The 144,179-nt window shown below is 37.4% G+C and overlaps 1 protein-coding gene across 2 annotated transcripts; it reads left to right on the top strand.

Annotated features, from left to right (window-relative positions):
* The first annotated feature begins 23,125 nt into the window (after nucleotides 1–23,125).
* Pls3 (plastin 3) lies at nucleotides 23,126–109,033 on the top strand. 2 transcript variants are annotated; one of them, XM_026410988.2, is made up of 16 exons: nucleotides 23,126–23,205; nucleotides 69,593–69,673; nucleotides 82,368–82,531; nucleotides 89,124–89,253; nucleotides 89,953–90,085; nucleotides 92,333–92,414; nucleotides 93,135–93,300; nucleotides 95,721–95,863; nucleotides 99,022–99,117; nucleotides 100,822–101,017; nucleotides 101,893–101,971; nucleotides 102,793–102,907; nucleotides 103,239–103,372; nucleotides 104,054–104,177; nucleotides 104,387–104,511; nucleotides 107,795–109,033. In XM_026410988.2, exons 2-16 carry the CDS (start codon nucleotides 69,601–69,603, stop codon nucleotides 107,925–107,927), a joined length of 1,893 nt encoding a protein of 630 aa, XP_026266773.1. In that variant the 5' UTR covers nucleotides 23,126–23,205; nucleotides 69,593–69,600; the 3' UTR covers nucleotides 107,928–109,033. The 2 variants fall into 2 exon arrangements, with proteins under 2 accessions (XP_026266773.1, XP_026266775.1); XM_026410990.2 differs by lacking the exon at nucleotides 23,126–23,205 and adding an exon at nucleotides 55,556–55,647.
* The last annotated feature ends 35,146 nt before the right edge of the window (nucleotides 109,034–144,179 follow it).

Raw genomic sequence — 144,179 nt, 5'->3', positions numbered from 1 at the left:
TACAAAGCACTATTCCATTTGTTATTTCACCCAATCCCTAAAATCTTGTATGCTTTGATACATATATTTCTTCTTTTTTAAAATCGCTGTCAGTTGGTATATTTAATAGGCCATCACATTTCATTAACTTAGCTAACTCATTAAGCCTAATCAGACATGGAAAACAAAAAGCTAATGATCAAAGTTAGAAAGTGAAGTCTGAATTCCAGAGTTGTCATTTGCAATACAGACCCTTGAGTTCTTCAGAAATGGCTTGTTTATTCCAGAAGATTCTTTCCCCAAAATAAAGAAAATCCCTACATGATTCCTTGGCATAGTATCAGACCTTACAAAAAGAATCTTCTAGTACATGTATTTCTTTATTTTTTCCCTTGGTGCTGGGGATGGGACCCAGAGCCTCATTCATGCTTGGCTAGCATTCTATCATTGAGCTACATCCCCAGCCCCTGTTACAAGTATTTCTTATCCTCATTTTAAGGATAAGAAGCCTGAAGAATTGTGACTTCTTCTAGGACAAAAGGATATTAAGCTACCAGAACTCATTTTTCTGATAGATCTGTGCTCTTTCACCTACACCCTATTGCCTACTGACTGTCCCTCTCGCTATCTTTGACCTCAAGTTCTCACATACTTGCTTTGTGTCCTTTGCCTCCATATTCCATTTCTTAAATTACTGTACCTCCTAAACCCACAGATTCTCAAACTTTAGGGTCATCCAAAATTATCTAGGATGCTTATAACATGTGGATTCTGGAACCTCAACCCCACGGAATCTGATTTAGTATATTTGGAACAGGGACTCAGAATCTCCATTTGACCAAGGATTCTTGGTGATTATGATGCAGAGTGTCCAAGATTTCCCTTTGAGAAATTCTAAACTATTCTGAAACAAGGCTACAATCAGATAATACTCAAAGTGAAAATGCAGGAGGATTCTTTAGTTTGAGTGTTATGTTGCCTTGAGTTACAGGGCTCTTACCCAATGTGAAAGGAATAATGTGGAACATTCAATGAACACAGTTGTTCACCACAATAAAATGTCAACATTTCATGTCTTTTTTTCAAAATACTTCTTAAGAATTGCTCTTTCTGGTCTGGGGATGTGGCTCAAGTGGTAGAGCGCTCGCCTGGCATGCGTGTGACCCGGGTTCGATCCTCAGCACCACATACCAATAAAGATATTGTGTCTGCCAAGAACTAAACAATAAATATTAAAAATTCTCCAAAACATTAGAAAAACTAGGGATAACAGGAACTTTCCTCGACATTGTAAAAGCTATCTATGCTAAGCCTCAGGCTAGCATCATTCTGAATGGAGAAAAATTGAAGGCATTCCCTCTAAACTCTGGAACAAGACAGGGATGCCCTCTCTCACCACTTCTATTCAATATAGTTCTCGAAACACTGGCCAGAGCAATTAGACAGACGAAAGAAATTAAAGGCATAAAAATAGGAAAAGAAGAACTTAAATTATCACTATTTGCAGATGACATGATTCTATACCTAGAAGACCCAAAAGGGTCTACAAAAAAACTACTAGAACTAATAAATGAATTCAGTAAAGTGGCAGGATATAAAATCAACACGCATAAATCAAAGGCATTTCTGTATATCAGCGACAAAACTTCTGAAACGGAAATGAGGAAAAACACTCCATTCACAATATCCTCAAAAAAAATAAAATACTTGGGAATCAACCTAACAAAAGAGGTGAAAGATTTATACAATGAAAACTACAGAACCCTAAAAAGAGAAGTAGAAGATCTTAGAAGATGGAAAAATATACCCTGTTCATGGATAAGCCGAACTAACATCATCAAAATGGCGATATTACCAAAAGTTTTCTATAGGTTTAATGCAATGCCAATCAAAATCCCAATGGCATTTCTTATAGAAATAGATAAAGCAATCATGAAATTCATATGGAAAAATAAAAGACCCAGAATAGCAAAAGCAATTCTAAGCAGGGAGTGTGAATCAGGCGGTATATCGATACCAGATTTCAAACTATATTACAGAGCAATAGTAACAAAAACAGCATGGTACTGGTACCAAAACAAGTGGGTGGACCAATGGTACAGAATAGAGGACACAGAGACTAATCCACAAAGCTACAACTATCTTATATTTGATAAAGGAGCTAAAAGCATGCAATGGAGGAAGGATAGCATCTTCAACAAATGGTGTTGGGAAAACTGGAAATCCATATGCAACAAAATGAAACTGAATCCCCTCCTCTCGCCATGCACAAAAGTTAACTCAAAGTGGATCAAGGAGCTAGATATCAAATCAGAGACTCTCTGTCTGATAGAAGAAAAAGTTGGCTCCGATCTACATACTGTGGGGTCGGGCTCCAAATTCCTTAATAGGACGCCCATAGCACAAGAGTTAATAACTAGAATCAACAAATGGGACTTACTTAAACTGAAAAGTTTTTTCTCAGCAAGAGAAACAATAAGAGAGGTAAATAGGGAGCCTACATCATGGGAACAAATTTTTACCCCTCACACTTCAGATAGAGCCCTAATATCCAGAGTATACAAAGAACTCAAAAAATTAGACAATAAGACAACAAATAACCCAATCAACAAATGGGCCAAGGACCTGAACAGACACTTCTCAGAGGAGGACATACAATCAATCAACAAGTACATGAAAAAATGCTCACCATCTCTAGCAGTCAGAGAAATGCAAATCAAAACCACCCTAAGATACCATCTCACTCCAGTAAGATTGGCAGCCATTCTGAAGTCAAACAACAACAAGTGCTGGCGAGGATGTGGGGAAAAGGGTACACTTGTACATTGCTGGTGGGACTGCAAACTGGTGCGGCCAATTTGGAAAGCAGTATGGAGATTCCTGGGAAAGCTGGGAATGGAACCACCATTTGACCCAGCTATTCCCCTTCTCGGACTATTCCCTGAAGACCTTAAAAGAGCGTACTACAGGGATACTGCCACATCAATGTTCATAGCAGCACAATTCACAATAGCTAGACTGTGGAACCAACCCAGATGCCCTTCAGTAGATGAATGGATAAAAAAAAAAATGTGGCATTCATACACCATGGAGTATTACGCAGCACTAAAAAATGACAAAATCATGGAATTTGCAGGGAAATGGATGGCACTAGAGCAGATTATGCTTAGTGAAGCTAGCCAATCCCTAAAAAACAAATACCAAATGTCTTATTTGATATAATGAGAGCAACTAAGAACAGAGCAGGGAGGAAGAGCAGGAAGAAAAGATTAACATTAAACAGAGACATGAGGTGGGAGGAAAGGGAGAGAAAAGGGAAATTGCATGGAAATGGAGGGAGACCCTCATTGTTATACAAAATTACATATAAGAGGTTGTGAGGGGAATGGGATAACAAACAAGGGAGAGAAATGAATTACAATAGATGGGGTAGAGAGAGAAGATGGGAGGGGAGGGGAGGGGGGATAGTAGAGGATAGGAAAGGTAGCAGAATACAACAGTTACTAATAGGGCATTATGTAAAAATGTGGATGTGTAACCGACGTGATTCTGCAATCTGTATTTGGGGTAAAAATGGGAGTTCATAACCCACTTGAATCTAATGTATGAAATATGATATGTCAAGAGCTTTGTAATGTTTTGAACAACCAATAAAAAAGGGAAAAAAAGGAAAAAAGAAAAATTCTCTCTCTCTCTCTCTCTCTCTCTCTCTCTCTCTGTCTCTCCCTCTTTAAAAAAAAAGAAGGAGAAGAATTGCTCTTTCCACAGGGTCCTGATTAAAGGAATTACAGCCATGCCTACTTTTACAACTAACACTTACAAATCTGTCTGAAAAAATATTTAAAGTGAACAAAAGTGCAGCTATAGCTATATTTGCAGTTGTGTGGAACAAATCCATTGCCTTCAACATTATAAAGCTAGCTAATTAAAACTAGGAAACAAAAAAACCTCTACTGAATAAAAATAGAATTTTTAGGCATATAAGCAATGGAATAAATCACATATATGGAAAAATCAATAATTTGAATTGTGAAAAATGGAAAAAAATTGAAGCTCAAAAGCTATTACCGGCCAGGAACAGTGGCACACACCTATAATTCCAGCAAATCGGAAGCCTGAGGCAGGAGGATCATGATTTCAAAGCCAGCCTCAACAAAAGCAATGCACTAAGCAACTCAGTGAGACCCTGTCTCTAAACAAAATAAAAAAGGGCTGGGGATGTGGCTCAGTGGTCAAGTGCGCCTGTGTTCAATCCCTGATACCCCCCACAAAAAGCCATTACCAAAGAGAAGAACCCAAAAGACAAGCCACAAACTGGGAAAATATTTGCAACAAACATTGAAAAAGGATGATAGATTTGATATTTTAAAAACCCACAAAAATCAAAAAAGGAAAATAACAAAAAGCAAGAGCAGAAATAAATATACGTTAGACAAGTTTAGAATTTAATGGATATCTATACATATATTTATGTATGTATGTTCTTTTCAGTGCTGGGGATAAAACCACCAACCCAGAGCATATTAGGCAAACAATCTGCCACTGAGCTACATCTCCAGCCCTATGGATTTGTATTTTAAATGTTCAGCATTTTAAAGCACCAGTGATATGTATAATTTTGTCAATCAGATTAGGAACTTTTAAATAATTAATTGGGAGAGAGTCAGTGAAATGGACAAACACAACTCAAACATTGCTAGTAGGTGGGTAAGTTGGTACAAAATTTCTTTTAAAAAATTAAAATTTCTTACGAATGCTTCTTGAAAAAAAAAAAACATTCTTAGACCTAGTAAGTTCCTTTCTACGGTTTTAGTCTAAGGAAATAACAAGCAATTCAAATACAGGATTAAGAAGAGAATTATTACTATTATAATTATTATTATCATTATTATTTTTGCAGTGCTGGAGATCTAACCAAGTGCTAGACAAGTGTTCTGCCACTGGGCTACACCCACAGCCCCAGATTTTTTTCTTTTTGTCAGTACTGGTGATTAAGCCTAAAGACACTCTACCACATTTTTATTCTGAAATAGGGTCTGGCTTGGAACTTGCAAACCTCCTGCTTCAGCCTCCCAAGTCACCGGATCACAGGCATGCACCACCACACTTGGCCTCAGAATTATTATTATTATTTTTTGCAACACGGGGAATTGAACCCAGGGCCTCATGCATGCGAGGTAAGCACTCTTACAACTGAGCTACATCTCTAGCCTCCCAGAATTTTTTTTTAAACCTACTAGAAATGTAATAAGGCCAAGTCCTCAAATAAGTTTTGGGCATTTTAAAAAATATTTTATTAGTTGTTGATGAACCTTTATTAGTTGTTGATGGACACAGTGCCTCACACACACTAGGCAAGCACTCTACCAGTGAGCCACTACCCAGCCCCCAGAATTATTTTTAAGAGGGAAAAATTATAATCAAATTACATGTCCAACAATAAAAGAATGCCTTAAAATAAACAATCCATCATATATCCACATATCAGAATGTTATGTAGCAATTTTAAATGGTGTTCTCAAGCATTTAACTTTGCTTAAAAATGTTTCAAAAGGACACTTTGAAAAAGCAAGACACAGAATTTTTATATATAATATGACCACAATTTTCTTCTAAAAGATTCTATATGAACATAAAAAAGCTGTAAATAAATACATTAAAATGCTAACAGCTGTTATCTCTGAGTGTTGAAATTTTTATTCTCCTTTTAGTACTTTTCTGTGCTATCAATTCTCTATAATGACCATATGTTAGTTTTATAATCAGAAAATGCAATAAAAGGTATTTCAAAAGTCCCTCTGAAAACATAACCAAACAAAGGAAAAGTTGTCAACTTAATTAATTTATAGTTTGCAAGTGACAGAGAACACTCACCATTTGTTTCTGTAGCAGGCACTGGAATCCATTTATGGAATGCCTGTGACCTTAGTCTCAAGACAACTGCTTATCTGTCTCCCTAATTGAAAGAGGAGGATATGGAGAAAAGACAACAGTCTCTGGGAACAGATGTCTGGAGGGAGATAAAACAAGTATCAGAATAAAGTAAAAGGAAATTTTTTACTAACAATACTTAGTCTAACTTTGTTCTTTGTTAGGATTCTTAGACCAAAACATTTGACCTTGTACACACTGGTATGCCAATTGATTGATATAACTAACACCATTAATATTTACAATTTCTTTAATTTAACAGGAAAGACTTTCCTGCAAAAATTTTAAAAATGTAAACATGAAAAATGTTTTAACCTTAAAATATAAGGGTTAATTTTGATAACTGAAGGGCTGAAAAGGAAAATATATGCTAGATTACTTGACCCACCTCATCAGAAACCATCTTTGCATGAGAAAATACCAAAGTACCTAGTCAATATCCATATTCATTGTTTTATTTTGAAATACTGGGGAATCAATTCGGGGCCTCATAAATGCTAGGCAAGTGCTCTACCACTGAGCTAAATTGCCATATTGTATAGGCTAATGTAAAACTCCTGGGCTCAAATGATCCTCCTACCTTGGCCTCTAAGTAGCTAGGACTGCAGGCATGGCCACTATGTCTGGTTCCATGATAATTTTATATTGATAATGCTATCTAGAAAGACCCAGGGGATAGAAATAATTCTGATATATTATTTGTTATCTGAATACTCAACTAGAACCTAAATTTCTTCATATTAAAATCAGCTGGACAGCGGCTGGGGTTGTGGTTCAGCTGTAGAGCACTCGCCTAGCATGTGTGAGGCCCTGGGTTCGATCCTCAGCACCCCTTAAAAATAGATAAATAAAATAAAAGTATTGTATCCAACTATAACTAAAAAATAAAAAATATTTTTTTAAAAAATCAGCTGGACAAAGAAAAATAAAATGGGATTGCTTCAGGTGATGCGGGAGGGAGGCAGAATCAACATTTTCTTCCTAGCTCCATAGGAGCTCATTATTGAAGCATTCACAAACTCAAAGGAGGAAATTTGACTTGGCAAGTGTAATTGTCCATACTCAAAGGACAAGTTCAAAACTGAGGATTCTTTTGGTTTGCACTAGGATAAAAAGAGAAAAAAAAAACCCATGAGCTTTTTGTCTGTTTTTAGGTGGCCCAATTGAAATAGGGCATGCATGCATCTTTTAAAAAATAAAATCATGAAAGAGCTGGGTGGTATGGTATACACCTGCAATCCCAGGTACTCCAGGTACTGAGGCAGGAGGATCTTAAATTAGTGAGACCATATCTCAAAATAAAAAATAAAAAGAATTGGGAGTGTAGTTCAGTGGTAGAGCACCCCTGTGTTCAATTGCCCAGGCAAAAAAAAAAAAAAGGTATAGCCAAGGGACAGAGGATGTATCTCAGTAGAGCACATGACTACCATAAATGAACCTCAATCCCCAGTACTGTGAATAAACAAATTTAAACCAAACCCAATATTTTGGTAAAATGTCTGGCAGTCAACTCAGTCTCTTCATGTTTTATCAAATATTTATTTGCTCTATAATCAAATTTAACAGCACATCAAAAAGATCATATACCATCATCAGGTTGGCTTCATTCCAAGGATGCAAGGGTGGTTCAACATATGCAAACCAACAAAGTAATGCATCACACAAATAGAATGATGGATAAAAATCACATGATCATTCCAATAGATACAGACGAGGTGCCTGTTAAAGAAGGATTAAAAAAGGGAGGGTGCCTATATGCACAATGGAGTATTATTCAACCATAAAGAAGATTGAAAAAAAAGAGAATTGAAATCTTGTTATTTGCAAGAAAATAGAACTGGAGGACATCATTTTAGTGAAATAAGCCAGACACAGAAAGACAAGTATCACATGTTCTCTGTCATATGTGGAAACTGGAGGGGGGCACCTGAAAGTAGAAGAGGGGTTACTACGGACAAGGAAAGGGACTGGGAGGAGCAGAGGAGAAGGGAGGGATGGCAAAGATATAAGGATGTATAGACATGATCAATGCATAATGTATGCATGTATACAAATATCACAGTGAATCCCATTAATTTATACGATTAATATATGTTAATGACTACCATAATAAAAATATATTTATTTGTTCTATTGTATGCCTGGGTCTTAGGAACCATAAATACAAAGACCCATAAGAAAGGTTCACTGCCTAGTAGGGGAAGTAGACAAATCAACAATAACAATAGCAATAAGAGTTATGCTATGAGAATGCAGAAATAAAGCTTTATCTCTGCCCAGAAAGGCTGAAGAACTAATCTCAAAGACATGTCATTTGATGTGGGTTTGAAGGGTAGGTAACAATTTGCTAAGTGAAAAAGCAACATAAGGGAGCTGAGGATATAGTTCAGTTGGTAGAGGACTTACCTGGCATGCATGAAGTCCTAGGTTCAGTCCCCAGAGGAGGGAAAAATAGGGAACATGAAGGCAGGTCTCACAGAGGGAAAGAGGGTAAGTGGTAAGTGATGAGGTACTATGTGCCAACAATTTCTATTTAGGCACTATATTTGGTATTTTATATATGTTATATTTGATCCTTCATTCAATAACAATTTATTGAGCACATGCTTTATACCTAAATCTACGCTGAAGTGCTAATTTTCATGTGGAGGATACCAAGGCATACAGAAACAAAGTAATTTTTCCAAAGCTACATAGATAGTAAGAAACAAACAGATTTAAAGATCTGACTCTCTCCTAAACACCCATCTTCCATTCTATCTCCCAAGGCTAGATTATACAGGTATATAGGTATATTCAGGAAATGATGGAATATCTGGTTTGGCTTGAATATATAAGGGAATGTGGGAGGGAGAAATGGAGTGAGAAATGGAAGTAGACAATTCATGAAATGTTCCACTACTTTGCATGTTAAGGTTTACATATTTGATCATTTGCATTTGATTATAGAAATGGGTAAATCATTCCTTTTTTGTGACTTTCCAGGAAGATCCTGGAGTGGGTACAATAAAAACTTTCTGAAGTTTTTAAAAACTTATGACCCCACAAAGTTGAGGGGAAAAAAGTCAAGAAAGAATTAAAATTGATTCTCAATGCTGCCATATTTTTTACTTGCCATTAATTTAAAACATCACAAAGCATGAATATTTATCACAATATTGCTTTCTAAACAATATTCTAGGACCTAACCAATGATCAGAGAAGAGCTATCTTCCTGGTACAGTGTCACACACCTGTAATCCCTGGGACTTGGGAGGCCAAGGCAGGAGGATTGCCAAATTGGAGGCTAGCCTCAGCAACGATAGCAAGACCTGGTCTCAAAATAAAATATTTAAAAAGGACTGGAGATGTAGTACATGGGTAAAACACCCATGGGTTAATCCTCAGTACCAAAAAAGAGAGAGGAAGAGGAAAAACGGCTATCTGAAGCAAATATGAAGAGTACTAAACAAAAATAACAGTGATATGTTGCATCATAACCACATTGTATTTAGTTATTTTAATGTTTTTACATATCTAAAAATTTTCCAAAATCTGTATATTCCTTGAAAACTCATTGCTTATAAAATTATGTCTCATAAAATGATCTATAAACATTTTAAGTAGTGTTGCAAAGTGTTTTACAATAAAAATTGAGTTGGGGGCTGGGGATGTGGCTCAAGTGGTAGTGCGTTCCCCTGACATGTGTGAGGCACTGGGTTCGATCCTCAGCACCACATAAAAATAAAATAAAGATATAGTGTCCACCTAAAGCTAAAAAAATATTTTTTTTTAAATTGAGTTGTCAAGTACTACAAACCAGCAGTCATTTAATGGGATTTATATTAAGGCGTCAGGCAATAAATGATCATGGAAAAGAATCATGCTCCATATTGAGACCGAAAACATTGGTTTTAAGTTTGTAAATGTCAATGTTTAAGCAAATATTTGGTTGCCCTGGAATATCAAAGCATTTTATTAACTTAATTTTTAAAAATTGTATTGGTTCTTTTTAGTTATACATGACAGTAGAATTCATTTTTATTTTTTTTATTAGTTGCTCAAGACAATACAATGATCTTCACATATCATACATTTGAATCAAATGGGGTATGAATTCTCATTTTTCCAAGAGTACAGATTGCAGGAGCACATTGGTTATATAGCCACGATTATACATACAGCAATACTAGTGTCTGTTGTATTCTGCTGCCCTTCCTATCCCCCCCTCCCCTCCCCTCCCCTCCCATCACCTCTTTCTACCCAATCTACTGTGACACATTTCTCTCTCTTTTTAAATAGAAATAAAACAAATTAGCTTATGAAAATGATACTATCATTTTATATAATTTTTAATAATTGAAAAATGTTATTAATAGTTATGTACTTCTTGAACTTATATAACTTTGTGCTTTCATGCATGTTATAAATTATGCATCATTTTCCCTTTTAGAAATGAAATTTGTATTTCTCATTATTTATGAAATGTTGTAAGACATTTAAAACAAAAATTACAGTACTAACCATAAGCATTCAATTAGCCCAATTTTCTGATGCTGCACTTTGGAGGCTGAGCTGCTCCAAACCTTCAGAGAGTTTTCTTACCTACAAACAATATTGGGTTGATATAAATATTACTGAAAGTATTGATTTATTTTTGAAAATATGCATTTAATTCAAAAAAGGAAAATAAGTATAGGAAAGACCTTAACATTCTGAATCATTTCTGGTAAATAGAATAATAATAAATTGCTAATTTAAGTATTACAAGATAAATATAAAGGGAGAAAGAATTATCGACAACTGGTTCTAGTCTTGCACCTCCACTCTGTACATCTGGGGAGCTCCAATATATGTTGCTGGGAGATAGGCCAGGCAGGTAGTCATACTGGGATTTTAAGGATGTAGTGTGGGGCCGGGGGTATAGTTCAGTGATAGAGTACTTGCCTAGCATATATGAGGCTCTGGGTTCCACAAGGAGGGAAAAATAGGGAATATGAAGGCAGGTCTCACAGAGGGAAAGAGGGTAAATGTACCACAAAATAAATATCCATGCATGACCAAAAATCATCTCGGGCCACCAGGAACTCCAGCCCTGCCTTACATGCCTGTGGCACCACAAAATAAATAAATACTGCCAATCCTTTGCAATTTGTTACTGATGCTTCTCTCTTTGGTGGATTTTTTTGCTCTGTCAATGTTAAAATTTACATTAATCCAGAATGATTCTGACATTTTAACAAGAAGTACCTGCTTCAATCAAGGTAAAAAAGAAATCCAAAAGAATAAATAAGGATGAAATTTATTTCTCAGATTTGATGAAGAGAAAGGGTTTTGTTCTCCTTTAACAGAACAGAGAGGATCTTGTATATTTAAAGGGAAGGGAAGGGGAAAAAAGAGAATTAAGAAAGCAAAGTAAATGAAGTCTTCCTATTGTATGACAGAATGACTTGACATGGGACCTCTTCCTATTGATGTGAATAATTTACTTCAGCCTTCATTCAATGTAGTGAATTTCACATCTCTTAGCTTCAAAGTCATTAGTTAGACAACAGACTGAAGGGATGCTCCAAATAAGGGATCTTTGCCCTTTTGTGTGATCATTTGGGACACTCTCTCAAAACTAACAAATCAGGTTGGGGCTGTAGCTCAGTGGCAGATGTTCCATGCCCTGGGCTCTGTCCCCAGCACCTTCAGAAACAAAACAAAAACAAATACCTCTCTGCTGAGGTTCTATTCAGGTTTCCTTTGCCTTCCTTGCTTCCTTCTAAGATTAGATCTTTAAAGCTCAGATTTTGTATTTCCTTTGGTAATTCTTTACCTGCTATTTGAACTCAGCCAGTCCCCTATTGTTTGTTTGTTGAGCCAGGGTCTCTGATATTTTCCCAGGCTATCCTTGAACTCCTGGGGCCCAAGGATCCTACCTCTTCAGTCTTCCAAGCCCCTAGGACTATAGACATATGTCACCACTGCCTGCCAGTCCCCCATTGTTGACTTATACAGGAAACCCACAACTGGAAGTAACTCCACCCTACTACATGGCATGAATTATGACAATGTCATGGGAATGCATCATTATCTAGCATATTAGCAAAGCCACACTTAAAATGGAAATATATAGAAAGAAAATTATAATCCTCCAAAATGCCACCTGTTAAAGTAACTTTATAAAAGGACTTCAAAAGAACCAAAAGATTGAAGCAAGTCATTTTATTCCTGTGGGCCTCGGTTTTACTAATCTATAAAAGCCAGAGTGATAGTCTACACTTTCTCTAATACAGAAAGCTTATAATTTTAGAGCTGGGGATATAGCTCAGTGGTAGAGCACTTGTCTAGCATGCACAAGGCCCTGGTTTGGATAACCAAGAACCAAAACAAAACAACAAAAGGAACAACAGCCAAAAAAAAAAAAAACACTTATGATTTTTTTTTTAATTTTCTAGTTGTAGATGGACAGAATGCCTTTATTTTATTTGTATATGGTGCTAAGGATCGAACACAGTGCCTCGTATATGACAGCCAAGCGCTCTGCCACTGAGCTATAGCCCCAGCCCCCACTTATGATTTTTAATTATAAAATTAGTTACATTTTTAAAATTTATGTATATATTCACAGTGCTAAGGATCTAACCCAGGGCCTCAGATGTGCTAGGCAAATGCTATACCCCGACCTATACCCCCACTTCTCAAATTATTTCACTTTTTAAATTTGATACTTCAGGAGACTATATTAGATAAAATTAAAGGGAATATCACACATGTGCTTTGGGTGTTTTGTTATAAACACATATTTTAGAATCTATTCCATTTGCTTAAGTGAATTATGATTGATGAAATCCATAATTTAGAGTTCATCAGGTAGGAGAAATTGGGCTGTACCAGTACATTTTCTGAAAAAATTGATAAATTATGCCTGTGTCTATAGTGTATCTAGAGGATAACTGAAATTTTGTTGTTTGGTATTTGTAGCAAATAACCTTTCACCGAAATTATCTTACATTTTAATATCCTATAGAATACAGCCTAAAAATATATCACCCTTAATTTTTGGTCTTCATAATGATGAAATAGCTCTATTATTATTCCTGAGTATAACCTAAAAATATTAATAAGTAGTAAGGTAGAATTATATTCTTTCTGCTGTCATTGGCATACATTACTATTACATGAATTCATTTGCTTAGCATTCAAAGTTGATAATTTGATTTCGTAAAAAGAAAACACCATGAGTAGAATTATGAAAAAATAAATACATGCTATTACACACAGCTAACAGTAGATTAACCATTAGTGTATTGTCTTAGTCTGTTTGTGAAAGCTTAGACTAGGTGATTTATAAACAATTTAGATTTATTGCTCACAGTTCTATTGGCTACGAAATTCACAAAACAGGAGCTGATTTAGTACCAGGTGAGGGCTCTGCATAGCATAGTGCCTTCAAAAGGCCTCATCTGTCATTTGTGCAAATCAGTTCTGTGGGGTCTCTTTAATGAGGGCACCAATTGCAATCACTAGGGCTCCATCCTCATGACCTAATCACCTCCCAAAGACTTCACCTGCTAATACCATTGCCTTGGTGATTAGGTTTCAACTTGGGTGAAGAGGCACAAATATTCAGACCATAGAATTAAATAAATGTGTCCGCTAATCTACAAAATTTACTGCTAGTGGGCTAACCAATTTTCCGTGGAAGTCAAAAGAAGGTGGTCAGCAGTGTTCCCACCTGTGCTTCATTTAATGAGATAAAAGTACAATAAATATTTCCCATAAAATCCTATGGGCCTGCCGGGTGCAGTGGTGCACACCTGTAATCCCAACAGCTCTAGAGGTTGAGGCAGCAGGATTGCAAGTTCAAGGCCAGCCAGCCTCAGCAATTTAGTGAGGCCCTAAGCAACTTAGCCAGACCTTATCTCAAAATAAAAAGTAAAAAGGGCTGGAGATGTGGCTCAGTGGTTAAGCACCCCTGCATTCCTAGTACCAAAAAAGAAAAATCCTGTGGGTCTAATCACAGGCTGTAGAGTCAGGTATGAAATGGGGCCATTCCCCACCTACCAGCACACCTCAGCTCCTGCATCTCTAGACAAAATGATGTCAGACAAAAGTTACTTATTCTGTAAACCTTATTTATCTCATCTTAAAATGGCAATAATGTTTTCAACTATGGGAGAGAGTTATTAATCTTAAGTGAGATAATGTATGTAAAATTTCTAGAAGGCAGCTTACCACACAGAAGCAACTCACTAAGGATTAGTCTTAATGGTTGTCATTTATTTTCCTTCCCCAGTGGAATTTTGTCATTATGGTTACATTCAAATTTAAAAGGTGAAAAAGAAGAGAGTAAATAGCTCTTTGTTGGTTGCTTGGTGTTGAAGACTGTGAAGACCTAAGATTGGCTCATTTTTATTTTATTTAATTTTTTCAATTTTTTAAAAAATATTTTTTAGATGTTGATTAACCTTTGTTTTATTCATTTATTTATACACAGTGCTGAGAATTGAACCCAGTGCCTCACACATGCTAGGCAAGCGCTCTAACGCTGGGCCACAACCCCAGCCCTCATTTTTATTTTAATCTCTTTCATATCTTTACTCATGAACCAACTCTTAAATACCCCTTTAAGAACACAGCTCCAGGGCTGAGGATATAGCTCAGTTGGTAGAGTGCTTTTCTAGCTTGCACAAGGCCCTGGGTTCAATCCCCAGCACCACAAAAAGAAGAAGAAGAAGAAGAAGAACACAGCCCCAGATGGGTGCAGTGGTGCAAGGCCTGTAATCCCAGCTACTCCAGGGACTGAGGATCAAAAATTTGAGGCTAGCCTGGGCAACTTAGTAAGACCTTGTCTCAAAATAAAATTAAAAACTGCTCAGGATATATCTCTGTATGTATGTATGTATGATAGAGCACATCTCCAGTATTTGTAGATCCTAGGTTCAAATCCCCGGGACCACAAAAACACAGCTCATTCAGATGCCAAGACCATACTAGAGTAAGCACAGAAATCTAGACAGTGGTTGGCAAACTATAGTCCACAAGTCCCATCTGTTGCTGCCTATTCTTATAAACAGTTTTATTGGCATATCAACTGTGCCCATTTGTTTATTTTCTATGGCTGTTCAACAGCAAAGTTGAGTAGTTGTAACAGAGACTGTGTGGCCTGCATGCAAAAAAATATTTACTATCCAGTCCTTTACAGACAATGTTTGATGACTCTTGACCTAAAATATTTCTTAGGAGTCTAATCTCATTTCCTATGATGTTCTTTCCAAAGGACCCTCAAATGTGTTTTTAAAAATTTAAAATCTTGGGGCTGTGGTTGTGGCTCAGCGGTAGAGTACTCGCCTAGCATGTGCAAGGCCCTGTGTTCGATCCTCAGCACCACCTAAAAATAAAATAAAAATATTGTGTCCAATTACAACTAAAAAATATATATTTTTTAAAAATTAAAATCTTAGTTAAACTTAGTTATAAGCCTACTCCATTCCATCCAGGGAACGAGATTTATCCTACCAGGATGCTACTCAGTATGTGATAGGAATGGAATCTTCAAATGGACAGCTTTACATTCTATTTGTGCCCTTGTTAGGTGACTCTGTGACACTGATAAACAAGCCAGTGAAAGTATTCTTGGTGTTAATTACAAATAGATGTTGATTTGAAAGGGAACTTATATTCTCAACTCTTCTGTAACACTTCCTAAGGAACCTCTTATTTGTTGAGATGAAATATCCAATTATCTTTATAACTACTGTTTATTAAAACCATGCCATGATTGAAATACTTAGATCAATTGTCACATGATGATTCAAACCTTTCTAAAAGTGTGAAAGAAGAAATATAAGTCTTGTTATCTGGGTTATTTCTGGCTTATTTGGCATAAAGTGGTTTTTATATACCATTTAACTTAAATCCTTTGTGGTAAATCGAAGCACTTTGTACTTCTCTCTATGACAGTGGCAAACAAGGGATCATGATGACCAAGTGACCTTTTAAGTCCTTTTTTGGGGGGGGGGCAACAGGGATGGAACTCAAGAGCACTCAACCACTGAATCACATCCCATCCCAATTCCGTGTTTTATTTAGACACAGGGTCTCACTGAGTTGCTTAGTGCCTCGATTTTGCTCAGGCTGGCTTTGAAATCGCTATCCTCCTGCCTCAGCCTCCAGAGCCACTGGGATTACAGGTATGCCCCACCATGCCCCGCTCTTATCGCTTTTGACTTCTATGAGTTTAGTTCGTTTTCTGCAGTTATAGATGCTTTCTCTAATTTATTTCTGCCATCATACATATCCACATTAACATGGTTTTCCATGTGCTTAAGCAGCTTAATTCTGTCAATCTCAGGTGTTTTTTTTAAAGTAATAGCCTTATTAAGATATAATTCACATACCATACAGTTCATTCATTTAAATGGTTCAATTCAATGGTAGAATGAGCACTTTGCATTCCCCAAGCTCCCAGCTCCTAAAAAGAAACAACAACAACAACAACAAAAAAAAGATGGACAAGATGATAACTCTTGTAATGCCAGCTACTCTAGAGGCTGAGGTAGGAAGACAAGAAGTTTGAGACCAGTCCGGGTAATTTTGTGAGACACTGTCTCAAAATAAAAAATAGATAAAAGGGCTGTGGATACAGCTCAGTGGAAGACAGCCACTGTGTTCAATATTCAGTTCTACAAATAAGTAAATAACCAAAATGGTATGATTCAATAGCTTTTAGTTGATTCATAAAGTTGTACAAATACCAAATAATCTATTTTAGATTTCCATTACCCACCCCCCCACAAAAGAACCCCACATCCATTAGCAGTGACTCCCTGGTTTCCTCCAACTCTTCTCCTTTCCAGTCCCTAGCAACCATTAATTTACTTTCTGTCTCTTCAGATTTTCTCTTTTTGTACTTTTCATATAAATGGAATCGTACAATCTGAGGTCTTTTGTAGATGGCTTCTTTCAGTTAGCATAATGTTTTCAAGGTTCATCCATGCTATAGTACTGTCAATCTCCTTTTAAAGTCACATTTTGCATATTCAGTAGACACAGACTCAAATATTTAACCATGGCCATTCTTTGAAGAATAAATAGTAATAGCATTTAAAAATGTGATTATATGCTTTCTCTCTGTCTCTCTCTCTCTCTCTCTCTGGCAGACACTTCTAAGTTCACCAAAATCTATTCTAACAGAGTAGACTGGACATGACTGTTTCTTCCTGGTTAATGGTGTGGAGAATCATGGATAATCTGTTCTATTTTTAAATGTGCTCTGTAATTTATTCTGAAGGGTCTTTAGTATATCTTTAACAGAACCTTCTCATCAGAAATCCCCAATATTTGAAATTACATTCTGACAAAGATTTAAATTAAAGATATCATCAAAATGAGTACCTTATATCCAAGACATACAAAAGGATAAAATCAAGATGTGTTTGAGCTGTTACACTCACCTACCTTTACATTCCTATAAGTTTCAGGCATGTTTATATTTATTCAAGAAGCAAAATGCAATGTGTGAGACTGAGGATGTTGCTTAGTTTGTAGAGTATTTGCCTAACACACACAAGGCTCTGGGTTCCATTAATAAATACAAACAAAAGTGATGTGTGTCAATTGGTTACATAGATCTCATAGGAGAGGTGGGGATTAGTAGGCTATATAGAAAGTAACTGTCAAAATTACTGTAGCCAAAAGCAAAATTTTCTGTGACTTGTAGTTAAAATACTATAAAGTCACAAGTCTTTAATCACTAAAGTAAGCTTAACAAATACATAGTTCTCCCTCTGTATCCACAATGGAATTGGTTCCAGGCTTCCTGCAAATAACAAAATCCTTTATATAAAAGTCCCCTATACAAAACGGCCCACAATATTTGCACATAACCTGCATATCCTTTATCTCTAGATGTTTTATAATACCCAATACACTGTAAATGCTCTGTTAATAGTTGTTATACTGTATTGTTTAGAAAACAATGACTAGACTGCACATGTTCAATAGAGACACTCTTTTATTTTTCATTTTCATATTTTTTATCTGTGGTTGACTGAATCCAATGGATGGAGAGGGCTGATGGCCTACTGTATTTTATCTTTTTAAAAAAATATTTTTTAGTTGTTGATAGACCTTTATTTTATTTATTTATATGTGGTGCTTAGAATCAAACCTGGTGCCTCAAACATGCCAGGCAAGTGCTCTATCGCAGAGCCCCAGCTCCAGCCCCTGTATTTTATCTTTTAAATGATTTAAATAGATGAGATCCCCAGTAACCTTTCCAATTGATGTTATCACTGGATCTTTATTTTAAGCAAATTCTCAGCTTTTGTTTTGCATACAGAGAAATAGAAGTCTAGAAAAGAAGCCCAATTCCAGAAACTCACCTAAAACTTGCCCCTTTTGTTTTTTTCCCAGGAATGGTATGTTTTACATTTCTACTTAGCCTTTTAAAAATTTGCCCATTTCTTTCAAGCCTCCTTGAATCCCACTGTACAAAGGATGCCTTCTCTACTTCAGCCTATCATTTTCATTCTTTTCAGAGTTCTCACAGCACCCCTTATATATTCGATCTTAAATTGTTTTCAATGATTTCAGTTGTGTTGATTTTGCTATTTGAATTAGTATTAGACTATTAATTCTTTGTGTATTGAGACCATATTTTTTCTATCCTGCTTATAATACTTAATTGAATACTAGAACCTAATAGGCTCTTAAAAGAATATTGTTGATTAATTATAAATTTAATAGACAGCAAAATCAGGGAAATGCATTTGTTTTAAGCATTTCCAATGATGGTAGTGACCTTCATTGGATCTACATAAATGGATCTAATGTGATGTTGATTAAATATGTCCTAATCCTAATAAATATATTCCAATTAATTCTGTCTTTAAATCTTAATTTTTCAACAATTGAAAATCTAAAGTAACCTTGGACATGTCACAGTAACTTCTTTATGACAATGGGTTTGTAAAATAATTGACCCCTAATAACCTTGGATGTTTGAAAAGTGTTTGCCAAATGTCCATTAAAGGAATTAGCATTCATGTACTATGCTGGTATATATTTTGAGTTATAAACATGAAAAATATTCTACATTTACTAAACAATGGAGATAACTGTTCTAATTTTTATCCTTTGGTTGAAAAAATTTTAAGAATTTCCAGATCTACTAAGATTTCCTCAATGCCTAATATTGTAATTATAAAAGAATTTTCTAAAAATTCATGTCACAATATGTTAATAAAAAGAAGACTAAAGGATTGATTCAATACTTTAACATGAAATATAATTATCATATAAACTATAAGATGAAAGAAAAAATAAATGAGTTCTTAGAGGCAAACTGATAAAATAAGAAACAAAACAGATTAGTATGCAATTCTATATTTATTTTTTCACATTTTTATTGGTGCAAATGATGAAATTTGTTGTGACATATTCAAACATGCACACAATGTAACAATATCACTTCCCAGTGTAATTCCACATTTAGACACTGATAAAACAGATGTTAGAAAAATGATTCAGCATTAAATCAATCAAGATTATTTAAATTATTCCTTACTTCTATTATATAAAGTTTGTGCAGCAAATTACTTTTTAAAAATGTTTATATTTCATTTTTATTTATTTATTTAGCCTAGCTGAGGATTGAACCCAGGGCCTCAAGAATGCTAAGCAAGCACTTTGCCACTGAGCTACATACCTGTCCCCAAAAGGTTTTCCTGTTTTATTTATTTTTGTACTGGAGATTGAATCCAGGGGCACTTTACCACTGAGCTAGATTCACAGCTCTTTTTATTTATTTATTTTTTTAAATAGAGAGTGAGAGAGGAGAGAGAATTTTAATATTTATTTTTTAGTTCTCGGCGGACACAACATCTTTGTTGGTATGTGGTGCTGAGGATCGAACCCGGGCCGCACGCATGCCAGGCGAGCGCGCTACCGCTTGAGCCACATCCCCAGCCCCAGCCCCCAGAAAGGTTTTTAAAAATAGATTAAAAGGAAACTGACAGCCACAAGTGGTAGCCCACACTGTAATTCCAACAATTTGGGAGATTGAGGCAGGAGGATGGCAAGTTCCAGGCCAGCCCAGGCAATTTAGCAAAACCCTGTCTCAAAATAAAAAAAATAACAAAGGCTGGGGATTAGAGCTCAGTGGCAAAGTGCCCCTGCGTTCAATCCCCAGTACTGCAATAAATAAATGAATAACAATGAAAGAAAGAACAAAGGAGCCAGGTGTGGTGGCTGGCGCACACCTGTAATCCCAGTGGCTCCTGTGCCTGAGGCAGGAGGATCATAAGTTCAAATCTAGCCTCAGCAATTTTGCGGGACCCTGTCTCAAAAATCCCTGGTACAAGGGGGAAAAAAAAGAAGGAACAAAAGAAAGAAAATGACAACTTACTCTAAGAAAGTTTCTAGAAAAAACTCAGACTGTATGCATTTCATAAATTTTGAACTGGCTTGGGGAGAGCGTTGGGAAAAGCAATAGAAAAAAAGAGCCAAGAGAAAGGGAATACGATTGTGGAAAGGGAGTAAGAAAGGTAAATTGGACAGAGAAAATCTAAAGGGGAAAATGGAGTTTCCTATGATATTCAAGAAAGATAAGAAGAAATGCTTTCAAAATTTTGTGATACTGATTTTAAGTTATTTATTACAAAGTCAAATGGGATTGAAAATTGGAGATGGAAAGAAAAGGCCAAGACTCTTAGGTTATTGATTCACAGGGTCTGTGAGAGACCTATATACTGCTTTTTGCTGCTGTTGTTTTACAAGAATAAACCCATAAAATAACCATTATTTCAACAAACATTTACTGAACTCCTAGGTGCTGGGCACTATGCAAGGTGAGGTTAAGATGAACTAGAGCCCATAACCTGCCTATAAGCAGCCGGAGGGGACCCTGAAAATCATGTGATAGTCTTTTTTTATATAGCTATGAAAACTATCAACTTTGGCCTCTTTGTGAATGATCCTATGTGTGTTAAATTGATGCATGGAAGACAAAGAAATGCAATCTAACTAGAGCTTTGAGCCTGAGGCTCCTTTCCTAGAGCAAAATGCTAAAGTTTGAAAGGGTCTTTTTAGATTTCAGGCAACACAAACGAAGTTTAGTGACATCAAGTTGGGTATTTTAATGGTACTCATTACAAAGGCGTTTTACCTGGATTATACTGTTGGGCCTGTTAAACAGGAATCTCAACTAGAATCCAAATTGGTGCTTCTGTGCTTAAGGCATGCTTTATCTGTTGGAAAGTTACTGATGAGATAAGTAGTGCTATCACCTGGACACCCTACAGTTTTGACTAACCCACTTCCATTAAAATGGAATTTAACTAAACCAGGTGTGTTGTGGGAGGCCAAGGCAGAAGAATGGCAAATTTGAGGCCAGCCTGGGCAATTTAATAAGATCCTGTGTCAAAAAAAAAAAAAAGTCTGGAATGTAGCACAGTGGTAGAGCACTTGCTTAGCATATACTAGCTCTGGGTTCAATCTGCAGTACCAGAAGATAAAAATAAAAATGAAAATAAAGCAGATGTAAAACTGAAGTACCCTGGTGAAAAATCTAGAAATTTTGTGTAAGGATCCCAGAAACAACACCAAGCCTTGAGCCAATTATTGAAAGTAAGAAATCTCATTTTGGAGCCTATTGTAAATGCATATGGCAATGTATTGCATGTTCAATCCAACACCAACATATTGAAGTCAGTATTTTTGTGCTGACCAAAACCTGACCCAGTACAAAATTTCTTATAACAGAAATTTAATGTTTCTGAAAGCATGATTACCCTCTCATTTCTTTTTTTACCTTCTTGTACCTTTCATAAGTTCTTTCAGTTGGTTAATCATTAATTAATATTTAACAAGGCTTTTTCCCAGTGCCAAATCCTTCTCAGCTAGTCTAGCCTTTAGGCAATGTATGAACTCCCCCACCCCTCACTTAAGAAGCCCTGGCACTCACTACAGGTTAATTTCTCTAAGGAAATTCATAATAGCAGATCAAGTTAGGGCTTTTTTTACAAGAACATTCAATTTTTTAAACCTCTCAATTTAGCATTTTTCCTGGTGCATATAAAATGGAACTTAATTGAACCAATTTTAAGTTTTCACAAAACTTTCCAAGCACACATTTCCAGAACAAAAATGATTATGACTAGAACAGGAAAGTTTTGTGAAACAGGAAAGTGCTTAGACATTTTCTTCTACAGCTGTCCCACAAACCGCTCCTTTGACTCCACCCTACAGAATACCCCCAACTCTGGCCTTCTCTCTAGACCTTTCCAATTCCAAAGGATTGGAATGCAGATAAGGAGGAGTCAGTTATGACAAGGAGGCAACCTCATGAGCAGAGGAGAAGAAATGATACTCTGGGAAGCAGGAGCACTCTCCAAATTTTCTCTGGTGAAAGGAGACTCATGAGAATTGAACCCATGTGCAAATGAATGGAACCAAGTTATTTCCACTGCTCGCTCCCACCTCCACCTCTCACTCCTTTCCACATGGACAAACCTTGCAGACAGAGGTGATTCTGGTCAACAATTTACTTGGCTGGAAGCCAAGGGCATGAGGGCTTTGCCCTCCCCATCCCGCTCCCTTAATTTCTTAAAGAAAGGGTTGTTGGTGGGGTTTCTCTGGGTGTTGTTATCACCTGAACAGAGCAGATGAAACAAGCAATGTTTCTTGCCAAGCCGAGATTCTTTTCGCGATTCCGTGAGAAATTGCCTGTCCCCTCTCCCAGACCTAAATAGTTGACATTCAAACTCTTGTTCCTGCATTCCCATCTTTTCATTTCTCCCACAAGATTTTTTGTTTTGTTTTTGTGATATTGAGAATTGCCTATCACTGAGTCACATTCCCAGCCCTTTTAGTTTTTACAAATGAGTTATTCATTTTTTATTTCAATGTATTTGTTTAGTTGGGTTTTCCCACAAGATTTTTTGAACATGTACTTCAAGTCAGGCACTGTAGACTTCTAACTTCTTAGCCCAGGTAGGAAAGAAAGAAACCAGCGCCAGAGACCGGTCTCTGCTCCCTGCCGCAGAATCACAGTTACCATCCCTACTGAGTGCCCATCCCAGTGCCTACTCTCCCAACGCTCCACCCAGTTGATGTGACAGGTTCGTGGCCCAATCCCCTTCCTGGTTCCCAAGCGGACTGCTAGTACTACCCGAGCCAATAGCGGCGGCCGAAGGGCGGAGGGGGCTGGCAGAAGGGGAGGGAGCGCTGGCTTTAGAACAGCAGCCGCAAGGATTCCAAGGGGCAGAAGTTGTCTGAGTGTTGGTCGGAGGCAGTTGGGCCAGACCTGGGACTCTGCGACTTTACGTAAGTGCTTTGCAGGCACTGGCGGGCACTAGGGGAGCGGGTTTCCTGGGCGTGGGCTGAAGTGGGTCCTGGGGAGAGCATCTCCGGTAAACTCAGTAGAAACGTGCCTTGCACCGACTGACCGGGTTTGGGCAGAAGGGGGGAAGAAATTTCAGTCTCAGCCTTTGGGCGTCCAGACGATCATTTGCAACCGGGATGGGTAGGAGTGACTGAGGATTCACCACCACCACCCGCCGCAGGCATTTCTTCACTATAGAAGACAGTGCTTTCTCTCTAGTTGCTCTTAAACTTGTTGCCCACCTCGGGCTGGAGTCCTTGACGCCAACCACTGCCCAGATTCCCTTCCGCCACGGCAGCTCCGAAGTGGAAACCCAGCGACTAACTTCCCTCCGCTGTCCTTCTCCAGCTCCTGCCATTCCCCCCTCCCTCTCGCCCGGACTCAGGAAATCCCGGAGGCGGCAGCCCGCGACGCCTCCAGCCCCCGCTCGCCCGCCTCGGTGACCCGGCTGCTTTACACCGACCCCGAGGCTCTGAGCCCGGGCGGAGTGCGGTGGCCAGGGGAAGGAATCTGGCTCGCGTTGCCTGCCTTCTGCTTGCTTCCCCTCCTTGCCATTACCCAGAGCGTGGCGATCGCACCGCGTCTCCCTATGAGTAAGCACTTTTTTTCTTTCAGTAGCAGAACATCTCTGGGCCAGTAGGGCAGTATCTTCCGAAGTTCTTCTCTCCTCGGACCCGGTGCCTCTAGTGTGCTCTCTTCCTAGCTGCTCTGATGCGGAAAGCGCGCAGTCAGGGCTGCAGCTGCCCAGGACCTCTCCCGGCTCCCTTAGAGGGTGAGCGTAAGAGGTGGTGGAAGGGGGATGATGCTGCCCCTTCCTCTGCTCAGCTGCACTTGCCTGTGTTTACTTTTCTCTACCCGCTATACTTAAGCGCTCTACTGAGAGGCAGGGGACGCCAACCACCCCCGCCAGGGCTTTTCGCCAGTAGCAAAGTTGCCGTCGCCGCCCCGGCTGCTCTAATGTGCCGGTGGTTCCTACTGCCCGCCAGGCTCCAGGCAGGAGCTGGTCCCAGCCCCAGAGATGGTGTGGAGTTAATACCACCTGACACTTCCCGTTCGAGATGCTTCTTGCTTCTCACTTGAACTGCATTACATCCCCAGTGGTGCAGAAGGTCGAGCTTGAAATTAAGAGACTTGGAGAGCCTCGCCATTTAGGATCAGACAGAAGCGATGCTCGGGGTGCCCGGCATATTCAAGGCAGAAGCAGGGAGAATAGAGCATGGCTGGCCACTGTAAGTAGGAAACGTAGGTGAAATTAAAAACTACTGAAGAGTAAGTTTTTCCTCCAGTTGGATGTCACAGTGTATTTGGGAACCTAAACTTGATCCCTGCGATGCATTTTACAGTGACTTCTAACTGTGGCCGCAATCCCACACATGCCAATTGGCATCACGTGCTCCAAGTCTCCGATGCCCCTAGGGTAATGGTCACATGACATCTTTTGACTTTAAAAGTGGAATGTAGTGACTGAGGCCCTTATTCCAGAAACTACTTCGACAAAAAGGGGGGAGGGGGACTCAAGGGAATTCTACTTGGATTTGGATGCGAGAAACAGAAAGGGAATTTGGTGCTCCAATTTTATCCAAAGTAAAGACCAGAGCCACTTTTAAAATAAAGACTTAAAATATATTTGTGCTGGGACATGACATAGCTCTATTTTTTCCCCTACAATCTCATATGGCTTTTGTAAATTAAAAAATATATTTTTTTTCTAATTATTTTCTAGGAAAGGTATCCTTTTACTTATATCCCATTTTGCACCTAATTGCTAGAATTGACCATACCCATAAGATAATGTTAAAAAATAAGGCTCTGTCCATATTCCTGACATGTCCTATATTTTAATTGAACCATTCTCTATATTGGGCATTTACTTAAAGGTGGTAGCTAAGCCCTTGACTAAAATTAATTATACAGTTATTTATGATAGGGAGTTAATTGAATCAGAAATCATGCACAAAACCAGTCCACACTAAATTTGACAAATAAGAGTTGGTTGGGGTTTTGGTTGGCCACGGTTTGGTTAAAATAATGAGAGGACTTGAAAACAACTTTCCCATATTGTCCTATACCCACCCATGTGGCCCAAGTTAAGTTTGCTGCTGGGAAAACGTGGCAATTTGCTATTTATATTATATATTGCAGAGTATAGAAACAACCAGAGGAATCTCAGAGGTCAAGAGTTTGAAAGCTTTATTTAGTTGCAAAGAAGGGATCCAGTTGATACACATTCCATCTTAAAACTAGGGCAGAAGTCATAAAAATGAAACAGACTATTTAAGAGCTTTTTGTCTTTGTAATTATTTTTTTTTTTTTGTTCCAAGCCCTTTTTGTTTACTGTTGCAACCTCTGAATGAATTGGCCACTCATTTTGTTGCTGTGCCTGGATTTCTAAGCTTGAAGCTACCTTAAAGCACAGAGTTCTGTTCCTCAGGCTAGCCTTGTGGCACAGATTAACTAGCAATGGATTTAAACTGCACCTGAACTACTAGAGTTAACTACACTGGTGGATAGACCCCCCCTAGTGGAAATGAGATGACAATATAATTTTAGATTGAGCTAATAAATGTTTAACCTTAAAATATAAAAAGTGGGATACTACTGTCCCACTAGGCTACAGTGGTAGGGAGATAAGTTTGTTTTTTTGTTTTTTTTTCTGGTACTGGGGATCAAACCTAGAGCCTCCTACTAGCAGTCTAGTGCTCTATCACTGAGCTACACTCCTAGTCCCAAGAATTATTTTTTAAATGTTATGAGATCCTATCCATATGGAATCATTGGCAGGGCATAGTGAGGCATGCCTGTAATCCCAGCAATTGGGAGGCTGAGGCAGGAGGATCACAAGTTTAAGGCCATCCTCAGCAACTTAAGCTCTAAGCAATTTGGTAAGACTCTGTCTCAAAAAGGGCTGGGATGTAGCTCGGTGGTAAAATGCCCCTGAGTTTGATGTCCTATACCAAAAAAGAAAAGAATCATCATTAGGCTTTAGTCCACAGCATTTCACTGCCTTGGGATTCCCATGCATTTAAAACCACCCTCAAGAGCTCATTGGTAGAGCATTTGTCTAGCAAACATTAGACCGTGGTTTCCATCCCCAGTACTAACACACAAACACACAAAACCACCCTCAATATTGTTGACTTCATGTTTTAGTGATACAATCAAATTGAGCCCAAATTTTAATAAAGTTAGAGGATAGTGAGTCTAATTCTTAATTTCTACTGTTAAACCTGGCCAGATATCAACCGCTTTCTTTACCTGGGGTAGAGAGCCAAATACATTCTGCTAGGTCATGATGATCAACATTGGAGTGCAAAGTCTCTAGTCTGATACTCTTCCGATTCAATTGCTAAAAATGACAAGACTTATGGCTTTTGGGGTAGAAGGATTAATTATAACTACTGAGTAATATTTTGAGTGAGATTAAGTCTCTTCTACCAGTGGTTATACACACATTAGACTTGACCATGACTATTTATACTGGCAGAATGTCAGTATCCAGGGTATTATCAGAAACCCAATGAAATTTTGCTCCTAGGCAAACAGTATGACTGTAACTGAAAAGAAAGGACAGCTTGACCATGGTGCTTGAGCACTAAAGTGATTCTGTTTGGTGAAGCTCACAGGGAAAAAGAAGAAAGTCCCCTTCTGTATTCTTTTAAGCATTATTTCAGCTTGGCTTTCTGCAAAATTTACTGAAATAATATTCTTAGCACATAAAATAAAGACATGGCTGCATTTTTATTTGATCTGGCATAATGTAGGTGGAATGTACATGGCAAACCTTTTTTGTTGGTGGTGCAGATTCTAAAAGTATCTGGTATAAAATAAAATTTGAACATGAACATTATCGATACAGCACAGTTTGGGTATCTGTTTTTGTAATCATTTGTGACTTATTCATATTACAGTTTTTCTTTTGGTACAAAGTTATGCAGAGGGGAAAAGTTTGATCTGTGAAAATAATAAAACTTGGGTTAGAAGAAAATAGGTCATGTTTTGAGTCTATAATTATTCCAGAGAGTGATAAACCAATTTGTTCCATTTGTTGGAGGTTTCAAAAGCTTTTTGGATGCATTACAATGTTGGAAGCTTGTTTAGATACCAGTGGTCATGACTAACTATTTTCAGTTAGTTATATATTGGTCTTGGGAGAAGTTGTCATCATACTTTAATCAATTTATTTTAGTTATACAGGTGAGACAGTTTCATATTATTCACCATAAATTTTTAAAATTTTTTTGTAGATGTACCAACACCTTTATTTTTATGTGGTGCTGAGAATCTAACCCAGTGCCTCACACATGCTAGGCAAGCACTCTGCCACTGAGCTACAGCCCCAGCCCTCACAATAAATTTAATAATATTGAATTTTGCTATATTTTTAGGAGTCAAAAAACTTAAGTATAAACCATTTTTAGGGACGAAGAAGAATTGCTGTTTTATGAAAATGCTAAGGGGAGGTATATTGGACTTGGCCTCAGAGGAGCTAGATTCTATACATGACTCTGCCACTGACTCATAGTTTGACCTTGAGAAAGTCACTTAAAATTATTTTATTGATGACTAACATTGGGTATATACATGTGGCAGACACCAAGCATTTTCACATTTATGAAATGAGGACTGGCTCAAGGACTTTTTGGTTGGCTGGGGTTTTGTTTTGTTTTGGGCACTGGGGATTGAACCCAGCAACACTTTACCATTGAGCAACATCTCTAATCCTTTCTTTTAGTGCATTTTAGTTATACATAATACCGAGGTTCATTTTGACATAATTATACAAGCATGGAATTTAATTTGCTCTGATTCAGTCCCCAGCACTTACTCTTTTCCTCCTCTCCTCTTTCCCCCATTCCCTTTCCTCTATTCTACCAGTCTGTCTTCTACTTACCTATAATTTTATTTTTAATTAGTGCATTATGGATATACATAAAGATGAAATTCACTGTGGTATATTCATATGTGTACATATGATAGTTTGGTCAGTTTCATTCCACCATTCTGGTTCCCCATCCCTCCTCCCTTCCTCACAATCCCTTTCCTCTACTCCCTTGGTCTCCAATTTTCATGGGATTCCCCTATGTCCCTACCCCACTTATTTAGGTCTAGCTTCTGCATATGAGAGAAAATATTCAACCCTTGACTTTCTAGGTCTGGCTCATTTCACTTATCATGATTTTCTCCAGGTCCATCCTTTTACCAGCAAATGACATGATTCATTCACCTTTATAACTGAGTAAAACTCCATTGTGTGTGTGTGTGTGTGTGTGTGTGTATGTATGTATATGTGTGTGTGTGTGTGTGTGTGTATATATATATATATATATATATATATATCACATTTTCTTTACCATTCATCTGTTGGCGGGCATCTGAGATGGTGCCATAACTTGGCTATTGTGAACTGCAATGCTATAAACATTGATATGCTTTCATCATGATGCTGATTTTAGATATTTTGGATATACTGAATAGTGGGATTCCTGGGTTATATGGTGGTTCCATCCCTAGTTTTTGGAGGAATCTCCATACTGCTTTCCAGAGTGGTTGTACCAATTTGCAGTCCCACCAACAAAATATATGAGTGTATTATTTTCCCCCACATACTCACCAGCATTTGTTATTATTTGTATTGTATTATTCTGACTGGAGTGAGATGAAATCTCAATGTGGTTTTGATTTGTATTTCCATGATTGCTGAAGATGTTGAACTTTTTTAATAATATATGTGTTGGTCATTTATGTTTCTTCTTAGGAGAAGCGTTTGTTTAGTTTTTTGGCCCATTTTGTCCTTTCAGGTTTTTTTATTTTGACACAAATCCTCACTAAGTTGCTAAGGGTCTTACAAAGTTACTGAGGCTGGCCTCTGAAATGTGTCCAATAAAGAGGTAGTGTTGTTTATTGAAAAAGGCATTGGATGTGGAATCTGGGGTCGTTTAGTCCTCTGCAGTCTGGACAGATAGGTCATCTTCAGTAAATCACTGGCATTCTCTGTGGTCATATCTGGATTGTGCTTTATTTTTAAGCCATCTGTTTCTAATCTATGCATTTCACAGGAATGCTAAAAGGATAAGTGAGCTATGTGAAGCCTTGGCTCTTTAGCAGACAGGTGCTATATAAATTCAAAAGTACTGTAGTAATATATCATAGCATCTCTAACACTTGAACAAGTTTTCAGAGCGGCTGAGGATATAGTTCAGTGGTAGAGCACTTACCTAGCAGGCATGAGACTCTAAGTTTCATTCCCAGCATTGGACGAAAAAAGTCATGCCATGTATTTTTACTTTATAAATGTTCTTCACCATCCAGTTCTACATGCAAAGGCAAAATAAAGTAAGACATAACATAACGAAAACTAAGAAGTAGTTGATGGCAAGAGAATCAAATTCTACATGTAATACTTTTTATATTTCTTCCCTCACCTTTTAAAGCCATTAACTCAGTAATTTTTTCCCTTTTTAATAAACTACTAAGCAAATTTACTCTTCATTGGTAATCATTACAGAGTCTATTGACTTATCAAACTTCATTCTTAGTTTTATAATTACCCATATTGTGTAAAAATGCTTACAAAAAATCAAGTGTTTCTCTTCATAATTGCATTCTAAATAAAGGACAAGGTGAAGGTATGGAAAATCACAAAAGGAAGAGATAATCTCTAATGGTAAGTCATGAATAACTGGGAAATGTGAGAAGTTAATGTAGCTTTTCTTTTAAAAAATAAACATGTTGAACTGGATAAATTCTTGAGGTAATTTTCAACCTCCATCCTCAAAACTGTTAACTTGGAATTAATTTCCAATATTTATTTTCATCTTGTCAATTATATAGTGGTTCTATAACTCTAATTCTTTGCATTATTGTACTTTACATTTTGTTAATTTAAATTACACTTGATAATATTTGTTGAAACATCGGTCAAGTGATTTTGAGTAAAGTGAAATAAGCCAAAAGCCCTGATTTAAATGACTTTGGAAAATAATCAGATATCATATAACTAGTTCTAAAGAGTGGGTTCATTATACTATTACCATTTTCTTTTGTAAAGTCTGATCTCTTATTTCTCTCATCTCTGGTTTAAAGGATTTAATAGAAAAAAATTTTGAATATTTTAACCCATTCACTGAAAATAGAACTTTGATTCTCAAACTATGATACAGGTACATGAATATGTATGCATATGTATATACATATATAAAGTTATATTATTATATAATATGTAAAAATAAAATTAAAATTTTTCCTCTATAAAATAGAATGTTAGAGCAGTGTGATAGCTTTGAATATTCATTATTGTGTTGTAAATCATATGTTCTAATTACATAGTATTGCACTTAGATTGACATTTCTGCTATTGATACTTGCATAATTCACTGTCTTTCATAGATGAGTATAATTTTTAGTGCTGGGGATGGAATCAGAGCCTCATGCATATTAAATATGTGTTCTATCACTAAGCTACACCCTCAGCCAACACAAGTATAATTTTTAAGCTTTTATGCTGTATTTCTTAACTTGCTTGTGTTCCCATTTTTGCCACTTATTCTTCTTTTTGATATTTTTAGGCTGGTATTTCAGGTCAGGGAAAATTACTATTGTAGACTGAAAAGTGTTTGCCCAGAGGTTAAAATGATATGAAATTGTTACTAGGACACATCTTATTGCTCTAATCAATATGTATGAATTGGTCAATCTACTAGGAAATTATGTTAAGTAATATTTAAGATATTTTTAATCACTTTGAATTTAAAAAATACATGATCATTATAAAAATTAGAGGAAAACAAAAGAGTTTATAAAGAAGAAAATAATGATACTACCAGCTCATAATCTTATGTATTTATTTCACATGGACTGAGGGACATATTTTTTTAAATTGGAGGTTGGGGATATAGCTCAGTGGTAAAGCACTTGCTAAGCATGTGTGAAGCCTTGGATTCTACCTCTACCATAAGAAAGAAAAGAGAATAATACATAAACTATATATACAATATGATTTCTTTCTTCTTTTTTTCAGGCTAAGGATTGAATCTAGGGGCCTCTCCCATGCTAGGCAAGCACTCTACCACTCAGTTACAGCCCCAGCCCATGTTCTTTTAATTTATTACATTGATAATATGTTTTTGAGTAATTAAACTTTTTTTTTGTCCCAAGGATTGAACCCAGGGGCACTTAACCACTGACCTACATCCCCCAACTATTTTTATATTTAGAGACAGAGTCTCCCCAAGTTGCTTGGGGCCTTGCTAAGTTGCTGAGGCTGACTGAAATTGCAATCCTCCTGCCTCAGCCTCCTGAGCAGCTGGGATTACAGGCATGTGTCACTGTGCCCAGCTAGTAATTAAACATTTTAAAAGACATTTAATAGTCACTGTATAGTATGCTCTATAATGGATATTTCATAATTTTTATTTCACTAATTTGGGGTTGTTGGATATGTAAGTTGTTACCAGAGTTTATTAATAATGTTTTTGTGAATATGCTTGGGCAAAAATAATTTTGCAGCTTTGTTTCTTAGAAGATAAATTGCCAAAATTGTTTTAAAGATGAATGCCTTTGATAGTCTAGAAATTTAAACATTGACTTAAAAAAAAAAAAAGATTGCCTTGGGCTGGGGGTATAGCTCAGTGGGAGGGCACTTGCCTAACTAACATTCAAGGCTCTAGTAGCTTTGACCCTTGATTTCAAGTAGTGGCACTGGAAAACCAAAAACAAAACAACCCTATAGGCTATTCTTTCTATAGTGTATCATCTCATATATGACTCTAAACTGGAACTGGTTTGGGTAAAGTATATGTCTTGAAATATTTTAGTTTCCTATGATTTAGTTAACAGGTGCACAGCAGGATGAAGTAGAAGCCTGTGGAGGTATACAATCATAGGAAGTTCTGTTTTTTGAAAATGAACTATTAATGGGGGAGGGGACAGATTTGTTTTAAGTAGGCTTTATATTTCAGGTTGCTATAAAACTCAGTTCAAGTATACAAAGGTTATTTGTGCCCATAAACATTCAGTATCCTAAAGACTTTATCCTGGAATTGGTTAGGTGACTGTTGATAGGTCCTTTTATCTCAGGCTATTGATCTCTTTTTTCGGGGAGGGTTTTGGGTACTAGGGATTGAACCCAGGGGCGCTCTATCACTCAGTTATATCCCAGCCCCTTCTCTTTTTTATTTGGAGACAGAATCTTGTCATCTTGCTGAGGCTGGCCTCAAAGTTGCTATTCTCCTGCCTCAGCCTCCCAGGTCTCTGGATTTAGAGGCCTGTATCACTATGCCTACACTATTGATTTCTTAAATTACTTTGATGTCACTAAGTAAGCTCTGAGCTAAACTCAATAACTTATATTTCATTTAGGTTGCTTAAATAATATAAAAAACAGGTCTGATAGTGGTAAAAATTCTGATAATGCCACTTTGTGACTGATTTCAGTACCTATGGTGACTCTCTACCTTACAAACCTGTGACTTAACAAACCTTTTGTATATTTGAATGGCTTGTATACTGCATGCCTAAACTTATCCTATACTGCTTCATAGATCCTTCCTCGGTGTTTTTCTCCTTCTTCCAGTTTACCAGCCTTACTAAGGACCCTGTTGGTCTGGGAATTCAATGATGATACAGAAGTAACATTAAAGTTTGCCTGACTCAACAACTCGTCCCCTTCCCCTTCCCCTCCCCCGCTCTCGGATCATGTATGTGCTGTTTCATAGAATTATTTTAACATAAAATATGAGTTCCAAAGGCTTTGGTATCTGGGAGATTTCTTAACTCCCCTACATCAATTTCCCCATCTAAAAATATGGGAATAATATCACTTGCTTTTCACTGTTCTTAGAATTTAATGGTCCCATTTACAGGCTTGTTAATATTGTCTTAGATGATCCTACAGATAATTCTACCTCTTCACTTTATTTTGGTACTTGGGATTAAGTGCAGGGGTGCTTTGCCACTGAGCTACATCCCAGTCCTTTTTAAACTTTACTTCATTTTTATTTTGAGACAATGTCTTGCTAACTTGCTGAGGCTGTCCTTGAATTCGGATCCTCCTGCCTCAGCCTCCTGAGTCCTATGCACTGCTGCACTCAGCCCTCTTTATTTTCCTCTAATTCAAAACCTAAGTATCACCATTAAAAATAAAGAAAATAGTTTATTTCTATTTTATTTAATGGCATTGTGAAACTATTGCTTTCCATTGTTTTCATTATAAATATAGAGGATTTTGGCAATGTTCTGGGATAAAAGAGGTTCTTTGCTTAGCTCAGAAACCTGTTTATCATTTAATTCATCCTTTTGTGAGGATATGCCATCCAACAGTCTAAAGAACTTTACTCTCCTTCAAAGGAAAATTGGAAACATAACTCTTAATAAGTTACAGACACCATTATAAACTCATTGCCACTAATAAATATAGCTTAAATAAAGATGAAATAAAATAGGTAATGTTGATTCCTGATTTTTGAGGGGAAGGGAGAAAGCTTCAAATTTTTCAGTGTTGCTACAATAACAGAAAGAATAGAAATGTGATGTTTATAAACTATACTTTTAGAGAAAAAAATAGGAGAAAAAAGAAAATAGTGAAAACTTAAAATGCTGGGGAAGTAGAGGGTTATAAATTACATCAATATTATCGGGCTGGGGCTGTAGCTCATTGGTGAAGCACCCACCTCACATGTGTGAGGCACTGGGTTCAATCCTCAGCACCATATAAAATAAAGACATTGTGTCCAACTACAACTAAAAAAATTTTTTTAAATGAATAAATTACATCAGTATTATTTCTGAGATGTGGCTCAGTAGTAGAGTGCTCGCCTAGCACGTGTGAGGCCCTGGGTTTGAGCTTCAGCACCACATAAAAATAAATAAATAAAATAAAGATATTTTGTCCAACTACAACTAAAAAAATAGACATTTTTTTTAAAGGGTGAATCGAAAACATTAATCTTAAATTTGATTCCCATTATTCCCTCTGGTGGAGGTTTTCAAAAGCAAAACCAGAAAATTATGACAGATATTGGCATATTCAACAAATATTTTAAGCAGTTTGTGCATCTCCAGTTTAGAGCTAAAGTTGAATCATTTTTGCAAGTGGTTAAGAATAGTTAAAATTTTATATTTCATCTTATAATAGTTTAAAAAACAAATAGTCAAGTTATCATTAAATATAGATAACAAAAAATTGTTGACAGATTTACATATTCAAAAACACAAGCCAACCCATGCATTTTGGTATCTTATCCTAAATCAAACCATTCCAGCTTTTGTTGACCCTCAGAAAAAAACAAGATAGAAGATATTTATAGATGCTAGCAGAAGGGGAAAACCTTCCCTAACTAGAAATTTGCATAAGGATGAAAGGAAGATTGATATGTCAGATTAAGTACCTTAAAATATGTAAGAATTATATAAGAGAAAGCCTGTAGGCCATTGATAGAGTAAACTTAGGGAAACTTTAAAAAGTGTCCCAGATTCTTAAGTACATATTGAGATAGTACTAAGTACACATGGAGTAATAGTATCTGAAGGGGTAACATGAGTAAAACCCTAGTCTGTGAATGGTTTCATCATCTATTCAACTAACAAAAGTTGAATGAAGACTGTTAGATGCTACAAATAGATAACATACTCCTGCAATGTAGTAGAAGAGAAAGACAGAAAAGTAATATTGGTTTTCATGAAACCTAAAAATATTCTTATGCATAGAAAATGAATCTAAATGTGGCTTTTTTGTGCGGTGGGGGGGGGGTACTGGGGATTGAACCCAGGGCCTCAGGCATGCAACGTAAGCACTTAACCACTGAGCTATATCCCCAGCCCCCTTTTTTCTTAACATAAAATAATTTCTAAATTTAAACCTTGTGTGAACAAAGACATTCAATTATAACCCAATATAATCAAATCTAAACTAAGAACAAATCACATTTAAACATTGTTATTTCTTTGCAATAATTATTGCATCTAAAAAAGAGCCCACTATGAGTTAATTTTACTTAAATAGAACATTGCTCAACCTATAAATGAAGGTCAGCAGACACCAGTGTCTTGGAATAAAATAGCCCTTTGGCAAGAAAATGAGCCACACCCCATTTAGTTTTTACAAAAATAAAATTCTTTCCAGCTTTACTAAATTGTAGATGTTGTGCACAGCATGTGCTTCTGTAGTAGTTTGTTCTGCAGCTGTGGAAATATCCATGTATGCAGAAGCCCTAAAAAATAACTATTTGCCATTACTTACGCAAGCAGTGCTCAGACTTTTTGTTATACAGAGTGCTGTTGGCTTTTTTTTTTTTTTTCTGATTCATGGATAATACCAAGTAACCACAGTTATAGCTTATGCCTTCGTTTTCTGCCTTGAACTTCATGGTTGTCACAGACATTAAGTAGGACATACAAACCTGAAATTTCAAATCTGATGTTTGTTTCATCTGGTAGGAGGGCATCAAAACAATGTACTGTCAACTCTATATGGTTTTCTTCAAGGGCATTAAAAAATTCCTGTTATGGTGCTGGGGATATAGCTCAGTTGGTAGAGTGCTTTCCTCGAATATACAAGGCCCTGGGTTCAATCCCCAGTACCACCAAAAAAAAAAAAAAAATCCTGTCATGTACCATGGGAAAGAACTGTATTTCTAGGGAATCAAAGAAATAAACCCTGAGGAAAAGCTCCATTTTCCTAGCTCCTTCACAGGGGTCTGGCATACAGTAGGTCTTCCTATCCACAGGGGATTAGTTCCAGGAACCCCATCTGTAATATAAAAATCCATGGATGCTCAAGTCCCTTATTAAAAATCACATAGTATTTCCACATAAGCTGCATATATCCTCCCATGAAGGTTTTTGTTGTTGTTTGTTGAGAGGTGCCTTTTGCAGAGGTGGTACAGGGAATCCAACCCAGGGCCTCCTGAATGCTAATCATGTGTTCTACCTCTGAGCTACATCTCCAGCATTCCCATTTACTTCCATATCTCTAGATTACTTAATACCTAGTGCAATGTAAATGCTACATAAATATTTGTTATACTGTCTGTTTAGGGAATAATGGATAGAAAAAAATTATGTGTTCAGTACACACAATTTTTTTCTGAATATTTTCTGTCTGCTGTTGGTTGAACCCATGAATATGGAGTCTGCAGGCTGACTGTATAAATACTTGAAAGAGCGAGAAATGGATGCCCATGAATTGTTCTTGCTGATAAAGATTAAATTGGAGTTCTGGGTGTGTAGCTCCGTAGTAAAGCATGTGCTTAGCATGCAGGGTTCCGTTCCTAACACCAAAAAGAAAAGAAAAAAAAACCTAATCAGTGAGTCGGTGACTTATGGATCACATTGAATAAAATATATAAAAGTCAAACCTGTGGGAAGACTAACCAAATGGCTTTCTTGGTTTTCTTTACTTTTAGCTATTTTAAATGAATGGTTATGAGTTCATGGTATGGCTAGCACTTTCACCGTAAGAACTACTTAATTTTGGAGTCAAAGAGGAAATTGGGACATTAATATTTTTATGTTTTTAGCAGATTTATTGAGATCATACCATGTACTTAAAGTATACAATTTGATAGATTTTAGTATATTCCAAGATATGTACAACCACACCACAATCAATTCTCAAGTTTTTTTTTTTCTTTTTGTGGTACTGGGGATTGAACCCAAGGTTTTGTGCATGTGAGGCAAGCACTCTACCAACTGAGCTGTATCTCCAGCCCAATTCTCAAGTTAGTTTTAAAGAAACTTCACACTCTTTAGCTATCATCACCTTCCCCAGCTCCCCAACCTTAAGCAACCACTAACTAATCTATTTTCTATCTCCATAAATTTCCCTGTTCTGAACTTTTTCCCCTTCTTTTTGTAGTATTGGGGGTTTGATCAGAGACACTATACCACTGAGCTCCATCCCCAGCCCTTCCTTTTTATATATATATATATATAATTTTAATTTTGAGACAGACTAAGTTGCCCAGGCTGGTCTCCAACTTCTGATCGTCCTGCCTCAGCCTCCCAAGTGATGGAATTACAGTCATGTGCCACTGCATCCAGCCCCTGTTCTGCACTTTTATATTAATGAAATCATGGCTTGTGGTCTTTCATGTCTGTCTTATTTCCCTCAACAAAATGGTTTCAAGTTCACTCACATTGTAACAGGTATTAGTATTTCATTTTTTATGGCTGAACAATATTCTGTTGTGTATATATGTACTATATTTTGCTTATCTATTAGCTGATGAATATTTACATTCTTTTGGTTTTGGTTATTATGAATAATGGAAAGTGTCAGTATTAAATGTTTAATTACAGATGAGCTAATTTACAGATGAGCTAATGAGTTAGAGGTGATAGTGACAAAGTAACATTTCATTTATTACTACTCTGCTATTAATGTAAATCTTTGATTAATATTGTATACTACTGATTTTTCCATCTAAGTTTGGATATTTTTTCTTTCTTCCTGAAGCTTACTGGCTTATTAGCATAGACTTGTTTCCAATAACTTTTTCACTAGTAGTGTTTTTTTTCTTTACTTGAATAAAGTGAAATCTATAAAATTATAGAATCATCTTTTCTTTTCTTTTGGTATAAGGGATGGGGCACTTTACCACTGAGCTACATCCCTAGCCCTTTCTTTAAGACAGGTTCTCACTAAGTTACATTGCTAAGACTGGCCTCAAACTTGCGATTCTCCTGCCTCAGCCTCCTGAGTTGCTGGGCTTATAGGTGTGAGCCACCATTCCAGGCTCTAGAACCATCTTTTCTAAAATTTATTATATCATAGATGTTTACAAAATTATGTTAAACATATTCTTGTTTTTTTGTTGTTTTTTGTTTTTGTGTGTGTGTGATGCTGAACATCAAACACTTAGGGCCTTGGATGTGCTAGGCAAATGCTCTACCACTGAGCCACATCTCTAGCCCTTATCACATTTTTTGAACACTGAAGGGCAAAGGTAATCAGGGTTAAGGCCTACAAAACTAATAAATAAATGCTTGGAAACATGATGATTACAGTCAACCTAAAGAATTATTGAGCTAGGTACCTGTATTCCCAGTTACCAGAGAGGATAAGGCAGGAGAATCTTAAATTCAAAGTCAGCCTGAGCAACTTAGTAAGACCTTATCTCAAAATAAAACAAAAAGGGTTGGGGATGTAGCTCAGGGGTAGAGTGCTTGCCTAGCATGCATGAGGTCCTCAGTCCCAATCCCTAATACTGAAAAAAAAAATAGTTTGAGAGAATCTTTACCTTTTGACTTCTTGGGAGTAAATATGAAATTGAAGGATTATCAAAGGATGATAAAATATTGACACTTTTCATTATTCATAATAACCAAAACTAGTATACAGATATTGATACAGCTAAGATTCAGAACATTCCCTCACCCTCTGTTTCAGATGAGAGCTTATCTTTGAGCATCCTTAACCTCAGATCCACCTATGTGGCATCAGGTTAAAAAGCTAATGACCCCTAGAACTCTACTCTGCTGTTATGTTCATTCCTGGATCTAGACTCCTTACTCATATGGGCAGTGAGAACCTTAAGGTTCTTGAGGAAATGGTAGATTTCCCCTAAGACAGGAGGGCTAGAGGTTAAGTATAAAGGTACCATTTCTTAGAGACCCATTTAGAACTTCCTATATAATTCTATTAACATGCCTTTGTTAATTATCAACAATGTGCCTGGCATACTGATAAATAATACTGATAAATAAAAAATGTCCCATCATCTGATGGGCTCGAATCAAATCCAGCCACTGATTTTACAGACAAGGCAACTGAAATCTGATTATAACTTGCCCAAGCATACAGTAGTTGAGGACTTTTGGTGGAGGACTGGGTTGTCTGCATCATTGGAAAGCCAGATTTTAGTGATGGACCTAATAAATCTCTCTTCTCACTGTATATTTAAACAACACATCAAGGGTACAACTTTGTATATTAGCAGTGCCTCTTCCTCCCTGAATCAGTTTATACTAACTGATATTTTCTTTTAGACATTAACAAAATGACAGATGCTATGTCATTAAAATTGCCATGAACTCTCTGAAACTCAACATCACCTATAACTAAAGCAGCTGGGGTCTGACAGCTCTCTTCCCTAGCTAATGGAAATGCATTAGCAATAGCTGTAGAGTGGTGAGCTATTTTTCTGGGTCATATTTTCAATCCAGAGTACTGTGTGCTAACAAAACTTTAGTCCTAACCACCAGTCTTAAAGCATTTTCTACATTGTAATACATCCAAAATATTTTTAAAAACTCCAATTTCAACATATTGACTATTCCTAGTAGGGTGTATCATTCTTGATTTCTTCTAAACTAGATTTTCCCATGCATATAGACTTGGTCTTTTCCCTCTATATTAGTCTTCATCAAGAAAAAATCCATTTCATTCAGTTATGCATTCACTCATTCAGATATTTGCCAAGCACCTTATGTATGCCAGGTGCAATTCTAGGCATTGGGGATTAGATCTGTGAATGAAACAAACAAAACTCACTACCCTTACATTCTCCAGGGGGGACATAGAAAATCATGACACAGTATCTTAGATGCCAACATAGAGAACATTAAAGCAGGATTAACAGAACAGGGAGTGAGAAGAATGGCATTGCCATCTTGAATAATGTGGTCACATAAGGCTTTACTGAGAAGAATTTTAGGCAAGATATGAAGGAAATCAAGGAATGGCCCACCTTACTATGTGGGGAAAAGTGTCACTTGAATAAGTAAAAAATAATTCTAATAACAGATACCTAAATCATCATGTATTGGTGGGATTTAGGCCTGAAATTCTTCTTTATGTAAGTTCTTTTTTATTTTGGCATTGAACAGGAAAAAATATTTTACACAGATCAAATACTTGAGTATAGAGTCATGATTAACTATATGTCCTAAGACAATTATGTCATAGTAGTTAGTGTTAATAATGTTTTGAAAATATTAATGGAAATACTGTTTGAAAAGGGAGTGAGATTACTGCAAGTAGATTTTCTTCCCTTTTCCCTATTAATTTAGTTATACTATATCCTGTATTTAATTGTGAATTTCATTTTTTATTAAACTTATGAGATAGTTATAGGTTTATACATAATTGTAAGAAATGGCACAGAGTGATCTTGTGTACTCTTACCCTTTTTTCCCAATGGTAACCTCTTGCCGAAACATAATACAATATCAAAACTAGGATACATATATTGATACAGCTAAGATACAGAACATTCCCTCACCACTAGAATCTCTTTTGTTGTCCATTTATAACAACACAAACCTTCCTCTACCCTTAACCCTATTCCTGACAATTGGAAGCCACTAACCTACCTGTTCTCCATTTTTATAATGTCATGTTAATATTATATAATGTAACCTTTAGGGATGGCTTTTTTTCACTGAGCATAATCCTCTGAAAACTCATCCAACTTGTGTTTATCATTACCTTGTTCCTTTTCATTGCTGAATAGTATCATATGTTGTAGAGGGAGCTACCATAATTTATTTAACTGTTCACCCATTAAAAGACATCTGGGCCAGGGGCTGGGGTTGTGGCTCAGTGGTAGAGGGCTTGCTTAGCATGTGTGAGGCACTGGGTTCAATCCTCAGCACCACATAAATAAATAAAATAAAGGTATTGTCCATCTACAACTTAAAAAACAAAAAAAAACTTATTAAAAAAAACATCTGGGCCGGGGCTATAGCACTTACCTGGCATGTATGAGGCCCTGGGTTTAATCCCTTAGCACCCCCTCCAAAAAAAAAAAAGGCATCTGGGCCATTTCCATTTTCATTGTTTGTTTTTATTTGTTTTGGTGCTGATAATAGAACCTAAGGCCTGTGCATGCTAACATGCACTCTACCACTGAACTATATTCCAGCCCAGTTCTAATTTTTTAACTAGCACAAAAAATTGCTATAAATGTTATGTAGTTATTTTTGTATAAATGTAAATTTTTGTTTCTCTGGGATTAATGCCCAAAGAGCACAATTGCTGGGTTGTATGGGAGTTGCACATTAGTTTTATAAGAAAGTGACAAAATGTTTTTCCCAGAGTGACTATACCATTTTGTGCTTCCACCAGCAATGTATGAGTGATCAGTTTTTCTATATTCTTGCCAGCATTTGGTGGTGTCACTATTTAGCTATTCTGACAGGTGTGTAGTGATAATCTCATTGAGTTTCATTTTTCATTTCCCTAATGGCTAATGATGTTGAACATCTTTTCATGTGCTTATTTCCCATCTCTATATCTTCTTCAGTGAAATGTCTGTTCATGTTGTTAATGTCTTTTGCCTATTTTCTAATTTTTTTTTTTGCACTATTGGGGATTGAACCATTGAACCCAGGGGACCCTACCACTGAACTACACTCCCAACCTCTTTATAATTTTTAAAATATTTGAGATGGGAATCTTGCTAAGTTGCCCAGGCTGATCTTGAACTTGTGATCATACTGTCTCACATTCCCCAGTAGCTGAGATTACAGGAGTATACCATCATACCTGGGCAATTGCTTTTTTTAAAAAAAACTGGGGTTTGAACCCAGGAGCACTTTATCACATCTACCCAGTCCTTTTTTTACTTTTTATTTTGAAACATGGTCTCACTTAGTTGCTGAGGGCCTCACTGAGTTCCTAAGGCTAGACTCAAACTTAGAATCCTTTTGTCTCAGCCTCCTGAATTGCTAGGATCACAGGCATGTGCCTGGCCTATGTTTTTTTATGTTGAATTTTGAGAAATCTTTATATATTCCAGATAGCAGTCCTTGATCAAAGATGTGATATAAAATATTCTAGTCTGGATAATCAAGGTCTTTGATAGAACAAAAGTATATTGATAAGCCCAATTTAACAATATTTCCTTTCATAGGTTGTCTTTTTTTAATGTCATGTCTAAGAACTTTTCACCAAATCTTGCTCCTGAAGAATTTCTTCTTTTTTCCCCTCTTATGGTATTTAGGCCTATGATCCGTTTTGAGTTAATTTTTGTAAAGTAAAAGATTTAGGTCAAAGTCTTTCTTCTTTTTTTTATTTTGACCTGTGGTTGTCCAGCTGCTCTAGCACCACTCCTCCACTAATGGGCTTTTCTTTTAAATATGTTTTTAGTTGTAGATGTACACAATACCTTTATTTTATTTATTTATTTTTTTTTATGTGGTGCTAAAGATCAAACCCAGTGCCTCATACTTGGGATGCAAGTGCTCTACCACTGAGCCATAACCCCAGCCCCCACTAATGGGCTTCTTATTCCCTTCTACAAAATCAGTTGAAAATGGGATTAGGGTTGTAGCTCAGTAGTAGAGCATATGTTTAATATGTACAAAACTCTGAATTCAATAACCAACCCAAAAAGAACAGAAAAGAAAAAGACAAAAATCCACAAAGCAAGCAGAAAGAAAGGGGAAAAGAAGTTGAACCGTATTTGTATAGATTTATTTCTAAGTTCTCTGTTCTACTATTCCATGTATCTGTTGCTCGCCAGTGTCACACTGGATTCCTATAGTTGCACCAGATAGAGTCAATCCACCCACCTTATTTTTCAGTATGTTTTTGCTATTCTTAGGCTTGTTCCTGTCCACATACATTTTTAGAAAAAGCTTGTCAATAGCTATAAAATAATAAAATAAACTGTCCTGGGATCTTGAGAGGAATTGTGCTAATAAATTTGATTTTTGAAATTGCATATGTAAGGTTAATAAAGTTAAAAAATGGTAATTCCATTAGGGAAGACAGTTTAGTCTCTAGTCTAATACTGGGTCTTATTTTCTATAAGACTTATTTTTATAATTTGAACTGATACATGAAAACTTAATATTGTATATGGTACCATGTGATGTCTTGATACATGTGTACATTGTGTAATGTTCAAATCAGGATAAACATGTTTTCAACATTGATCATTTCTTAATTAGAAAAACATTTAAAATAAATTTTTATAATTTTGAAGTCACTGAATGGTTAATTGACAGTGTTTCTTTACATATAACTTGAATGTCATTTTTAATTGCCAAAATTGAAGTTTTTCAGAGGAATAACACATCTTTGATATAAAGGTCAAGTTCTAAAATCTCAGTTTTTATTTATTTATTAGTTATTGGTACTGGGGATTGAAACTACAGTTACTTTCCCACTGAACTACATTGTAGCCCGTTTTAGTTTTTATTTTGTGATAGAGTCTCATTAAATTGCTAAGACTGATCAGGAACTTGAGATCCTCCTGCCTCAGTCTCTTTAGCCACTAAGATTACAGGCTCCTCCAAAATGTTTTTAAATTATAACATAGATCAGAAGCCAGGCAAGGTTGTGCATGACTATAATTCCAGCAACCTGGAAGGCTGAGACAAGAAGGATGGCAAGTTCAAGCCAACCTCAGTAACTTATCAAGACTCTGTCTCAAAAAGTTTTTAAAAATTGGAGGTTTGGGGCTGGGGATGTGGCTCAAGCAGTAACGCGCTCACCTGGCATATGTGGGGCGCTGGGTTCGATCCTCAGCACCACATAAAAATAAAATAAAGATGTTGTGTCCACCAAAAACAAAAAATAAATATTAAAAAATTCTCTCTCTCTTTAAAAAAAATTGGAGGTTTACTTCTGTAATTTTTAAAGACCACCCATTAAACTTCTAAGACTTTTTAATAAGACTCCTAAACCTATTATTCTGCCTAAGGAAAGTCTGGTTTATACCTTCTGTTGTCTCAAACTCATTTGCCAAAAGAATGAAATGGAATAAGCTATTAAAGCATTGGGATTTGGGGTATTGGAGTTTGGGATGTACTTGCTATATATTAATATAAATCAAAAGTTTTAAAATGAAAACACTTGTGTATTCTCATGCTTTGATTATTGATTCTGTAAAATGAAATCTTAAAAATTACCAAAAGCATCTGGTAAATCCCTTGACTTAAAAGAACACTTGAAAATTTACTGTTGTGTTAAAAGAGGTGGAGGGGGGCTGTCAAACTGATTATGGCTGAAGAAGAACTGAAGAGAAAATGTCACCTTGTTGGTTTGGGGTGAGGGAAAGCTAAATGACATCATGCTTTCATTTCTGTCCTGCTTTCTCAAGATAAAGCTTTTTCACTGTTTTTCCACCTAATGATTCAGAGTAGGAGGCATAAAACAAAACCTTCTGGTTCTTTTCCTATCCTGTTTATGTTCTAAATTGGCTTTTATTGCTTTAATAAAATATATCATTGTTGACCTATAACATTATGAATGTGGGATTAAATGGTTAGACTTAAGAGAGCAGGAATAGGAAAATCACAGTCCAGATGTACTTCCCTAAGTACAGTTAGCAGAATTGCTTCTCCATAATGAAAACTTTCCTGAGTTACAGCCCATGGCTCTTGATATTATCATAGTATTATCATTATAGTGATGTTTTCCAACACTAGCAACCTCCTAACTCTCTTTAGGTAATAGCTACAGCTCTAGTTAAACCTATCCCCTAATTGAAAAAAAGTGTGTGTGTGTGTGTGTGTGTGTGTGTGTATATATATATTTTGGTATGAGTGATTGAGTCCAGGGGTGTTTAACCACTGAACCACATCCCCAGCCCTTTTTGTTTTGTTTTGAGATAAGGCCTCACTAAGTTGCTTAGGGCCTCACTAGGTTGCTAAGGCTAAAAAGTATAATTTAAAGAAGAATGTGGACTGAGTCAGTGGTAGAGCAGGCCCTAGGTTCCACCCCCAGACAAAGAAAACAGAATGATATAATGGTTCTCATCATAAAGAAATATGCAACTTTTTCTTCACATATAATTATTGCATTTTTGTATTTATCTGGTCTTTTTCTTTGTGGTGCTAGGGATGGAGCCTTGCTTCTATAGGCAAGCGCTATACCACTCAGCCATAGTCCCAGTCATTTTTGTGGGCTTTTGAAAGCTCATTCTCTGAAGCGGTGAATTCTTAGAGCCAATGAGTCTAGAATAGTCTACCCTGTCAAAAGAACACAGCTATGGCTTTAGCCAATTTCTGAGGCAATAAGCTAGGAGAGGGAAGAGGTTGATTGCTCCTGTGCAAATGACATTTTGCCAACAATGTGATTTTTAGCAAGTGAAGATCACAAAAGCCTTCTGACTTGTGGCAGAATTCATCACAATCAGATTTTAGCTGTGCCCAGTAACAGATTGCCAAATAAAATACTGAACAAGCAAGACTGGTCAGTTACAATCCAGTGTCTAGTAATCTTAACCAACATAGTTTTATGTTTATGGATTCTACACCATTCTCAAATATGAGGCATCTCAACAGAAATATAATAAATAAAATTTGCAAGGTGTCTCCCATATATTTGAGTGATAATGGCATATAACCATTTTATGAGACCATGGTATTTTTGCAGCCAATCTTACTGATAAATCTGCATTGTGTTCACAATTCTGTGTTGAGCCAGATTTAACAATGACTATTATGTGTGGAAAATAGCAACCATTGTTGCTGAACTAAACTCTCTCTGGAGAGTTAAAAAAAATAAACTAATAAAGCTTTAATGGCAATGTAACCAAAGAAATTAACCTAAGAAATGTGATTAGATATAACAGGGTACATTTGTTGAATTATTACCTAGCAGAGGAACAATGTATGTATGATGACAGCTCACTTGTCTAAAGGGGTAATTCCAAATTTGCGTGTGCACACATGCACACACACACATTTCTAGCCAAATGTTTCTGTGAAAGGAATGTGTATGTGTGTGGTGTGTGTGTGTGTTTACACATATTCAGAATGTATTCAGAAGAGATAGAAAGCAGGCTGTTCCTGGCTAATTCTCAATGAAATGAAATGTATTTGAATTGTGTCTTGATAATGTGTGTATGTGCTTTAGAGAATTACAGGGAAGAATTCCAATGACAGCGTACTTGATAGTGGTTCTTGCAGTGACAATTGGTAATCTTCAGGGTATTTTATCAGACAATGACAAATCAGTTTTTCTCTGCGAACTTGTCTCTAATAATTGTAGAAGTCAGGAAATAATGCACATGCAAGTATATCTGAAACCATCCATGGATGCATTTAACACTTTGAAGTGATGGTAACATCTGGTAACAAGTAGAAACCAGAATCTTAGGGGCTGTGGCTTCATGTTACCACTTCATCCGAATTAGTCATTTAAAGGGGATTTTACATGTGTTCCTAAGAACTGACAAGGTTAATCTTGGACTAGGGCAGGCTGGCAGGAAATGCTAGAGCAGCTATTTCTTTTGAAGTTTTCTTTTGTTATTCCTTGTGAGGTCAAAAAGTTGTCATTTTAAAGTTTGAAATCTAAAGCAATAATGTCCTAATATCTAAGATGATTTTTCTTTTTTTTTAATGTGGAAAGCTTGATTTGTAGAGTGGCTACTGCATGCCAGGCACTGTCTAGGTGTTAAAAATGGATTAATAAACAAAACAGACCAAAAATCACTGCCCTCGCAGAGCATAATAAAGGTAAAAACTGTATATCAATTTAAAATCATTTAATGCTACCACTCAGATTTTAAAGACCATCATTGAATGAGTCTTGAGGACTTTTATACATTTTATCTGGAGTTTGAATAAGGAAAAATTTGACAATTTCAAATATAGGTCAAGAAACTAGCAACTGATAACTACAGTAAATATTTTCTTCTTTAATTCTCACTGTTACATATCATTTATCAGTGTTTTATTTAGATCACTTGAGAAACTGAGAAATATTACTGATTAAACTTATGGGTTTATTCTTTTTCTTTTAATATTTTTTAGTTGCCAATAGATTTTTCACTTTATTTATTTGTTTATATGTGGTGCTGAGGATCAAACCCAGGGTCTCACACATGCCAGACAAGTGCTCTACCATTGAACCACAACCTCAGTCCCATGGATTTATTCTTTAGGATAGGTTTAATATATAGGGGGTGAAAGGATATGTTAGCCTCTAATGTGAAGGTATGGCATTTACAAATATATCTTCTGTCAATGTATTTAATGGTCACCCTGGAAAATGAATGTATTGTTCAGTTATTTTTGCCTATGTGAGTAGTACACGAGCTGACTCAAAGGAGATGACATGATGGTTCCTGTCCCGAAGTGAAATAAGATGACGGGTTGTGGTGGAAAAATGATGTGGTCATGCCCATATTTGCTCACATCTCTTGTTCGTTTCCTTTTATAGAGGAAACCCAAGGAGAGTCTCACTTCTTATTTTTTAAGTTTCCCTTTGGTCTTTTCGTTCTCATGCCAGTTTTCTTCTATTATTTCTTAAAATTCCATGATAATGAGTTATAATTTAGTTGGCTCAAGTTTGTGCTCATTTACAACTGAGTTGGCTCAAGCATAAGTACCCTTTAGAATGGTCATAGTGGAGGCATCATGCCTATTTTAAGGAATTAATGTTGATATGATTAGTATTCTGTGCTTATAATATTAACATGTATGGACGCAGCCATGCTGAGCCCCTTGAGGATACGAAAGGCATGTTTCTTAAACCCTTGTATTTCCTGATGCCTTTTGCAGAGTGGATGCTCAATCAGTACTTCTCTATTGAATAAATAAAGCCAGGAATTTTAGTTTTGCTTCCCAACATAGTTTTGTATAAAACAATTTTTTGGAAATGTTCAAACATACAAAGTAAAAGAGTATAGGCACCCTTACCCCAAGCTTTCATGATTATTAATGTTTGATGTTCTTATTTCATCTTTGTCTCCCATTCTTTCTTTTTAGCTGGGTACTGTGCATTGAGCCCAGTGACATTCTATCACTGAGCAACATCCCCCAAGCCTTTTTAAATTTTATTTTGAGACAAAGTCTTGCTAAGTTGCTGAGGCTGGTCTCAAACTTGGGATCCTCCTGCCTCAGCCTCCCAAGGAGCTGGTATTACAGGCATGTGAAACCATGCCTGCTCCTGTCCTGTCCTTTCCTCTTTCTTTTTTTTTAATGATTTGCTTTAGAATAGTCCCCATATTATTTTATCTATAAATACTGTATACTTGGTTTTTAAATTTTTAACTTAGTCATAATTTTTGAATTGCCTACGGAGTTTTACTTTCAAAACTTTTCTGTGCTGCCTTTATGCCAGAAAAGGAAATTCTTAATGCTTATCAGAAGAAAAATCTTTATTTGATACAAATGAACTAGATGTTATTTTGTAACAAATGTTTCCTTTGTTAGTCTTTTTAATAAAATTTATTAAAAGGTTTTAAATTACACTGTCATGATCAAATCATGTCTTTGAATATGAACCCAATTCTCTCCAAAATATGCTCTGGAATAGATAAGTTTTTTAGTTTTCCCCTCAAAATTGATATTAATGACATGGTTTTACTTTTTGCAGCTTAACAGCACAGAGCTCAGGTTAAAACCTAGATATGTAATTTTAATAATTTTATCCTTGGATTGAAAATTCGGGTTAAAACCTACATACCTTATTTCTTCATGTGTGTGTTGAAGCATGGCGTATGCACCCATGGGGGTCAGAATTACTTTTTTGAGAAGATGTTTGTGTTATTAGCTTTCTTTACTGTGTTGACATTTGCACTGATGATGCAAAAGTGCTAGTACCTGCCAGGCACAGTTGTATACACCTGTAATCCCAGTGATTCAGGAGGCTGAGGCATGAGGATTACAAGTTTGAGGCTGGTCTTAGCAACTTAGTGAGACCCTATCTCAAAACAAAATATAAAATGTATAGAGGACTCAGTGGTAGAGCACCCCTGGGTTTTATCCCCAAGTATTAAACAAAACAAAACTGCTAGTGCCTTAGCAAAGCCAAGACAGGGGCACCATTCTGTATTAATAATCATTGTATTTCTTAACACCATACCTTCACTGTTTGAAAAAAAATTTATAACATGCATTTCAGTTACCAATATCCAAATGAAGCAGGAAACATTAATTTTATTAATTCTGAACTCTCAGGTATGCATCTTTTAAAAATCCTACATCATGAGATTGGACCCACCCATAAAGCATTTCCACTACATGGTTGTCATGAGGAAACATACTTATACAATTGTTTAAGTTGTGAGCTGAACTAGTTGGTGTTTTAAAAAGTTGAAAATCAATTTTCCTTGAAAGGTTCAAATAATTGAATATTCAAACCTGAATATTTGACAGATACTTTATCAAAAATGAACCAACTGTGCCTGTCATCTCAATAATGGAGAGGGCTTGTTGCCAACGATAAAATTAGAGCTTTCAAGCAAAAATTTAAATTTTTGGAAATTTGTATTGACCAGTAAGTAGTCTTTTTGGTATCCAAGACTTTTTTCCTTTGCGGAGGGTATTGGGGATGGAACCCAGGGCCTAGGGCTTGCTAAGCAGTTGTTCAACCAGTGAGCTACATCCCCCACTCCATCAATACTTAGACTTTTCTAATGAGACTGATGGTATAATTAATAGAAAGTGATTTGTTAAATATTGTATAATGAAGTGTCGGCATTTGGCTGATCTTTGTAACTTAGTGAAACAATCTTTTTCAAAGGACCAGTGCATGATGTAACAAAATCAAGGTGGGTAAAAAGTCCAAAGTTCAACTAGAACAAAGGATTTTAATGTAACAGAAAATTTTTTTAAAAAATTGAAATACAGCAGATTCCATATTGTAACCAACATTTTAAAAAAACTACCACTTCTGGAGCTTTGGTGTAGTACTAAAAAATATCTGTAATTTTCTGGAAGGATTTTTTAAATACTTCTTCCTTTTTTAAGAATGTATTTTTGGGAGGACAAGTTTTCTTCCTATATGCAAATCAAATCACATATTGTTATAGATTGAATGTGAAGCAGATATAAAAATTCAACTGTCTTGTGTTAAATTAAATAAGGTAAACAGTGCATAACAAATGTCAACTAAGTGCAAAAATGTAAATAATGCTACTCTTAACTAAATTTATTATTAAAATAGTTATTTTTTATAAAAATATTATTTATGTTAGCAAGTAATGGACTTATTATGATTTTTTAAAAATTCTTTTAGTTGGTAGATGGGCACAAGACCTTTATGATTTTTAAATTACTAAATACCAGGGCTGGGGATGTGGCTCAAGAAGTAGCGAGTTCGCCTGGCATGCGTGCGGCCCGGGTTCGATCCTCAGCACCACATACAAACAAAGATGTTGTGTCCACCAATAACTAAAAAATAAAATATTTTTTAAAAAATTACTAAATACCTTTAACATTTCCTAATTGTAATTTTTTTTAAATGCTTGGAATGAATCCCAGGTCCTTGGGCATGGTAGGCAAGTACTCTACTATTGAACCACATCCCCAGACCCTCCAATTGTAATTTCTAATATGATAACTACATTGACAGATCCAGCCTGCCTATCAGAAAGCTCTTTGGAGTCTTCATGTCTTTAGGTCCAAAACTTTAAGAACTACTAGGTTAGCTGGAATTTGTTGTTGTTTCTCTCCTTTCCTCTCCTGTCTTCATTTCTCTGCCCTTCTTCCTCTAAGCCTTCCTGTTCTCTCATACCTTTCCTCCTCTTTGAATGAGAGATCCTCAGAACGGTATAGAGCATATATCCCTTATGTCTTTGTATGTTTTTATTAACTGAACAAAACACAGATGTCATTTATCATGTTATTTATTTGTTTAGCGGTGCTTGGGGTCTAGCATGAGGGTTTCACTCATGCTAGGCAAGTACTGTATCACTGAGCTATATCTCCAGCCCCAGATGTCTTTTTTTAAATATTTTTTTAGTTGTAGTTGGACACAATACCTTTATTTTATTTGTATTTTTTTTAATGTGGTGCTGAGGATCGAACCCAGTGCCTCGCACGTGCTAGGCTAGTACTCTACCGCTGAGCCACAACCCCAGCCCCCGCCAGATGTCTTTTAAATCGGTCCCTGCCCCATGTGTTAACAAGTTTTAAAAATTCATACTTAAAATTGTCTTTATTTCAAACTTTTGTTTTTAATGCATTAGGACAAAGTAGATCATTCAATATGCAATAATAATCCTTTTTGATTTTCAACATTTGATTACTTTATTTCACAAAGAGCTAATAAATACTCAGTATCTGGGGGATGTCCCTCAGAATATTGAAATTAAGATATTTTTGTGACTTATTTTTCTCCCCAAATGTGAAAAAAAAAAAGATTACTGGGGCTCTGGGGTGTAGCTCAGGTTAAAGCACTTGCCTAAGGGCATGCGCAAAACCCTGGGTTCATTGCTTAGCACTGGGGGGAAAAAAAAGAAAAAAATGTTTACAGAAACCAGATCCACTTGATTGTTCAAATTGATACATCTGTGCAACAGGACGTTTGTATACTTAATATTGCTTCTAGTATAAATTTCTTAAACTTTCCAATATGGCTCAAAATTACAGTAGCAGTTTCCAGCATGTTAATTTGGCTCCTGCTTTGTATGTTAGATCTCTCTGCTTTGATGTTTCACTCACTGTGTTACTTATTAGTCTGCTTTGCTTTTTAAGTGACAAAGATAGGAAAATCCTGTTCCATGAAAGGAAAATAGATGATGTTGTGGTGTGTCATTAAACACACTGGGAGAGGCCTCCAGTGTATATGTCACACACAGAAAGAGCATACCTAGTGCTGGGTGTGGTGGAGAGCATGACGTTTGGATGAAAGTTGGAAGGAGACCTTAAAAATACTATGTCTGTGTTTCGTCTTCTAACTGCATATTGCAAGTCTCCTGATCCTTTTTTGGGTGTGTCTCTTTCCAGCCCGAGGGGTGCATATGTCCATAGGTGTGTGTTTTGTCACAGCTGTTAGAGCTTGGTTTCCATTAGCTGTCCTTAGTATTCATTATGATGAATTTGGAATGCAACGTAAAAGTTGTTTTCATTCTGTGGCCTGCTTGTAAAAACGTAAAACTTATTACACAATCCTTGCCACCATCCTCTATTCCCAAGCCAATTTTCCTTACCAGTAGTAAAAACAGATTCTATAACACACGAAGTCACACACAATAGACATACACAAACACACTCCCCTCTATTCTCTGCACACCCACACACACCTCAGATGGTGAATGAGATAGACTTTTACAAAATGAGCCATAGATGAAAACTGGTCACACAGTTGATGTGGCAGAACTGTCCTTTAGGAAATTCCTTCCCCAAAATTTACTAAGTTTTAAAAACTGTGCCTTGTTTTCCCTTTTGTGGTGCTGGGGATGTACCCAGAGCTGCATACCTGCTAGACAAATACTGTACCTCTGAGCTATATTCCCAAGTCAATTCAAAGGGAGTATCTATTCCTAGTACATTGACTACAATATTATGCAGTTGAAAACAATTCTGTCATGGTAAATAGACTTTGAAATCAGTGACTTGAAGTTGGTAGATTTTACTCTGATCAAAGATTAGCCTCTAGCCAGGGGTGGTGGCACATACCTATAAGCCCAGCTACTTGGGAAGCTGAGGCAGGAGGATGGCAGATTGGAGGCCAGCCTGGGCAACTAAGCAAGACCCTGTCTCAAAATAAAATTAAATTAAAAGGACTGGGGAATGTAGCTAAGTGGTAAAGTGCCCCTGGATTCAATCCCCAGTACTGCCGGGGTGGGGGTGGGGGGGTAGCAGAGGGAACCTTATGAGTTTGGAAAGTATATATGTTCCAGATGAACAAGAATGGGGAAGTTTAAAATATTTTTAAGTAGCCCTAGTGTAAGGACCTGTAAAACTTGTGCATGAAAATGAGAAAGTTTTCTTCTCAGAATATTTTTATGTTTAAAAATGTTAATTTCTTCAATGGTAATGCTACATCTCTGAAAAAGGTAGTTAAATAGCACTTGAGACAAAGCCATCTAAGTGGCTTGAGGTGACAGGTGTGGCTGAAGAGAAGGTAAGGCTGGGAAAAACCCAACATTTCTGGTCTAACATTGATACTGTCTTTTTACCTAAGGCAGTTGCTTATGTCCCAATTTTCTCTGCCTGCAAAATGCATGCTAATGCATACATATATAATCTTCCAGTTAGCTCAAATTCCTTGGTAGCTCCTTACTACTTCCTATACTCTACCATGGCTGCAGGCAGACAGTGCTATGCTTATTGTACACATGAAGAAATTCAGAAAGTTGAAGAGGCTTCATTCACATAGTGAGTCAGCAATAAAGACAGATGGCAATAAAGACAGATGGAAAAACATGTCCTCTGGCTCCTGCTGCTATGTTCCTTCTGTTCTGGATTGTGTTGCTTTTTGATATTTCATGCAGTTTTAGTGTTTGGTGCAATAAATTAAAGTACTTCCATTAAGGAGACGAGATGTAATCCAGCGTCTGCTGGTGGTGGTTAGTGATGAGGACAGGAGAACACCGCCTGCTTCATAATGGGGACTGACCAGTGAGGGCTTCTTTTCACAGGTGAATGAACTATGACTCGACTCCATATGCCAAGAAGCCAGTATATCATAAATAAGATGCATCACCTTGTTTTATATTTTATAAAAGACTGAGTATCTATTATCTTCACTTTTTCCATTTGCAGAGGTAGACAGAGTAGATTGTAGTATTATGCTTTACTCCAGACAGATTATAATAATATCTGCCACTTACTGAGCACCTTCCTGGACCCAGATGCTCTCATGCTTCTTTTTGATCATCATGGCAGCCTTCTGAAGTTATGTGGAATTAGCTCCATTGTTGCCAGGTGTGGTAGTACATGCCTATAATCCCAGAAGCTTGAGAGGTTGAAGCAGGAGGATCACAAGTTTGAGGCCAACCTGGGCAACTAGCGAGACCCTGTCTCTAGATAAAAAATAACAAAACGCTGGGGGGACTGGGGTTGTAGCTCAGCGGTACAGCGCTTGCCTCATACGTGTGAGGCATTGTGTTCAATTCCCAGCACCACATATCAATAAGCAAAATAGGGTCTGGGCTGTGGCTCAGTGGGTAGAGCACTTGCTTGACATGTGTGAGGCACTGGATTTGAGTCTCAGCACCGCATATAAATAAATGAATAAAATAAAGGTCCATCAACATCTAAAAAAAAAACCCACATATTTTTAAAAATAAATAAATAAATAAGCAGATTTTCAAAAAATATTTAAAAGGAGGGGGGTGGGGATGTAGCTTAATGCAAAGTGCCGCTAGGTTCAATCCCCAGTACTAAAATAAAACAAACAAACTTCTATTGCTAAAGAACATGGGGCTCAGAGAGGCTACGAAATTTGTTCCAGGTCACAGAGACTTGAAGTTTGTCAAATAGCTAAGTCCTCAATGTTTCCGTTGTGCCACATTTCCTCTCAAAATTTTAACTTGTCCTGTGTCAGTGTATAGAAATGGTGTCCTGAGCCTAGTCCAGTACTCCCATTGACTTTTTTTTCTTCATTTCCATAAAGGGTGTTCACAACTAACCAGTTGCTTAATTTAGCAATTCACTGATCAGATTGCTAGACAGTTTAAAAGCAAATTTTAATGAGAGCAGTTATCATATCATGTACTTACCATGTGCCAGGCTGTAATCTAAATTTATGGCATATATTAAATCATTTAAGCCTCTCAACAATAACATAGTTACTATTAAATGAATTGGTATTGATTGGTTGATTGATATTGTTGTGCTGAGGATAAAACCCAGGGCCTCATGCCTGCTGGTCAAGTGGTCTACCACTGAGCTACATCCACTGCCTGAAATAGTTATTATTATCATTATCCTGAATGAGAAAATGAGGCAGAAGAGTTTAAGCAACTTGCCCAAGGACACAACAGGTAGTAAATTGTGGAACCAGGATTTGAACCCAATCCAGCTCCAGAGCTCTTTACTTTGTAGTCCTGCTTCTCAATAGAAAATTACCCAGTTCAGAGAATATTGGCTTACTCCTATGTGCTATGAAAAAAATTTTGTCAGAAAAAAATGTAGTTCCTTCAGGAGCTTATATTTTCAATAAAAACCAAAATATACATAATTTTAAATAAATTCTTCAACAACCAGCATATGGAGTGTAAATGTTATATGTGGATCAAAATGAATCATGGAGAATATAAATGGTCTGAGACAGTTAACTTGCCTTTCTAAGTAATGTACTTGACTATGGTTGAGTGACTTGGGCACTAGGGAGAAGCTGTTCCATGCGTTCTAAAATAAGCAGGTTACTTGGCTACTGTTCAAACTCTAAATAGGTATATGGGTTGTAGCTATTTGACCTGAACCAACTTTAAATTCCCTTGGGTCCTTGTATGGTTTTAAAAGTGGAGCTGAAATGAAAAAATAATCTTTTCTCCTAGTGTCGTGATTAAGTTAGAATTTATTAAATCCATGGCAAAGGATCTCAAGGCCCACAGGAAGGGGATTCATATGTATTGTATCATTCTTTTGTCAGGGTGTTCTCCTTTGCTAGCAGGAAGTGTTGTGACTTGCTCTCTAAAGATGCAATTGTAAGAAGAATGTTGGGCTTCCAGATTGCCAGTTTTGGGCGTGGGAGAAGGTTCGTTCTATTAGTGCAGCGAGAAAGGAAACAGGTTTGCTCTCGTCGCAGAAGGGTAACTATTTTAATATTATTTTGTTAGGCTCTAACTTTTATATTACTAAATATTCAATCAGAAATTTACTTCTAAAAAAGGCTTAAAATTCCTATTATTTGGTGAACATTTGGAATCATTTTCTAAATAATATTTGCTCAAGTCAAATTTATTTTGAGTTTTTGAAGTTTGGAATCTGACCTGTTCTGTGTATATTCTGTTTTTTCCTTTAGTTTGGGAATATTCTAGTGACTTTGTATGTTCAAAAAATTGATTTAGAACTCCCTAGTTATACAGACATATTAATGAAGTTAAATGCCCATCTTAAAGGATAGAAATTATTATCTGTGCTTTGGGGAGGAAGCAGGGAGGAGGCAGGATTTCAAATGCCTTTGATCCTTGTTAAATGGTTTTTCCAAATTCTGTGAAATAGAATTTGAGGTGTCTGTCATGACAGAACATGTCATGATTAGATTAATATTTGACTCTTACAAAATGACTTATGTCAAACAATTCTTATGTTTATGAAGTACAAAATACACAAAAGTCGCCGGTGATGAAATTTAGGTGGTATTACTATACCCTGGTAGTGATTTCTAGTGTCCATACACTTACCAGGGTTTACCATCAGATAGAGTAAATAATTGTTTTAAGTTTTATTTCTCAAAATTTCTGGCAAAAAGGCAGTGTAGCTAGTTACATAGTAAATCCCAACTCTGAGTTCAGCGTCATTTCTCAGATTGGTTGTAGTTAATATACCTATATGAATATAAAAAGTGAAATCTGAAACATAAAAATCTAGTTTTTTCAGTTAAATACTGTATTTGAGAGGGTATGACACTGCAGGAGGCACTTTCAGTGTTGAATAGACAAGCTTTCTGCTTAGCTGGAAGTAGGAGCTGAAACTGTGTATAGTGATTTCTGAGTTGTAAGTCATAACATTTTATGATATTTTTGTTTTGAGTTGCAGCACACTAAATAATCTTGTGTGTGCATACACACACACATATACACCTCCCTAAGATTGCCCTGAGCCTCACTCAAGCTCAGTTAATTTTCACTAGAAAGAAGACTGGTTATATTTCTCAGATGTGAAGGTTAATTAATTTTATTAGCAGATTTATTTTTCCATAATCTATTCAGATTTATTTTGGACAGCATAAAAATGTATTTGGGAAATATGAAAGAGATTAAAGCTTTTAAAAGGGGTGTTCCCAGTCTAGGGTTGTGGCTCAGTGGTAGAGAACTTGCCTAGCATGTGTAAGGCACTGGGTTCAATTCTGAGCACCACATAAAAAAGTAAATAAAATAAAGGTATTGTGTCCATCTATAACAATAAAAATATTAAAAGAAGTGTGCCCCATTTCAATCCAAAGATTTAATATGAGCTTTAGCTTGGTAAAAATAGGTATCTCTCTATTACATCTTTGAGTTTGATTATATTTAGACCATTATTAAGACTTGCATTCAATATCTACAAAATTCTTACCTGGTAAGCACTTAAAGAATGCCTTCAATTGAAGTAAAATTAAATGTTTCTATTGATGGGAAAGTTATTTATCAACTTGTTTTAAATAGTCATTGAAGAGGAAAGGAAACTTTTACTTAAAATGGAATTATTTGATACTACTCCAGGAAATGACACAGGACTGGGCACCCTTTTGGGGTTTGAGTGACTCATATGTATTAGTACAGAAAAAAAAAAGATCAATTAGAATCTAGCTTATACCTGATTCTAGCATAGAATAGAGGTACATCCAGAAAATTGAATTCATTTCTTTGTAGCCATATAAGGGTGAAATCATGGCTTGTATGGGGTTTACTTTAAAATAATTTAGAGAAGGAAGGAGAAAAAAAAGGAGAGAGGACAGGAAGACAGATTAAATGAAGCAGTTGTGGATAAATCCTAATAAAGGTAGAACCTGTGGTATATTAATGGGTACTTTTTTCTCTTATTATTATCTATTGAAAGTGTTCATAATACAAAACTTAATCACAGCTTTAACTTGGAGCAATTTATATTTATTTGTATTAACTTTGTCTATAAATTGAAAGCCCATCAAAACGTGATCGGTGCATGAAGTACAATATAGTAAAAGAGAAATGCGCTCCATGTCTGCAAAAATTTGTTGCTTTGTTTATTTGTTTGTTTGTTTATTGTAGTGCTGGGATTAAAACTAGGGCCTAGCACATGCTAGGCAAGTGCTCTACTACAGAGTGTATCCCCAGCCCCAGGAAAAATTGTTTCTAAACAGACCTTTGTTTGACTTTCAGCTAAATTCAAAGTACAGGTTATAAACATTTTAAAGAGTTTTGTAGTGTTTTGAAGTATTAAACAAGAGTAGATAGGTAAGGCATGATAACAGGCCAATTGCATGTGAAGAATGTGAGAACATTATTATGTCTTGATGATTTTTTTTTCCTTTGGTATCAGGGATTAAACCCATGGGTACTTAACCACTGAGCCACATCCCAAAATCTTTTTATTGTCTATTTTGAGACAGGGTCTCACTAAGTTGCTTAGGGGCTTGCTAAATTGCTGAGGCTGGCTTTGAATTTGTGATCCTCCTGCCTCAGCCTCCCAAGCCACTGGAATTACAGACGTGTGCCACCACACCCAGCCATTTTTAAAGGTTTTTTGTTTTGTTTTGTTTTAATTTGAGACCTGTCTCACTAAATTGCTAAAGCTGACCTCGAAACTACAAATCTTCCTGTCTCAGTCTCCTAAATTACTAGGATTACAGACATGCATCACTATGCCCAGGTCAAGCCTAGTATGCATATTTTAAAATAAATTTTTTAGCTGTAGATAGACATTATTTTCATGTGGTACTAAGGATTGAACCCAGTGCCTCAAACGTGCTAGGCAAGTGCTGTACCACTGAGCTATGACCCCAGCCCTCACAAGTCTCGGGTGGCTGAGACAGGAAGATCACAGGTTCAAAGCCAGACTCAGCAAAAACTAGGGACTAAGCAACTTGGTGAGACCCTATCTCTAAATAAAATACAGAATAGGGCTGGGGATGTGGTTCAGTGGTCAAGTGCCCCTGAGTTCAATCCCCAGTACAAAAAAACAAACAAACAAAAAACACATGAGATAACTAGATAGCGTGCTTGATGTGTGGGTCTGTTCACCTGCCCTACTCACCCCCATCAAAATTTATTTATTCTACCATTATTCTACCAGCATTGTAAACCAAGATACAGAATCAAGTCAGATACCATCCCTACTTTCAAGGAGCTCACAAACAACTGGAGGAGACAGAAGTAGATGGTCATCACACTGAAAGAGGCTACAGCAGCATGGGGAAGAGCAGATATTGGTTAGCAAAAACTATGATTCTATGATGTATTTCCTTTAAAATAATACGAACAGGAAACTTGAGATTTTTTTCATTGGTTTTGTATATTATAGAAATAGGAAGAGAACAAAGATATTAAAAATATTATATTAAGCTATAACTCTGTGCATGATTTCACACATAAGAATCATCTCTGCTCCTTGGTCCTTCCAAAAAAAAAAAAAACCTTTATAGGGACAGGTGCAGTGGTGCACACCTGTGATCCCAGCAGCTCAGGAGGCTGAGGCAAGAGGCAAGTTCAAAGCCAGCCTCAGCTACTGGAGTGAGGCCCTGAGCAATTTAACAAGGCCCTGCCTCAAAATAAAACATAAAAAGGGGACTGGGCATGTGGCTCAGTGGTTAATCACCCCTGGGTTCAATCCTTGATCTAAAAAAATCTTTATAGATCTCTTGTGCATTTTCAGGGGGCTGTGAGGCAGCACACATGCAGGATAGAACACTCTTCTTGACATTTAATGGTAGAGTAGACGGGTGCATTGGTGCATGCCTGTAATCCCAACTACTTGGTAGGCCCAGCAGGCGGATGAAGCAGGAGAATCACAAGTATGAGGCCAACTTGGAAACTTAGTGAGACCCTGGCTCAAAAAAAAAAAAAAAAAAAAACTATTAAGGGCTGGCAGTGTATGTAAAATAAAATTACTAAAAGATCTAAGCATGAAAAATAACTTTGCTGTGCAAAGTTTGCTGTTTCTGTGTTTGATATTGCTTTCATAGAAGTTTGTCTTCTGTAATAACAACAAGCAATTTTTAATAATGTTAATGTGCTAGAATTAGTGAGCTGTAAAATTCTTCACCATTTCTTCTGTCCACTTTACTGCTCTACCAAGAGTCCATGTAAGTTTACTAAAAGGAAGTAAATGAAACTCCTAGCCTCTTTCTTTGCTCCTTGAGAAAAATTCTGTGAGGAAAAAGAATCCTAAAATGAAAAGTAAACTACATAGATACTTGAGTGTTTGGTTATGTTTATATTAAGACTAAGTTATTAGCACTGATACGTTGGGAGTGGTTGTTCATAGTACTTAGCATTCAAGAGGATGAAATTAAGAAATATTAAATATAGTGACACAGAAGGTCGTCATATATAGGAATGAATGTGCCACAGAGAAGGGAAGCATTTGTGTGCTGCTTTTCTTTTTCTTAGTGCTTTGCTTCGATTTTTTTTTAATTGTTTAAGTTGTCAATGGACCATTTTTTTTATTATTTATGTGATGTTGAGAATCGAACCCAATGCCTCACACATGTTAGGCAAACGTTCCGCCACTGAGCCACCACCCCAGCCCTTCTTTTTGTTTTTCTCTATTCTTTTTCAAGGCCTTGTGGAGGCTAAGTATGCACTCTACCAATGGGTACACCCCCGAGTGCTTATTTTCAAAGACCATGGACTGTTTTACAGTCAGGGCCAATTTTATAATAATATTTGTATGTTTTGTAGTACTGGGCATTGAACCCAGGGGTCTTCTACCATGCTACATCCCCAGCCCCAGCCCTGTTTTTTTTTTTTTTTTGAGACAGAATTTTGCTAAATTGCCCAGGCTGGCCTCCAACTTACAATCCTCCTGCCACAGCCTCATGAATTACTGGGATTTTAGGCATGAGCCATTACACCTAGCCATACAAATGTTTGAAGAACAACTTTTAGACCTCCGAATAGGCTTTGTTGAACCTATTGTGTATATTCTGTATGTTTCATACAATTCGTATTTGCTCTCAGTTAATGTTTAAGTTAATCCTTTATCCTTTAAATAATGAAAACAAATTGATAGTAGCTAGAGAGGTCCCTGTCTACATTTTCTGGCAACTATTCTTATTTCTCAATATGGTCACATTTGCTAAGAGTTTTGGGAAACACTGTCACTTCTATTGTTATGGTAAGAGAAGTTAATTACTTCTCTTCCCATATATTCTTTTAGTTTTACATTTTATTCATTTAGTTTTACATCATAGCTCTGTCTTGAGCAAAGCCACTTAACTACTCCAGAAACTTGTTTCTTCCACATTACAATTTAGGTGATAAAGTCATGGAGCCCTGCAGACTTAGCTTTTCAATCATAATTTCTGTGATTACTGGATTTTCAGCATGCTGGGAATTACATTGGTTGAAATATTTTTAAAGTCAGGCCTTGAGTGTTTGGTTATGTTGAACATAACATGGGGGGAGTATGCAAGAGAAAGTTTAAACTCTGTTTTCAGAAACAATCTTAAAATAAGACTCAGCATGGAATTAGACAAGTATTTGTGTGCTGTCAGTGAAAGGATAGTTCTTTTTTATTGAGGAGGATTATTCTCTATGTCCAAGTCTGAGGATCTGTGTGGAGGAAGCAGATGAAATGAATCAAGGAGGATGATGGACATCCCAGCTAGACTCTCCTCTACTTATATAACTACAGGAGGAAGTCTATAATTAAATTGCTAAATTTCATGGCAAGATTCTAAATTCTGTGGGAGTTGAAGAGAAAGATCATAGGGAGTTGGAATCATTGGGAAACCAGCTTTGGGAGAAGAGGAGGCTTCTGCCTAACCTTGAAGAGTGAGTCAAATTTGGATTGGCACAGAAGAAAATGTAAAAGGAGAGCATTTTAAGTGTGACAAGTAGATAAAGTGGGAGAGAAAAAAGAGGAAGAGGGCAGGATGAAACCAAAGGTGTCATTGAAGGACTTAACAGGACCTGTTGAAGACAAGACTTAAGATTAAAAGCTTCTTCTGAGTATTGTTGAAGAAAATATAAAACTGGTTAGGTGTGACTAGTTGGGAACACTCTAGAAGACTTGGAATATCAGGCAGAAACTAGGCAATTAATTTAGGCATGAGCAATTACAGCTTCCTGAAAGGAGACTGGCATGATCAGATGGTTGTGAGTACTGTGGGCCATTCTTAATTCAAAATGTAATTATTGAGAATGCACTATTTATTTGTCTTGTAGTACTAGGAATTGAACGTGGGGTACTTCACCACTAAGCTACATATCCAGCCTATCACCTTTTTTTTTTTAACTCTCCCCGCTCTTCCCCTCTCTGGTACTGCAGATTGAACCCAGGGCCTCGTAAATGTTAGGGAGGTGCTCACCACTGAGCTATACTCCTTAAAATTTTGAAATAGGGTCTCTCTAAATTGCCCAGGCTGATCTCCAATTTGTGATCCTCCTGCCTCAGCCTCCTGAGTTCTGAAATTACAGGAGAGCACCAGTGGGCCTGTTTTGAATTTCTACTCTAATGAGTCTTGTTGGGGAAGTAAATTCATTCAATAAGTTGTTAAGGAGGCTCTCTAGGATAATGGTTCAAGAGTACTGACTTTGGTGTCAGGCCTGCATTTGAAACCTGGTCTGCTTTTTCTAACTGTGTAACATTGACCAAGTTACTCATTGTCTAAACCTGTTGCTCTTCTGTAAAATAGGAATAACATTATTACCAGGCTTGTGGATTTTTTTGGAGAAGTAATGTACATAAAGTATATAAAGGGTTTAGCATGGTTAGCAAATAAGTCATCTGTTACTGTTAGCTGCTATAATAAAAACTTAAAAGTGAACCACAGAGTGTAGCTCAGTGGTAAAGCACTTGACTAGCATCTACAAGGGCCTGAGTTTGATCCCTGGCACTGCAAAACAAACAAAAAAACCAACAACCTTACAAGTTTATGTTTTTATATTATCATATTAATTATTATTACCTGCTCTGTGCAGGCATTGTGATAGGGGATGGAAGTATGAGGATGAATGAGATACGGTCCCATCCATCAAAGAGCTTTGTGTAAGAGTATTAAGGTGCTATTCTTGTGACTGTACTTTCAAATTTCTTTAAAAATGGCACATGTGGTCTGACAGTGAAAGAAGATGTTTAAAATTGGAATGGTCTGAGATAATCCAGGGTTGTACAATGGAAGGAAACATACTCTTCTGTGAAAATTCTGGGAATTGAGGAATCTTATCTCTGTGGGGTCAATCTGAAAAGACTTTTTTGAAAGATGCTCTTGAAGAGTAGATAGAAGGGTGTGAAGAACATTCAACTAAAGAGAATCCACAGAGGAAGAGGAATGGAAGTGGGGAAATATGTGGTATATTTGGGGAATAGGGTATCTTTCAAGTGTAGCATTCAAGGGTGCAGTCCATGTAATGGGAGGTGACATTGGAAAGATAAGCAGGTATCAACTCAGGAAAATTTAGGATAATAAAAACTGCTAAAGAGTTAGGGCTTCCTTTTGTATGGAACAATCATGAGATCTGATTTTTGGGAAGTTTGCAGTGGAAAGATTGTATTCGAGGGAGACAGGACTAAAGGCAGATCAGCTGAAAGGCTTTTGGAATAGACTAGACCTGAGGTGATAACACAATAAGATGGAAGAATCCCAGAGTTTGCAAAGGAAGAATCCAGAAGGCTTGGTTCCTTGGTTCCATTTGTTCCTTATAGCCAAATCAGTCTCAGATTTACACAGCTGGAGACAGGAAAATGGGGAAGTTGAAAGGGGGAAGTTGAAAGCGAGACCCAATTTGGCAGGAGGGAGGGTTGGCTGCGGGTGTAGCTTAGTGATAGGGTGCTTGCCTAGCATGCATAGGGCCCTGGGTTCCAGCCTCAGCACTGCAATAAACAAACATTTTAAAGAGAAGATAATGTGACATTAAGTTCAGTTGAATCTTCCTCACTGACTTTTCTTTTCCCTTGTTCACGTCTGAGTTGAACTCTGACCTGCTGTAATTATGCCTGCCACTAACCCTAGGCACAAAACCCCAGCCGCCCCATCTTTCTGCAGCTCTAGATACCATCTTCTGCTTCTGTTTCTGTGCCTAGAACACCTTCACACCAGTGATATCTATCTGAGAAAGTCTTCCCTGTGCTCTCAGATAAAGTTCAAAACTCTTCTTCTCAGAAAACATTCCCTGGCAACCACCACTCAGTTATATATGACTTTGATAGCACTAATATGATAACTTTGTTTATGCATCTGTTTCCCCTACTATAAAGTAAGCTTTTCCTGAGAAAAGGGAATTTGGGCTGGGGTTGTGGCTTAGCAGTAGATCGCTTGTCTAGCACGTGCGAGGCCCTGGGTTCAGTCCTCAGCACTACATAAAAATAAACAAAATAAAGGTATGGTGTCCAACTACTTCTAAAAAATAAATATTTTAAAAAGTACCTAACCAGCTATATGTACAGCATCCAACACAGTGCTCGCTCCATATTTAGCCTTTAATGAAGGCTTGATGAATATAGATGAAGAAGTGGATAAATGTGCTAGACATTCAAGTTGAAATCTTGAAGAGTCATTGGAAACATAACACTAAGAACTTTAATAATTATACTAAGGGTAGGTGAGCTTTAGCCCACAGAATGTTACAGACGCATCTAACCTGGAAACTAGTGCTATTGACCTACCTAACTTGAGAGGAGGCAGCACAGCAGTTTCTGTTGGTACAGGTAGGTATGTGAAGTGTGGGTGTTGCAAAAGCAGTGCCTGTTTTGGATGAGAGAAGGTAACAAATCATACCCCTTCTTTGTTGCCCATTCTTGAATTGTTCACAGGTAATGGTGGCTACATTGTTGGGTTACCTGCCCCCCCTTCATAGTGAACTAATGTATTCTTCCATGTTTCATTCACCCTTTATTGCTTCATGATCTGAACTTTCAGTATGTATTACCCAATCTCTAATTTAAGTAATCAAGCTTCTCTTTCCCAATACTATTTACCTAGCATACTAGTGGCTAGGATAAAGTCTATGGCGAGTATCCCACTTTTTTTGTTTCATTGCTAAAATAGAACCCAGGGCCTCATATGTACTAGGCCAGCAGTGTACCACCAAGCCATATCCCATTTTTATCCCCTTAATTGTCTTTCAATTTCAAGAAGAAAAAAATGTCAAGTTGATAAAGTTGATTTTTCTACTGACTGATGTCCACACCCTTCCTCCTGACCCTGACTTGGGACTGAATAGCAATACCCTAGTAAGTAGATTATTTATTCAGTGAGCTACTTAAGGTTAGTGGCTTAGGAGATGAAAACAGGCACCCCTCCTCTTCTTCCTCAAATACCTTTCAGAATTTGAGTAATAGTTTCAGGTAGTAGTAGCAACACCTTTCTCGGTAAAGATTTGTGTTCAGGGTTTATGTATAGTTAAATGAGCCAGTGGAATGGTTTCATAATTGCTGTATTGTTAGTCAAACTCTGTAATTAGGGATGACTTCATAGGCATAAGATTCTTCTATGGGTGACGCCCTGAATTCATACCCAGTTGTACACCATATCCTTTTATGAAAAAAAACAAACAAACAAGGTTTTGTTTGCTTTTGCTTTATTCCCTTAGTTGAAAATCTGTTTTCCTGTGTCTCAGATGTTTAGGGAGAGAGGTTTTGCTTTTTTTTTTTTTTTTTTTCCCCTGCTTTTTTCCTTATACAGAGGAGGTGGTCATTGGAGCTAAGGGAAAAAAAAAAAAAAAAACAACTGGGGGCAGATCAAAATGCTTTGTAGACAGGAGAATTCAGAAAAATATAGAGGCCCTGGGAGATTTTGCTTTTGCTTTGCATTTCATTTGCTAAGTGAAAATGGAGGGAAAATATATTTCTCTTTCTTTGAATATCAGTCTTCTCTTTCTCATGACCTGTAAATATTAAGTTCACTTTTGTGGGAATACAGTCTGAGGAAAAAGAAAGACACATTTCAAAGTCAGCCTTTCCCTTTGCTGTCAGTCACATATTGTAAAATGAGGGTTAAACTTATATTCAGCAAGTACTATTTATTTTTTTCACCTCTTTTTCTTTTATTTTCAATTGTTCATGGAAAAAAGTAAATTAGGAATGTGACAATATTAACAAGTGTGAGCTCTTTTGAAAATATTTAAAATTAGCTTAGTTTTTTTTTTCAATGTATCACTTCTCTACTCTTGAGGTTGTATTTAGAAATTGGCTTTATGAAGGAGCCAAACTGAATCATAGGTAAAAAGTGGCTGACAGGTTTTCTGTAGGTCCATCCTTAAATTACTTTAACTAAAGGCTTGTAATTTTTATATATTAGGGAGACCTATTATATTCTGTAGTCAATAATTATAGGGGAGATGAGATAACTTTTCATGTATCCTATTTAAAGGCTCTTAGTAAAACGAATGCCCTAATATTTATGTAGCCTCTCACAATTATTTTATGGTTATTTATTCCCCATTTTCTTTCATTAAGGATTTGAAGTTGCTGTCTTAATATTTTATAGTTTACAGAATGCCTTCACATGTACCATCTTTAATCTTCACAAGGACTCTGGGGAAATAATATTGCTATTCCAAAATGAAGAAACTGAGGCTCAGAGAGCTTAAAGAAACTTGTTCATGGTCATATTTTTAGTAAAAAAAAAAAAAAAAAAAAGCAGAACCAGGGCATTGATTGATATCTTTTGATTTTGATTCCATGCCCAGCAGTCTTTCCATTAGCACACACATCACTTTAGGCTTTTATTAAGTCAGTTAGAAGAAAATCAACAAGTTAGAAAACTTAAAAGTGTATGTATATTTATATATGTATATATTGCATTAGAATAAATTTTTTGGAGTAAACTGATGCTGTAAAATAATCTATATGAGATTTAAGCATTTCCTAATTTTGTAAGAACAAAAGAACTACCTTCCTGGTCTCCCTGTGAAGGAATTAATAATCCTTAAAGTTTCCAGAGCCTTTTCCCCTCCAAAAAAAAATGGATATTTGTACCTTTTATTGTAGCCACTAATTCACTTTGTGTCCTACTATAATTATTTACATGCTTGCCTCCCCAGATTGTAAATTCCTCAAGGGCAGGAACTAGGCACATTCACAGATGTTTAAAATATGGCATGAGGATAAAAGTGGGGGTGGGAAGCATGTGGGGGGATATGAAGAAGGAAAGAATGAGATTTCTACCCTATTCAGCCCTGCTACCTATAGAGAGGAGAAATGGCAGTGAAAGATTTGGTCAAATTCCTGGTCAGCTGGAATAAGGATGGAGAGTCAGGTGATTATGTTCAGGCACATCTTTTCTAATTTTCTTTTTCATACAAAAATGTTGAAGGAGGGACTGAGGTTGTGGCTCATTGGCAGAATGCTTGCCTAGCATGCATGAGGCACTGGGTTCGATCCTCAGTACCACATAAAAATGTACCAATCTACAACTAAAAAATATTTTTTAAAAAAGTTACAAAAAAATGTACAGGAGCATAAGAGTAAAAACTGTGTGTGGTATTTTTGTTGTCATTTGGGGTTTTTCTTTACTCACTTTACCCTTTCATTCATTCATTTTTGTCACTCCTATACCACCAGGGAGGAAAAAGGCTAGGCCACAGTGCTCAATGCTCCAGAATTATTCAGAGTCAAATTAGTAGGAAAAACAGGTTTTATTCAAAGGAAGGTAGATGGAAGAAAATTGTTTCAAAGGTTCCATCTTGGAAATTCCTGAAAATTGGCAAAGGCAGGGAAGTAACAAAAGACCAGGAAATGTACATATGCAAGTTTAGTTAGCCTGTAGTTAGGCCTGAGTGGGCAATCTCTGCTCTCATCTTCTTTGGCACCTGTCAAAGTGGGAGAGAGTTTGCAGCCCCTCCAGCCTCCACTCTCAGCTGAAGTAATCCCCCCTGCATTCAAAAAAATTCTGAAATTGGCCAAATTTAGTCTGTTTCAGTAATGGGGATGGAACTCAGGGATGCTTTACCACTGAGCTACATCACCAGCCCTTTTTAAATTTTATATTTTGAGACAGGGTCTTTTTTTAACTACTGCTCTTCTGTTTAATTTCTGTTTTTTTAAAATATCTTATTTATCTTTATGTGGTTCTAAGGATCAAACCCAGTGCCTCATGTGTGTGAGGCAAACGCTCTGCCACTGAGCCACAACCCCAGCCCTTGAGACAGGGTCTTTCTAAGTTGTTGAAGCTGGCCTCAAACTTAAGATCCTCCTGTCTCAGCCTCTGTAGCTGCTGGGATTGCAGGCATGTGCCACCATACTTGTCTACTTACCTTATTCTTAAAGGGATATGTGAACCTTGAAAGTATTAAACGGTATATTTACCCTTCCCTAATTAGCTTGGCCTTATTGGCTTTTGTAAATATTATTTTAGTTGTAGATGGACACAATACCTTTATTTTATTTGTTTAATTTTTTTATGTGGTGCTGGGGATCGAACCCAGTGCCTCATACTCGCTAGGCAAGCACTCTACCACTGAGCCACAACCCAGGCCCCTTATTGGCTTTTTCTTGGAGCTTCCATGTCTTTGTACAATGTAGATTATTATACTTTTCATTAAATTATTCCTGACTCAAACTGCCTAAGCTGGAAAGGACCTTTAGAAATAGACAAGCCATGAGTTTTAGATTTTGTCACTTTCAAACTTTGTGAGCCATTGTTCTGCATGATATGATTCATGAACATGGATAGTAATTTTGTATTGAAAACCCAATTGCTAGCCAGGCAGGAGGATCACAAGTTCAAGGCCAATCTGGACAACTTAGGGAACCCCTTTCTCAAAATAAAAAATTTTAAAAGGGTTGCGGATATAACTCAATGCTTGCCTAACATGTGAGGCCCTAGTGGGTTCCATCCCCAGTTCTGCAGAAGAAAAAATAAATAAACAGAAAGGTAGGGGGGACCCAAAGCACAAAAAGTGGTAGCAACATGTAACTATTTTCTTTTTCCTTTGTTCAAAATTGTTGATAGGTTTGTATTTGGAGATTATCCATTATGATCTAGACCATCTTTGTCTGTTACAGGATTAAGCAAACCCTTTCTGTAAAGGTTCATCATTGTAAATATTTTATATCAGGAGGAAAAATCAAGGAAATTAAATATTTTTACAAATTTTTACTGAGAAACTTAAAAATTCTATTCTGGAGGCTGAAGTAGGAGGATCACAAGTTTGAGGCCAGCTTTCGCAACTTAGAAAGAACCTGTCTCAAAAAGAACTGAGGATATAATTCAGTGGTAGAGCACCCCTGGGTTTAATCTCCACTACCAAAAAAAAATGTGTATATTGCTATATACTTGTGATTTCTATATCAAAACCAAAAATATTTGTTTTAATTGATTTCCTCTTGACCCTTCTTTTAATAGTGTGACTGATAGATGTCAGTATGCTATTCAAAAATTTGTGTTTTCAGTGAATGGATGTGAAAGTGGCCTAAAAGTGATATTTTATATGAATCATTGGTCAAATGATTTTGACCTTAGGCTTTGGCACTATAAGCAAGAATTTCTATTATGTATCTATTTCCTGTTGTGGGGTACCTTGGCCCTTCCTTACAGGCTTTGAATGTAGTTTAAGCTTTTGTCCTTAAATGGAAGATTCAGGGCTGGGTGTGTAGGTCAGTCATAAAGCACTTGCTCAGTGTCGACCAGGCCCTGGGTTTGATTCCTAGCACTACAAGGGGGGCAGGGGAGAAGGAAGAATCGGAATATTTTTTTCTGAATAATTTTCAGTAAATGAAGACTTCTCATTACTTTGTTTTCTTTTTTATGGTTATAGCTACAAATATGGTAACCTAACTGGATCCTGCAAACCTTTAGTAGTTTGCAATTCTCTTTAGATTATCTTTTAAATGAGAATTTAGCAAAAATGCTTATAGTATATTCCTCACAAACTTTTAAAGTCTGAAACCTTTTTGGTTCCTCTTTAGATCTTTAAATGGATGAGATGGCTACCACTCAGATTTCCAAAGATGAACTTGATGAACTCAAAGAGGCATTTGCAAAAGTCGGTGAGTATTTTTTTTATAATATAACTATAGGTAAGCAATCTTTTTTGATCTCAGTCAAAATTATTTCTCTAAAAAATTAAACGAATGATAAATTAATTATAATCCTTGTAGCAAGATAGTTAAAACAGGTAGATAATGTTTTGGAAGCTTCACTTAAAAATGTATTATCTAGTATATTTTGTGGTCAATGATTTTGAACCCCATCATTAAATGGGGGCTGCTGTGGTTCCTGACATTTTTATGTTGCATGTTGTTATTATTGTATTTTGGGTGTCATGTTTTTCTAAGGAGAGAATTTGGATTTTTCACTACATTCTTTGTTTTTCTTCTTCTGTAGTGGGATGGAATACAGGGCTGCTGTACCACTGAACTATATCCCCAGCCCTTTTTATTTTTTATTTTGAGACTGGATCTCACAGAGTTGCTGAGGCTGTGCCCAAATTTATAACCCTCCTGCCTCAGCTTCCCAGTTGCTGGGATTACAGTTGTGCTCCACTACACCTGGCTCTTGCACCATATTCTTAAAGGGATATGTGAACCTTGAAAATATTAAAAGGTATTTTTACCTTTCCCTAATTAGCTTGGCCTTATTGGCTTTTTCTTGGATCTTCCATGTCTTTGCACAATGTAAATTGTTCTACTTTTCATTAAATTAGAGCATGAGAGCTCGGAATGTAGCTCAGTGGTAGAGCACATGCTTAGCATGTCCAGCATTTCTGTGTGTGTGTGTGTGTGTGTGTGTGTGTGTGTATGAATAAGATGGGGAGGCATAGCATGCCATTAGTTTTTCTTTTGAGATCATATAACATGTCTTATAATTGAGCAGCTATGGAAGAAGTATATAGTTATTTACATTCCAAATTTCAATGTTTGGGTCAACTCTATGGAAGATAAAAAGGACAGTGTAAGAACTATTGATGTATATGTACCCTCATGAGTCAACATGTACTTAGAGAGGTGGGCTATCACAGTTTGGTGTCTTCCAGTCTAAGGGATATAAAGTTTGATTATAATGATTTTTTAATTTAAGTCAGAATTTACTCTTAGAGCTGTGCAGAAAATCCCATCAATGATAAGGAAGAATACATCCCTATAGAATACATTTTTATTTCCATATATTTATCATTGACATTTCTATCAAGTCATTTAATTGTAACAGCATGCATTGGGAAGAATAATAACCCCCAGCCAGAGTGCATATGCATAATCCCATCAGAATTGTAATTAGGAAAACATCAATGGTCCTGAATCTAACTCAATTTTGTGTGTGTACATAAAAAAACCAGTAAATTAACTTGCCATATAGATATCATTTACTGTAAGAAGAGTACTACCTAGTCTAATATTAGATTGATTATGAAAAACAGCAAATGAGTTCTTGACTACACGATGGGTCCTTCCCCATTTTTTTCTATGTTATTATTCTTTCCAAATAATCTTATCGTGATTGTTTTAGGAATGCCATTTCCTGTGTACCTCCCATTTTATTTATGTTAATCTTTCAGTGTTGGGGACAGCTTAATTTGTTTCATTATGAATAGAATCTTGGGGTAGAAACATATGCTTTACTAATGTTATAATTGTTTAATCTTCAGTACCTGGCCTACCCAGATAATTTTTTTGTTGGTGAATATAGGTCTTGTCTTAAGATGCAACATCACGGAAATATTTTGTATACAATGTTTCTTAAAATTTAAAGCTAACTCAGCAGGGCACAGTGACCCATGCCTGTAATCCCAGTGGCTCAGGAGGCTGAGGCAGGTGGATCATGAGTTCAAGGCCAGGATCAGAATACTTTTATCATTAAAAGAGCTTAATTGCCCCTTAGGGGTATAATGATATAAAGAGGGTTGACCAGTTATCTCCATGGAAGAACTAGGCTTAAATGGTAGTGAGAGATCAATTAGAGGTTTGACTGCCAAAAAAAAAAAAAAAAAGGATTTCTATGAAACTATTAAGCAGAATTTGGGGTAGGCAAATAGCTTCTCAAAGGCAAGTCTTACTGAAATCCCTACCAGGCATACATTCCTATGTACAGACTTACTTACATATATGCTAGAAATAAGAATTTTGGAGTCCAAACTTTCTGCCTCTTCTGAAAATTACTCTCTTATATTCTCCTCTTGGTATCTAGTACAGTGCTGCACACATTAGGTTCTTAATAAATATTTAATTGATTGAATCCCAAGGAATTATACAGTCTTTTGATGTACTGGGATTTTGTCAATATCGACTTTACATTCAAAGGGACTTTATTAGGAAGATTTTAATTACAGTGGAATTTTTTATTAAAGGTTTCAACCATTATACTGTAAAACATAAAATTTATATTTTTTTTTCAGTATAATAAAGGCTTGTTTATAGTCTGTCCTTGAGAAACTCATTAAAAGGCTAAGCTGATTTTTTTTAATTTTCCTTTAAAATCTTTATAGTTTTTAGTTGTCATTAGTTACAGAGCCCACAGGCGATTGTTAACGGTGGAAATTTATTTTTTCATTTGAGGAAGCTTTATTTTTAAAATAGTCTCTATAACTTACTTTCTTCTCAAGGACAATTGTTTCCTAGTTGGGCATGGGGGGATAGGGAGTACTACATTGTCTCAGTTCAACTGTGACAAAATATGGAAATCATTATATGATTTTCCCCATCTATTAACAATAATGGTCTTGATTGTCTCCTTAGAAATTCAGCAAAATCATAGTGTGTGGAGAAAATCTCTGTAATTACCACTAATCACAGGTTTTGTTCAATCAATTAATAGTGCTTTGAAACTCTTTACTAGCAATAAATTAAGTATTAGGATTTAAAGTTCTCCTTTTCACTCACTTTCTGCACCTGCTTAGTTTCAAACTCTAATCTCATATAATTATTACCATTTTCTCAACAATTGTTTCCAGCTTCCCACTGGGATAGCAGAAATCTTAGCTCTCATTTTTTTCTACTTCATAATATTTCTGTTTTAATTTAAATGCTCCTATCCTTCATGATCTTTCTAGAGGAATAAATAAACCTTTTCAGAACACTTAGGAAGTATTTCACCAGCTAGAAAATGTCTTTTACTTTCTGGCTTCAATCTTGCTATGGAAACAACACTTCCTTTTAAATCTGACGTTTTTCCCTCTCCGAATCACTTAACTGAACTTTTTTTAAACATAAAATTCAGCACTTTTGAAATACAAGAATAATGGGGTTTCTTAAGTGACTAGGAATAGTGTGGGTGTATTCCTTTGAGGTTGCCCACCAAACTAAGTCAAAAACTTTTGGTTGTGGTGATTCTAGCCAGACCATATTTTTTTTCTCTCATCCCAGGAAGCTGAGTTGTTTCCAGTTACTTCATATTCTCTAGTATATAAAAACCACATCAGATGATGCCACAAAAAAAAAATATGGTGGTTTAGTCAAATTTACTTTTACTACTGAATAAAATGATACAAGTGCACATTTGTTTAATTATGTCTTAAAGAATAAATAAACTAACTATGCTCTTTACCATGCCATGTGCCATTCCATTATCCCTGTGATATTAGAAGTGGATATATTGGCTCTGGGATTGTGGCTCAGAGGTAGAGCACTTGCCTAGCATGCATGAGTCACTGGGTTCGATCCTCAGCACCACATAAAAAAAAATAAATAAAGATGTGTCCACCTATAATTAAAAAATAAATATTTTTTTAAAAAGAAGTGGATATTTTGGCATAGTGTGAAAAACATGGATTGACAGTATGGAAAATAGTAGGAGTACACACATGTGGGGGAACACAGTCAGTGTATGTGTAGGTAATTTTCCTTTTTATGTTTTGGTGGTACCAGGGATTGAACCCAGGACCTTGCACATGCTAGACAAGAACTCTCCCATAGAATTATACCCTCAAAATACCTACCTGTGTAGGTATTTTTAAAGTGGGAGACAGGCAGCAGGTAAAAAATAATGGCCATGCTGCTAGAACATTTGTAGAAAAGGATTGTTGAACAACTTTTTTTATTTCTTTTGGTGGTATTGAGGATTGAACCTAGAAGTTCTCTACCACTGGGCTACATATATTCCCAGACTTTTTTATTTTGAAGGAGACTCTTGCTAAATTTCAGAGGCTGGCCTCAAACTTACTCCTCTTGTCTCAGCCTCCCAAGTAGCTGGGATTACAGGACTGTGCCACCACACCTGGCTAATACCATTTTTGATTGCCTGGTCTTAGCCCTCTAAACTTGTCCATTCTTCAGCTGTACTTTTGGGGATCTGCTATTAAACTCTAATGTAGCAGGCTCTAATATACCCTTAGCTGAGACTCATTAAACCATCTCTTAGATTTGTTGGAGTAAGCTACCTCAAAAGGTATAAACTGTGAAAGACCAACCCCATTTTTAGCTAGACATCTGGAGATCTTTAGCAGCTGCCTTTTCCAAAGTTTTAATGCCTAATGAAAGTTTGACTTAACTGCTTAGATCTTAGAATGGAATATAAGTCTTTTGGCCAAGTCTTTTAAATCAATATTTTGTGAACTTTCATGGACATTCAAGATTGTATTTATGCCTGTGTGAATCCATTGTTCAACATTCAGATTCCTATTGTCATTTTTTTTGCTAAAAATTTGTAGAATACATTGGTTAGAATAAATGGAACTTCAAAAAGTCACTGAAATTTCATTTATTTTTTGCGTGTTGTATTATTCCATGTATTAAATTGAACATTTAAACCTAACTTTTTGGAAAAGATGTACATCTGCACTTGATTGATTTTCTTCTTTAAGTCCTAATGAGCGCTGTCCCGAGTGGGTTAATAAAGAGGCCACATGTGTGTTGCAGATGACGGCACACAATATTCGACCTCTTTATAAAGAAGGACACCAGATTTACACAGCTTCAAGGACAGTTAAGGCAATATACATATACACATTCACACACTCAACCTGAGGGTCAAAGGAAGTCCTCATCTTTCTTGCTGATGAATTTATAAGACAAAGTAGCACCCCAAAAGATGCATTTGAAGTGATAGATTGCAGAACATACCACCTGGGCAAGGGCAGTGTAAAACAGCAGCTAAAATCAAAACCACTTGAATTCTGGCTCAGCTTTCTCCAGACAAGTACTTAAAATAGCTTAAATAACAGGATGCAAGGGGAGGGAAAACATTTCCTTTTAAGGATATCCATTCTTGGTGTGATTCAAACTTCTGCAGGAACATGGCTGTATAATAAGTTTATTTACTTTGAGGTTACTTGTGGGGGGAGTATCGGGGGAGGTAACTGGCATTTAAAATAATACTTGCTAAAGGAGAATAATGAGGTTTCCTTTAAAACAAAATGCAGATGTGAACCTACATGTGTCATTTGAGAAAAAGAGCATTCCTTATAACAAATAGTTGATTCTTTTCTGATGAACCCAGTAGCCAAGATGAAAGATGGGCCTGTCTGGTGCAGTATTGGAAGCCTCTTAATGATAACAGTTTTTTTTTTTTTTTTAAGTATAGTGGGATTGTTTTGTGTTTTTAAAAAGTCAGTTTATTAAAAGTGAGCTCTCTGTTTTTTGCCAGAACTTTATTAAGTGGTTAGGTGGTATTTCTTTGTTCCTGCTGTTTAATGTCTACCCATATTAGCCATGTTTTCTAAACTAAAAAGTTGAGACATGTGTTGGCAGAAACATTGAGACTGCTGCAGATAATATAGGCTGTATGATAATTCATATCTGCTTTATTAGCTGGTTGAAAATGTAATGCTGGAATAGACAAGTCTTACGCACAGCCTTTTCAACCCTATGCTAATGTATAGTTACAAGAAGTGGCAAATGAACCAAAAAGAGGTTCCAGAATATCAGCAGCTTTAAAGAGAATATAAAAGGCTGCCATCGTGCCTGGTGGTTATGATTTTAGTTTCCAGTGGTTAAAACTGCTTTCTTCAATCTAGATCTGTATTTTCTGGGTCCTTTTATTATTAAATTCTCATGTTTATGTCAAAACTCAGAATAGGAAAAATGCACCATCATAGGTTTGAACTCCTGATTAATAATATCACTGATGAGATGGATGCTTTCTAAATGTCATTATGCTAACTCATTTTCTGGCCTCCCAAAGCTCATTAGGTCCCTGATACTGCTTTAAAAATGTGTTTCTGTTTTTGTTTGGGAATTGGAAATAAAATTAGCATAAAACTCTAAAAATAATAGCATGCTGTTTTTGTCTTTCAAGTACTTTACCAGCTGGGAGATTTTGTAAAATTAATTGCTAGTCACTGTTTTAGGCTCCCTCTGCTTTCTTATTGAAATTGAAATTATTTTCTTCAAAATATATGATTTAGGAGCTCTGAGAAAGGCTTGATAGAATTTGCTGGTGCTAACACCAAAATGCCTTTGATCACAGGAGATGATAGAAGCTGGATTACCATCTGCTGATAAAATATAGGAAAATAGCAGAATAGGGAGAACTTTCAAGAGATGACACATGTTCTCATCTCAGAAAACATAAAGATCTCTTAAGTAAGCCAAAATTTTTACATGGATTTTGAAGCTATTGTTTCAAATAAGACCCAGGGGTTCTGTCTGATTCTGTATCTTGGGTGTCCAGCTTGGTGCCTGCAAGAGAATAGGTACTCAGTGTACCCTGGGGAGTAACTCAAGCACACATGGTACTTCTTTCTTTCTTTTCTTTTGAGAGGGGGTCTTGCTATGTTGCCCAGGCTGGCTTCCAACCCCTGGGCTCCATCCATCCTCCTGCCTCAGCCTCCCCAGTAGCTGGAACTACAGGCACAACCACCACACCTGGCTAATGGTATTTCATACTAAAGCCAGGGCAGGTTTCCACATTTGGAAAGAGACCTGACCTGAGAGCCAAAGCTGCTTGTCTACTTCAGCCCTCCTTAGTGGGTGTGTTCACTTAGGAAACCAAATTACAGATCTGAAGGCCACTGGGTGGGGACAGGATTAGAACAAAGGGAATGAGATTGAATGTTATTTAAGGGATATTTCTGTCAAGTTCTGGTTTCCTGATGAATTGCCATTCAGGCTTTCTAGTGCTATTTCAGTATGTTTGACATTTTAGTTTCGTTTTGTTTTTAAGTGCTCATCTAGGATTACAGCATTCTTTCTCTGCTTCATGACTGAGAATCAGGGATTCCACAAACATTTTTTCCCATTGCTTACTGTATGCAAGCCACTGTGATATGTATTGTGGTAGGAGATTTAAAAAAAAAGATTTAAGAGTGTCTTTATCGAGAGATATTCATCCTAATAAGGAAGATTGTCATGTAATGACAAATTGTTCCTGCAACTCTCTTTCAAGTTTTCCTGTCCCTTACTAAAAGTATCTATTATTACTACCCTTACTTTGAAATGGAGTTTCCACATGTGGTTATTTTATGTTGGTTACATTTTGGGTGGCTACTTCCTGGCATCTTTTAATCACATCAGTGAGCTGTCTTGTAATTAATGCTCAACAGAGGTTGTTGCAGAGAGCGTTCATGCAAGCAGTAGTTCTCCCTTTTACCCAAACCTCTATTTCCACCTAATAGAAATAAACCACCAGATGGACTCTCAGGGCCTTGGTTAGTTTCATATAACTTTGAATCCATAGTAGTTTTCCAATATCTAGCTTAAAATTTCTCTACCTTTCCTCTTCAAGTATACCAAAAGAACAATTATCCAGTACCTATTATTTGTTAGGTCTAAAATGGAATCAATAACAAAAGATTATATTATGCTCAGATAGACCATTTCAGAAGTCAAAGAAAAGGAAAATACATTTTCCATCAAAAATCATTTAAGAGCCAGGCTTGGTGGCACACCTGTGACTCATAACTGAGGCTGAGACAGGAGTGCAAGTTTGAGGCCAGCCTCGGAAACTTAGAAAGACCTTGTCTCAAAATATTTTAAAAAGAGGAGATGTGGCTCAGTGGTAAAGCGCCTCTGGGTTCAATCCCTAGTACCATGGAGTGGGGAACTATTTAAAGTGGACAACATTTTAATAAAGATATTATAAAATGAAAAATGAAAGAATGTTATATTCAGGTAATGAGGTATAGTCATAATTCGAATGTTAATCACTCTATATCTGTTTTTAACATACATTATTATTCTCTTATTTTCAAAGTTATGTACGTGGTGGTAGGAGGTTGTGAAATCCCGTGTATTCTGATTTAGAATCAGTGAAATAGAGCCTAAAAGGACCTTTTAGAGGTCGTTTCATCCAAGTCACTCCTTTTTTTTTTTGTTTTTTGTTTTTTGTTTTTTTTTTTTTGGTACCCGGGATTGAACTCAGGGGCACTGGACCACTGAGCCACATCCCCAGCCCTTTTTTGTAATTTATTATGAGACAGGGTTGGGGCTGGGGATGTGGCTCAAGCAGTAGCGCGCTCGCCTGGCATGCGTGCGACCCGGGTTCGATCCTCAGCACCACATACAAACAAAGATGTTGTGTCCGTCGAAAACTAAAAAATAAATATTAAAAACTCTCTCTTCCTTCTCTCTCTCTCTCTCTCTCTCTCTCTCTCTCTCTCTCTCTTCAAAAAAAAAAAGAGAGACAGGGTCTCACTGAGTTGCTTAGTGCCTCACTTTTGCTGAGGCTAACTTTTTAAACCTCCTGTCTTAGTCTCACGAACCCCAAATCACTGGAGAAGTAACTTGTACAAATTAGTAGCCAAGTTGAAATTAGATTCCATTATATATCCTTCAACTATGCTGTGTACCTTTCATATGTCACACTTAGTCCCTATTACTGAGCTCCATGTTAATTTTATAAGGAAAATGGAGAAACAGATTGGTATATACACAGGAGCAGGTGTGTTTAAACTCGGTACTTTAATATGTAAAGAGTTGCTCAAATTCTGCCACAGTGCCATGTGGGTTGCTTTCTTCTTTTTAGCAACTGCACATGTTGTTGCCGGTTTGATTTCTAAATATAAACAGTTTATGTGTAGAAGTGAAGACTTTGATATATGACTTTTTCTAAATTCAAAGCAAAGAAAGTGAAGATAAGCCAAAGCAAAATTAAGTGCTTTACCTTGAAGGAAATTTTAGTGATTTTTTTTCACAAATGTTGAGTAGTGTATGAATGCTGTTTTTAAAGTACAGATATTTTCCTTTGGGGGGCATATCTGGTATTGAACTCAGGGACACTCCACTGCTGAGCTACATCCTCAGCCCTATATTGTTTTACTTAGAGACAGGGTCTCACTGAGTTGCTTAGCACCTCCCTTTTGCTGAGGCTGAGTTGAACTCGTGATCCTCCTTCCTCAGCCTCCTGAGCTACTAGGATTATAGGTGTGCACCACTGCACCCAGCCACATATTTTCTTTCTTTCTTTTTTTTTTTGTATTTTTTTTAGTTGTCAATGGACATTTATTTATTTATTTATTTTTAGAGAGAGAGAGAGAGAATTTCAATATTTATTTTTCGGTTTTTCGGCGGACACAACATCTTTGTTTTTTTGTATGTGGTGCTGAGGATCGAACCCAGGCTGCACGCATGGCTACCACTTGAGCCATATCCCCAGCCCCCTTTATTTATTTATATGCAGTGCTGAGAATCGAACACAGTGCCAAGCAAGCACTCTAGCACTGAGCTACAACTCCAGCCCCAGATATTTTCACTGATAAAGTTTTAAATGTATTAATTAGTGTTTTAAGACTATTTGATTCTAAGGGATAGGATATGCAGCACTCAGTGGTAGAGTTCTTGCTTCCCATATATGAAGCCCTGGGGTTCATTCCCAACACTGCTCCCACACCAAAATATTTATTTACTTATTTAACTCTAGAAATGTATTGCAATAAAATTAAAGATAGCTAAGCATGGAGAGCCATACCAGTAATCTCAACAACTCAGGAGGCTGAGGCAGGAGGATTGCAAGTTCAAAGCCAGAAACTTAGGGAGGCCCTAAGCAACTCAATGAGACCCTGTCTCTAAATAAAATATAAAAAGGGCTGGGGATATGGTTCAGTGGTTAAGTGCCTCTGGGTTCAATCCACAGTACCCCCCCCAAAAAAAAAGAAAAAGATTAAAACTAAAGATCTAAAGATAGAATTTCATCAACCTTTGGGCTTGGAATATAGTTCAGTGGTAAAGTGCTTGTCTAGCCTTCAACATGCCCTGGGTTTAATCTCCAGCACTGCAAAGTAAATAAATAAATAAAATGATTAGTCAACATTCAAAGTATTGGTGAAAGGGTTTCATATAGGATATTTGATATTTTAATAATTAACAAAAGTTAGCTAATATGATTGTGCTTAGATTACCCTAGATAAAAGTCTTAAAATATGTGCTATGGCCTAAAAGAATTTGCATAATCCTGCTTCTTGATCTGATCTCTTGATTTCCCTCTTACCCACTCTGCTCTCTCTGCAGTTCCCAAAATACACCAGATGTACCTTTTCTTTCTTTCTTTCTTTCTTTTCTTTCTTTCTTTCTTTTCTTTCTTTCCTTTTTTTTGTTGTTGATGTTGTTGTTGTTTTGTTTTGGTTTTGGTTTTTTGTTAATAGACCCTTATTTTATTTATTTATTTATATGTGATGCTGAGAGCCAAATGGTACATGCTAGGCAAGTGCTGTACTACTGCCCTACAACCCCAGCCCACCAGGTGTACTTATGTATCTGAGTTTGCATTTGCAATTTCTTCTACCAGAGCTCTCTTCCCTCAAATATTCATGATTTGCTCCTTTACCTCCTGCAAGTCTGTATTCAAATATAATCTCATAAAAGTAGTCTTCCCTGACCATTCTATCTAAGTGCATACACACACCCTCGCCAATGTCACTCTAACCCAGGCTTACTTGATGACATCAATACTCTCTGGGAATTGAACCCAGAACCTTGCACATACATAGGAAAGTGCTCTACCACTGAGCTACATCCCAGCCCTACTGTTTACATTTTGAGCTTCATAATTCTTTGTTGAACAGTTGTAGGGGGGAATAATGTGCATTGTAGCATGTTTAATAGTAATATCTCTAGCCTCTATCCACTAGATGCCAAAAATGTCTCCAGACCAGCATGGGCTTTGGTGCACCTGAACAATCCCGAACAGCCGAGAGAGGATTGCAAGTTCAAGCCCAGCCTGGGCAGCATAGTGAGACCCTATCTCAGAATAAACGTAAAAAAGCTGAGGTATAGCTCAATAGTAGAGCACCCCTGGATTCAATTGCAGTACTACAAAAAAAAAAAAAAAAGTCTCTGGACATTTCTTGAATGTCTCTTCAGGGCCAAAATAACAGCCCCTGGTCTAACACCTGATAGCCTGCTTTATTTACTTTATATTTTTAGCACTTATATTGGTATTTTACTATATATAGTATTTTATAGTCATATTGCCTGTTAAGTATTGTTTATTAATTGTCATTAGAATATGAGCTGCTTGAGTGCAAGATATTCTTTTGTTGGCTATAGTATCCTCAGTCCCAAAACAGTACCTAGTAATGTATCAAATAAAGTTACCTATTCACAATACATTTCTTTGAATGCTATTGTGGTAATCTTGTGTCATTTCTGAATGCTATTGTGGTAATCTTGTCATTTCTCTATTCAGGTTATTTGTTTCTGTTACAATTTAACTTAAATATTTGATACCACAGCTGAAAGTCAAAATTTATTCATTAAAAAATATACGCAAGTGATTACAGCCCTTAGGACATTTTTTATGTTTTGTTTTGTTTTGTTTTTTTCCAGTGTTGGGGATCGAACCAGGTCCTTGTGCATGCTAGGCAAGCGCTCTACCACTGAGCTATATCCTTAGCCCAGCACTCTTTTTCAATAAACCAACTTTTGATTATCGTCCATGTTTTTCTTTCTCCTTTTGAAGAGTTTCAGAATAAGCATCATTCAGTGAGCACTTCAATACATATTCTGTTAAAACTGGAGTAGCACAAAGATAAAAAGTTTATTTATCAAATCATAATAAACATCTGCTTTACTTAGTACTGCATTTATTTTTATGAATTCTGTTTGGCTTGGATTAATTTTTGTTTACATTAACTCTTTTTTAAAAATTGACATTTGTTTTATTTCAGGTATGCTTTAAAATAGAATCAGTGCTGCTAGGTGCAGTGGCACACACTTGGACGCTGAGGCAGGAGATCACAAGTCAAAGCCAGCCTCAGCAACTTATCGAGACCCTGTCTCAAAATAAAATATTAAAAGGCCTGGGGATATAGCTCAGTGGTTAAGTTTTTCCCTGGGTTTAATTGCTAGTACCAAAAAAATAGAATCAGTGCTAATCCATAAAACTTCTTTTAGACTAATGAAAGAATAGAAATGTAAAACTAAATAGTTATAGTAGGAATTGTTTAATACCACAGTATGGCAATGTTTTGTTGGTATATAATGTATTGTTTTTTAAAAGTCCTCTTAGTTTTGTGATTTAATAATAATAATAGTATTATTAACTAACCATACTTTAATTATGGGTGCTTTTTTTGGGGGGGGTGCTAGAGATTGAACCCAGGGCTTGTACATGCTAGGCAAGCACTATAGCAACTGAGCTGTGTCCCTAGCTTTAGGGGTGCCATTTGTAAGTAGAATTTCTCATACAGTTTAAAATACAAGGTAGCATGATATAAAACCTTACTCATTCTATTAAAATTTACATCTCCCTTTCAAACATCAAACATCCTTAGGTTACAAGCAATTAGAAAATATGCTTATGAGCTGAGCCAAAAAGTGGGAAATACTTAGTTTATTTCTCCTAATTTTTTTTTCCTTGCCTGTCCCTTTTACAAAGATCTCAACAGCAATGGATTCATTTGTGACTATGAACTCCATGAGCTTTTCAAGGAAGCTAATATGCCATTGCCGGGATATAAAGTAAGAGAAATTATTCAAAAACTCATGCTGGATGGTGACAGGAATAAAGATGGGAAGATAAGTTTTGATGAATTTGTTTATGTAAGTATGTGAAAAACCACAATTATTAAAAGTAGTGATTGTTGCTTTGTCTAGTGGGATCTTATAATTGCTATTAAGTTGTTAAATATATCATGTGGTACTCTTACAACTAATAATATCTCTGTCATCCTGCCCATTAAATTCAGTTAGTTCTTTCAGCAACCAGAATCTCTTGACAAAAGAATTGAGAAGAACACTGACAGGAACCAAGATACAACACAATACTCAATGTGGAAGGTGAACAGTCTCCATTGGGACTTCATTACAGGGCATCTTTCGAGGTGCTAAATGACATCCTTGAAGTGTTCTTTCTTTCTCCTGTGGTGAATAGTGTGCTCCACAATTTTAATGATATACCCTGACTCACAGTCTTAGAAGCTTCCTGAGCTAAAGATGTTTTCAACTCCTGTGGTGGTGGTATTTAACTGTACCATTTTCTCTAGGGCGATCATTTTGATAATTAAAAGTTAGAAGCATATCTTTTTAGTCGTTGGAAGAGGCATGTAAAATTTTTGTTTTCTTCTCTAGTATCATCATATGCTCCTCAAGGTTAGGGGTTGATCTCATGATTCTCCTCATCCAACCCCAAGCAATTAGGTTGGTGTTCCCTGACTGGGGCTTGGAGAGTCTATATATGGTTCTTTATTGAGGCCTAACTTTTTTAGCTGCTAACAATTGAGGTCTCGATTTTCTAGACTTATGCCATTTTCAGTCTAGATTTATTGAGGAATTATTTGAGATATGCATTAAAGAATACTTATTGCTTCTTGTTTCAATTAAGAACATACTTCAGATTTTATAGATTTATTTATTATTGAAGGCTGAATATGAATACATTTGTGGGGGGGGTACTGGGGATTGAACTCAAGGGCACTCAACCACTGAGCCATATCCCCAGCCCTTTTTTGTATTTTATTTAAAGACAGGGTCTCACTGAGTTGTTTAGCGCCTCACTTTTTGCTGAGGCTGGCTTTGAACTTGTGATCCTCCTGTCTGGGCCTCCTGAGCTGCTGGGCTTACCAGGTGTGTGCCACTGTGCCCAGCTTGACTACATCTTTTTTTTTTTTTTTTTTTTTTTTTTTTTTTTTTTTTGTACTGGGGAATAAGTTCAGGGGCACTTAGCCACTGAGCCACATCCCCAACTCTTTTTGTATTTTATTTAGAGACAGGGTCTCGCTGAGTTGCTTGGCACCTCACTTTTGCTGAGGCTGACTTTGAACTCACGATACTCTTGTCTCAGTCTCCCTAGCTGCTGGGATTATAGGCGTGCGCCACCACACCAGCTTGACTACATCTTATTAGGTATTCTTTTCAATATATTGCATACTAGTCGTTAATGCCTAATATTTGTCACAAACTTCTTGGCACTTCTATCTTCCTTTTCCATGGTTCATTTTTGCCCAAAGACAGCTGAAATTACAACATAAACTCCCATTAGTCACCATTGCTCACTATGGCAGGTAAAATTCTGATATTTCTCTCTAATTGGAATTAACTCCAGAGGTCAAGGAACAAATAACTAAGTAATGACCCTACTCTGCTGTTAGCATTTTGTGGGGGTGTTGCTATTTTTAAAATGCAGACTCATGTTATAATGATAATGATACAGTTCTTGCCATTTTTCTTTTGAAATCCTGATTTCCTCCCACCGTTTTTGTCTCCAGTTATGGCCAAAGCCTTTGTTTTGAATTCTATGTTCAATAGTAAGTTGCAGTTGATTTGCAATTTGAGCACTTGCATGCCTTCTGTATAACTTGCTCTCCTTATAACTGCATGTTTAATTGTGAATTTAAAGCACCTCAAAGCAGTAGTTAACTATGATTACTTATTTTAGGCACAGTTTACAGCTCAGAAGCTTTTAATCTGCTAAGAATAGGCCTAAAACATTAAGATTTGTATTGTGCTAGTGATGTTAAGGATAAAATTGTGAAAGTTTCTGTGGGAAAAAAATGATCTTGGGGAAATTTTTAAATCTGTGTATTTTGAAACATTGTAGTTTCTACATGGCTTTTAGTGGCTTTTAAGAGATAAGGTAAGATTGCGGTCATACATTTTTTTAAAAGGTTAAAGACAGGCATAATAATTTTGGTAACATCAGGGATTTTTTGGAAAACAAATATTAATGAGGATATTTTAAAATTAAGTTTTAGAATTAGAAGGAATTAAGGAATTAACACTCCTTAATTCTTCAAATTCGAACAAACATCAGTTCCTGAAAAATGAAGTGACTTGACCAGAATTACCCAGAGGACTAGGAGCTTTTTCTAGTATCTCTCTGCTCTTCAAGTAACTTGAAGTCTAAAGGGCAGTGAAGTTTCAGAATGAACTTCATGCCTGAAGTTTCAGAATGGTGCTACTATGACTATACTGAAAGATGGGCATTGAACCAAATGTCTGTCCACTCCCATCTGCTCTGTCATCAATGAAACATCTTACAAATTGTCAAACAAAACATGAGTAAAGCTTAGTTATCCAAGAAACAGGGAGTAGGTTATTCCTGTCAGGTGTTAGCTTAAGGAAAGAGAAATAAACATGTTCTTGCATGTTAAGTTTTTGGTTTTTGATTTGAATTGCAGCCACAAGGGTGTTAATTGTAAACCAAGTTATAAAATCAGTTTATATTAATTTTGGAGAAGAATATATGATCGGTGGAAGAAGACTCCCCAAATTATATGTAAATTTTAAATGAGAAAATTAAATTTAATTATCTGCTTTTATCTGCTTTTGTTTTTTCTAAGTATTTCAAAACTAAATTAGTAGGACTTTATACTTAGAAGATAATAGGACATTTTTTTTCCTTTAATTGTGAAAGGCTGGTATGGCAATAATTTCTCTGAGCAGAGATGACTGTATTCTCATTTTCACGGTGACACACTTGCTCTTACATAATAACAATGAGTTGTTCACCTTTTTGAGAACTTTTACTAATAGTATGGACCTCACAGGATTAGATTGCTTAATATACGTAAAGTGCTGCGTAGTTGTTGAAGTGGTCGTTTCTATTTTTTTTTTAATTTGTTCATTTGTTTGTTTAGAGATAGTGTCTTGCTAGGTTATCCAAACTGGCCCATACTCATGGGCTCAGGCAATCCTCCTGCCTCAGCCTCCCAAATAGCTCAGATTACAGGCCTATGCCACCATGCCTGGCTACTGTTTTCTTGTTGTTGTTGTTGTTGTTTGTTTGTTTTTAAGAAAAAGATAGTATTCTTTTCCAAGTGCAGGGTTTAAAACAAATTTTTAAAAAATTCAAACCTGCTACTTTGGAAACAAGCCCCAAACCATGGAATATACTCGATTTTGGTTTTTTTGTTGTTGTTTTATCTTTTTTTTTTCTGGGGGGGGGGGGGCAATTTTTCTGAAATCTTTCCTTCTTAAGTCATATGCCTCTAGATTGGTTTGGTTTGGCCACTATGCCTATGCCAGGCTAATTTAGGGGTCAAAAGAAGCTAGCTAGTTGCTGAGGGTCTTTGAGAGGAAGGTGATGAAACAAATTCCTTTGAGAGGAACAAGAAATAAAAATGTATAGAATGAGAGTAGATATTACTGCCTGATCAGGATATACCAGGAGTTTGTTTACAGATGATAGCAGGTCCTTCCTCATGGAGGGAAAACAGCACAAAACAGTGAGCTCATTAGGATCACAATGGCAGCTTTGAAAAGATTCATTGAGAACACTCTAGCACAGTGAACAGCCTTGTACTATCTCTGATTTCTGAGATTTTTGTTAAGCCAAAGCTTGTACTCAAATAATTTTATCATCACTCCACACTCTTTACTAAACTAGAAAGGAAAATGCAAATTCTTATATAGTGAATCAATTTAAGAGATAAAGAAATTTTCAATTTCTACCATTTAAAAATTTTTAAATCTAAGAAACAGAGGGAAATACTATGAAATTGAAAAATAGAGGTTAACTGAAATAATTTATTTAAAAATATTTGGAAAGTAGAGGCTGGGGGCATGTATATTCCTAGTAGAACACTTGTTTAGCATGCCTGAGGCCCTGGGTTCAAGAAAGGAAAGGCAGGCAGGCAGAGTAAAAAAGGAAGAAAAGTGAAGGTCATGGAATTTTTATAAGACAATTGAGAATTAACAACTTTAATTACAGTTTTGCATGTCATTCTCAGTCATTAGGAGTTTTATTAGAGCTGTGAAAGTAATTGCATTAGGATATTGTACGATAGAGACATTCTTTTTTTGTTCTCATTTGAATTATTTTACTTTTCATAACAGAGAAATTTGGATTTATCATTCAAGTGAAATTGTGTTCATTGAAACAACCTAATTTTTACAAGTCAATGACACTTGAATCAAAAGCCCTCATAATAAGAAAAATGAACTTTTCATATCTCACTCTGAGACAGTAACATTTCTTTATCATTGCAGTGAGAGATTTGTAGTATTTCAGATATGAGGAAATGCATACCAGTCAGATTTTAACTTACTTGACAATATTTTACTAAAATATTGTACAGTTCAGAATGAGGTAGACTAGTAAATAATTGTCTTTTCACTGAGCAGGTGCATTCTTATCAAAGAGGAAGTAGTGGGATCAAAATGCATTGCAGTTAAGGCTTTTGTTGTATAATATTTGGAAGTGGAAGATAAAAGAAAATGAAATTAAAATTGGACTGGCCAGGTGTTATGGTGCATGCTTATAATCCCAGTGGCTCAGGAGGCTGAGGCAGGAGGATCGCTAGTTCAAAGCCAGATTCAAAAACTTAGCAAAGCCCTAAGCAACTCAGAGTGACCCTGTCTCAAAATAATAAAGGGCTGGGGATGTACCTCAGTGGTCAAGCACCCCAGGGTTCTTTCCCCAGTATCAAAAAAAAAAAAAACTGGACTAATCAGATAATAAATAAAATTTTTAATAATTTCAAATTACCTGGAGTGCATGATTCAAGTACCACATTATTGATACTTAGCACAAAAGTCAGTATAATGGCCGTAGAGGAGGAAGAGTGATTTTACTGATTGTATGCAATATTTAGAGTAACTAATGTGTATGCGTCTATGTGTATACATATATCCATTCTAAAATACCACCTCTAAAATTATAGGTGTAGCACAAAATTGCAGCTATGAGAATTGAGTAAGCTTGATTTTTTTTCAAGCTTATTGCTTATTAACTGTTTTCCTAAATAAAATTATGCTGTAGAGCCAAAGAAAGGCAGGATTTAAGAAAGGTGGTAGGAAAAGATGACTTTGTAATGGGGCTACTGACAAATACAGAAGCTTTTCTACTTTCACATGACAGAGAAACTTGAATTTATCATTCAAGTGAAATTGTGTTCACTGAAATAACCTAATTTTTACAAGTCAATGACACTTGAATCAAAAGCACTCATAATAAGAAAAACGAACTTTTTAAATTTCAAAAAGCCACTTTCCCTAGGTGAAATAATTGCAAAAAGGGACCCCCTAGAAAGACAAGTCTATTTAAATAAGGGTTCTAAACAGCATTTTAATTTTTTATGTTTTGTGCAGCTAGGGATCAAGACACCCAGAGCCTTATGTGTGCTAGGCCCTTGTGCTACCACTGAGCTGCACCCCAAGCCTCACTAAGCATTTAAATTTTATGAAGTTGCTACATCTTGTTCCTCTTACTGGCAATGACCAAAAGCAAACTTGGGGTTAGGCTAATTCCAGTATTTAGGAAATATATAGACCTTTAGAATGTCTATTCATTCAACCAAGTGGTTGCACCATGATGTAAAATTTGCTTTATTGCAACCTGCTTTTGTACAGTTAGAATGTATAAATTAACTTCATTAGTCAAGTTCTGACTGTGAAGAAAAGTTACACTCATAAATGCCCAAGCAAGACAATCACTGAAAAGCCTCTATGTCTGTTCTCAATAGTCATCTATTATTGCCAGCTTATACATTTTTTCACCTTATTATTTTGTAACTTTTGATTAAACAAACTCTTACTGAGCTCCCCATTATACCACAAAATGGTTTTTTTTGGGGGGGAGGGGTGAGTCATAAATGTTTTTTATCTTAGTGTAGTGACACACACCTGTAATCCCAGAGACTCAGGAGGCTTAAGCTGGAGGATCACAAGTTCAAGGCCAGCCTGGACAACTATTAGTGAGACCCTGACTCAAATTAAAAAACAAAGAATATCAGGAATGTAGCTCAGTGGTAGAGTATCCCTGGGTTTAATCCCCAGTGCCAAAAATAAATAAATAATAAACTTTTACCTTTCTTTGCACTAAAAATTGTAGTTAAAGAAGGGGGAATCCTTCAGCTTTTTCTGTCTAAGAACAGAACAGAGTCGTCCTTTTTCATAGAAACTTAACAGATTTACCTGTGCCTTTGAACCACACTAGTTTTTGGCTTCAAGTGGATTCAATGCATGGAGCACTTAGTGTTTTTTGACAATTGTGTGCAATTGGCTTTGGCGCTTCATCTTTAGCAGTAGTATTATACTTAATTAGCCTTGCAAAACTCAAATCAAGTTTTCTTTTTAACACTCATCACCTATGAAAAACACTCTAGGTGATCAAAATAATAAAAGAAGATAAGTGTGCTTCTTCTTGTGCCTAATTTTAAATTCATGTGGATGAAAAAATTATTTTTATCAATAGATTTTCCAAGAGGTAAAAAGCAGTGATATTGCAAAAACCTTCCGCAAGGCAATCAACAGGAAAGAAGGGATTTGTGCTCTGGGAGGAACTTCAGAGTTGTCCAGCGAAGGAACACAACATTCTTACTCAGGTAATAATTTCACATGTGTTGGGTTAACACAGTGGACATCATGATGTCATCATGTAAGAAAGGGGCTCTAGAATACATATTCTCCTAATGTCTTTATTTTATTTCATTTTTATTTTTTTTGTTGTTGTAAATATCATGTCTTTTTTTTTTTTTTAATGTGGTGCTAAGAATCGAACTCAGTGCTTCACACATGCCAGACAAAGAAGTCTTTGGTGACATGTTTTGGGGCTTGGAACAGATAGTTGTCATGAAGTCATGTTTATTGTATGGCTTTGTTAGCTTGCAAGAGACATGATACAATACATGCAATGATAGGCTTTATTACAGTGGGATTCTATGGTGATATAAATGTGATTTTAAAAAGATTTTCGTGGGGCTGGGTTTGTGGCTAAGAGGTAGAGCGCTCGCCTAGCACGTGTGAGGCATTGGATTCGATCCTCAGCACCACAACTGAAAAATAAATATTTTTTTAAAAAAAAGATTTTTGTAACTAATTTCTCTAAGGGCCAATTAACCTGCTGTGTTCTTTTAGTTGATGTTGTGATTCCTAATGGCCACTATGTTGAGTCCAAGTATCTGAGTTTCCAAAGAGAATAACGGCATGTTTGTGACGCCCTAATTTTCAATACTACCGTATGACTATTTCAGGATTTTGAGTCAAATAATGAATTAATTTCTTGTCATTTATCATAATTTTAGAGGAAGAAAAATACGCTTTTGTTAACTGGATAAACAAAGCTTTGGAAAATGATCCTGATTGCAGACACGTTATACCAATGAATCCAAACACTGATGACCTGTTCAAAGCTGTTGGTGACGGAATTGTGCTTTGGTAAATATATTAGCTTGTTTTTGATCCAGATTTCAAAAACTAGCTTTTCACATCATTGATATGTTTGTTTCTGAATGCTCAAAAGCTTTACCTCAGGAAATAAAGAAAAGGGGAAATTATCCTGGTTCTGCTATTTTTATTTCATCTCTAAGTCTGTCTCTAAATCTACAAGTCAGAGATTGGAGACCTACCTCTTTATAGTGCAAAGCTCTCAGCTTCCAGTTTCTTCTTCTCATCACTGAGCAAGCAGTACATTACAGTTGTGTTGAATTTAAGTATGTCAGTATCTATCTATTCTGAGATACCATTGCTTCCAGGTGTGGGGGGGGGGCTACTCTTCAGTTCTCACTCTTCAATGACCTATTTCTGAAAAAATGCTTTTTTCACTGCAGCTGCCCTAGAGCCAACAGTATCTTGGTAGAAATGATAAAGATTATTAGCACTGCCCATTGCTGCCCCTATTTATAGAGGTAATGTAGCACCGTGAGTTTGTTCCATGGGGCTGGGGATATATCTCAGTTGGTAGAGTGCTTGCACAAGGCCTTGGGTTCAATACCCAGCACCACAAAAAAAAAAAAAGAGAGAGAGTGCTCCATAATCAATCCACCTGGGTTCGTATCTGGGCCCTTGTCACTCAGTAGCTATGTAACTATGATCCAGACAGTTGAGCCCTTTACATTTAAGTTTCCATCTATTATAATCTCCATATTATTATACAGGTTAAGTATCCCTAGTCCAAAACTCTGAAATCCAAAACTGCTCCAAAATCCAAAACTCTTTTGAGTGTAGACATGATGCCACAAATGGAAAACTTCACATCTAACCTCTTGTGATGGGTCACCATCACAACACAGATACACTAGAAATACTGTGTAAAATTACATTCAGTCTTTGTGAATAAGGTGAATATGAGTCAAATAAATCCTGTGTTTAGACCTGAGTCCCATCCCCAGGATATCTCATTAGGTATATGCAAATATTCCCAAATCCAAAAAGATACAAGGTTCAAAACAGTTCTGGTCCAAACATTTTGGATAAGGAACACTCAACCTGTACTTAGCTCACGGGGCTGTTGTGAGCATTAATTAAATTGCTACATATACAGTGCTTAGTTATCATGCAATACATATATTTCATATGACAGTCTAATAAATGTAAAATTTCTCTTTTTGTAAATAGGTCATTTTGGTTGTTTAACAGTTAAATTTTGCAAGGAAAGAAGCATGGTTTTCCAGTGCAGAATAAAATTTATTAGGGCAGTATTATGAACAAAAGAAATGTCAGTCTAACTCTAAATTTTACCAAATGAGAAGATCCTTCCTGATACATCACAAAGTGTAGCCTAACCTTCCTTTCTCTCACCACTCTATTAGCAGCATTAAATACAGTGTCTGGATCATCATCAAGGCACTCAGTAAACATTTGGTGAATGACAGAATTTCAAGCTCAACTAATGGATAAATGGCAGGCAGTATTTATTGATTGATTGATTGGTACCGGGTATTGAACTCAAGGATACTTAACCACTGAGCCACATCCCTACCCCTTTTTATTTTTTTTAATTTTGAGACAAGGTCTCAATGAGTTGCTTAGTATCTCACTAAGTTGTTGAAGCTGGCTTTGAACTCACGATCCTCCTGCCTCAGCCTCTTGAGCCACTGGGATTACAGAATGCTCCGCGGTGCCCAGCTAAATGGCAGTTTTTAAATGGTGAATTAAATAATTTAGAAGAGATCCATTTTTAGTGTTGGGTTTTATCAGTTATTCAGGTGGACACAGTGGCACATGCCTATAATCCTGGCAACTCGGGAGGCTGAGGCAGGAGGATGGCAAGTTTGAGGACAGTGTGGGTCATTTAGTGAGATCCTGTTTCAAAATAAAATAAAAAGGGCTGGGGCTGTAGCTCAGTGGTAGAGTGCTCCTGAATTCAAACCCCAGTACCAAAAAAATTTTATTCAATGAAACATTTTTCAATATTCGGGTCATTCAATGTAAAGAATACTCAAATCTCGTAGTTTTTTTTTTTGGGGGGGGGGGATGTTAGTCATGTGTGTGCCAGGCCATGGTCTTTTTTTTTTCCTTAGAAATTTGCATTTTTTGTATTACATCTTTTGTGATCAACATGATAAAAGCTATCTGTTGCATTTAGCTTTTTAGATTATGTGAAAGACATGATAAGCCTTAAAATATTGGTGAATATAAAAACCCTTTAAATCAACTCTTTTTTCATCCCCATTTTTATTTTAGTAAAATGATCAACCTTTCAGTGCCTGATACAATTGATGAAAGGGCAATCAACAAGAAGAAACTTACACCCTTTATCATTCAGGTATGCATTCTTCTCGCCTCTTCCATGAAATGACTGAGTCCAGATTTGTTCTCTGTACTCTCTGTGCTCTTATTTAGTCCCCACAACTCTCATTTAGTCCCCACATTATTATGTGGATATTACAAAGTAACCTGGAATTCAGATTTGCAAGCTTGCTTGAGGTTAATATTGGAAGGTTATGTCCCTGACTAACTTCAAAGCCCTATGATCTTTTCATAATTTGTTCAAATGTTGCAGAAATAAGTGAAAATATTTGAACTCTTAATTAACTGACATGCTTAAGGAAGGAGCATTTTTCTTTTCCGTCGATTAAATGCTGGACTATTAGGTAGCAAAATTCCCTCAAGCAAGAGCACCCCTTGGGATATGGAGATTGATGACTTCTAGAATTTGGATGTATGCCATAGTATTGAACTCTCATTAAGACATTTTTAAAAACATAACACTTTGCTAACATGGACATGCTTACTTTGGTTACTCAGCCTTTTCATTAAATGTCAGCATAATTCAAAAGGGACCAGATAAAAATACCATGTCAACTTCCCATGGAATTCTGCAAAAGATAATAGCAACAAGGCAGGGATCTGATTTAACTGTGCTTTTTAACTCTGAAGTCTGGGTGAAGTTAATATAGGTTATTAATTTCTTCATTGAGTGTCATTTTCACTTAAGGAAAATTGGAAGGTCAAGAAGCAAGTGTGTAATTTGGCTGTCTTGCAGGAAAACTTGAATCTGGCACTGAACTCTGCATCTGCCATCGGGTGTCATGTTGTGAACATTGGTGCGGAGGACTTGCGGGCTGGGAAACCTCATCTGGTTTTGGGATTGCTTTGGCAGATCATTAAGATTGGTTTGTTCGCTGACATTGAATTAAGCAGGAATGAAGGTAATAGAGCACAGTATTTTGGAAATTGTTTAGTGTTTTTTTTTTTTCTCATCATGCAAACTGTCGAGCTTTTACTGTCAAGCTTGAGGTGATTAGATGATTAGAATTAACATTCATTAATGCCATAGAGTTATTTAGGAAAACAGTCTAATTATAATTCTCTTCTTTAGTAGTAATTAACATTTGCCTGGCACTTGAAAATTTATTTTACAGTAAAGGTACAAAAACAGATTTTAAGGAACTTGATATCCTTTTTTGCTGTGTCCACACAACCCTCATGTCATCACCATCCTCAGGTCCACAATTGTGCACTTATTTTTTTTAATTTTATTTTATTTTTTACACAAATGGAGCACAACTTCTCATTTTTCTGGTTGTACATGATGTAGAGTCACACCGTTAGTGGAATCCTACCCATACGTAGGGTAATTATGGCATTTACAGGTAAATGGATGGAGCTGGAGAATATCATGCTAAGTGAAGTAATCCAATCCCAAAAAAACAAAAACCAAATGTTTCCTCTGATAAGTGGATGCTGATCCATAATGGGGGAAGGAGGGCAAGGGAAGAACAGAGGAACTTTGAATTGGGCAGAGGTTGGGGGCAAGATGGTAGAATGAGATGGACAGTTAGGGTTTTGGATACCTTTTGTATTCTATCATGTATTTAGACCTCTTCCAAAGTCTTCTAACTAACCCTTGATGATCCCACATTTCCTGAACCAGCAGAAACATTTTTTAAAGATTTATTTGTAGATAGATACAATACCTTTATTTTATTTTTATGTGGTACTGAGGATTGAACCCAATGCCTCACACATGCTAGGCGAGCGCTCTTTCCTCTGAGCTACAACCCCAGGCCCAGAAACATCATTTTAGTAGCATAAGGTATACATTTTTGTATCACATCATCAATTTATATAATGTATACTTTAAATGCAATAAAATTGTTATTGGATCCTAGAAAGTGCTACACCACCCTCTCTCTCTAGAGTTGAAAATGTTAAGGATCAGGAGGTGTAACTCAGTGGTAAAGTGCTTGCCTAGCATGAGCAAGGACCTGGATTGCATCCTCCTTGGAAAGAACAAGAGAGAAGAAAAAATGAACACCACTGTAAATATTCATATTTTATTCCAGAGATTCCTACCATCACCATCTCTATCCTCAATTACCTTTGAGGACGTGTATACATTTGGGAATCTAAAAGTATTTCACGGGTCTTAAAATGTCCGCCAAGTCGTATTGTTTTTTAATTTTTCATGCTATTATTGTTTATTCATTTTTTAATAAGTTCATTAAGTTTTTACAACAAGTCTTATTTTTCATATAAGATTTCTTTTGTGCTTTTACAATTTTACATTTTTAATCCACTCAAAAGGTCCTATGTTTATCCTTTTATTATTATTGTTGTTGATGGGGCCTCATTCAGGTTGGCTTTGAACTTGTGATCCTCCTGCCTTAGCATCCAGAGCAGCTGAGATTGTAGGCCCTGCTCCTACTTTTGCTGGCCTTCTTCACAGCTGTGTTAGTCTTGCTTAAAGGATTTGAAGGAAAGGGGGAAAACAAAATTTTTTTTAAAAATTGGTTCATGTGATAAATCAGGTACTAGATGTGGGACTGACTATTTGATCCTTTGCAACCTTTGATTTGATGGGGTAGGGAATAGAAGGAAGGTTTTATACAAATAGCTATCTTGCCTCTGTTCTTTTTTTTTAATCTCTAACTGCCATATTGACAGGAATCCATCAAAGATGAAGTATGCCTGATAAAATTATTACTTGGACCTCTTCAGAAATAATTTAGTTTTTCTGGGCATAGTAATATACTCCTATAATCCCAGAGACTTGAGGCTGAGATAGGGGAACTGCAAGTTCGAGGCTAGCTTCAGCAACTTAGTGAGACCCTGTCTCAAAATAAAAAGGGCTGGGGATGAAACTCAGTAGTAGAGTACCTCTGGGCTCAATTTCTAGTACCAAAAATAAATAATAAATTTAATCCTGCAAGTTAATTGATTATACTTAAATATAAGTACTATAGTGTTTCTAGGCTGCTTTAATTAAAAGGTTAAGTAAAAGGTTCCAAATTTAAATATCCTTCCCAGATTCCTGATTTTAAAAGTGTTAACAATTTATCTATAACTGTAACATGTTGTGAAAATATTAAACTTAAAATCTACAACTTTATTTGGAATGTGAAGAATTATAAAAGAAAAAATAAATTATATAACTTACTTTAATATTTGGTGTGCATTCTCATAATACTGCCTCTACCAGTTAGCTTGTTAATAATTGTCTACTTACATATTTATTTTTTAATTAGGTTCTTGCATCTCTTGTTACTTACTAGGGTGTCAAAAGACTGAGTGAATTTGTCATGACCATTATTATATCATATATTGATCATATATTTTTTTTTTCTAGCTTTAGCTGCTTTGCTTCGGGATGGTGAGACCTTGGAGGAGCTTATGAAATTGTCTCCAGAAGAGCTTCTGCTTAGATGGGCAAACTTTCATTTGGAAAACTCTGGCTGGCAAAAAATCAACAACTTTAGTGCTGACATCAAGGTACCCATGCAAAAAGCCTTAACACTTTGGAAGGATATAAGATCTTGGGGGATTTCATCCCATCTTAACTGAGGGAAAAATTCTAATAGTATACTATCAAGCCTTATTGTTTCTTGGCCTTGGTGGCTGATTTTTTTTTAATTTAGTTTCACTTATTTATTTTTGCAGTGCTAGAGATTGAACCCAGGGTCTGTGGCATGCTAGGGAAGTACTTTTCCACTGGGCCACACCCCCAGTCCTCCTAATGGAAGATTCTAGTAGAGAGGTTGAGCCAAGTCAGGAGCATGAGCACCAAGTCATTTTGTAGAAAAGAGTCAAAGAATTATAGTGGTAATATTTTGTATTCTGTGTACTGTGCATCCATACGGGATATTGAATCCAGGGATACTCTACCATTAAGATACATCCCCAATCCTTTTCTTTTGAGGCAGAGTCTTTTTTGCTGAGGCTAGCCTCAAACTTTTGATCCTCCTGCTTCTGTCTCCCAAGTAACTGGGATTACAGGCCTGCGTCACCATGCCTGACTTGCCTACTGTGGAACATAAGAGTATAAAACAGTCATGTGTGAATTTTCTATTGTTAACTGTCTTTCCCAGGCCACAGTATGTCTGTAGTAAAGACTAGAAGAGAAAGGAGGTGCCTCAAGATTCCTGTCACCTTTTTTATTCAGCTTCTGCCATGTCATATTTCCTCATCTTTAGAGGTTGAGTTCTTTGAGGGAATGATGAGCACTTTTTATTTGTCTCCTACCTCAGCCCCTGTCCCAATACCTTCCTACTAAAGCCCACCTCTAATACAATACTTACTGCATAAAAGCCCCTCGAATATTTCTTCTGTCAAATTTAATGTGGCACTCACTACTCAACCTTGAGCAGTAGAGAAAAAAGAAAAGAAAAGGAAGAATTTACTCACCACATACAACCTTTGACTTTTCACATGGAGAGGGACAAAATGCCGTAGCAAATACAGTTGACACGCTCATATTCTTGGGTTCCACGTACACTTAAATCATCTGTAGATTATTTGTATGAAGGATGTGTGTAGGTTATATGCAAATAATACACTATTTTATATACGGGGCTTAAGCATCTCAGATTTTTATGTCCAGGGGAGGAAGGTGCCCTAAAACCAATCCCCTGTGATACCAGGAGACAGCAGGTGCTCTGTTTTATCAACTGACTCAACTCTTGAAACTCCAGATGACCAGACCCAAGGAACAAACTTGAAGATCTTCGTCAGATGTCACTGAAACACTGACAGGGCTATGAAAGCAATACCCTGTGTTCGTATCAGTTTGTTCAGTGGTGAAAGGAAGCAGTGGAATACTAGCTCTACTGATTAGCAAAAATAAAGGATACCCAAATTATTAGACAGATGACCCTTTCCCCTCTTTTAACTTACACAACATATCTGGCCAGATATATAGATGTGTTCCTGAAAACCATTTGTATATGGATCCATGGTCTAGGACGTATTTTAAATGTACAAGAGGAAATTTTTTTTAATGAAGCCTGCTTTGAATTTTTTGAAATACAAATAGTTATTTGGTAATATAAAAACTAACTTCCACTTTATCTATATTCAAGTTCAAATTGTCCACTGTAAAACTCCTTTCAGGGTAGTAAATACAGACTCTGATGGGTCTACTCTACCAGTTCTTCTCAAACGCATAGGATTAAATTATAAATTGTTTATGTACATTTAGTAAGTAATTAGAAATGAAAGCACTTTTGCAACTGGAATGCACTGTTCCTTAAGAGGTAAATCCTCTGTCTACAAATGATAGAATCTGGATTGACATTTCATGAATTGCTTTGAAATGGCTTTCACTCATTGATTATCCCCATTCTTAAGAGTCTTTTATGATGCTGAGTTTTAAATTTACTTACATGGCTGGTTTAAGATGCAGCTTTTGCCAGGCATTATAGCATATGCCTATAATTCCAGAGACTTGAAAAGCTGAGACAGTAGGATTGAAAGGTTGAGGCCAGCTTCAGCAACTCAGCAAGACCCTGTCTCAAAATGAAAAAAATAAGGGCTGGGGATATATTGCAGTGGTACAGCACTCCTAAGTTCAGTCACCAGTACTACAAAGAAAAAGAAGAAGAAGAAGAATACAGCTTTCTTGGCAGCTACGAGAGATTCATATCTGGCAGATCTGGGGTTGGAACCAGTCACCCACATACTGAGCAACTTCCCCAAGGGATTAGGATGCACACAGTCTATAGAGGAAACACTCCTTTATAGCCTCTCTGGATATTCAAGACCCAATGATAGAAAACTGTCACAGCTAGACGGGTAGTCTTCAGATATGACAGAATTAAGGAATATTGAACTCAAGTTCTTGTCCTTTAGTATTTCAGAGAGGCAGAATTTTACCTGACGTGTGTGTTAAGAAACTTAGAATTTGCACTAGTACAGTGGTTTCCAAGATGTGTTCTATAGAGTTTCCACACAGTCTAATTCACCCATCCCACCCCCAAGATGAACAACTTCATTTTGTTTTATGTAGTCAAAAGATAAGAGTCTAGGAGCTTAAAACAAAGAGAGAAATTTGGGGATGGGAGCATAGCTCAGTGGTAGAACATTTAACTCTTGCCTGGCATGTGTGAGGCCCTGGGTTTAATCCCAGCACCTAAAAAAAATAAAAGAGAGAGAGAAAGAAGCTTGTTTATTTAAGTATACTCCAAATCTAAAGAGGTAAATGTTATTTTGCTAACTAAAGGGTTTCTCATTTAAATTTATAATTAAACATATTGTTCACATAGCAGATCTCTTCGCCATACATTATGGTATATATTGTGCCTTATAATGATATAACTTGTTTATCTTCTCTTTCCCTATGCTTCCTGGATCTCTGCTCTACTACTTTTTTTCCATGCTTATTTTAATTATCCAGCTTGTTGACTTCAGTAATTCAGTGAAGGTACAGAAATGTTTATTAGCATTATTGTATCAGTGATTTCAATAAATTTTAAAGTCATGTCAAAATCCAGTTCATCCATATTCAAGACAGATCAGATAGATTTAAGGCCAGATAGGTGGATTTTTCCTGGGGGAAAGATCAGTTAAATAAGAAGATAGACTATAAGGCCCAAGCCTTATATTATTCACTCTTTATAATTGTGATCTCACTGACATTTTCAATTAATTCGTAGGATTCCAAAGCCTATTTCCATCTTCTCAATCAAATTGCGCCAAAAGGACAAAAGGAAGGTGAACCACGGATAGATATTAACATGTCAGGTTTCAATGTAAGTATAGGTGCTCTTTTGAATTCTACAGCCTTACAATATTGTTGTCTATTTCTTATAAGAATACACAACCAGTGTAATTCTATATCACGTATAACCAGAAGAATGAGAAGTTATACTGTACATATGTGTAATATGTCAAAATACATTCTATTATCATGTATAACTAATCAGAACAAAATTGTTAAAAGAAAGAAAAACTAGAACCAGACAGTAGTTGAAGTAATAAAAACAGATTTTTTTAAAAAAGAATTTTTATAACTGCATGTAATAATGTTGGCAATTTTAAGCATTATTTTTTTTAAGTGTTACTGTATGTATAACTCAGGGGAAAAACTAGCTTTGATTGATTTTGATCATTTATTGGTGAGTTCCATAATTATTTATTCATTTATACGAATGAAATATTCAAAGCAAGTATGCAAAAATAAGCACTAGAGACTAGTCTCCTTCAAGTATTTTGGATTATAACCACAGTAATAGATTTAATGACTACATATTCAAAATCTATCTACATCTGTAATATTTCTTTGTTGAGTAATATGAATACATTCACAAAATCCTGATTCATGAAACCAAATTTGGGGAATCACTGTCAGGGACCATGTTTCCTGGTTATGTCACCAATTTGCTCAATGATCTTGGGCAAGTTTTGTCCTAAAATTGGATCTCACTTTGCCCACCCATGAAGGAATGGACTAGACTATTTGGTCCCAACATTTTAGAATTTTGTGTTTTTCTGTACCCTTTAGAAGCAGAATGCATTCTACTAATTAACAAAATCCACATATGTGCCCTATTATGCAGCAGAACCAAGTAGATTACATTGACCAAACTCTTTGACTCTACCTTTACCAGAACTGAATTTATAACTGACCTCTATGCTTATATTTTTTTGTGTGTGTAAAATATAAAACTCTTCGGCTCAGGTCACTCTTGGTAGGGAGAAGGGATTAAGGGAGCTGTCAGGGATGGCTGATCTGGTGTGGACTCATGGCTTGGGTAAATGGTGCCAGTATACTGATTCTGATACAGCCCTTCTCCAGCCAATCCTTCCTGACTGATCTTCCTAAAACACTTTTCTTTGTGTATTCCCGGCTCAGAATCCTATAAGGATTCCCCCACTGACTCTAGAGTTCAGTCTAAATGCCCTGCTTAGCATTTAAGGTCCTACACAATCATGTTCCATTTCTCCTCACCTGTGATATTCCCTTAGGGTTGTACCCCAGAGACTGTCTCCCCACCACCATCCAGGTGCCTCAGTCTTCTCCAAACACTCATTTTAACCTCTGATTCTCTGCTCTTCTTTTCCCCTTGTTTTTCAATGTCCTTCATTTTTTTAAGCAGTATACCTTCCTTTGGACCTAATTTTAAAATGTGAATAATGTTTTCTTTGTCTTCCTTTTTAAAATTCTTATTTGGGTTTTTTCATAATGCATTTTGGCATGAGAGATGTTATCCCAATTGAGTTAAACCTACTCAGTAGTTAAAACATCATCTGGCGCCACCTAGTGTGTTTTAGAGGTACTGCATATCCTGCAGAGCCCTCCCCCAGCTTTTTTTGCATTCAAGACAATTTTATAATAAGTACCATGTGTTAGCTAAAAGAAAGTACAATTGTATACTCAGCCTATGATTGTAGGGAATTTTTCATTATTTTTAGTATAGTCTTTTAAAAAATGTCTTCTTATTCTACTTCGACAGGAAACAGATGATTTGAAGAGAGCTGAGAGTATGCTTCAACAAGCAGATAAATTAGGTTGCAGACAGTTTGTTACCCCTGCTGATGTCGTCAGTGGAAACCCCAAACTGAACTTAGCCTTTGTGGCTAACCTGTTTAATAAATACCCAGCACTAACTAAGCCAGAGAACCAGGATATTGACTGGACTCTATTAGAAGGTAACTAATTGTTTCTCAAATGCTAATGTGTGGACTATAGAGTAGAAGCAGAGAGGCCACTGTGATATCATATTCCTAACCTAAAAAGTTTCTTTATTCACTTTGCTTTAGCAAGAATATGGTAGAAGTAGACACAATGCTGAGTAAAAACTGGCAATTGCTAAAAGAGATGAATACAAGTGATCTCTTACAATAAAGTTCTGGACTTTAAATAAATCAGCCAAGTGCAGTGATGCACGCCCATAATCCCAGCTACTTGGGAGGCTGAAGCAAAAGATTACAAGTTCAAGGGTAGCCTCAGCAATTTAATGAGGATCCATTTCAAAAGAAAAAATAAAAAGGACTAGGATGTAGCTCTCTGGTAAAGCTCCCCTGGGTTCAATACTCAATGCCAAAATAAATATAAATAAGTAAATATATATGCATATATATATATATACATGTATATATAATATCAGTTACTTTGATACATACAGATTTGAGGTGATATTGGAGAATGATTAGAGGGAAAGGAGATTATATATATAAAGTTCATAAACCTCTATGGGGCTGGGGTGTAACTTGATTGGAGAGTGCTAACCTAGCATGCTAAAGGTCCTGGGTTTAATTTCCAGCACCTCAAAAAAAAAGAGTAAAAGCTTATAAACCTAAATTGCTCAACTGTTTATTACATGGTCGTTCATTAATTTTAAAATAAATTCAACAAAATTTTTTAAAAAGCGTGAATCTAGAACGAATATTTAGAAAGAATGCTTAGAAATTAGAAAAACATAGATATGAATAAAGCAAATAAAATAAAGTAATACATGAGTTGATACTAAATGCATATACAAGAAGTTTAATGAATAACTAAATTTTTAAAATATTCTTAATAGGAGAAACTCGTGAAGAAAGAACCTTCCGTAACTGGATGAACTCTCTTGGTGTTAATCCCCACGTAAACCATCTCTATGCGTAAGCCATCCCACTGCTATTATGAACAGTAATGAACATCGTGGATGGATGCTACATAAATATTGACTGCCCTAATGATTTTTCTAAATGTTCATTTGTAGCAATTATTTATATTGGAAAATGTTGAATGGTGGTTTGCATCATTTTCCAAACTTGCAAAAGTCTGAATTCTTTACATGATCATTAACTACAAGTGATAGAACCATATAAATATCTTTATGGTACCCTAGGAAACAAGTACTTTATTTTGAAACAGTCCAGGGAATGACTTTAGCAGAGCATCCATGATGCCTCAGGGCCTTTGGTTCGCTATTTCCTCAACCCGAAATATTATTTGCCCACATATAATGGCTCATACCCTTATTTAATTCTATGTACTGTAATGTTCTTCATCCACATATATTTCATGTTCTTACTATGTTCCATACCCTTACTATTTTCCTGACTTCCATTTGCCTTTCTCTAATCAATAACCCTAGTTCCTTTTGCCTTCATAGTACATACATGCAAAAATCATATAGTATATCTGTCCATGTACTTGTTTATTGTCTATTTCTTTGGCTCTAATGGAAGAACAGGGATTTTTATCCCATGCACCTAGCCTTTAGAACACTGCCTTCTTCACAATAGACACTCAAGACATACTGTCAAGTGAATCCAATAGTCTTAGCTCTATTTTCAGCACAGATTGATAGAAAATATGAGTCTTGGGTATTATAGTTTTATATATCTTGTTTGTCTGTGGGAGTACTGTTTTTCAGGAAAGTAAAAGCTCAGCTCTCTGAAAACAATAATTAAATTATTATTTTTTAAATTGTTAGTGACCTGCAAGATGCCCTGGTAATCTTACAGCTATATGAACGAATTAAAGTTCCTGTGGACTGGAGTAAGGTTAATAAACCTCCATACCCAAAGCTTGGAGCCAACATGAAAAAGGTAGATAATTAAGTTGGTGCATGTCTTTGTTACAGACTGTTTTTATTCTCAGTGTGTTTATTTTGTTTCAAAAACTCCTCATCTTGGGGCTGGGGATATAGCTTAGTTGGTAGAGTGCTTGCCTCACATGCTCAAAGCCCTGGGTTCAATCCCCACCACCAAAAAGGAAAAAAAAAAAAAAAAAACCTCCTGATCTTGAGCTTCTTGAGAATAGGAACTGCATCTTGTTTTTGTGTGCAAATTGCACAACACACACACACTCACAAATATGTATATGCAGATTAAACAAATGAAAACCATCAACCATTCATTTACATTTATATGTTTGCAGCTAGAAAATTGCAATTATGCTGTTGAATTAGGAAAGCATCCTGCTAAATTCTCCCTGGTTGGCATTGGAGGACAAGACCTGAATGATGGGAACCCAACCTTGACCTTGGCTTTAGTCTGGCAGCTGATGAGAAGGTATAGTATAGAATTTTTACTGTTTGAGCTTCACTGTAATACAGATCTGTGATTTAGCTCTTATTGGATTTTTAATAAGTAAAAATACCAATGACTACACTTTTGAACTTCATTGTATTTAGTCTCTGAAATGAGTTAAGTCATGAATGTACGCTGGATGTTCAGTTGTTAGATTCTTCTTTGTAAATTAGGCAGCCAAACTGTGACACTTCCCTTTTCTTCATAGGAAACATGACATGTAGACTTAAGGCTCATTTAGTGGCAATAAATAAAAGTTGTCGGAGGGACTGAGAGTGTAGCTCAGTGGTAGACACCACACATATGTGCATGAGGCCCTGGATTTGATACCCATCATCAAAAAAATAAATGAACTCCTCAGAAAAAATATGAACATCCCCATGCATTCATTATGACTGGGTGCCAGCCAAAGCACAGCTTATTTTAAGTCATTCTCACTGTTAGAATAGTACAAAATGTGCCTGCACATTTAAGCCCCCTAGATCTTGTCCCCATCAATGCAACATGTAGATGAGTGGCAAGCCACTACTGCTTAAGATGTTTTCTCATATAATGTGAATCTCTTTCCATGAAACCTAAAGAAAAGGAAATAAAGCATCTTTCTCATGTTGCATTTTTCCTCATAAAGTACATTGTGACCTCTTTTTTTGCTGCTTCTTTTAGATATACCCTCAATGTCCTGGAGGATCTTGGAGAGGGTCACAAAGCTAATGATGACATCATTGTGAACTGGGTGAACAGAACATTGAGTGAAGCTGGAAAATCAACTTCCATTCAGAGTTTTAAGGTCAGAATCCATATTTGACTATTAAATATTATATTTGCTAGATATTATCTACCATTTGGAAGGAAAACCTTTGTTTACTTTGTAAGAATTAATATTGGGCCAATGGAAAAATTCTTTTTAATTTGCTGAGCTTCACTTTAGGCACTTCATATAAGGAAGCACCTGTTAATTTGTAGATGCTGAAAAGATTTGTTCTCCTTTTGTATTAGGACAAGACGATCAGCTCCAGTTTGGCAGTTGTGGATTTAATTGATGCTATCCAGCCAGGCTGCATAAACTATGATCTCGTTAAGAGTGGCAATCTAACAGAAGATGACAAGCACAATAATGCCAAGTAAGGGAGAGAGCATAATATTGTGGAAAGAACACAGGTTTTGCAACCCAGCAGATCTGAATTATAATTCAGGGTTCTGCGGCTTAAGATTAATATCACCTGAAGGAATCCTGTATTTTCTTTTTTTAAAGGTCTTAACATGATTTATTTATTTATTTAGGTACTGGGGATTGAACTCAAGGGCTTCAACATTGAGCCACATTCCAAGCCCTTTTCATTTTTTATTTTGAGACAGGGTCTCCCTAAGTTGCTTAGGGCCTCACTAAGTTGCTGAGGTTGGCCTCAAATGTCCAGTCTTCCCACCTCAGCTCCAGGATTACAGGTGTGCACCACTGCACCTGGCTAAAAGTTATTATACTTTTTTAATAGCTTTATTGAAATACCATTCACATATTGTACAATTTACCCATTGAAAGTATATAGTCATTTTTAATATATTCAAAGTTGTACAGCCATCCCCACAATCAATTTTAGAATAATTTCATCATCTAAGAAAGAAGTTTCAAGTAATCATTAGTAGTCACTATGCAAAGTGTTACCTACTTTCTGTCTTTACATATTTGCCTATTTAGGACTCTGTTTTCTCTCCTGTCACTACATATCCTTTGACCAACATCTCCCCAAATACTGAGGCTTCTGATAACCACCATTCTACTCTGTCCTTTGAGACCAGCTTTTTGGAATCCATGATGACAATAGAATACTATTCAGTTACTAAAAAGGATGAAATCCTGACATTTGCAACAGCATGGGTGAACTTGAAAATATTGTGCTAAGTGAAATAAGCCAGGCACTGAAAGACAAATACTGTATGCTCTCACTTTTTGAGTCTCAGATTCCTCATCAGAAAATGGGGGCAATAATACTTTATTTTACAGATTTCATAAAGATTAAATGAAAAGCCAGCCACAGTGGCACATGCCTATAATCCCAGTGGCTTGGGAGGGTGAGGCAGGAGGATCACAAGTTCAAAGCCAGCCTCAGCAACTTAGCAAGACCCTGTCTCTAAATAAATCATAAAAAAGGAATGGGGTACTGGGGTTGTGGCTCAGTGGTAGAGTGCTTGCCTAGCAGGTGTGAGGCACTGGGTTTGATCCTCAACACCACATAAAAATAAATAAAATAAAGGTATTGTGTTTATCGACAACTAAATAATATATTTTTTTAAAAAAAGGAATGGGGATGTAGCTCAGTGGTTAAGTGCCTCTGGATTCAATCCCCAGTACCAAAAAAAAAAAAAAAGAAAAAGAAAAGGAAAGAAATGAAAAATAGATACAAGAACCTAGTATTGTGTCTGACCTTCAAGGTTCTCGAACTTTTGAGGAACTGGGGTTGCGGCTCCTCGGTAGAGCTCTTGCCTCACATGTTTGAGGCACTGGGTTTGATTCACAGCAACACATATAAATAAATGAATAAAGGCCCATCAACAACTAAAAAAAAAAATTAAAAAGAACTCTTAAAGGGCCGGGGTTGTGGCTCAATGGTAGCGTGCTTGAGGAGCATGTGTGAGGCATCACATTAAAAAAAATAAACAAAATGAAGATATTGTGTCCATCTACAACTAAAATATATATATAAATATATATATATATATATATATATATATATTAAAAAAAAGAACTCTTGAAGCTGGGTACTATGGCGCAAATTTGTAATCCCAGCAGCGTGGGAGGCTGAGATAGGAGGATCTCAAGTTCAAAACCAGCCTCAGCAACAACCAGGTGCTGAGCAACTTAGTGAGACCCTGTCTCTAACTAAAATACAAAAATAGGACTGGGGATGTAGCTCAATGGTCGAGTGCCCCTGGGTTCAATCCCCAGTACCAAAAAAAAAAAAAAAAAAAAAAAAAAAAAAAAAAAACCTCATGGAATTGCTCTTTCCAGGAACTTGATTTTTAATTATCTTTAAAGATTTCTTTTGGAAATGCTTTCTAGATTAGCTGAGATGTGTTCCTGCAAATTTCCCTAACTAGACATGTCAGTTCTTTTGCCCTTTATTTTCTGCCCTTTCCAGGCCTTGATCCAGGCACTCTGTCCATACCTTGTAGATTCTCTCATCTCCCTTGAATATTTGGAAGTACTCACTACACCTACCTAAGCAACTTGAATTTTTGCATCTGGCTTAAGTTTTTTCATTCCATGTTTCTCAGGAGACAATCCATCACTACCTGTTCAATGAGAATATCAACATTGATTGTGCAAATCACATACATAATTTCTTTTTTTTCTTTCTTTTTTCTTTTTGTATTGTACTGGGGGAATAACCTAGGTGTGCTTTACCACTGAACTACATCCCCAGCTTTTTAATTTTTATTTATTTATTTTTAGGGGGGGTACCATGATTGAACTCAGGGGCACTCAACCACTGAGCCACATCCCCAGCTATAAAATACAAAAAATACAAATTCAAATAAATAATAAAATACAAATAAAATTTTGTATTTTATTTAGAGACAGGGTCTCACTGAGTTGCTTAGAGCTTCGCTGTTGCTGAGGCTGGCTTTGAACTCTCAATTCTCATGTCTCAGCCTCCTGAGCCGCTGGGATTACAGGCATGCACCACCGTGCCTGGTTTATTTTTATTTTGAGGCTGGATCTTGCTAAATTGCTGAGCTTGGCCTCAAACTCTGAGCCACCGTACCCAGCATGATTTCATTTTTATATGAAGTCAGTGCTATAAGCTTAATTCTCACTTCATATTAGAGGAAAGGAGTGGATAAATATTATCAGTCTGAAAATATAGCATAAAAACATGGTATAGGGCTGGGGATATAGCTCATTTGGTAGAGTGCTTGCCTCACATGCACAAGGCCCTGGGTTCAATCTCCAGCATTACTACAAAAAAAAAAAAAAAAAAAAAAAAAAAAAAACCCTGGTATAACCTAAAAGTGAACTCAAAGCCAAATGAAACAAAAAAAAAAAAAGTAATCATTCTGGTAGGCTCTTTCAGTGGGAGCTTTTTTGTATCCCAGATATGTGATTTTATGACAGGAAACATATCTCATATGGTGTCCTTGACAGACAAAAATTTTAATCTTGCTGGGCACAGTGGCACATGCCTGTAATCCCAGTGGCTCTGGAGGCTGAGACAGGAGGATCATGAGTTCAAAGCCAGCCTCAGCAAAAAAGAAAGGTGCTAAGCAACTCAGTGAGACCCTGTCTCTAAATAAAATATGAAATAGAGCTGGGGATGTGGCTCAGTAGTTGAGTGCCCCTGAGTTCCATCTCTGGTACCAAAAAGAAAAAAAAAATTTAATCTTAATTTTTGTTTCCTCAATAAATAGGTATGCAGTGTCAATGGCTAGAAGAATTGGAGCCAGAGTATATGCTCTCCCTGAAGACCTGGTGGAAGTAAAGCCCAAGATGGTCATGACTGTGTTCGCATGTTTGATGGGCAGAGGGATGAAGAGAGTGTAAAATAACCAACCTAAGTAAAACCAACCTTGTTCCCAGGTGCATGATTAGCAAGTCAGCTATTTCCAGGTGAAGTGCTCATGGCTTAAGTAAGGTTCTTTGTCATTTAAAAGACTTAGTTTGATTAACAAGACTAGCTCATCCTGAGAGCCCTCAGTGGGAAGAGTTTTAATAAAAACAGCTCCTCTTTCCCACAGTCAAAGCTGGATTTGTCAGGCAGGCACACCTGAAATGTGCTCATAGCCAAACATTTTACTCTCTCCTCCTAGAATGCTGCCCTTGATGTTTTCCATTGCTGTGTGTTATTTCTCTCTATTGTATCATTTTCCCTCTTAGAATGTCCATCTCTTGAGATTTGCTTAGATGATTGGATATGAATATTATTAGATGGTCATTTTGCTTTCCATCCACTATGTTAATTCTTATTCAAGAACTATGGTCAGAAAGTATTTGGATGTGAGTATCCTGTGCTTTGTAGTAGTGAAAATTTGCCGAAGTAACTGGCTGTGCAGAATGTAATAGAAGCTTTTCTTATTCTTTTATTCTTAAAATCAGTATCTTTTTACAGTATTCTTTCTACATGATCCTTTTTTGTACATTTAAGAATATTTTGATTACATTCAACAAGACTGCTGATTTTGCTACTTTTTTAAAGGGGTCTTCAAGTAAGTAAAAAACATACATTATAGGTAGAGGAAAAATGTACACCAAAATTTCATCTTTCCTTTCACACTCAAAATGTAAACAAAAGAAATATTTTGTCTAAATCACTTAGTTCCACATATGCTTATTTGTTTGGAAACCTGTGTCATAAAACTCTCTCTTTAAATTTTTAAAATGTTGTTTGAGGAGAGAGTGCATTCAGAACTTAAATGGGATTCGGTAGGCCAACTATGCTAAGTGTACGATATATTTTTTAATTTTACACCTAAAACAAAAAGCTGTGGTCACTAAAAAGTAAGATTATATATGTAGGATTTAATGTACTCTTGCTTTGTCAAGCTGTTTGCTATAGTTTTCAAGATCATTATGTTACTCTAACTCTGGAAAAAAAAACTGATGTAATCTGGTAGCAATGTAGTAGTTCAATAAAGGCATTTATATAATAATTAGTCTGTTCTTCCAGATTCTGTCCCTTAGTAGTATGCCAATGTTTGACGGAGTTATTTTCCCTTTTCTGATATATTCTATAAAATGGTGTTGTTCACATTTCAGCTTTTGGAACTCTAAATTAGAGGTACTAAACTAAGACGACACTGAACAAATGGGATAAAGTGATTTTCTCCAACTTTCCAAAATTTCCTTGAACTAGAGTATAGGACAGTGGCATAACAATTAACCCAGCATGCAGTGAGGCCCTGGGTTCAATCCATACCACACACAAAAATAATTTTCTTTGTAATGGAGATTGAACCCAGGGGCACTTAACCACTGAGTGACATTCCCCAGGCCTTTTTATTTTTTATTTTGAGAGAGGGTCTTGCTAAGTTGCTGAGGCTGGCCTCAAACTTGCAATCCTCCTGCCTCAGCCACTCAAGTCACTGGGATTACAGGTGTACCCACCATGTCCGACAAAAAATTTCTTATCCAATATCTTCTTTTTTCTTTCTTTCCCATCTCCCTTTTCAATGTGTTCTGATATGCAGACCCTGAAACAAGGTGGATCAGAATAGCCAGCGAAGAAAAATTATTTATGGCAGGTTTTCTCAACCATAACTTCATCACTATTGATATTTTGAGCTAGGTAATTCTCATTCAGAGGTGAGAGGAGAGACTATCTTCTACACTGTAGGAATATCCTTAGCCTCTATCTGTTGGTTGTCAGTAGCATACCCCCAGTTGTGGCAAACAAAAATATCTCCAGCCACAGCCTATTGTCCCCTGAAGCACAAAATAATATATATTTATGATCTGAAAGTGGAAAAGACTTTTCTAATATGGTACAAATCCCAAAGACACATAAGAATGATTACTTTGACAATTCTACATTCAGAGGAAAAAAAAACTCAAATTATAAATGACCAAGAGAAAAAAGTCTTCTGTAAGGAACTATGGCCCAATACTTTGAAATGTCTTTGAAACAAAATTAAAAAGGTTTATTCCAGCTGGGTGTGGTAATTCATGCCTGTAATCTCAGCAACACAGGAGGCTGAGGTAGGAGGATCTCAAATTCAAGGCCAGCCTCAGCAATTTTGCAAGGCCCTGTCATAAACAAAGAGCAAAGGAGGTAAATTGCAGAGTTATCCAAGTTAAAGCAACCAATAACTACCTACTTCCCCCAACCCCATCCCATTCCGGGGAATTGATCCCCCGGGGCACTTCAGCACTGATCTATATCCCAGCCCTTTTTTATGTTGAGGCAAAGTTATGCAAAGTTACCCAAGCTTGCCTTGAATTTGGGATCCTCCTGTCTCAGCCTCCCAAGTAGCTGGAATTATAGGCATGTGACACCACACTTGGCTGAACTATCCTTTAAAACAGACTTTATTTTTTAGTTTTAGATTCACAGTAAAACTCAACAGAAAGTGCAAAGATTTTCCATATAAACTTGCTCTCCCGCACATGCACAGCCTCCCCCACAATTAATATTTTGCATTGGAGTGGTATTTGTTACAATCAAATTTATATTGACACATAATCATTGCCACGAGTACATAGTATACTTGAGGATTCACTCTTTATTTTTAGTTATGCTAGGAATTATGTGGAAGGCCTCTTGCATGCTAGTCAAGATACTCCACACTGAGCTCTACCCTCAGCCCTCTTGGTGTTGTGTATTTCATGGCTTTGGACAAATATACAATAGCATAGATCCACCATTATATAATACAAAATAGTTTTGTTGTAGGGACAGGTGAGGCAAGGCACCGAAGAGAGCAGGAAATAGTTTAATTTGGCTGCAGCCAGGTTCAGAGGGCACAGCTTTTGCTGTTATCAATCAATCCCCTGAACCCCAAGATCAGGTAGTTTCAGAGTTTTATACCCAGCATGTAAGGAGAGGGGCTCAGAAGTTCACAGTCTGCAGAAGTTCACATAAAAGCAGCTTTTTTTTTTCCCCACTGTTCTGGGCAAGTTAACCCTTCAAGGACAACACCTGAGGAGGGGAGAGCTTCTCCACCCCCTTTTTTTTCCTCGCCCCACCCCCCACCGCCAGCTGTTACCATGGAGCCCAATTGGTAACTTATCTTTAAAATGTAAACATCTAGTAAGGGGGTGTCCAGTGTCAGGTAGGTGGCGGTGACTTGGGACAAAGCAGCCCGTGCTGGAAAGAAACATCAATCGGCAGAGCCTGGCCAATCCTGGAGTTCAGCCAGCTCCCCTGACCAACTCCAACGGGACAAAGGACCCTAAAAATCCCCTTTCCTGTCCCAAGCCCTTCCTTTCCTGCCATGATCCCCATAAAATCCCAGTCCCATCAAGTTCCCACGTGGTTTCTCCTCAGACCCTTCTCCTGTCCACTCTGTGGGTCCGATCGAGTTCCACTCCAGGAGTGATATCTCAATAAAGCCTCGTTCAGCCGCCCTTTTAAATCTGCCTCCTTTGGTCACTGCCCGCCTCGCCTGATCTGACATCCAGCACCTGGCCAGTGGCCAAGTAAAACAGGGCAACACAAAAATAGGAAGTTTATCTACATTGAACTCTTTTGCAGATGCAAGACTCTTTTGCTACAGTCCCAAAATCAGCCATGGTGAAGATTTCTGGAGAAGCCCAGTTAAGACTTTTCTGTGGAGAAAGGGGGTGCCACTATAATTTCATTGCTCTAAAAATTCTCTATGCTCTGCCTATTCATCCCTTCTTCCCAACCTATGGCAACATTTACCATAGTAGGTTTTCTATTTTCCTTTTTCCAGAATGTCATAGAATTGGAATCGTATCCTATAAGCCTCTTCAGATTGGCTTCCACTTAGTAACAAGCATTTGTTTAATAAGAGAATCACTTTTTTTTTGTTGTTGTTGAACACAATACCTTTATTTTATTTTTTTATGTGGTGCTGAGGATCAAACCCAGGGCATCACACATGCTAGGCGAGTGCCACAACCCCAGCCAGAGAATTGCTTTTTTAATGAAATTATTTTTTTACTTGTCAGATTGACAAAAAAAGGTATGGGTATACAAGCATCCCTAATACCACAGGTGGAAGGGTGATTAGTTTATAGTTTCTTGAAAGCAACTTGGTAATACTTATCAAACTAAAAACCAGTATATCCTTCAACTCTGCAGTCAACAAGTATAGCAATGTTTCTTGATAGATTTTGTATTATAATGAAGGATTAGTAAAATAAATTGTGGTCCATCTACACAATAGAGTATGTAGTTGTTTTAAGACTACTGTGGCTCCCTATATATTAACACAGGAAAATGTCCCTATATAATGACACCTTTTTTTCTGGTACTGGAGATTGAACCCAGGAGTGTTTTACCATTGAACTACATACTAAGTCTTTTTATATTTTTGAGACAGGGTCTTGCTAAATTGCTGAGGCTATCCTATAACTTGCAATCATCCTGCCTTAGCCTCCTAAATCACTGGGATTACAGGTGTATGCCACTGCACACAGATCATTTTTTTTTTTTTTTTTTTTTTGGTAATGGTAGTACATACATAGGGGGGAAAAAACTTGCCAGGCTTTCTGGCACATGCCTGTAAACCAGCTACTCAAGAGGTTGAGGAGAGAGGATTGCAAGTTTAAGGCCACCACAGTAACTTAATAAGATCCTATCTTAAAATCAAAAGTAAAAAGGGATGGGGATGTCACTCTGGTAAAGTACCCCTGGTTTCAATCCCCATAGCAAAATTTAAAAAAAAAAAAAAAAAAACTAGAACTGGGCTCAGTGGTGCATGATGTAATCCCAGTAACTCAGAAAGCTGATGCAGGAAGATCCTAAATTTAAGGCTAGCCTGGGCAACTTGGTGAGCCTAGTAAAAGGCTGTATTTTTTATTTTTTATTTTGAGGCAGGGTCTCAAAATAAAAAAAAAAGGCTGAGATCTGGCTCAGTGATGAAGTTGGCCCTGATTAATCCCCCCAGTACCAAAAACTGAATGAATGAATGATAGAAAGCCAGAGAAATGGGAGGGACTAGGCTCACTTTTTATAAAAACTCACTCTCAGAAACATTTAACTGAGGTCTCACAGGAGTAAGTACTTCATCCCTTCTGGGGATAAATGCCCCCAATGACCTTTTACTAGGCTCCAACTCTTAAAGGTCCCACCATCTCAATACTGCCACACTGGGGATCAACCTTCTAATACTTGGAACCCTTGGGGCACAAAACACAGCTAACATGTCCTATTTACATGTCACCTTGAATTGTCAGGTCCCTGTATTATACTTTAAAACAAGATACTAGCTGGGCACAGTGGCACACACCTGTAATTCCAGTGGCTCCCAAGGCAGAAACAGGAAAATTTCAAACTCAAAGCCAGCCTCAGCAACTTAGGAGACTCCGCCTCAAAATAAAAAATAAAAAGGGCTGGAGATGTAGCTCAGTGGTAAAGCACCCTGTGTTAAATATCTCCAGTACCAAAAACAAAACTCAAACCATGTTGTCTTCAAATTGGGAAAGTTTTATTTATACCCTTTTAATCTATAACTTATGTAATAATATGGTCTCATCATTCCTGCATATTAATGTTTGCATATCCTTTTACATTCTTTTATTTTCAAGTTGCCTAAGTCATGATGTTTGGAATAAGTTTACTATAGATTGCCTATAGTTTAGTTATGATTTTTATCAACTAGCAATCTATATTTTAATTCTTACATTTAGACTTTATTTATATTGAAAGTACTTAATATGTTAAGACTTAAGTGTGCCACTTTGTCATTTCGTTTGTTTGCCCATTCTACTTTTTGTCTTTCTGTTTTCTTTTTGTAAAATCTACTTGGATACTTCTTAAAATTTCATTTTGATATATCAATAGTGTTCTTGCAGGGCTAGGGTTGTAGCTCAGTGGTAGAGCACTCATGTAGCATGCATGAGGCACTGGGTTCAATCCTCAGCACCACATAAATATAAAATAAAGATATTGTGTCCACATAAAACTTAAGAATAAACATTTATTTATTTATTTTTTAGACAGAGTCTTGCTATATTGCTTAGGGCCTCAATAAGTTGCTGAGGCTGGCTTTGACTTGTGATCTTTCTGCCTCAGTCACTGGGAACATAGGTTTGCATCACCACACCCACCTTTATAATTTTTGCTTCAACATTGAAATAGTATTTTTAAAATTAATGAGAAGCTTAATCTATTGTATTTACCACCACTACACTCATTCTATTGTTTTTTTCTTCCTTCCTGAGGTCCCACCACTCTTAGGTTACAGTTTCCTTTCTGGGTTTAAAGAACTTTAAACCATTAACATTAACCATTCTTTAAGAGTATGTCGAGCTGTGTGCACTGTGGTACTTGCTTATAATCCCAGCTACTCAGAGTGAGGCAATGCCTGGGCAGTGGCGCATGCCTGTAATACCTCCCACCTTGGGAGGCTGAGGTGGGAGAATCCTAAATTCAAAGCCAGTCTCAGCAACTCAGCGAGACCCTGTCTCTAAATAAAATACAAAAAAAAGGCTGAGGATGTGGCTTAGTGGTTAAGCACCCCTGGGTTCAATCCACCATACAAAAAAAAAAAAAAAAAGAGGCAAGAGGACTGCAAATTCAAGGCCAGCCTCAGCAATTTATCAAGACCCTGTCTCAAAACTGTCTGGGGGGGGGGTGTAGCTCCATGGTAAAGTAACCTAGGTTCAATCCCCAATAGAGAGGGAAAAAAATTGTGTGTGTGTGTGTGTGTGTATGACATATAAATATTATTACCATTTTTCCCTATCAGCTTAATACCAGTGATAAGAAAAAAATATCCCCTGACATATGGAGGTTGGCCTGGAAGTCACAGCTAGGCCATGTTCTCCTGGGAGCATAAACAATTTCATAGAACACCAATCTCCAACAAGGCCTTTCTGAGAATGAAGTGAGACAAAACACACAAATGTCCAATTCCATAGAAATGAACAAATATCTCCCTCTGCTGACTAATAAGAGTAATTGCTACTGTTTTTGTTTCTCCGACCCCACCCCCTAGCCTCTTTTTAAAAATCAATCGCTGTTTAGCCTCCATATAATCTAGCATGATTTTACAATGTTCATTGTAAACAGTCTTTTTTTCTTGCAATTTTGTGGGTCAAACCTAGGGCCTCACATGCTAGGAAACACTAGCACTATGCTGTACCCCCAACTAATTTTAACTAGGCATTCTCTTAACAACTTATACCTTGTCTCCTCTTAACAACTATTCTTGATTTTTTCTGTTTTCCCAAATCCAGGCTCCAAATTGAGAATTATAAAACAATTAAGATATCTTTTATACCTAAGCTATCTTTGGTTTTCCTGAAATATCCATTAGGTGATAACAATGGACTATTTGTGTCCCATGTCCCCAAATTCATATATTGAAATCCCAACCTTCAATATGATGGTATTAGGAGGCAAAACCTTTAGGAGGTAATGAGGTCATGAGTTTGGAGCATTCATAAATGGAATCAGAGTCCTTATAAGAGACCCCAGAAAGTTTTCTCATCCTTTTTCTTCCCTATGAGGATACAAGAATGCAAAATCTGCTATCTGGAAGAGAGCCCTTGAAAGAAAAGTGACCACAACACTCGGAGCAACCAAAAGATCTTTATTGCAGCAGTGCAACAAAGAGAAAAGAAAGAAGGAGAGAGAGAGAGAAAATGGAAGAGGAGAAATGAAGAGGGAGAGAGCAAGAGCGAGAGAGAGACGGAGAGCACGTGCAAGAAAGATAAAGAGTGAGAGAGCAAGAGAGAAGGGGGGCTGGCAGGAGGGAGTTTTTATAGCCCAAATCTAATGGGGCCTCTGGGTCTGCAAGCTGCCTTGTTGGCCCAAGGGGGGTTGAGTGCTCAGCCTTGAGTGGGGTTGAATGTTCAGATTTGAGGCAAACAGGTGATAAAGGACCAGATAGAGGGGGGTTTGAGTGCGTGGGCTATCTGGCAGCCAACATCTGTTCAGCCTGCCCTGAAGACAACACAGTTCAGCCTGCTCTGCACCCAACAGCCCTCACTAGAACCAAACATGCTGGTACCCAGATCTCAGACTTCCATCCTCCAGAGCTGTGAGAAATAAATTTATGTTGTTTCTTAGCACCCAATATGGTACTCTGACTAAGGCAGTAATACAAAGATTTGCTTCTCAATTCAATAAAAGAAAGAATAATAAGAGTACATGTCCTCAATTTTTAATTAGTCAAAACTTTGACACCTTTTGTCTGCCAAAACTTAATAATAATGATTGATGGTGATGATAATGAAAATAAACTTGACAAAGAGTTTTACTACCTAAGTTAGTTATGCATGAAATATGATAGTTAACAGGGGTTCTTTACCATGGAGCTACGTCCCCAGTCCTTTTTATTTTGTATTTTGAGACAGAATCATGCTGCGTTTTGGAGGCTGGCTTCAACCTTCTATCTTCTTGTTTCAGTCTCGTGAGTTGCTGGGATTATAAGCCAGCACCACCATTCTTCTTCTTCTTTTCTTTCTTTCTTTTCCTTTTTTTACACTGGGATTTGAACCCAAGAACACTTTACTACTGAATGGACATCCCCAGACCTTTTTTTTTTAAATATTTTTTTAGTTGTAGTTGGACACAATACCTTTTATTTTATTTATTTATTTTTATGTGGTGCTGAGGATCGAACCCAGCGCCTCATGCACGTTAGGTGAGCACTCTACTGCTGAGCCACAACCCCAGCTCCAGTCCTTTTTATTTATTTTTTGATATTCCCTTTTTATGCCCCTGTGGCACTTAAACCTTCTCTCATATCATTAGTCCTGACCATCAGCCTTATGAAAATGGACTTGACTTTATATTATCATATGCTTCTGATAAGGTTATTATATTATCAGCAAGACCAGCCAGTCAAAAGCAGACAATAATATTGAGGCTTTCCTGACTATAATAATTTGTTCTCTTTAGAAACACACCATCCTGTTACCATGCGAGGGCTTGATCTGCTTGTCACAGGACAGCAGCCAATTAGTTGAGGTGGGCAAGGCAGTTGATAGAGAAAGAATTTTGTTAGAATGAGCTAGCTAATGGAAAATGGCTGGATTATCATCCTAAATCCCATCTTACTAACCACTGCAAGTAAACAGCTTATAAGAAATTTAAGGAAGTGTATTTTTAGCCAGAAATGGGTGGACATTGGAATAATCATTAATTCTGCATGGTGAACATTCTGAAGAACATTCCAGTGTTATCTGAAAATCACCAGATGCTCTGGGATCTGGAAATTTAAAGAAAGATTACTGATTAGGAGGCCTTATGACCTGATGGCCCTCTTGTTCATTTTTCCTGGACTACCTGGCTGTAGCAGTTAATATCTTAATCCTTTAGGGTTAGCTTTTCTTTAAAATTTAGAATGCCAGACAAAGGTAAAGAAAACAAAAGGCAAGTTTGCACAGGACACATTTACCTGTTAGGGAGCTTGTTCTGCTTTGCTGAACTACTTAAATCCACCTAAAATTTTGTCTACCTCAGCCTGGTGTAATGGCAGACATCTGTAATCCTAGTTATTCAAAAGGCTGAGGCAGGAGGATCACAAGTTTGAATCCATCCTGGACAATGTAGAGAAACCCTGTCTCAAAATACAAATAAATAAAATGGGCTAGAGGTATAGCTCAGTGGTAGAAAACCCTTGGGCTCAATCCCAAGTATCACTCAAATTTAAAAAATGTCTACCTCACACTAATTTATCATGTACTCAGGATAATTGTGAGATAATTTCTGATATTTAAAAATACCGGGCTGGGGATGTGGCTCAAGCGGTAGCGTGCTAGCCTGGCATGTGTGTGGCCAGGGTTCGATCCTCAGCACCACATACAAACAAAGATGTTATGTCCACCAATAACTTAAAAAAAAAATAAAATAAATATAAATAAATAAATAATAAAAATACCATCTTTCTGGTGGATCACATTTCTCTGGAACCTCTAAAATGTAATACACACATGCTTACTTAAAAACAAATTCCCAAGAGGCAATAAGTATATCTAAATCTTTACAGAATCGAGGTCTAGGCTAGAGATATGGCTCGGTTGGTAGAGTGCTTGCCTCACATGCACAAAGACATGGGTTTAATCCCAGCACCACAAAAAAAAAAAAAAAAAAAAGAATCAAGGTCCAAGAGGCCTCCCCACTTCTCAGTCAGTATTTTTTTCTACTTCAGCCTTCTTATTCCTAAAAGTTACAGAAAAACTTTTCTACTTTACTGAAAAATAATAGTCAGAAAAGTTTACTTTTCTAGTTTTCTAGTTTCTATAGTCTGTTTAGTAACAACAATAACAACACAATAAGGCACCTGAAATGTAAGTTTTACAGGGATCTTCCACTGGACCCCTGTGTACTTCTAACCACCCAAGTGAGATAACAGGTAAATAGATATGACCTGGGCCTGGTGTCCTATGTTATCAACTGTGAAAGGTCAAGCTTCTTGGCTCAGGGATGATCCTCAGGAATGATTGACTATTCTTGCATGTCTAAGTACACGGGCACTGAGGGAGAAATAGAAAGTCTGGTAGTAAATTTTCAAAACACATTATTTAATTTTAAATGCAAACTTACTTGGGATGTAAGAAAGGCAGCTGGAGGGGAGAGCAGAATGAAAAGTTACAAGCAGTTAACACCAGAGTGTAAAAATTCGTAGCTCCCAGCCAGGCATGATGATGCACACCTATAACCCCAGTGGTTCAGGAGGCTGAGGCAGCAATATCACAAATATCAAAGCCAGCCTCAGCAATTTAGCAAGGCCCTAAGCAATTTAGTGAGACCTCATCTCAAAATAAAAAATAAAAAGGGCTGGGGATGTAGTTCCGTGGTTAAGTGCCCTTGGGTTAAATCCTCACTACCAAAAAAAAAAAATATATATATATATCCCCTTGACAAACAGAAGGTGAGAAGGAAGCCCTCCGCCTCAGCCTGACCAACAGATAAACTGTGCACACGTCAATGGGGACTTTCCACAAGAGAACAAAGGGAGGTGGGGACAACTTAAAGATGTATTTCTTTAACCCAATAGGAGACAGTAAAACCTAGGTGACCTTGGGGAAGACTGTGCACCCCACGGTACTCAGCCAATGAGAAATCAAGGGAGGATCTTGCACACTAGGAGATAAAAATGCTTATTGTAACCATTCTGGAGGGTTCATGACCACCAGGTGCCCAATCTTGCAAGACCATCATTAAAGTAAAGCCTCACGTTTTGCTGTACCTTGTGTTTCTTAGTCCATTCTTTGAGTTTGGACAGGTCAGCATGTTTCTCACAAGTCCAAGATATGGAGAAGGGTTAATCTATAGTCTTACAAACTAAAACTCCCACACTTGCCAGCCTAGGCTGCAGCCACAATGGCAGAGTGAAGAGACCAGGAAAGGGACTGTCACATCCACTCTGGTCAAATCTAACAAACCAGGCAACAAGGGATCATGTGTACCCATGCTTCCCCAAGGAAGCTCCCTAGCAGCCAGGACCTTTCTAAATTCCTAAAAGACTACACTGGTCTAGAAAATGTTCTGACCCAGCTTCTGAAAGGAGGCCTATAGTTATTCTGTACACCATGGTCTTCTCACCTCAGCTTATGTTCCGCTATGGCTCACTAATGACGAGCTAGAAGCTTTGACAAAGCTCAAAGACCCTAGGATGGCCATCCTCTCACAGGGGGAGACCTTTGTCTTAGAAACTGGAAAGGGAACACTGAGCTCCAGGCTTGGAGGCTATTTTAGGATGTACCCACCAACAACTCACTGTGCTTTAGGGAATGTGGAATCATTCTTTTTTCTTTCCTGGCTATTTATTTATTTATGACACTGGGAATTGAACCCAAGGGCACTTTACCACTGAGCTACATCCTCAGCCCTATTTATTTATTTATTTATTTATTGTGGTGCTAGGGATTGAATCCAGGGCCTTGTGCATGTGAGGCAAGAACTCTACCAACTGATCTATATCCCCAGCCCCGCCCTTTTTATTTTTTATTTTGAGACACGGTCTATGTCTCGCTAAGTTGCTGAGGATCTTGCTAAATTGCTGAGGCTGGCCTTAAACTTGAGTGATTCTCTTGCAATGGCTCCTGAGTCACTGGGATTACAGGTCTGGGCCACCGCACCCAACTGTTTCCTGACTTTTTAAACAGGAGTTATTGAATATCCCACTTTGTTGTTGTTGACCCAAATTAAACACTAAAATATTAAATACTAGCATGAAATGGGAGGACACTACTGGAGCAGGGTTATTTGCCTTTCCGCTGAACAGTCCCATCTTGCTGAACAAGGTTGTTTAAACATTTTAATAATTTTTTCTGCGTGTCTTTCCTTAAAAACAAGCTGTCACTTTTCAAAATTGCCAGTGTTTTTTTTCCTCTTGAATACCCACTGCATGCTCAAATTCTTTCCTAAATTATTACTCAATTGCTATAAATTGGGAAAACAAATAGCTGAGTTATTAGAGTTGGATGGAAATAAGAAAAAAAAAGACTGATCAAGGGGGTGAGGGGCCCCTCTGGTGAATAAAATATTCAAGGGTCAGGTGCAGTGGCACATGCCTATAATCCCAGCAGCTCAGGAGACTGAGGCAGGAGGATCATGAGTCGAAAGCCAGCCTCAGCAAAAAGCAAGACACTAAGTAACTCAATGAGACCCTGTCTCTAAATAATACAGTATAGGGCTGGGGATGTGGCTCAGTGGGCAAGTGCCCCTGAGTTCAATCCCTGGTACAAAAAAAAAAAAAAAATGTATCCAAGGATTTGACATAAAATAAATAAATAAATAAAAGTTTATCCCAGAAGGCATAAACTAACTCCCTTTTCATGCATGCTGATAATGACTAAGGGCTCACTGCATAAATTGTGCACAGAAGCCAATATTATGACACTGGGCTTTTGCAAAAGAAAAGGCTTTATAGCATAGGCAACCTGCAACATAGATCTCAAATCTGCCTTCCTGATCAGTATGTAGTGTGGGAATTTATTAGAAAGGATAGGAAAGAAGTTGTTTATTAATTGAATAGTGTGCAGGGGAAATTTTAGAGTTATTTTGTACAGGCTGAAATAGTCATTATGTCTCTTCACAGGCTGCATGTTTCTTTTCTGGGGAAGTTATCATGTTCTGCTTGGGGAATTTTGAGCTTGTGAAGTCAAAAGGTCATTGAGCAGACAAACTGGCTTCTTCTGCATATGTCCATTCTTGAAAAGTCCATTCCAAATCATCCTTGAGTGGATTCTGGAGGATTTTCCTGAATGATAACTTAAGAGCTTTGTTATTTAAGGAATTTATGTCTGGGTGTATCCAGTTCCTAGCTAATTTCAATATTTAGTAATGTCCACTTTCCTTATAAACATTAATCTACTGGAAAACATGGTCCAAAATGTGCCTCAGACCCCAACAAAAGTCATAAATAACACAACTTCAACTCTGAAAGACAAACAAGTTAATCTAAATTCATTAGCCAGGATTATTATGGACAATGACATAGTCTTTGATTACCTCTTTAACTAGTCAAGGGGAAATTTATGCTCTAGCAAAATCTTCTTTATGCACCTGTATACTACAAAACAGACTCATGAATAAGTTAAAAAATTTGATGGGGTGCTTGAGAATGGGGTATATGGCTCAGTGGTAGAGGGCTTGCCTAACATGCATAAAGCCCCAGGTTCAATTCCCAGCATAATCATTATGCAGATTAAAGCAAATGCCTTCTTCATTGACAAGAGTTTGTAGTGATTTAGAGTCATTCTTCTTGTCCTGGTGCCCAGGGGGAGACAGGTTTACCATTAAACTACACCCCAGTCCCAAAAAGTTAATTTCTACTCTTTTTTTTGGGGGGGGGGGGGAACGGGATTGAACTCAGGGGCATTAACCACTGAGACTCATCCCCAGCCCTATATTGTAATTTATTTAGAGACAGGGTCTCACTGAGTTGCTTAGCAACTCACTAAGTTGCTGAGTCTGGCTTTGAATTCACCATCCTCCTGCCTCAGCCTTCAGAGAAGCTGGGATTATAGGCATGGGCCACCCTACGGCGCCTGGCATAATTTCTACTCTTGACTTTAGAGCTTCTCCTACACCTGCTGTTTCACAAAATAATCAGCTCAAAATAATCCTTATTTTAGGGTGGCATATTTTAGGGTGACATAATCTAATCTCCTAGTCAGATTTGGGGAGTGGGATGTCCTATACCCTGTCAGTCTTAAATGTTATTCTGCAACCATTGTCCAATCAGAGAAGTCAACAATTCACCCTGCAATAAAAGGATCAGGAGACAGATGTAACTCCAAATTTAGATTATATTCTCTGAAATCTAAACTAAAATCTTAGCTAATGTGAAAATCTGTGGACACCATGGGTGAATGCTACAGGCTGACTTCATCTGCCCTTGGCCTAAAGAAGAGATGGAGGAAGAGCCAGTCATCCCCTTGACATCCAGGAGCTGGCCTGGTACAAGCAGCCAGGCCTTGGTGTTGCTAGGAGGTGACCCTGTGCTCACAACTGGGCCACAGTGACCTCTTGTTGAACATGAACAATCTCATAGAACAGCAACATCAGACAAGGCCACACTCACAATGATGGGCCTAGGGGAAAATAAGACCACTCTGCACCACTGACCTATATCCCCCGGCCCCACCCTTTTTTCTTTCTTTCTTTTATTTAATATTATTTTGAGACAAGTTCTCACTGAATTGCCCAGGCTGGCCTCAAATTTACTATCCTCCTACTTCAATCTCACCGGTAGCTGGGATTACAGGCCAGCGCCACCATGCCTGATTTGGAATCACAGACTTAATGACAAAGGAATTAGGGGATTACAGATAAGATATATGGAATCTCAAAAGAAGCTCCCATGAACCACAAGAATTCAGGAAACCTTTGAAATGCAAAACAAGAAACTCCTGAGCAACCCAGCCCATGTCCTTGACCTGTGTCCTTGCCCACAAATGTAACAGGACGTAAAGGCAACATGCACGCACTGGAAAAAATTGTGTAACTCTGCCCTGACTCCACTCTAGCTCAGTCCCTAGCTACTATTCTTCTATAATTAATAACATCCCAGACCAAGACAATGCTGTCTCTCCCTCACAAGATAGCCCACAGTCTCCCTTGATTATATATCTTTTTTAAAATTATTATTAGTTATTGATGGACCTTTATTTATTCATTTATTTATATACAGTGCTGAGAATCGAACCCAGTGCCTCACACCTACTAGGCAAGTGCTCTACCACTGAGCCCCTTGATTGTATGTTTTGCTTTACCCCAAAAGGCTTCTGTCTCATGGGGTAGCCTGCATTCTCCCATAAATGTATATCTGCTTTCCTAAATAAATATGTCTGTGTCCCTGTCTGGTACATGCTGAAATTCTTTTCTGTCACATAAGCCAAGGACTCCACTTATCCTGAGTTGAGGTTCTTCTCTATGGGATCTTCTCCAGCGACTAAACATAAATATTGTCTGATCTACCATAATGACTAACATCCTTGGCTTTTTTTTTTTTTTTCTTAGACAGGGTCTTGCTAATTTGCTGAGGTTGGCATCAAGTTTGTGATACTCCTTCCTCAGCCTCCTGAGTATCTGGGATCACAGGTGTGTACCACCACACCCAGCTACCCCCACTATGTATTCTTGTGCCCTTCTAGACAGACTTACCAAGATTCACAGTCATAGAATTACCTTTACTCTCTATGGCATCATATTCAGAGCAAATCACTAAATCTTATTCTTTCCACATTTTTTGTTGGTGCATATAGTTGTACATAATGATGGGATTTGTTGTTACATATTTGTATGTGCACACAATATAACAACATAATTTGGCCAATATCACTCCCCAGCACTTCCCCCTCCCTCCTCCCATCACACCCACTGTTCCCTTTCCTCTATTGATCTCCCTTTGATTTTTAAGAGATCCCTGCTCCCCCCACCTTTCTTTTCTTTTTTTTTTTTTTTAGTTGTAGATGGACACAGTATCTTTATTTTATTTTTTTTAATGTGGTCCTGAGGATCGAACCCAGTGCTTCACATGTGCTAGGCAAGCACTCCACCACTGAGCCCCAGCCCCAGCTCCCGGACCTTTCTTTTCCTTTTTTCTCTCTAGCTTCCACATGAGAGAAAAAGCATCTGACCCTTGACCTTCTGAGTTTGGTTTATTTCGCTTAACATAATGGTCTCTAGTTCCATCCATTTTCCTGCAAATGATATAATTTAATTTTTCTGAATAAAATTCCATTTGTATATATACCACAATTTCTTTACCTATTCATCCGTTGATGGACACCTAGGCTGGTTCCATAATTTGCTATTGTGAATTGTGTTGCTATAAACATGGGTATGCATGTATCAGTGTAGTGTGTTGACATTCTTCAGGATAAATACTAAGGATAAATATCTGGGTCATATGGTGGTTCCATGCCTAGTCTTTTGAGGAACCTCCAGACTGATTTCCACAGTGGTTGTAGTAATTTACAATCCCACCAACAGTATAAAAGAGTTCCTTTTTCTCCACATCTTCTCTAGCATTTATTATTATTTGTATTCTTTTTTTCCACTTTTTTTTTTATTTGTGGTGCTAATGTTTGAACCCAGGGCCTTGTGCACACTAGGCAAGTGCTCTACCAAGGAGCTACATCCCCAATATCTCTCTCTCTCTCTCTTTCTGGTACTTAGGATTGAACTCAGGGATACTCAAACACTGAGCCACATCCCAGCCCTATTTTATGTTTTATTTAGAGACAGGGTCTCACTGAGTTGCTCAGTGCCTTGATGTTGCTGAGGCTGGCTTCAAACCCAAGATCCTTTTGTCTCAGCCTCCCAATCCACTGGGATTACAGGCGTGCTCCACCTTCCCAGCTCTATTATTTGTATTCTTGATGATTGCCATTCTGACTGGTGTGAGATGAAATGTTAGCATAGTTTTGATTTACACTTCCCTAATTGCTAATGACGTTGAACAGTTTTTCATATTTGTTGGCCATTTGTATTTTTTTCATTTGAGAATTAGTTGTTTAACTGATTTGCCCATTTATTAATTGGGTTACTTGATTTTTTTTTTTTTTGGTGTTGAGTTTTTTGAATTCTTTATATATTCTATATATTAACCCTCTGTCAGAATTCTGAGTAGCTAGCAAAGATTTTCTCCCATTCTGTAGGTTCTCTCTTCACATTTCTAATTGTGTCCTTTGCTGTGCAGAAGTTTTTTTTTAATTTGATGCCATCCAATTTATTAACTCTTGGCATTATTCCCTGAGCTTTAGCAGTCCTAATGAGAAAATCCTTGCCTGTGCATTTATGCTGTAGTGTTTACCCTACAAGCAAAACACTAATTTTTAAATCCTTTCTAAAACCATGTAATACAATCCCAAATCTTAAAATAAGTCCTTTCTGATATTCTTTTGCAGAGGTACTGCATATTTCCTTCAACAAGCAATAAATCTCATTTGCTTCACTATAGGATTTTTCAGGGGTTGTTAACCCTGAAAGACCCTATAGTGATCTTTATAGTTGTTGATTGTTTGTAGCCAGGACAATAAAACACACTGAAGATGTTACCCTATTCATATACCTCAGAACTAGTTTCTTCTCCCCATTTCTTTCAGCCCACTCCTTTGTCTCTTCTGACTTCCCATTCTCAAAAGAGGAAAATAATTTCTGATATACCTGTTTCATCCTTGGGAAGAGTTCGAAGAACTTAGTATGCAATTAATTATTGTAAAGGTCTGTGGGATTTTTGTTGTTTGTTTGTTTGTTTGTTTGTTTGTTTTTTTGTTTTAGGGATTAAAACCTGGGCCTTAGCACATGCTAGGGAAGTATTCTACCAACTGAGTTACACCCCCAGTCCATAAAAGCTAAACTGTGAATAATTGTTCTAATTGAAATTTGGAATCAGTTCTTCTCTGAAATGGCCCATATTCAAGAAGTTTACTGAGGATTCCTAAGACTTCTTTTCTCTCTTTTTTTATTTCATCAGTGCTTCTGGGGATTGAACCCAGCATGTAAGGTAAGTGCTCTACCAACTAAACTACATCCCCAGCCCTGTGGGACTTCCTTTCAAAAATATCTTTTCTGCTGGGTTCGGTGGTGCAGGCCTGTAATTTCAATGGTTACGGGGCTGAGACAGGAGGATTGCCAGCCTCAGCAAGGGCAAGGCGCTAAGCAAGTCAGTGAGACCCTGTATAAGGTCCTTGTTTAACATCTGGATGGCCATCTTAAGTGGCAGCCGCCATTTTAAGGAAAAAGTTTCGATTTCCCACCTAAGGGCGTTTCTGAGAAAGGCTCACTACTCCCTCATACCAACCCAACCCTTCAGCACCCACATTAGGACCCGCTGGGCTCTGATTCCTGAGCCTCCCGGACAGAAGTCCCAGAACTCAAGCCTGTTTTTCCTCTCTCTCCTATAGAGAGATGGCCTTTATTTGTCAGCTCTGACAAATAGACTGTCCTTTGTATCTCTATCTGATCTCTGTCTTTCATTTCTCACCTGTCTCTCGATCCTCGCTTTCCCTTTACCCTGTCTCTAAATAAAATACAAAATAATATTGTAGGGACAAACAAGGCAAGGCATGGAAGATAGCAGGAAACAGTTTTATTTGGCTGCAGCCAGGTTCAGAGGGTACAGACTTTGCTGTAATCAATCAATCCCCTGAACCCCGAGTTCAGGGAGTTTCAGAGTTTTATACCCAGCATGTAAGGGGAGGGGCTCAGAAGTTCACAGTCTGCAGAAGTTCACATAAAAGCAGCTTTTTCTTTCACTGTTCTGGGCAAGTTAACTCTTCAAGGACAACACCTGAGAAGGGGAGAGCTTCTTCTCCCCTTTCTTTCCTCCCCCTGCCAGCTGTTACCATGGAGCCCATTTGTAACTTATCTTTAAAATGTAGACATCTCTGTGAAGCCCAGCTCAAGACCAGAGGCCTTGTTTGCACATTTCTTCAAAGTACTATACTGGATACGTTTGTGAAAAACTAGTAAGGGGGTATCCAGCACCTGGAGTGCTGGTATCTTCTCGGCCAGTGGCCAAGTAAACAGGGCGACATGAAAATAGGAAGTTTATCTACAATGGACTCTTTTGCTGACAGTCCTAAAATCAGCCATGGTGAAGAGGGCTTTTCTGTGGAGAAAGGGGGTGCCACTTCAATAAGGCTGGGGATGTGGCTCAGTGGCCGAGTGCCCCTGAGTTCAATCCCTGGTACCCTCCCACCACCCCCCCCCAAAAAAAAATCTTTTCTTCAAAAGTGGACTCTGAATCCACCTTGAATTTCCATTAAAATGCTCAGATTTTCTTTTTTTTTTTCCTGAGTAAAGAGAAGTGGTATTTGTTTGTTTGTTTGTTTTTGGCAGGGGGAAATGGAACCCAGAGGTTCTTTGCCACTGAGCTGCATCCCTAGCCTATTTATTTATTTATTTAAGGCAAGATCTCCCTAAATTGCTGAAGGTCTCTCTAAATTGACTAGGCTGGCCTCAAACTTTCAATTCTCCTCGCTCAGCCTCTGGAGTTGTTGGGATTAAGGCATGCTTTACCTCCCAGGTAGTTGAGTGTGGAGAGAGATTTTACTGAGGAAAGACTTATCACTATGGAAACAATCTAGATGATCAAAATTACATTCACTTAATATCATTGTCAAAATAAGGATTAATTTAAGAAGATAGGCACATGGAGAAGTGTTCTCAGAACTTGGTGAATTCCTTTTGTTTTGCCTGGGGTTGGTTAGCATTACCACTTAGGGGTTTTCTGAGCCAGCTTCATGTTATACTCAGGTTGAGGATGTCTGGCCATCTAGTGGCCAAATTGCAAAGTGCGCCTAGTTTATTAAAATTGAACAGGATACTTGGATTTAGTTGGAATACTAAGAAAACCTCATGCATTTCAAAATGCAAAACACACCCTAAGAGGCTGGGGTTGTGGCTTAGTGGTAGAGCACTTGCCTGGCACGTGTGGGGTTCTGGGTTCGATCTTCAGCACCACATTAAAAAAATGAAGGTATTGTGTCCCTTCATTTTTTTATGACTGAAACACACACACACACACACACACACACACACACACAGACCCTGGGCTCCACACCCAGCAACACACACACACACACACACACACACACACACACACAAACGGGGGTGAGGAATAGTCTGACTTTGCTGAGAAAACAAAAATCTTCATATGGGAAAGCTAATGATTTGACTTTGAAGCTGAGGGTCCCGTTTACCATGACTATGTATGACAATGTGTTTTTTGCCTTAAAATAAAAACATTTAGGAGCTGGAGCTGTAGCTCAGTAGCAGAATGCTTGCCTGGAATGCATGAGGCACTGAGTTCAATCCTCAGCACCACATAAAAATAAATAAATAAAATAAAGGCATTGTGTACAACAGCAAAAAAAAATTTTTTTAATCTAGGCATTTAGGAACTGGACAGGTGAGCAGGTAGATTTTAACCTGTGCTTATCCTACACCCTGCAAGAGTGCAGCCAAGCAAGGAGGAAACATAATTTTTGGCCCAGGAAGCCACAGATAATTGTGGAGTTCTAAGAAATACAGAACCCAAAGAGGAGATTTTTTTTTTTTGGTACTGGGGATTGAACTCAGGGGTACTGGACCACTGAGCCACATCCCCAGCCCTATTTTGTATTTTATTTAGAGACAGGGTCTCACTGAGTTGCTTAGCGCCTAGCCTCGCCATTGCTGAGGCTGGCTTTGAACTGTGATTTTCCTAACTCAGCCTCCCTGAGCCCCTAAGATTACAGGAGTGTGCCATGGCACTCTGCAGAAAGGGGATCTTGATGCATTGAGATTAGAGCTTGGAAAATAAAATCTGTCCACAGACAGATACTGCAACATGAGGGGACCTGATCCTCAGGGCTCTGAGAGGAGGTGAAACTGGAAAGAATAGGACCAAATCATAAACCAAGTCAAGAAGATCCTGGCCCCTAAATGAGAAAGGAATTAGAGCTAGGTATAGTGGCACATGCCTGTAATCAGTGACTCAGGGGGCTGAGGCAGGAGGATTGCAAGTTCTAGACCAGCCTCAGAAAAATAGCAAGACCCTCTCTCAAATTTTGAAATAAGAAGGGTTGAGGAGGGAACTCAGTGGCAAAGTGTCCCTCAGTTCAAAATAAACGACAGAGAGAGAGAGAGAGAGAGAGAGAGAGAGAGAGAGAGAGAGAGAGGAATTAGATTATACTAAGCTTGGTTTTATTGGACAGGCTAAGCTCAAAACTGGACAAGCACAGAGAAGGAAAGTTGGAGCTAGAGCAAGGGCAAGGTAGTTGAGAAGCATCAAGTGCAGGTAAAGCTGGTCTCCACTGTAAGGTGAAAATTATAAAAAACAAAACAACAACAACAATTAAAAAAAAAAAAAAACACTTAAAGCATGGAGAGAACAAAGGATTTGCAGCCTGGGAGCCCCACAAATGTGCATCCATTCTATTCACCCTGGACAAACCATTCAACTTCTCAACCTTGGTTTCCTGGCAAAATCAGTAGTTTTTGAATCTGTCTGTCCAGGAAATGGGGACAGAAAAAAAGGTCTTGACTTGGTTCTCTACCTAGGGGAATGGTCACTAATTCCTAAAGTGAAGAGGAGAGAAACAGAGGAATCCCATAAAGGGGACCTTGAGATTCATAGCCCAAGTGTTTGTGGTTTAATTCCCCCTGGGAGGAGTTGGAAGCTCTTTTCCCTTCCCACTTTCTCCCAGGTAGCAGTGTTAATTCCTCCCCCAAATCACTCCTCACCTGGAGAAGACAGCTGCCTGGCAAGGTTGATGCACCTTTCCTTCCCCTGTCCTGATAACTCCCACCTACTTTTTCCTAAACAGCAAAGGAAAGGATAAGAAAAACAGGGCTCTGAATCAGACCTGAGAAAGCTGGAAGTAGCGGCCAGCAAGTGGTCATAGGAGAGCTTGACATGGTGAGACTGCTAGAGAGTAATGGAAATGAGGTGGGAAATTTTGAGGAGATAGTGTAACAGGGACTTAGGCTGCTGTTGAATTATGAAAATGCAAATTAAAACTACACTATGATTTTATCTCCAGTCAGAATGGCAATTATCAAGGACACAAATAATAATGAACACTGGCAAGGATATGGGGAAAGAAGCACACTCTTAAATTATTGGTGGGACTGCAAATTAGTACAGCCACTCTGGAAAGCATTGTGGATATTCCTCCAAAAACTAGGAATAAAACCTCATATGACCCAACTATCCCACTCCTCTGTACATATCTGAAAGATCTAAAACCAGCATACTATAGGGATACAGACACTTCAATGTTTATAGCAGCACAATTCACAATAGACAATTTATGGTATCAGCCCAGAACCCATCAATAGATGAATGGATCAAGAAAATGTGATATATATACACAATGGAGTTCTACTCAGCCATAAAGAAGAATGAAATAATGTCATTTGCCAGCAAATGGATGGAAATGGAGAACATCATGCTAAGTAAAATGAGTCAGACTCAGAAAATCAAGGGTCAAATGTTTTCTCTCATGTGTGGAAGCTAGAGAAAAATAAGGAAAAGAAAGTAGGGGGATTGGAGATCATGAATATATAAGGAAGATCAGTGGAGTAAAAGGGGAATGGAAGGGAGGGAAGAAGGAAGAGAAAGGGGAAGATATAAGGAATGAATTTAACAAAATCATATTATATGCCTATATAAAGGTACCAAAAGGATTTTCACCTTTTTTAAAATTTATTTTTTAGTTGTAGTTGGACACAATATCTTTATTTTATTTTTATGTGGTGCTGAGGATCAAACCCAGGGCCTCACACGTACTAGGCAGGCACTTTGCCGCTGAGCCACAGTCCCAGCCCCAGGACTTTCACCTTTATGCATATATAGAAAGTGCTAATCAAAAATAAATAAATTGGAGGCTGGGGTAGTGGCTCAGCAGTAGAGTGCTCACCTAGCAAATGTGGGGCACTGGGTTCAACCCTCAGCACCACATAAAAATAAATAAATAGAATAAAGGTATAAGATAAATAGATAAATTGGCCTGGCACGGTGGCACACACCTGTAATCACAGTGGCTAGGGAGGCTGAGACAGGAGGATCACAAATTCAAAACCAGCCTCAGCAAAGGCAAGGCACCAAGCAACTCAGTGAGACCCTGTCTCTATATAAAATACAAAATAGGGCTGGGGATGTGGCTCAGTGGTAGAATTCCCCTGAGTTCAATCACTGGTACCCCAAAATAAATAAATAGATAAATAAATTGCTGTTGCCATGGCACACCCCTGTAATCCCAGCAGCTCAGGAGGCTGAGGCAGGAAAATTGTAATTCCAAAGCCAGCCTCAGCAATTTAGCAATGCCCTAAGGAACTTAGTGAGACCCTGTCTCAAAATAAAAAAAATAAGAAACAGCTGAGGATGTGGCTCAGCGGTGAAACACCCCTGGGTAAAATCCCTGGTACCAATAAATAAATAATTAAAAGGAAGGTCAGTAGAGTAGAGGAGGGAGAACAGGGAGAAGGAGGAGAGGAGGAAAAGAAGGGGAATACGGATTGAAATAAAATTCCTTTCATGTATGATTTTGTCAAAATGCATCAAATCAACTACTACATATAATTATAATGCTCTAATAAAAATAAAATTTAAAAAAGAAAGGCTGATTGGATAAAAACGGGAACTCTTCACTCAGGCATGCAGATGCCCAATGGGTAATTAAAAGCAGGATAAAGCTTGGTATCTCTGCCTTCATTTTTTTTTTCTGCCTTCATTTTGCATCATATCTCTTTTATTATCTTAAACGTTGTGACTCTCTCAGCTCTACACATAATCATGTTAATCATTTAAGTAGTGTTCTAAATTTATCTCATCCTTCTTGAACCCAGACAAGATTTGCAGCATCTTGTTTCAGACCCCCTCAAGTGGCACTTAAAAGATTTTGTCTTTCCACGGGACTAGGCATCATGGTGCAGGTTTGTAATCCCAGTAATTTGGGAGGAGGATTGAAAGTTCAAGACCAGCCTCAGCAAATTAGAGAGTGTTGGGTGTGTGGGAGACTCTCCCTTCTCAGAGAACATCAAGGAATCCCTTACCCCTCCCCCTCCTCTCTGAAGAGCGCCAAATTCAAAAGTTTCCTCGACCAATCCCCACAGGACACAGTGTCCGCTTGCTGTTCCTGAGTTTGTAAGCACAAGCTCTCTTCTCTCTGCCCTCTGCCCTTTTCCTCTCTTCCTCTTTTTTCTCTTCCTCTCTGCCCTTTCTCATTTCTCTCTGCTCTCTTCCTCTGCTTTCTTTCTCTCTGCCTCTCCTTTTCTTCCCCTTTGGGCAGCCCCCCAATAAAGTCTCTTGGTTGAATCTCCGTCTCCGGGTGAGTCACTTGCCTTTCAGAGAGGCCCTAAGCAACGTAGTGAGACCCTGTCTCAAAATAAAAAATAAAAAGGGCTGGGGATGTGGTTCACTTGTAAGACACCACTGGGTTAAATCCCCAGTCCCCACTCCCCCCCCCAAAAAAAATCAACAACAACAAAAACTAAAAAGGGCTGGGGATGTAGCTCAATGATAAAACACCCCTGGGTTCAATCCCCTGTAACCCCCAAATTTTTTTTAAGATTTTGTCCTTCCAAATCACCCCATGATGAAACTGTTCCCTTAAGCAGGAGCGGTCATCTTGTAAAAACTGGATTGCTCCCTTCTAGGTTCCTAGATCTGATGGATAAACATCCTGACCAACAAACTAAAACTGCCCTCTCAGGGGATAAGGACTTTGGAGGAATATCCTAGAGGAAGGAGAACTGAGAGAATGATCAACCAGACTATAGTTTGACCAAGACTGTTTTATTATGCATACCTCTTGTCCCCTTCCCTAATTCTTCCTGAATTTAAATCTAAAGCTCCTGTCAGCAACCCAAAGACAAGGATAATTTGCTAGATCTCACTTTCCCAATATGGACATATTGATTTAAAAAAGTTTTCTTCTTCTGTGTGACTTTTGGGGCAAGTGGCCTGACCTGGTTTGTTGAGACTCTATTCAGGCCTCAGTCCTAGGATTCCCTTAACAACAGAGGCATTCAAGAGGCATTTGTGCGTCTGGGGATATAGCTCAATGGTAGTTATGTGTGAGACCCTGGGTTAAACCCCAGCAGTGCAAAAATACATACATACATACATACATACATACATACATACATACATACCATACCCTCTTTGGGATTTGGCTTACAATTTTACTTTCTACCATGATTCTAGTTTTGCAATAAGACGCCTAGATCAGGGCTGGGGATGTGGCTCAAGCGATAGCCTGCTCGCCTGGCATGCGTGTGACGCTGGGTTGGACCCTCAGCACCACATACAAATAAAGATGTTGTGTCTGCCGAAAACTAAAAAATAAATATTAAAAAATTCTCTCTCTCTCTCTCTCTCTCTCTCTCTCGCTAAAGAAAAAAAATCCGCCTAGATCAGACATCAGTAAGAGAAAGTATAATAAAAAAAAATTTCTCTTTCAGAAGTCTGTATTAATCATGCCTTTTTATGCAGTAATTCTGATGCTGTGCTTTCCTAAGGATTTGCTGAGCCCAGAGACACTGCCTTTCCCAGAGCTAAACAATTCCTAGGATAGTAAACAACTGCTTGAGAAGCATATTTTTCATTTGCAAATTAACCAATCTCAAGCCCACCCCCCTCAACCCCCCTCCCCTACTGGGCTCCTATACTTCGGACCAATAATCCTCTTCACTAATCACCTTAGGGCCAGGCAACAGAGGAAGCTAGTCCTCCTCTACATCCTAGACCTGTGGAGTCATTCAAACTAGCCAGTTCTAAACCTGTTAAACCCTGACTCACTCCCTTTCTTCCCACAGAAACCATAACAAAGGCCTCTGCTTAGGTTTTTTTCCCCATTTCCCTCTGCTATTGACCAATCCTGGTGATTCCAGTGTTGCAGTTTTCCTCTTGGGAACTATAAACAAGGAACTATATTCTTAATAAATTATCTTCTAAACAGTTGGTCTCACCATAGCTGAAAATAATAGAACCTACTTTGTGTGTGTGTGTGTGTGTGTGTGTGTGTGTGCACATGCGTCTGTGTGGTGCTGGAGACACAACCCAGGGCCTCACACATGTGAAACTACTACCTAAATCCCCAGCACCCTCCCCCAACCTTTTTTTTTTCCAGTACTAGAGATTGAACCCAGGGGTGCTCTACTACTGAGCTACATGCCCAGTTCCTTTTATTTTGTATTTTAAGACAGGGTCTCACTAAATTGCCCAGTCAAGTCGCAAACTTGCCATTCTCCTGCCTCTGCCTCCTCAGTAACTGGGATTACAAGTGTGCACCACCACACCCAACATGAGGGATTCTTTTTTTGCATGTTTATCATAAAATCAATTTTTTTTCTTTGTTTTGGAATAGTTTTTCACAATTCCTTTGATGAGGATGTCTTCTTTTCTAGAAGTAGAGTGTTAGCAGAAGTCATTGCATAGAATTTATATGCTAATCATTGCTGGGTGCAATGGTGTACTCCTGTAATCCCAGCAATTTGCAAAACCCAGGCAGGAGGACTGCAAATTGCAGGCCAGCATCAGAAATTTAGCAAGACCCTAAGCAACTCAGCGATACCCTGTCTCAAAATAAGAAATATAAAGGGCTGGGGATGTAACTCAGTGGTAAAGTGCCCCTGGAATCACTCCTCAGTGCCAAATAAATAAATAAGTAATAAAAATAAAATGTTTATCATTTATCTATACAAGTCTTTTGCACGTACTGCTAGGTCTTTAGAAGTTGATAAATTGGAGTTTAATACATCCATGCTGGGAATTGAACCCAGAGTCTTATGCATACTAGATAATCACTCTATCACTGAAGTATACCCCCAACTCCTCAACATATAATAAATTTGTATTACAGGAGCATAGCCCCTCAGGTTGCTCATAAATTTCAGGATCTTTCCAAAGACAATCCACAGGCAAATAGAGGGCCATCCCCAACACCAACTCCCCACTATCCCTTCTACCTGGATAATAGGATTATTCAACTTCTAACTTTACTATACTTAACTGTTTAAACAAATTACTATATGAGAATGCTCAAATTTATGCCTCTCAATAAAAATTAGAATTTTTCTATTGCACCGTGAATTGTCTAGCATCCAAAAAGAGATGCTACACAAAATCAGATGGCAGAATTATATACACTACAATGGCATTATCCCTGCACTGGCTAACCAAAACACACATGTAAAATATTACAAGTGGAATGTGCAAGGTTAAAATGCAGTGGTGTTTGCATGTATTTTGGCACATATCCACCATTATAGGTACCATACACAAGTGCAGTATTATGCCAGAAAGACCATCTGGCCAGGTGCAATGGCGCACACCTGTAATCTCAGCACCTCAGGAGGATTGCAAGTTCAAAGCCATCTTCAGCAACAGCGAGGCGCTAAGTAACTCAGTAAAACTCTGTCTCTAAATAAACTACAAAATAGGTCTAGGGATGTGGCTCAGTGGTCTAGTGCCCCTGAGTTCAACACCTGGTAGCAAAAAAAAAAAAAAAAAAAAAAAAAAAAAAAAAAAAGACCATCTGAATGGTGAACTCTTCTAAAGCATCCTGTTCCAGCCCCTACCTCTGCCAGTTCTCAAAATAGGTCCAAATAAGCCTGAATATTTATAATGAACACTCTCAAGTCCTGTCATAGAAAGATAACACATTTATTTATTTTGGTGCCAAGGATCAAACCCAGGTCCTTATACATGCAGGGCAAGCACTCTACCAACTGAGCTATATCCCAAGCACCACATGTCTTATTTGATCTTGGTTGCCAATGCCATCTCAAGCCAGGAGAACACACACACAGGATGACCTCAAATTCTTTCCCAGATCTGAGTCTTCATTCACATCTGGCTACCCTGATAGCCTTGAAAGATCTCTGGTTACTGAAGAAGCCTTATCTTTCTGTACTCCAAGTTAAGCACTAATAACATAGCCAAGGTACTAATTGAAGACTAATGGACACACAATTTCTACCAAACCTGAACAAGTTGAACTAAGATATTTCAGAAAGTCTTGCCTCTAAAACTCAGGAATTCTGCTTTAATTAAATAATGGCTCTGAGCCTAAACTGGTTCAGGGGTGTTGGAACTTATCAAATTAAGTTGATCTTTCCAATTGCACAGGGAGGATTCTCACAATCATCACAATTAACAATGAATAGCTATTGAGTATACATGGACACAGTGCCTACCCCAATATTAACAAAGAAGGTTTTGATGGTACAGGGAAGATAGTAATGCTGCTGAAAGGCATATTTGTAACATGTGACCAATGCTGCCAGTGGACCAGACTTAGGACCTTGACACAAGGCACTGTGTCAGGGTACTGTAGCAGAACCCCTTGGTGGTGTTTCCATCTGCACAGGTGGTGGAACGGAAGCAGGTTCCCAGAATGTAGTCCCACAAGACCGTGTCTAAGGCCCATTCCCAGAAGCAGCAACAGAAGGAGCTGCTTCTGATGTCCCTGTCCCATAAACCCAGATCTAAGTCTTCATTCACATCTGGCTACCCTGGGAAGAGGCGGGGCTTTGCTAAAATATAAAGCTTTTCCTGGGGACAGAAGGCAGAGATGATGTGTTCTTGAGAGTTGTCTATCCCCATTTTTCTTCCTGCTTCAGAGCAGGACCTTAACTTCCTTTTCCATCTCATGGAGGAGTTTTTTTCAGTACAATCTGCTGGGTTTTATTATTTTTATTTTATTTTTTGCATTATGCAGAATAAGTGTCCCCTTTGGAATTTGTTTCTGTCACTATGAAACTCTTTGAGTCTGTCTCAGTAAAAGGATATTGGTAATTACCCACCTTTTTGTTTCCACCCACAACAGTGTAATGACTACAGTTAAGTTCAGGCCATTTCTGGAAAAGCAAAGGAAGATCCTGTTGGAAGGAAGGTCGCAGGATAATTCACCCAAAAGTTTTCTTCTTTTTGCCATCTGGAGTGCATAAAGGTGTTGCCAGTTGACAAGCTGAAAAGTATTACTCTTAGTAATTTGAAATTTGATGCTATCAAGGATTGATCCAACCTAAAAGCCCCACAAAAAATAACTGGTCAGTGGTTACACATTGTGTCACTAAGTGCAGAGAACTAGAATTTCTTGTTTGAATCTTATGGCAACTTATCTTAGGACAACAAATTTTATTTAAACAAAATTCAAAATGCTACTGCATTTTTCTCTTTTTTTATGTGGTTCTGGGGATTGAACCCAGGGCCTTGTGCATGCAAGGTAAGCACTCTACCAACTGAACTTATACTCTCAGCCCACCTAATCTCTTCTTGAACACTTTATACCTATGTTGTCTTTGGAAAGAATCCTAAATTTTTCATTTTATTAGGTTTCAGGGCAGTAACTCATTTTTAGTGGGGAGGGTACCAGAGATTGAACTCAGGGGCACTCAACCACTGAGCCACATCCCCAGCCCTATTTTGTGTTTTTATTAGAGACAGGGTGTCACTGAGTTGCTTAGCGCCTCACTGTTGCTGAGGCTGGCTTTGAACTTGAGATCCTCCTGCCTTAGTCTCTCAAACTTCTGGGATTACAGGTGTATGCCACCATGCCCGGTTGCTAGTGAAATTTTTAAAAGTATATAGTCCTTTGGCATCGTGCTTACAAAAGGAATTGAATTTTTATTTGCTAGTAATTTATATAAAGAGTTTAGAACTTTTTTTTTTTCTTTTTGGTACTGGGGATTGAATCCAGTGGCATTTTGCCACTGAGCTACATCCGCACCCTTTTTATTTTTATTGGGGGACAGGGTCTTGCTAAGTTGCCAAGGTTACCAAGGCTGGTGTTGAATTTATGATTCTTTCTTAGCCTCTTCAGTAGCTGACATTACAGGTGTGTACCACTGGGCCCTGCTAGAGTTTTCATTTTTCCAGTTATCTCAAACGCATTTGTATTTATTTGTAATGCACTGAGGACAGAGAGTTAATTAAGTAAATAAGGCTGTGCTTGGCCTAAATCAGTGTCCAATCTTCATCTGTCCTTGAAGTCCAGGAGTCCAGATCACTACAAGTTGGCACTAGCTGTGAATTTTCTTTAATACCAAATTAAACTATCTTTAATTTTCTTATAATACCATGACTTGAACAACAAAACAAGTATTATTAAATACCTTTGCTACAGATAAAACTGGAAGGTGTAAACCCCATATTTACCTCATACAGTTTCCTTCTCCTGCTCAGTTGTTGCATAGAATATGGAACTAGTCATCATTATTGATATCTTATTGGTTGTATTGATAGCTTATTAACTGTATTCTCTCAGTCTCCCCTAGTAGAATGTGAACTCCATTTGAGCAGGGACTTATTTTTGTCTCTTTCAGGGCTGTACTTCCAACATGAAAAACATGACTGACATATAGTAGGTGCTCAACAAATGTTATTGAAGGAATTAATGAAAGTCATCTTTGGCCAAATACCCTAACACTTATACCATTCCCAGAAATGACCCTGTTAACACTATAGTGTGCTTCTTTCATAATTTTCTTCCACATATATATGTTCTGATACAAGTCTCCATTAAAAATGAATACCATGTCCCTCAAATAAGGTGCTGAATATTTCTACAAGTTTTCTTTCTTTCTTTCTTTCTTTCTTTCTTTCTTTCTTTCTTTCTTTCTTTCTTTCTTTCTCTCTTTCTTTTTAAGATACTGGGGATCAACTCAGGGTCTTGTGCATATCAGGCAAACACTCTACCAGTGAGTTATACTCCCAGCCCTCTACAATTCTTTATTTTTTAATTTTTTATTTTTAGGTGAACACAATATCTTTATTTTATTTTTGTGTGGTGCTGAGAAATCAAACCCAGTGCCTCATGAATGCCAGGCGAGAGCACTACCACTTGAGCCACATCCCCAGCTCCCTCTACAATTCTTTAACAAAAATTACCTTTCTCCATTCCCACTTGGAGACATAACCAATTAAAGCTATAAATGTAGCTATAATCAGTTCTTTTAATTTTGGTATTTTTCACTCATATTTCTCAGTAATGTAGTTACATTATAATTTAATTATTCTTGTTTACTTTATTTATTTATTTTTTGTACCAGGAATTGAGCCCAGAGGCACTTAACAACTGAGTCACATCCCTAGTCTTTCTTATTTATTTTACTTTGAGACATGATCTTTCTAAAATTGCTTAAGACTTCACTAAATTGTTGAGGCTTGCCTCAAACTTGCAGTCCTCCTGTCTCAGCCTCCCAGGTTGCTGGGATTACAAGTGTGCACCACCACACCCCTCTCTTATTTACTCTTTACCATGGATACTTTTAAACAAAATAAATGGAACAATATATGGAAAACTTCACATATCCATGAACCAGCTTAATAGTAATGAATATTTAACCAATAATATTTTATTTGCTATTTTTTTTACTAAAGTTGTATTTTTTTTCTTTTTTCTTTTGTACTGGGGATTTAACCTAGGGGCTCTTCACCACAGAACTACATCCCCAGTCCCTCAGTCCTTTTTTTTTTTTTTTTCAGACAGGGTCCCACTAAGTTTCTGAGTTGGCCTCGATCTTGGGAACTTGGGATCCTTCTTCCTTCTGCCTCAGCCTTGTGAGTTGCTGGATTACAAGCATGCACCATTGCACAGGGCTTTACTGGATTATTTCAGATTATATTCCAAGTATCATATAATTTTATGCATGAAATCAAACAAATTATACAATTCTTAGTCTATTTTATTTTTATTATTATTATTTGGTATGAGGGACTGAACTCAGGGGCACTTTACCACTGAGCTGGATCCTCAGTTCTTTTTATTTATCTTTTAAATTTTTTTAATATTTATTTTTTATTTGTAGGTGGACACAATATCTTTATTTCATTTTTATGTGGTGCTTAGGTTCGAAGCCAGTGCCTCATATGTGCTAGGTGAGCACTCTACCACTGAGCCACAACCCCAGCCCCTATCTTTTTAAATTTTGAGACAGGTTCTCACTAAGTTGCTGAGGCTGGTCTCAAATTTGTGATCCTCTTGTCTCAGCTTCCCAAGTCACCGGGATTACAGATATGCACCACTGTGTCAGGTGTCCATACACTCTATTTTAATATACATTCTAACTGATAAGGACTTTGGATAAAATGATTAAAATAGCATTACTGTATTTAATAACATTATAGTTATTCTCTAATGACACACGAAAACTTCCATTTCCAATTTTCCTGTTTGACCTAAATGTATCTCTTAAATTTAATGTGCTATTATTAGGATTCAAAAATTATTGTACATGAAATTGTCAAATAAATATTTCCTGTTCTTCTTTTAATCTACAACACATCCTCCCCTTTTGTCTTTGTTATTCCTTTAAAGAGAGACATTATTATTATTATTATTATTTTGCCAGTACTGTGGATTGAACCCAATTTCTCATGTATGCTAGGTAAGAATCCTATCACTGAACTATATCCCCAGCCTGTGTGTGTGTGTGTGTGTGTGTGTGTGTGTGTGTGTGTACATCAGGGATTGAACTCAGGGGCACTGGACAACTGAGCCACAACCCCAGCCCTATTTTGTATTTTATTTAGAGACAGGGTCTCACTGAGTTGCTTAGCACCTCGCTTTTGCTGAAGCTGGCTTTGAACTCTCAATCATCCTGTCTCAGCCCCTGAGCTGCTGGGATTATAGGTGTGCGCCACTGCTCCCAGCCAGTTTAATTTTTATTAAAAAAAAAAATAAAAGGTACTGAGTATTGAACGCAGGGGGCATGATACCATGTTCCCACTGAACTAGATAGTTTTTATTTTTATCTTGCAACAAGGTCTAAGTTGCCAAGGGTCTCACTAAAATTGCAAAGGCTGGCCTCAAACTTGAAATTCTCTTGCTTCTGCCTCCCCAGTCACTGGGATTACATGCATACACCCCCAGACTTTGACCAGAGGGGATTATTTTTGACCTATAGAGTTATTCTCATTCTATATTTCACTGTGCATATCTTTGTGCTGAATGTGTTCTACTACAAAGTGCATATATTGTACTCATATGTATGCACTTGGTTAGATTTAGGCTCAATTATTCTAGGAAGAATAGTTGATGCTTTATACTCCAATTGCATCAGATTACAGCCAAAGTTTCTCATCTTTCCCATCGTTTTACTGTAAAGATTGATCTGTGGTTTGCATATTCTTACCTTGATTTGACCACATTATAAATTTTGCCATCCATATTTTGCCTGAATTTTATTCATTGGTGTACTAGTTTGCTATTTTATTGATGTACAGTCCATGTATCATATAATTCACAATATTGAAGTGTACCAGTCATTGTCTTTAGTATGTGCACAAAATTGTATATCATGATCAATTTTAAGCACTTCCATTCCCAGAAAATAGCCCAAACCCAATACCTGTCATTCCTCATTCTCTCCTTCTCCAGACCCTGGCAAACACTAATCAACTTTCTTTTTATTTATTTACTTTTATGGTGTGGGGGGGGGGACACCAGGGATTGAACTCAGGGGCACTGAACCACTGAGCCACACCCTCAACTCTATTCTGTATTTTATTTAGAGACCAGGTCTCATTGAGTTGTTTAGTGCCTCACTTTTGCTGAGGCTGGCTTTGAACCCGTGATCCTCCTGCCTCAGCTTCTAGAGCTCCTGGAATTTCAGGTGTGCACCACCAACGCCAGCCAATCAATTTTCTTTATCTATTGTAAAGATAAAGAAAATCCCATAATTTTATAATTATACAATCAGCCATAGTATGGATTAAACATTTTGTTTCACATTCATCAGCTGATGGGCATTTGGGTTTTGTTTCCCCTTTTGGCCTTATGAATAATGCTGCCATAATCATTTTTGTGAGAAGTTTTTGTTTGAATATCTGCTTTCAATTTTCTTGGCTGTATAACTGAGAGTAAAATTGCTGGATTATGTGGTAACTCTATGTTTAACTGTTAGTGGAAGTGCCAAACTGCTTTTCACGTTGTTTGCACCATTTTTATATCCCACCAGCAGTGCATGAGAATTCCAATGTTTTTCCACAACCTCACCATTCTTGCTATTTTACTTTTTTTTTTCTTATTCTAGCCATCCTAGTAGCCATGAAGTGGTATCACCTAATGGCTTTGATTTGTATTCCTCTAATGACTAGTGATGTTGAGTACATGGAGAGAGCAAAGGATTTGCAGCCTGGAAGCCCTGTGCATGTGAATCCCCCCTGGTTCACCTTGGCAAAGCCATTCATCCACTGTGGACCTCAGTTTTCTGGCACAATGAGTAGTTACTGAATCTGCGTCTGTCCAGGATATGAGGATAGGAAAAAAAAAAAAAAGGCTTTGACTTGATTGAAGGAGGAGAAAAATTGGAAACAATCTCATAAAGGGGGTCCTGATTCATAGCCCAGGTGTTTGTGGTATAATTCCCCCTGGGAGGAGTTGGAAGATCTTTTCCCTTCCTACTACCTAGAAAGAGGAATTTTGACAGAGTGTTCACCCCTCCCCCAACATGTCCCTCACCAAAAGGTAGGTGGGTGGTGTGAGATTTCCTGTTTACCTGAAAGCAGGGAAAAAGGCCTTTGCTTAATCAGGAGTTAGTATCACATAGGCCTCTTTATTGTCCTCACCCTGCCCTGGTTAATTCCTACCCATTTTTGTCTAAACAGCAATAGAATGGATAAGAAAAAAGGAGTTTGAATCAGAGCTGAGCCCAAGGCTGAGAGTAACAGCCAGCAGGTGGTCTTGAGAGCAGGGTTCATATGGTGAGGGTTGGGGAGGAGAGAAGAGTAATGGAGGCAGGAAGTAATGTTGAGTTACAGATGGTCAATGCCCAGTTGTGCTGCCCTGGGGGTTGATGGGTAAATTTCTTTAAAAAGTGTTTATGAGTAGTTACACTGGAGAATGTGACTGGGGCAGGAGTGACTTTTCTCACTGGAAACACTCCTATATTTGTGAAGGTTTCTTTTGTTGTTGTTAAAAACAAACAAGAAACAAGAACTACATTGTATGTGGAAATAAAATAAGGATAAACAAAAATGCTTCAGAGGTCAATTGTTTGGTAACCAAATACCTGGTAGGCTACACAGGGCCTAAGGAGCTCAGAGATTAATGTTTTAAAAGACTGCCCCCTCCAACCCATTCCACCCCTTAGATAAGGCGCTGGGTGGTTACAAGCCATACTTCAATATTTTCATTTCCTTAAACATAAATACATGTGTCTCCATTATGTGAACATTTTGTTGCAAGAGAACATATCCCTTTTTTTCAAAAGAAAGGAAGATATATATTAGGGCACCAGGTTGGCAGAGGAAACCTAAGAGTTTTTGCATTCCCTTGGACCCAACACATCCCCACCCACCTAGGTGGTGTGCATGCCACCTTGAAGCAGCCCCTGAAAGGGCTCAGAAAAGGTGCTGATCGTTTACCAGTTGCAAGGAATGAACGGGAGGTGACACTTGGTCTTGGGAACTCACTTCTCAATTGGGGAAGGGCCAGTTAAGTCTTTATACAAATGGTAAATTTAGAACAACATCATTTGAAAGTGTACTTTTTAAACTTCTTTTTCCTCTAAATATTTTTGCGAATGTTGAATGGTATTTTTTTTTTTTTTTTTTTTTGGTGGTGGTGCTGGGGATTGAACCCAGGGCTTTGTGCATGCAAGGCAAGCACTCTACCAACTGAATTATATTCCCAACCCTTGAATGGTAAATTTTCTGTCTTATTGTATCTTCAGTAATCCTTTGACCTCTCGTCAGTAGGGGACCTTACTTAAAGGTGACAAATAAGTTCTTCTGAGCAACTAGCAAGAAGAGATATTTGCCCCTGGAGTTTCTCCAGCCCACCTTTCCCCGCCCCTACATGTACCTGGAGTCCTCTAGGATTTCCCACTCCTCCCCTGGGCGGGGCCGGTACTTAAGATTTCTCCTGCCTCTCTGCTCCTTGGATTCTTTCAGCCCTCACCCCCAACCGTGAATGAGAAGTAAGCGTGAAGCGCACTGAGAGCTACCGGTGTCAGCCACCTCAGGTCCTCAGGCAGCATGGCCTCATCCAGGTAAGTCCTCAGAGCCTTTCCTTTCATTGATGCGGAAGGCTGAGGCCGGGCCCGGGTTGTGGCCAGTGAAGAGCCGGGGCCTGGGTCAGAATCAGGGGTGCTCAAGTATCAGGGGATGTCCTGAGCCAAAGTAGGGAGATTTGGACTCGCCCGTGTCTTGTGTTTGGGGGGCATTAAATTTTTACCATTGCCTAATTTGGGGGCTCTGGCAAGGG

This window comes from Urocitellus parryii, chromosome X, assembly GCF_045843805.1.
Source record: "Urocitellus parryii isolate mUroPar1 chromosome X, mUroPar1.hap1, whole genome shotgun sequence".
NCBI lineage: Eukaryota > Metazoa > Chordata > Mammalia > Rodentia > Sciuridae > Urocitellus > Urocitellus parryii.
The sequence above is the reverse complement of the archived record's forward strand: the minus strand, read 5'-3'. Positions and strand labels throughout refer to the sequence as shown.

Coding starts and splice junctions, on each gene's coding strand:
- Pls3 (XM_026410988.2), top strand. CDS start 69,601: ATGGATGAGATGGCTACCACTCAGATTTCCAAAGATGAACTTGATGAA. Junction 92,415..93,134: donor TTACACCCTTTATCATTCAG/GTATGCATTCTT, acceptor GCTGTCTTGCAG/GAAAACTTGAATCTGGCACT. Junction 104,512..107,794: donor GACAAGCACAATAATGCCAA/GTAAGGGAGAGA, acceptor CTCAATAAATAG/GTATGCAGTGTCAATGGCTA.